This window comes from Macaca fascicularis, chromosome 18 (genome assembly GCF_037993035.2).
Source record: "Macaca fascicularis isolate 582-1 chromosome 18, T2T-MFA8v1.1".
Taxonomy (NCBI): Eukaryota; Metazoa; Chordata; class Mammalia; order Primates; family Cercopithecidae; genus Macaca; species Macaca fascicularis.
Window position 1 is genome coordinate 78,840,994 of NC_088392.1, and position 136,843 is coordinate 78,977,836.

Here is a 136,843-nt window from a genome sequence, read left to right on the forward strand (position 1 = left end):
TTTGTAGTAAGTTTTGAAATTGGGAAATGTGTGTCCTCCAACTTTGTTCTTAAATATTGTTTTGGCTATTTGGGGTCCCGTGCAATTGCTTATGAACTTTATGATTAGCTTTTCTGTTTCTACAACAACGGAAAAAGAAACTATTGGGATTTTTGAAGGGATTGTATTGAATCTGTAGATCAATTTGAGGAGTATTGTCATCTTAACAATATTAAGTCTTCCACTTTGTAAATGCAAGATACATTCCATTTATTTAGGTCTTCTTTAATTTCTTTCAATAATATTTTATAGTTTTCAGTATACAAATCTTGCACCTTCTTGGTTAAGTTTATTCCAAACTAGTTTATTCTTTTTAATGCTATTGTAAATGGAATTGTTTTCATAATGTCCTTTCAGGTTGTTCATTGCTAGTGTACACACATATAACAGACTTTTGTGTGTCTTCTATCCTGCAATTTGCTAAATTCATGAGCTCTAATAATTTTTATGAGGAGTCTTGAGTATTGTCTGAATATAAGATCATGTCATCTGTGAATAGTGATAGTTTTATTTCTTCCTTTACAATGTAGATGTGTTAGATTTCTTTTTCTTGCTTAATTGCTCTGAATAGAATATTCAGTAAAATGTTGAATATGTGTCAAAGTAGAAATTATTGTATTGTTCCTGATAATAGGGAGAAAGGCTTCAGTTTTTCAGTTGAATATGATGTTAGCTATGAGGCTTTTCATGAACGCCCTTCACCATCTTGAGGAAGTTTCCTTCTATTCCTGTTTTGCTGACTGCCTTCTTTCTTAAATCATGAAAGACCACTGAATTTTGTCTGATACATTTTCTGCATCAACTGAAATGACTATATGGGTTGTTTTCTTTTTCCTTTCTTCAGTTAACGTGGTGTGCTACATTGATTGACTTTGTTATGTTGAACTACCCTTGCATTTTTGGGATAAATCCCACTTAATCATTATGTGTAATCTGTTTAATATGCTTCTGGATTCAGCTTGATAGAGTTTTGTTGAGAATTGTTGCACTTGTATTTGTAAGGGATTTGTATGTAGTTTCCTTTTCTTGTAATATGTTCATCTGGCTTTGGTATTTGGGTGATGCAGAACTCATAAAATATTTAGAAGTGTTCCCTTCTCTTCTACCTTTTGAATAATTTGAGAAAGTTTAACTTTAACTCTTCAAATGTTTGGTAGAATTCACCAACGAAGTCATTTGGTACTGGGATTTTCTTGGCTGGTTTTTTTTTTTTTTTTTTTATTACTGATTCAATTTCTTTACTTACTTGTTTTAGATCTGGAGATATTGTCTGTGTCTCCTTGAGTCAGATTTCATTGTTTATTATTTTTAGAATTAATTCATTTTATCTAGATTATCTAATTCATTGGCCTATACTTTTTAATAGTATTGCCTTAAAATCTTGTTTGTTTCTTTAAGGTTATATTTTTAATTCTAATGTTAGTAATTTGAATCTACTCTATTTTTATTTTTCAGTTTGTTAATTGTGTTGATCTTTTCAAAGAACTAACCTTTGCTTTTGTTGATTCACTCTTCCTATTCTATCATTTTCTTTCTTTCCTTCTAATAGCTTTGGATTTAGTTTATTTTTCTAGTTCCTAAAAGTGTCCAGTTTATTGATTTGAGATTTGCCTTCTTTTTTCATGTAGCTATTAACATCTACAAATTTCTATATGAGCACTGATTTGCTGCCTTCTGTAAGTTTTGGTATGTTGTGTTTTTGCTGTCATTTGTCTCAAAGGATTTTCTTATTTTCTCTTGAAATTCTTTCTTTGATTCATTGGTTGTTCAAGTTTGTGTTTAATTTCCACATATATGTGAAATTTCCAGTTTTCCTTTGTTATTGATTTCTAGTTTCATTCCATTGTAGTCAGAGAATGTACTTTGTATGATTTAGGTCATTTAAAATTTACTGAGACTTGTTTGTGGCCTAATGTATTGTTATCTCAAAGAATGTTTCATTTGTACCTGAGAGTGTATATTTTGCTGTTGTTGGATGGAAAGTTCTATACATGTCTGTTAGATCTAGTTGGTTTATAGTGTTGTTGAAGTTGTGTATCTTTTTACTGATCTTCTGTCTAGTTGTTCTATCCATTATTGAAAGTGGGGTATTGAAATCTCCAACTATTATCCTAGAACTGTCCATTTCTCCCTTCCATTCTGTCAATGTTGGCATCAGATATTTAGAACCTCTGTTGTGTGCCTATACATTAATGATTATGACATCTTCTTTATGGATTGACCTTTTATCACTATATAATGTTCTTCATTGTCTCTTTTAACATCTTTTATTTAAAGTCTATTTTGTCTTATATTAGTATAGAATGGACACTGCAGCTCTCTTTTGGTTAGTATTTTCTTGGAATGTCTTTTTCTATCCTTTTACTTTAAACTTACTTGTCTTTATATCTAAAGTGAGTAGCTTATAGATAGCATACAGTTGGAGCATATTTCTTTATCCATTATGTGAATTTTGGACTATTAATTAGAAAGTGTGATTCATTTACTTTAAAAGTGATTACTAATAAGAAAGAAATTTCTTTTGCCATTTAAAAATTTGTTTTCTATATGTCTTTTTAAAGAATTCCTAAATTCTCCCATTACTGCCTTCTTTTGTGTTTAACTGATTTTTTATAGTGTACTATTTGGATTTCCTTCTCATTATTATTTCTGTATTTTTTTTCTTAGTGGTTATCCTGGGGTTTACAATTAACATTTTAAATTTGTAACAATCTAGTTTCAATTAATATTCAATTTAGCTTCAATAGTATACAAAAACTCTGAATCTATATTGCTCCATTTGCCCCCTCATGTTGTTATTGTCACAAATTACATCTTTATATATTGTGAGCCTATGCAAACAGATTTATAATTATTGTTTTATGCATTTGTTTTTAAAATCATATATGAAAAATGAGGCATTGCAAATTAAAATCATAATAATACTGGATTTAATATTTACCTAGGTAGTTAACTTTACTGGTGCTCTTTAGTTCTTCATGTTGTTTCCAGTTACTGTCTAGTGTTCTTTCATTTCAGCTTGAAGGCCTTGTGTTAGCATTTCTTGTAGGGCAGGTGGTCTACTAGTATTGAACTCTCTTAGCCTTGTTTACTGAGGGATGTCTTAATTTCTCCTTCGTTTTGCCAATTTATAATTTTTGATTGACAGTTTTTTTTTTCTTTCAGCACTTTAAAAATGCCATCCAACTGCCTTCTGGCCTTCATAGTATCTAATGAGGAATAAGTTGATAAACTAATTGATGATCCCTTGTTTGTGACTAGTCACTTTGATATTGCTACTTTAAAGATTTTCTCTTTGTCTCTGGCTTTCAACATGTAATAATGTCTCAGTGTGAATCTCTTCGAGTTTCTTTTACTCAGAGTTCAATGAGTTTGCTGGATATGTAGATTCATGTCTTTCATTATATTCGGGAAGTCTGGGGCCATTATTCAAATATTCTTTCTGCTCCCTTTCGTTATTCTCCCTTCAAATATTGTTTCTGACTTTACCTACTTCTTCTCCCCTTCTGGGACTTTTTTCTTTTTTCCTTTTTTTTTTTTTTTTGACAGAGTTTTGCTCTTGTCACCCAGGCTAGAGTGCAGTGGCATGATCTTGGCTCACTGCAACCTCCTTCTCCCGGGTTCAGGCAATTCTCCTGCCTCAGTCTTCCGAGTAGCTGGGATTACACCATGCCTGGCTAATTTTTGTACTTTTAGTAGAGATGAGGTTTCGCCATGTTGGCCAGGCTGGTCTCAAACTCCTGACCTCAGGTGATCTGCCCAACTTGGCCTCCCAAAGTGCTGGGATTACAGGCATGAGCCACTGTGCCTGGCCCTTCTGGGACTTTCATTATGTATACATTAGTATGTTGGTATGTGTCTCATGTCTCTTAGGTTCTCTTTATTTTTCTTCATTCTTTTTTCCTTCTGCTCCTCAGACTGGATAATTCTAACTGATAGATCTTCAAGAACACTGATTTTTTTTTCTCTTAATTTCTATGTTTATTCAAAAACAAAAACAAAAAAAAATTTAAAAGAACACTGATTTTATTCTGCCATTTCAAATATGCTGTTGAATGACCTAGGGAATTTTCTGTTTTACTTACTGTATTTTTCAGCTCCAGGATTGCTAATTCCACTTGATTTAATTTCTTATTTCTATCTCTTTATTGATAGTCTCTATTTGGTGAGATATTATTCTCCTCATTTCCTTTATGTCTTTGAGCATACTTAAGACAATTGATTCAAAGTCTTTGTCTAGCAAGTTCAATGTCTGGCTTTCCTTGGGGACAGTTTTCATTCATTTCCTTTTTTCTTGTGACTGGGCCCTATTTTCTTATTTCTTAGCATGCCTCATAATTTTTGTTGCAAATTAGGTATTTCAAATATTTATATATCAAATATTATGTCATAATTTGGAAATCAGATTTTTACCCCTGCCCAGGGTTTGTTGTTGCTGCGTCTTATGGATTGGAGTGGTTTGTTTAGTGACATTTTCCAAACTATTTTTGTAAAGACTGCATTCTTCATCGCACATGGTCATGAAGTGTCTGTTCTGTTAGCTTAGCTGTTAGCTACAGATTTCCCTAAGTGCCTAGAGGAAAAAAAAACCACCAACCCCCAACTTCAAACAAACAAACAAACAAACAAAAACTCGTGGGTTTTCAGATTGAATTCTATTGAGGGAACTCATTTCATGTTTAGACAGACTGCTTACAACTCTGCCTTAGCCCTCATTTCCTGCTTGCACAGAGCATAGAAGCAGCCAGAGATAAAAGCTTAGGGTCCTTTCTGGTCTTTTATGAACATAGTTCTGGTCCTGGGCATAAGTATAATCTTCTAGTTTCCTTGGTATGCATGAGAGCATTTCAAAGCCTTTGTTCCCTTGTGTATTTCTTTCCCCAACTCCTTCCTTCCCAGATTTTTTTGGCTTGCCTGCTGCCTGCCCTTTAGGGGCTGCTTCTAGTATATTTACCTTTAAATGCATTTGACAAACACTGCGTGGAAAGCCACTCAGCTCTGAGAAAACTCTATGGTGGGCAAAACAAAGTTTAGCTCCATGGACCAATCCTTCAGGGAGCCACCAGGCAGATCAACATCTACTTACACAGTTCTCCAAGAACAAATCCACACTGCTCTATCTAGTACCAGCAAGCTGCACCATGAACACAGGTCCTATATTTATGGCTGCTGCCATGCTCTGGAACAAAGAACCATGGACAGGTATGTTGAAATGCTACCACAATCTCTTCCCAAATTTCAGCAGTTTCTTCCTTATTTAATCATTCTCCTTATTGTTGTAAGTTTTTAAATTAAATTCCAGAGATATGAAAAAGATAATTGTAACAACTTTTGCTTGCATAATCATTGCTTTAGTGAAGGGAGTTAGTTTGGAGTTCCCAATTCTATTTTCAATCACATAATAATGTTTTAACCTAAACTTGTCTAGAATTGTTATTCCTGTTTTGTAATTAATAACACACATTTTGCTGATCCCAGAAAATATCTCTGATGCAAAATCTATCATGAGCTGAAAGCACAAGGCCTTGCTAAATGTTAAAACCAAAATTTTAAAATAATTTTTATAATGGGCACTGAAGTATGGCCTACTCCATATTTTTTAAAATCTTTGATTGCCTCAAAATAAAATCTTCGTATTTATTGACTCTGTTTTAAAAGCTCAAGCCTTTCTCTTTTCTAATACATTTTATAATTGGTTTCTTTAAAATAATACCATTTGCAAACACAAAGCTGCATACCAATACTGTTTCACTTTGTTCCATCTCTCAGAAAAGACTCCAGAACAACTTTCAGGAATGGGAACTTGGCTCTTTATAATTGGCAGGTTATTTTTGGCACATGTGGGGGATCTGTGACTTTACAACCTTGCCCCACGAACTCTGGATCTACAACCTTATCACCAGGCACTGTGGTATAATAAAAGCAACTCTCATGTAAAATTTTGCTGCACATACCAACATCTTAAACAAGTACAAAAATAGCTATTCCACTTATTCCTATAATGTCTATGAAGTCCCAGCATTGTTCTTCGTACAAATTACATGACCTAACTGCTTTTTTCCTGGGAGTCATGCAAAGACACAATGGAATGTGAAGGTGCTATGGCTTGGATGTTACCAAATCTAATGTGGGAACTGGATCCCCAGTGTTGGAGGTGGGGCCTAATAGGAGGTGTCTAGGCCATGGGGATGGATCGCTCACTCTATTAGTTCCCATGAGAGCTTGTTGTTAAAAAGAATCTGGCACCTCCCTCCTCTCTCTTTCTTCCTCTCTCACCATGTGATCTCTGCATATGCCAGCTCCCCTTCACATTCCACCATGACTGGAAGCAGCCTGAGGCCCTCACCAGATGCCCAATCTTCCAGCCAGCAGACTGATGAGCCAAATAAACCTTTTCTCTTTGTAAATTCCACAGTCTCAGGTATTGCTGTATAGCAAAACAGAACAGACTAAGATAGATGGCAGGTTAGCTAATCCTAGATGGTATGACTTAAGTCAATTATTCTAAATTCAAACACATATTTTGGTAGTTTTCCACTAATTTTTACATGGCCACCGTTAAGTAAATTGATCAACGAGGCTAAGCCCATCCACTATTTAAGAACTGCAAATATGTTGCAACAAACAGGACTTTTACACTCAAAGAAACCTTGGAAACAAATCTAGTTCTACTCCACACACAATGCTGTGATCCCCTCAGTGATGTAACTGATAGAGAATTTTCGGTGTCAGCTTGGACACTTCCAGAGACATTACTCAGATCTCCAAAGCTTTTCATTCCATTTTGGAAGACTTGTAATTTCTTTCCTGATAACACTTGGACACCACTGCTTTAAGTCACCGCTCCATTCTTTTTCCTTTGGTCAAGCTCCAGTTTGACAAATTAACATTTCTATGAAAATGCTGAATAAAAGAGATGTAGATGAATCAACGAAAATAATATTAGTACCACTACTTCCCCTATCCTGGACCAATTCTGGTGGAATAGATAAATTACAGTTTTTAAAATAAGATTTACATTCATTTCAGAATTGATGTCCTCAAAGATTTGGAAGCCAGAGTTATCTCTTTTATGTTACATGATGTAGAAATGCAAAGATTCAATAAGTCATTAATATAAGAACTTGCAAAGATTGAAAGCTTTTCAGAAATAAATAATTTATATTTACTTGTTGCATCTATCTGGAAGCTCTCCCAGTGCAATGTCAACTTTACCTCTGTCTTTGGCATCTAAGGCATGCATCATATGTAATTCACAAAATAGCAGATACCGTATGAAGATACTTGCTTAAATATTTTACCTTTGACAGATTCAGTGCTTATCAAAGCTCATAGAAGATACTTAATTGCAATGGAAGAACCAGATTAGTCTGCATGGCAAGACATCAGTGCATGTCAAGAGAGCCGTTGAAGCTAGGACTGCTGAGTTTTATTTCCACGAGAGACCAAGAAGCTTTGAGAGTTGGACATTTCTTCAGGGAAAGATAAAGTGGGGAACATCACTTTGGTCTGATAGCAAGTGGTTGTATTTAGAGCAGAGAAGTGGGCTGTCAACTTATATTTTGATTATCTCAGTGCTTTACTGTTTGTGCTTTTGAATGGTTGATTTATATTCTTGACTTTGATCTTATTGCATTCGTTTATATTGTATGGTTAAATTGTTTGAGTTCTTTAATTTGCAATCATCATTTCTTTATTTACTTATTTATATCCCACTTTATTCCAAAAATGATTCAAGGCAGCTTACGGAAATACCTACCATTCAAGAAGACCAAATAAAATATAAAAATAGCTGAGTGCATCTGGACAACCAGAATGTAGGGCTATGAAAACAAGAACAATCCAGATGTGGCCTTGGAATACTTAGGATATGCTGTCAGAGCTTAAACCCTAGCTGTAGGTGAGCCATATTTAATGTCAGCCTTTCTAGATGCTAAAGTGGTAATGTGGCTTAAAATTTCATATGACTTGAACAAGTTAATTGCTTACGAAAAAGCACAGTTGTTTCTGACAGCAGGGAGAGATTTCTCATTTGTGGGAAATTTATTAAACACAGAGGAATTCACTTGTTTATTGCTCAGCATGGTACACTCATTCCAGTTAGGAATACAGACGCTGGTGGATCTTTTAGAACATGGATTAAGGATACCAATGCTACATACCCTAGGTCTGCCCCACATTCCATCCAAGCATGGACTTTTTCAGTTAAATTTACAACCCTGGGTCCATCTGAAATTAGTCTTCACTGCTCCAAGGATCTTTAGAAAACATAATTATCTTATTTGTGTGTACCTTTGATGTATGTGGCTTTTACGTTTGAATCACTGCATTAAACACAGTGGTCTTCCTTACCAGGAATTTGTGTAGCAAGATTTTACTTTCATCCTTCAGTTAAACCTAATTAAGAAAATTAACTGAAGGAACTTCCCATAAAAATGAGATGTTATTATGTGCTAATGAAAGGCAGATTGATGAAGCAAGTCTCCTAGTTACGCAAGTCATAAACTCAAGGTCTCATTCCCATCAAAGAGGCTTAACTGTCTGTTCCCAGAGCTTTCACGTAATTAAGGTATGCTCTTATTAGGTGTCAATAAATGCCCAGAGGGTACAGTCTGCACGTGGAGTATGTGCTGCTGAATATTTGATGTGATGGTTTTTGTTAAAACTATCCAAGTTTAAAACTCTCAATTGCTCTCCTTCTTCACAGCAATACCACTTATTGCATAACCTCCATGTGGAAGGGTCCTTGCCTTACAAAATGTGTGCAAGGATGTTCTTGGATAGACTTTTGTTGGGGGAGGGGTGGCCATGACCATCTTCAACCTTAGAGGGTCTCCACGTGCCCAGCCTCATAGGTCTCTCTCTCCTCTGAAGTTAATCATGGCTGTGTCTCTCACCTTCATGACAGCTCTCTCACACAATGGCTGGGAGTGAGGAGTCACTTTTTCCAGGGTCCCTCCTGCCCGGCCAGTCTACTCCTGACAAATGACAGCAGACCTCAATGGCAAGGCTTCGCCCGGAGTCCAGAGGATCTCAGCATCGGAAGCGCACAGCTAAGAATTCTTATTTCCCTCAGTCACAGATCTCCTTGTGCTGCCCGGGAAGGGATGGCCTTCCAGATGCGAGCCTACAGATGCTGCCCTCTCTCCTGAGTTCTCCCTGTTCCCTTCTTCCTATCCTCTGGCAGAGGGATTTCTTAAAGTCCTCAATCCAAGGCAGCTTCTTCTCTGGGAAATAATTTCCTGCTCTTCCTAAGATGGGTGTGTGTGTATGTGTGTGTGAGAATCTGTGTCTGTATTCGTGTGTGAGTGTCTGTGTGTCTCTATGTATGTGTGAGTATATGTGTGCCTGTGTGATGTGTGTGTCTGTGTGGTATATATGAGTGTCTCTGTGTGTGTCCCCATGGGACTCCGTGTGTGTGTGTGTGTGTGTATGTGTGTGTGGTGTGTGTCTCTCTGTGTGTGGTGTGTGTCTCTCTGTGTGTGGTGTGTGGGGGTGGGGTGGGTATGCCCTCTGGGTCTTCTTTGCCCTACACACTAGCATCCGGGGTTCACGGGGGCTTTTTCCTTGCTCACCACCAACGGAGACGTGCAGCCCCATGAATGGATGGGAGGAGCGTCCTCCACTGCTCCTCAGCACCCTGACAGCCTGGCTAAGGCTGATTTCCTTACTGGAGGCAATCAAGCCACAGCCAGATGAGCACTGCTTCTTTCTTTTCTTTTATAATAAGTGTCATTTTAAGAGGCATTTGACCCTTCCCTGGAATTGCTTACAATGCAAGAGTCAACCCTAAATCTTCATTTTTAAAAATCCGAACCTCCAAATGCGAAAAATACCAGAGTTAATTGAATATATCTTTCCTCCCAAATCTCATATCATCGGTCTTCAGCCTGTTCCCCCCAGTCTTCAGGCTCGGGATGCACCCTGTAACATGTCAAGGAAGCATCACTTATTCAGCTGATGGATACTACAGTGAGTGCCACGTTTGCAGAAAGTGCTGTGCTAGTTGCTCTTAGATTGGCATCCACACCCTCACACCTTAACTGCAAGCGGTGCTCTCGGGCACCAGGGTCCCAGGCTCTTGGAAGCTCATTCTCCACTGATGAGTCTTTCCTCAGATTGTCATCCTTGGCCATGTGCCGTGGCTCACACCTGTCATCCCAGCACATTGGGAAGCTGAGGCGGGAGGATTGCTAGAGCCCAGGCGTTTGAGGCCAGCTTTGACAACATAATGAGACCCCGACTCTACCTAAAAAATTAAAACTTAGCCAGGCATGGTGGCACACTCTTGTTGTCCCAGCTACTCAAGAGGCTGAGGTGGGAGGATCACTTGAGCCCAGGAGGTTGAAGGTGCAGTGAGCTATGATTATGCTACTGCACTCCAGCCTGAATGACAGAGCAAAACTCTGTCTCAAACCAAAAGAAAAGAAAAAAGGAAGGAAGGAAGGATGGAAGGAAGGAAGGAAGGAAGGAAGGAAGGAAGGAAGGAAGGAAGGAAGGAAGGAAGGAAGGAAGGAAGGAAGGAAGGAAGGAAGGGAGGGAGGGAGGGAGGGAGGGAGGGAGGGAGGGAGGGAGGGAGGGAAAGGAAGGAAGGAAGGAAGGGAAGGAGGGAGGGAGGGAGGGAGGAGAAATAGAGAGAGAGAAGGAAGGAAGGAAGGAAAGAAAGAAAAAAAGAAAGAAAGAAAGAAAGAGAGAGAGAGAGAGAGAGAGAAAGAAAGAAAGAAAGAAAGAAAGAAAGAAAGAAAGAAAGAAAGAAAGAAAAAAAAACAAAGAGAGAAAAAGACTATTACCCCCAGTTTTCCCTGAGCTGTTGGGATGCTGCTCATGTCTAGCCCTCCCTAATGCACCCCACACCTCACCCCTTGGAGCAGCGAGGTTTAGTCTCCTTGGCAACACTTTCCATATTTGTAATTTCTAAAATTGTGATTTACTATCTGTCTCTTTTGCTGTGAAAGTGAGCTCCTCAAGGGAAGGGACTGTTTCCGACTTGTCCTTGCTGGTGCCCTTGGCAGATCTCAGTGCCTTGCACATGGAACACTTTTGGCAAAACATGTTCTGATGAGCAAGCAAACACTGCGTGTGCCATCTGGGTCCCCTACCAGCCTTACAGCCTTGCCTGATGAAAAAAACTGCTCTACACAGAATTCAAAGTTTTGGAATATTACAAAATGTGAACAGAGAGTAAACAGATTTCATCATAGCTCTGGGAGTAAAATGAGCATAACTTCAGCTTCAAAAACTCTTGTGAATCACCTAAACATATTCTGTATAAAACACAGAAACTTTTGTTCTAATATAAATGTTACACTAATTCCACATGTAAAACTACCGTCAGGAGCAAAGTTCATTGTGAATGATATTCTGTGCAGAAACAGTCCAATGCTTACCTAAGAATCAGAAAGAGAAGGCTTTACTCAGGATGCAGGAAAAAAAGAATCTTTCTGGGAAAATTACACACAGATAGTCCCAGCAACAAGTGGGAAGGTTTATATTTTTCCTGTTCAATGTCTGAACAGTAAGGCAGTCCATGCTCTTGCTACTGTGAGAATCAAAAGACAGACAGAGGCCGGGCGCGGTGGCTCAAGCCTGTAATCCCAGCACTTTGGGAGGCCGAGACGGGCGGATCACGAGGTCAGGAGATCGAGACCATCCTGGCTGACACAGTGAAACCCTGTCTCTACTAAAAAATACAAAAAAACTAGCCGGGCGAGGTGGCGGGCGCCTGTAGTCCCAGCTACTCGGGAGGCTGAGGCAGGAGAATGGCGTGAACCCGGGAGGCGGAGCTTGCAGTGAGCCAAGATCACGCCACTGCACTCCAGCCTGGGTGGCAGAGCGAGACTCTGTCTCAAAAAAAAAAAAAAAGACAGACAGACCCCCCCCCGCCCACCACCAACTCCTGGAACCTCAGTTAGGCTGGCCAGGGCCTCAAACTGGTCTCTGGGAGCTGAACTTGGCCCACCTGATAGGGAAGCCAGCCCAAGGTGTGGGGTGGAGGAGCACGTTCACGGTAACACCTTCCCACACAACCCAAGAGTCTTGAAACATGGATAAAGGACAGGTTAAGGTTGCTAAGTTCTGCTGTTTTCATGAATTCATATAAACGAGATGTAAAAAATTATAATTCAGTAAGAGCATTGATTTGGAAGCCTGTTTGAATATCAAAGACATATGTTGTAGTCTAAACTGGAAGTCATCTGCTGGTCAATGCTTATCTAAATTACCGGTTCCATCTTGGATTTAAAGATCAACACCATAAAATTGAAGTTCTACAGTGGTAAAGGCCACAGCTCAAAGAATGACTGAAACAGAATCTTGGGGATGGCTTGGAGACAGACGTGTTCAGGCGCATTGCTGTTTTGTCCTCAGCCTGCACCATGAGAGAAGGACCTTTCTCTCTTCATCTGTAGGATCAGCACTGAAGCTCAGGAACAGAGGAAAGTAAAGCAAGTCATTGTTAAGGTAGAAACTCTTCCTGGAATTATCTGCAAATGCTACATCCTCGTCATGGTCCCATGTGTCTGTGTGGCTACTCGTGTGGCTTTTACATAACTCACAGGATGGAAGTTTTCAACTCGCTTGTGGTTCTGTTCTGAGAACGATATGGGATGGGGGGCAGAATGTCAGCCCAGGGCAACAAGAAGCCATGCAGAGAATGCCCTTCCAAAGGCAACAAGGCCGGAGTGGGGGCAGCAGCGAGCTGGGGTCTGCACTTCAGATCAGCAACAGAAACCTGTCCGGGAAGGTTCCCATGGGGATGCTGGAGATGAGGATGGAAAGGAGAAGCTGAAAATCTGAACTTCAGGAGTGAGACAGGAGAAACTGGCCACAGGAAAACAACATGGGCACAGCAGGAAAGTGGGCACTTGGCTTCTAAATGGAACTCGAGCAGGTTCTGACGGCTCCTAAGCTGCTCTCCTTAGGGGACAGAGATAGCTGAAAGCATCAGCAAAGAGCTGAGCACCTGGTCCCAGCGTGGCTGAGGAACACATGAGTCTTGACTGGAAGCCTCTTCCCTCCCTCGTTTTGCTTTGTGACTTTTTGCTTTCAGTTACATCTCTTTTTTTAACCCAAACAGTTCCAAAGAACTGATGGGAAAAAGCACCTCATTCCAAGTTATTTGTCCTGGTTCTGGTACCTCGGACTGATCCTAGGAGTCCCGGTTTAGATCCAGAGGCTGACTGTAAGAAACAGAAAAAATCCTTAAGCAGAAGGTCCTCCCCTCCCCTCCAAGCTGGCCTTGGCTGCTTCCATCGGCTGTGGGCCATGTCATCCTGGCTTTTGTCCCTCACTCCTCCCAAAGAGTTAACCCCTGAGCCATCAGTCAGAGAAGTGAGGGGCGGCACACACAGGGGTTGGGAACCTAGGCTTCTCGAATTGGTATATTTTTCTCCCATTAGTCAAGAAGGACTAAAACAAAGAGGTGCGTGACTGCACTGTGACACTGGTGCTTTAAGAAGACTGTGCTGCAGAGGAGAGGATGCACTGAATAGAATGTTGGGGGCACAATGACTAATCAGTAAGAGCAGGTTGTCCAGCAGGCCGGGCAAGAGAAGGTGTTGATGGCAGCCAGGATGGGGAGCAGTGGACCTGAGCAGGAGAGGTTAAGGAATCTCGGGATTCTGAATCCTTCAAGTTCACTCCATTGAAAGTACTTTACTTCCTAACATTACCAATGTTTCAGTGGTCCCAAGATGTCTACAGTCATCATTAGAAGTGTCTTCTAAATACCTGTGCCCCAGAGAGAAGGTCACTTGGGAGTAGGGGGACAATAAGTGCTTGAAAGGCCCTCAACCTGGCTGGCGAGCTCTCCGTGCAGTCTGGACATCAACAGCTACATTCAAAGCCCTCTTAGGTCACCTTGCCTTCTGTAAACCCAATTGTGCTTAGTTGCCTACTGAGTTTAGGTAATCAGGGAGATTTACAGGAGAGGAAAATATACAAGAACAATGTGGGGCTGCGATGTTTCTGGAATGCAGGGAAGGCACGTCTCGTTTGCTGAGAGGACACATGTTTAATGGCAATGCCGGCAGTAGCAGGCTTTTAGTGGCTCTCCTGCACCTGACTGGCTTGGGCTGGGAAGGATTTGCCATCCCAAAGCCCGTGTACTCCCATGCAAGTCAGCTGTGAGGGATTTCAATGCCTTCCGTGAGCTCAGAAAGGATTCTCTGATCACATTTCTAATAAACACTCTCGTGGGAAGATGATGAGAACAACGGTACGAATGATGGCTCCTATTTACTGACTGTTCCCTCTGTGTCCATTCTGTGTAGGCACTTTGGAGGTATTATTTGTAAAACTGACAGTAACTCCACAGCATAAGTATTTAGTGTGTTTATCTATTGCTGCTTAACAAGCCATCTCAAAGCTCAGTGGGTTAAAACAGTATTATCGTATCTCCTGATGGTGTGGATGGAAAATTTGGACAGGGCACAGTCAGAGAAGCTGTACTCGGCTTCATGGTTGGACGGCTAGGACGGCTCTCATGGCTGCAGCTAGGACAGGAGGGGCAGCTGGCCACTGCCTTTCTCCACTCATAGACCTCTACCGGTGTGGCTTGAGCTTCCTCACATCATGGCAGCCTCAAGGGAGTTGCACTGTTCAGGGTTTCAAAAGCCAGTTCATGTCATGGGAGATGGGAAGTGGGAGCTGCCTGTGCCTTGAAGATTGGGCCCTGAGAGTGGCACAGCATCACATCCTTGTTCTTTCAGTCCAAGCAGTCAGAAAACCCACCTGCATTCAAGAGGAGAGGACAGAGTCCCCCTCTCAATGGGAGGATTTGGCTGCCATTTTTAATCCACCACATTATTATTCTTCCTATTTTATAGGAGAAGAAACTGAAGCTCAAAGAAGCCAGAAAATATATGTCTTTAAGTAACATAAGAAATACTGCCGAGGTTTGAAAGTATGACTGACTCTCATCCGTTTTTCTTTCTAGTATACAGCCCCGCTCTCTTAAAATGCGGACACTTGATCTTCTAAGATAAGACTTTTTGAGCCACAAGCTACTCTTCCGATTGGATGTGGAACAAAACTTAGCAAGTCATTGTCCACGTTCTTTTTAAACTTTGCATCACTGAATGAAGAGGCCCCATCTAATAAGCTGTAGAATTGAACACTTCTCTTCAATTTCAGAGGCTGTTCAAGGTAAAGGAAGAGGAAAAAATGGAAGTGAATAAAATCACAAATTTAAATGAGAAATACCTGGCTCAGGAAAGGTTTCTTTCCCCCAGAGGATAGATATATATTTACATTATGAAATAAGCTGGAATCCAATGGAAACCCCTTGTTATTATTAGATTTCCTCTTGAGAAGGATTTACAAATGAAAACACAACTTGCTATTTTAGTATTTTGTTTTTCAGGGAAGAAAAACCCTTTGCAAAAACAAATTTAAAAGAAAAAACTTATCCATTTCAAGAGCTTGTTTATTTTCTTATTTACCAGGCTAAAACTGTCTTCTTTCATCTCTGATTACATTGGGGGTTGGAGAAAAGAGGGTTTTTATTTTGTTTTGTGTGCTTTTTTCCTTTTCTCTAAATCTGGAAGGTCGCTTTTCATTTGTGGGCAGTGCCAAACCTTTCCTTATCCACAACTGCGTTTCTGAATCCACAGCCTCCTCCGGCCGTAACTGTGGCCCAAGAGCGCCACGCAGTGGGGGACAGGAAATGAAGGGTGAGGGCAGTCACATGTGAGATGGCTGCAGTGTTCATCTGTTATCTGGTGGCCCCACTGAACAACCGTGGCCATGACCCCGCTGTGCACCTGCTAGCACACAGCTCCATGTTCCTTTGCCATGTGTCCTGCTATTGTGCTGTGATTCCCCCTCCTCAGCTCCACAGGAATCTGGAAAATCAGAGTCCTGTGGCTGCTTTTGCAATCCTAGTACACTTTGAGAACTTCATGTTCCAGTAAGCTTTATATAATGTCCTAGACCATTAGAGCCTTTTCAACTTCCTTATTAACATTTATTCATTTCTAATTACACAAGTAGAGGGAAGCTGCAAGAGACGTGTCCCTGAAGATCTGCAAACTTAACGCAACCATTGCATAACTTTAATCCAGTCTTCACAAAGGGAGTCATGTGCTACTTTTCTAGCCAAGTCACCCTGGGCTCCTGCAACCTCGTCACCTCCCCACTCTTCCCCGGAATGTGGGGTCAGGCACCCGCACACTCTGCAGCACAAATTTGCTATTCCTTCTCTATCAGTAACCATCTTTGTCCAGATATCCCAGGTCTCAGGCCACCACTCCTTCAGAACTTCACTTCATTGTCACCTACCCGGTGAGGAAACCTACCCCACAATCACAGGTGCCCTGTCCCATTCCTACATCCTGCTTTGTTTTCCTGAGTGTTGATCCCCTCTAGCACTGTGTCTACACCGCCTTAGCCAGTTTCCTACTGGACTCCACAACCCCACCCATATGCCCCCTGCTAGAATGTCACCTCTGTGAATCCCTGCTGCTTTCAGGCTGTCTCCCAGAGCCTAGAACAGTGCCTGCATGGAGAAGTCATTCCACACATACTTGTTGAAAGAATGCCTAAAGAATGAATAGCATAAATCCAGTCCACAGCTCTTTATTCCTGGCAGCTTCAACATGTGCACTTCTTGAGGAATTTCTAATTTGGAAGATATGTTATTTTTAAACATTCATTAATGAAGTTTGTGAATGAGCTATTTTAGTATTTTGTTTTTCAGGGAAGAAAAACCCTTTGCAAAAACAAATTTAAAAGAAAAAACTTATCCATTTCAAGCGCTTGTTCATTTTCTTATTTACCAAGCTAAAACTGTCTTCTTTCATCTCTGATTACGTTGGGGGCTGGAGAAAAGAGGGTTTTTTTACTCATTCAAAAAGAGGGAATTACTCATTCACAAACTTCATTAATGAGTCATGCTTTATGTTGTGTTCTCTCAATTTTGCCTACTTTATATTTGTACAAAATGTAACTGTGTGAACATATCCTCCTTTAAAGAAAATGATTGCTGTATATCCATGAGGTGTGGTTTCCAAGAGAGAATATTTACAGGTTGGCACTGGGCTATCTGCAAGTGGTCTAATGAAACACATGATGGGTTTCCACTAAGCCAATTCAGTACATTGGTTTTATCTTTTATTCAAAGATAGCTTGCAAAGGAAGGTCTGTATTTTTCTCTCTCTTTAAAAATAGTATTCATCAAAACGGTTGTGTTCGTTAGAGTGGATTTAACAGAGATCTGTTGTTAAACATTTACAATGCTTCATCTCTTTCCAACATTACTGTACTCAGACAACGCTGCCTCACTTTGTGTACAAAACAGTGAGAGAGATTGCTTTTATGTGGAAAGTTCAGTTATGAATGCGAAATGCTGCCAGAATCTGACTGTAATCCCAAGAGGCAGAAACTAACCACTTTTGTTTGGACGGCTTGCAGCTTGCAAAGGCACGTGCAGGTAGCGCCCCCGTGTGTTCACTGAAGGGACCCATAAGGTTATGCGGGAGAGCGAATGAACGCCAGGACTCTCCCCAGCCAATGCGTGCCTAAGGGGGATTTCTCAGTATAATATACTTGGCGCTTCTGTTAGGGGTGGCCCTTCCTGAGCCATTTGACAACTTACTTCAGTCGAACCTAATAAACTTCCAACTCTCATTTTCCAATTATTATTAAAATTTCGAAGCAGGTGTGTGTAAAGTACCAGGTACTAGTAAACTGACTTTCCCCCATAAAAACATTTGAAAATCAATAATTGGTCCATACAACTAGGCAACGTGTTGCGTGAGTGGTTATTAAACTATTACAAAATAAGGACCATTTTCTGGTCCATTATAGTGGGCCAAGTATAGATTTGGAGTCACATGGGTCTGGGTTCAAGTCCCCATCTTCCCATTTACTGGCTGTGTGACCTTAGGAAAGCTACTTAGCTTCTCTGAGCTTCAGTCCTTATATGTGAGATGGGTTAACAACAGTGTTTCTAAAGCACTTTGTAGAGTTTCTGGCAAATGGTTACCAGGGGCCCTAGGGTTCAGTGGAGGTTTTAGGTGCCAGCCTCCATCAGGTGCCTGGGAGCTCAGGCAAGCTCCAGGCTGCCAATCCTACTCCCACTCCAGGCACCTTTGGCACCCATCTCCCCTTCGCCTCCCAGAAACTGGCCCTGCTGCACTGGAAGCTATGCTATGGTTAGGGGATACCAGTCTGCCTGGTCTTCAAGGGCTGGCACCTTTGGGTGTTGCCCCGTTCTCTTTCTCCTTTTCAAACATTCGCTCTCTTGCTTTGATTTTGAAATTCAATTGAAAATAAAACAAATTAATAATGATGGTTTTGTGAAAGGTTAGAGCAGGAGAGGTTGAGAGAAATATGGAGAAAGTCCAGCAAATAGAAGCAAATAACAAGTCAAAGAAAACACTAGAAAAGGCTGGCTGGGTACAGGGGGGTGCACTGGTGATCCTAGCACTTTGGGAGGCTGAGACAAGAGGGTTGCTTGAGCCCAGAAGTTTGAGATCAGCCTGGGCAACACAGTGAGGCCTTGTCTCTACTAAAAATAATAATAATAAATAGCCAGGTGTGGTGGCACATACCTACGGTCCCAGCGACTTGGGAGGTTGAGGCAGGAGAATTGCTTGAGGCTAGGAGTTTGAGGCTGCAGTAAGCCATGATTATGCCACTGCACTCCAGCCTGGGTGACAGAGTAAAACCCTGTCTCTAAAAAAAGAAAGAAAGAAGAAAGGAAGGAAGGAAGGAAGGAAGGAAGGAAGGAAGGAAGGAAGGAAGGAAGGAAGGAAGGAGGGAGGGAGGGAGGGAGGGAGGGAGGGAGGGAGGGAGGGAGGGAAGGAAGGAAGGAAGGAAGGGAAGGAAGGAAGGAAGGAGAAAAGAAAAGAAATTACCTTGAAGAAGGGCCACAGCCAGACTTGAGAGAAAATACTTTCTGAGTGTCCAAATGCTTCTTCCTCTTCTTCCATCATGACACAGGACTTTCCACTGAAATTGACTGGGTTCTACTCTGGAAGTGACACTGTGCCAGGTTCTGAACACAGACAGCGAGTGCAGTCACAGACAATGGCGACTCACAGACCACGCAGTGGCTGTGGACAGGGAGACGAGGAGATGCGGTTGCCTCTGGGCACTTTTTGGAGGCAAAGTCTACAGAATTTCCTAGAGATTGCATGTGGTGTGGAGAGAAAGAGCAGAGGAGCATGACTCCAAGTGTTTGGCCAAGGAGAGGGTGAAGCTGCCATGAACCCACGTGGCTGAGCCTGAAGGGAGAGCAGGTGTGGGAGCATCAGGAGCTCAGATTTGAACGGTTACGTGTGACATTTTAGATGTCTATGTGGAGCTGCTAAGCAGGCACTGGACACAGGAATCTGGAGAATGAATTCTCCATATTAATCTCATAAAGATTCAGTGGTGATTTTTAAAAGTCAGTGCATTCATTAATACTTAACCGGAAAAAAAAATACAGATCATAATGGCTTCTATTAGTTTTATCGGAACAAAAGCCAAGCACAATCTTCTAAAATCCTATTCTGATGAAAGGAACTGTCAAACGATAGCAGACTTTTTTCCAAAGGGTTTTTGTAAATTTGTTATTTATAACTCAGAAGATATTTTCCCAGAGAAATAATTTCATGATTCATGGCTAACCTCTTGGGCTAGGTCTCAGAAGTGTATCTCTTGTATAACATAACAGCATATTTGTGGGGAGGAAAGAGTAAAATAACACTGTCAAGGTACTAGCAATTAAACAAACAAACAAAACTTAGTGATATAGGAGCTCTTATGCTTCCTTATTTATGATTCCTGATTTGAAATAGAGCTCATTTGACCAATCAAACCCTCTCTCCAAGAAATGACAAAGACCTTTTATTTGACTGGAACATTCAGCTGTGGGAGGCAGGTCCAAGAATTTTGTTTCCTGGCAGCAGACTAGGCTAGGGGAAGGAAGCAGGTTTGTGTAGACAAGGAACCTGGGACGGCAGGCTCAAAGAACTCTCAGAGGCTTAAGCCCACCATGAGAGAAGAAATGGGGTTTGCAAGCTCTATTTGAAGCCTCATTCACACTTTGATGTGATTCATTTTAGTCACATCCAAAACAAGTAGATCACTCGGGAATGCACATTTTTATTGAGGCGGAATAAAGAAAAAAGGGTTTCTAGAACTAGAGGAGGGGATTGGCTCAGATGGAGTCACTTGGGCCCGCAGCCAGCTAGTCTGTATGTTGATGGTGTGGGTGAGGGAAGACATTAAGTGCCTAAAGAGGCTTAGGAGAAGAAGCAAGAGGTAAGTTGAAGTCACAAAGACAACTTTTGCTGAGGTTCTGGTGGTAGCTGCTGTGATAACAAGAATTACATTTATGGGTCACCAAGGCTTGAGTTACACTATCGAATCTAGCTTGGAAAACTACATGTCTTAGTCTATCATCATTTGGTCCATGCTTTGCATTCTCAGCTCTTCTAAGCGGGCTTCTCAGTTTAAATTCCCCTTGCCTGCTGTGATAACAAGAATTACGTTTATGGGTCACCAAGGCTTGAGTTACACTATCGAATCTAGCTTGGAAAACTACATGTCTTAGTCTATCATCATTTGGTCCATGCTTTGCATTCTCAGCTCTTCTAAGCGGGCTTCTCAGTTTAAATTCCCCTTGCTCAACTCCCACTTCAATTTTATCGTAGGAAGAGAAGGGGGGGGAAGAAAATGGGGACATTTGTATCACACCTTTACTGTGCCCATTCTCCCTCTTCTTCTCCCCTTTACTGTGAATGCAGGTTAGCACACACTTATCACGGCTTCCTTGGTCAAGGGTTCTTTGAAACATAGAACCCTTGAACACCATTGGCTATTGATATAGCTCCAGTGACTGGAGGAACACCAGGGTTCTTGGTCTCATGCTGATAGGATTAACAACATGGACAGGTGGAGTAGTTTTAAGGAGCAAAAAGTTTAACAGGCAAGAAAGAAGGAAGGAAGAAGAAAACAGTTCCTCCATATAGAGACAGAGATAGGGAGGATTCAAACAAAGAGAAAACTCAGTGTGCAGTGGAAAAGTGGTTGCTTATATTGGGATCCTGGAGGAGGCGGTGTCTGGTTTGCGTAGGGTGCAGGCGATTGGTTTGACCAGGTGTGCCATTTACACAGCTCTCGAAAAACCTGGCCCTCCCACCTTAGCCCTTTAATATGCAAATGTGGGTCACCGTTATGTTTTGAACACATGGTGTTATCTGGAGGTGGCCACGAGACACTTGCTACACCTGATGACAAGGAAGAGATGACGGGAATTGCCATGTTGAATGAACCCAGTTTCTAATGGCTTACATTTGCATATCAAAGCTTGTGGGACTGGCCCTTCAAGCTGCCTTTTCTGTTAGAACAGAAATGGTTCAGGGGTTATTTCTTATAACAGGAAAATTTCCACTGAGAACTTTTACCCTTACCACGTGCCTAAAAAGTATTTCTTAATAACTGCTATGTCACTATCATGGGTTTTTTTTCCCCCATTCTTTCTTTGTTGATGCCAAAATAAAATTAAGTTAAATATTGTATCCTCTCATAGATCACGAATGCAATGAGGGCAGGCATTGTCTCTTGCTCGACAATTGGGTCCTAGGTGTGTAGGCTTAATGTCTTGTGCAGAGTGGGCATTCAGTAAATAATAATTCAATAATGAATGAATAAATAAGGGAGAATGTGGACGAGGCTATAGGCTTTTGGTGTAGATCCTTTAGAAAACTTTCTGGGCACTTTCAATGGTTTTAGAGGGTGATGGCATTGGGTGGTTAATAAATCTAAATTCACTTGAAAACATGCTTTCCACTGGTAACAGTCCTTTTACATTTAATCAGTCATCCCAAAGTTGTGGCGAATTGGAAGTCATGGCCACAGTATTTTACACTCCTCTATTTTCCTACCTCTTGAATCTGAACTTGCCTTATGACTTGTTTTCATCAATCAATTGTGGCAGAAGTAATGTGCAGTGGGCATCCAGGCCTTACGAAACCTGAAGCTTCCACGTTCACTCTCTTGAAATTCTGATGCCTTCCTATAAGGAAGCTCAGGCTAGACAACCAAATGAAGAGGGGACTTGTGTGTGGGTACTAAATTAGAAAGCGAGGATAGACAGAGAAAAAGCCCAAAGCCAGTTCCCCCGTTGTCACGAGAGAAAAGGCAAAATACTGATTGGCAATAGATTGTGTGGTGAGGCCAAAGGCAAGAGCTCTTCAAATTGTTATTTTCTATTCGACGAGAAGTGAGAGTTGGCAGGCAAGCAGAGATTGTGTAGGAGTTTTGAGAAGGAAGGTGTGAACAGCCCTCCAAAGAGTGGGTGAGTGATTTGACCACGGAAATGTGGGAGCGTTGCTCAGCAGCACCAAAGGTCGGCTTGATGTTTATGATCATTAAAATGAGTCATGTTAGCATGCTCGTTTGTTTTTTCCAGTCAAATTCACTTGCTCAAGAGGAGTTCCAGAGTAGGTTGAGAGTTGGGGTTTTTCCTGGCTGGGAGAAAGGAGGGAGAGGGAGCCAAGGCCGTTGAGAGTACATGCACTAAAATGATGGGACCTGAATTTATGCTGGGAAAAGAGGGAAGTGTAAGAGCAGAGGGATAGGGAAAGGTGAGGAATCTGATGCAGGTAAGTAATTACTGGCACTAAGAGATATGAGCTGGAATGGAAAGGGAATGTAAAGTGAGCTGCTTGAAACTGACACTACGGAGGGCACACAGTTATGAGTAAAGTCAATGGTGTGATACCAGGAATGTGTGGCTGCGCTGGTGTGGGAAAGATCACAGGAGGTTGGAAGCTGAGAGGCTGTATAGGCATTGCAGGAATCATCCATGTGGATATTGAAATCACCATGAATTATGAATGGAGCCAACTGTATTACTGGTTACTATTTTTACCAGACCACTGTACGCGACTTTAGATCCCTCAACTTCCCGTTTAGAGCACTTATCGCGGCTTGAAATATTAGAGCGATTATTTGCGCCGGGCACGGATTATTAGACAGTAATCAGGGCTTACAAGTCTGTTTCGTTTCTTGACTGACATACGATTAATACCCAAAAGGCAGGATGGATAGATAGATGAATACTATTCTATCTGTGATACAGAGAAACTTCAGATGTAATAAATTATAAGGCCAAATAACCCTACAAACAGGATCCACAGTTTCACATCAATGAAAAAGCAAGACTTCAAGAGGGCAGGAGATTTTGTCTGCCGATTTTCCCGCGTCTAGCACAGTGCCTGACACATATTAAGTGCTCTGCAAATACTGAATGAAAGAACACGCCCCATCAGTATCTCACCGCGCCTGCGCTAGATGCCCTGGGTGCGGCCAGCCTTGACGCGCTGCGCCTGCGCGATGTCTCTTTGCGGGGCGCCCCGGTCGGTTCCCAGCCCCGCTTCGCCGCAGAGGCTTGGGCCGTCCGGCCCTCCGTAGTCGCTCGACTGTCGCGCTGCACCAGCCTCCCCCTCCGCGTTCCCACGCCTATTTGGGCGGATTCTTGGCGCCCGAGGAAGAGGTAGGCGCACCGTGTCTCCACGTCAGAGACCGGACTGTGGAGATGGCGGCCCAGAAGATAAACGAGGGGCTGGAACACCTCGCCAAAGCAGAGAAATAGTGAGTGAGAACCTTCCATGGGCCTGCGTGTGGACGCCGGGTCCGTCTCTCACTGGCGCGGCCTTAGCACCCGGCGGGGCGGGAGGGAGGGGTCAGGGATAAGGGGACCCGGCGCGCTGGTACCTGCGGGGCTGCAGGGGCTCGGTGTCCCCTGGGTCGCACTCCCGGGGTCGAGCTCCCGGGATCGGGCTGGAGTCAGGTCCGCTGCGCCTCGGGCAGCGCCGTGGGTCCGCCCCGCCGGAAGTCCGCTCCCCGTGGCTGGTGTGGGCGGGGACCCGGCGCGGTGCTGCCGGGCTGGTAGGTAAAGGGGGGCTTCTCTACTTGGGCGCGGTGCTTCTGAAGACTCCTTGTGATCGGGGCTGTCCGGGCGTCGGAGGCTCGTTAGCAACATCCCTGGCCTCCACCTGCTGGGTGCCGGTCGCACCTCCTCCCCGTTTGTGGCAACCCAAAATGTCCTCTGGGGTACAACATCGCCCTGTCGAGAACCACTGCCCTTGAAAAGCTCCTTGTGTGGAGGGGACCATAGGTTTACCCCAAAAACTCCTCGGTGAACCTTTGTCATCTGGCAGTTTACTTTTCCTGTGGGCAGGGACTGTGCTGCTTTCGTCCTTCGATGTGTATGTCCTTCCACCTCTGGTACAGTACGTAGTAGGCACCCAGCAAATGTTTGTGGGACTGAACTGATTCTCCTTAATTTATCCTTTGGGCAGCCTCTTCCCCCCCGCCCCGTTTCATTACTCCAGCGCATTTTTATCTGTCAGTTACAGTTAATAGAAAGCCAGCATCGTGCTCTGTGGTGGGGGCTTCACATACATCATTTCATAAGCTGAGATCTTCACAATAACTTTCCAAATAGAGATAATAATTTTTCGTAGGAGGAAATGAGACTTGGGGAAGCCTCATAACGACTTATGCCAAACCGCACAGGTGAAAGATGGCAGAGCCAATTTTCAAACATTGGAAAAACTCAGGCTATCACATGACTTGAGGCAGTCAGTGTGTAAGGTACTGGGGCTCGGGTTCCCACAACAATCTGACTTTCTAGTGGGAGCAAACGCAAAATTTGTAGTAAGAGTAGTGTGTAGAATAGGGACCACAAAAAAAGCTGTATTAACTGTGCATAGGTAACGCAGAGGGAGAAGTTTATTCTTCATGAGAAAATTTGAGGAAGAGATGATTTGTGAGCAGGGCCTGAAAAATACAGAATGTTTTAGACAGAGGGGAAATCTTGTGAAAGAGATTCTGTGCGCAAACTGTAGTATGTATTATACACGGGCCTGAAAATGTGCTCTGGGAACAGTGAATGTAGTGTAGTCACAGTGCCAGAGGACGAGCTGGAGTGAAGAAGAGTTGGGGCCAGACTGTGAAGGGACGGCTTCTCAGATGGCTGTTGTAGGCATCTAACCAGAGAACCCGGTTAGATTTGCTTTTGGTGGAAGAAATGTGGCAGCAGGCTGGGCGCGGTGGCTCACGCCTGTAGTCCCAGCGCTTTGGGAGGCTGAGGTGGGCGGATCACTTGAGGTCAGGAGTTTAAGACCAGCCTGGCCAACATGGTGAAACCCTGTCTCTACTAAAAATACAAAAATTAGCCAGGTGTGGTGGCGCACACCTGTAATCCCAATTGCTCAGGAAGCTGAGGCAGGAGAATCGCTTGAGCCCCAGAGGCAGAGGTTGCTGTGAGCAGAGATGGTGCCACTGCACTCCAGCCTGGGAGACAGAACAAGACTCTGTCTCAAAAATAAAAAATAAAAAGGAAAAGAAAAACGTGGCAGCAGTGTGGAGAATGAACTTTGACATATTCAGTAAACAAACATTTACAAATTGTCTCTGTGTACTTGTGCCAGCCACTGAGGATACTGGAGTAACCAAAAGTGGCCCCTTCTTCAAGAGCTTAGAATTCACAGACGGGCAGACAAGTGAACAGAGGACTAAAAAGAAGATATTCAGTGCTAGAAGTATTCAGTGTAGTATGGTGGAGATATGAAGCAAGGAAAAGGTAATATGCTCCGGGTGTGGGGGATGGAAGAGGAGGAAAGGTGACTGTCCCATGAAGGTAGTGCCAGACATGTTAGTGGGTTGTTGACTTCAGGGGAGAGGTGGTGATGGCCTGGATTCAAGTACAATACAGGGGTGGGATTGGGTGACATTTGTCAATATGTAGTTGACATGCTTTAATGACCTGCCTACATATAGAGATGAGGGTTAACTCCTAGGTTTCTAACTTGGGAGTGGGAGAGGCCTTCAGCCAAGATAGGGGATAGGGGTTAATGGATGTGCTTGGTGAGTAGGTCTGGGGCAGGGAGGTGTGGGGGTTCAGGCTTGAAGTGTTAGTTTGAAATGCTGCTAGACAGTTACTCGGTTGGTGGTAGGAAAAATGGGCCAGGAGCTTAGGACATATTTGATTTTTCTCCATTTTCTAATAATGATATAGTTCAGTGTTGCTGAGTCATTTTGTAAATTGATCCCCCCCACCCCCACAGATGGTAATTTTGCTGTTTTCTTTTTTTCTGTGGAAATTGGTCAATTTCCTTATTGATTCTTTGGAGAAAAAGAGTCAAAAGGACTAACAGGTATAGCTGCTAAACCTAAATTAGCTATACATCTTTCTTCCTTATTAGTGGTATTCATGTGACTTGGGATGGTTTGCCCAGTTTCAAACTCTCTGGGTCTTTCCGTGTATAGCTCCTTCAGCGACTGAATGATTGTATCTTGGTTTTAGTGGGATTAAAAAAATTATGTTAATATACAGAATGTAATGTTTGTTTTGGGATAGAAACAGAGGGTTATCATTTTGCATATTGCATATTTCCTCAATTTTGTGGATTACAGTAGACACACCACAATTTAAGGATATTATTTTTCTGAGCAGTGAAATTCTTGGTAAGCTTGAAAAATTGCTTATGTTAATTTGAATTTTGTAACACTATATACACAAACAAGTTTTAGATGCTAAGTGTGTTAAATAAATTTAATTGGCAAAAAATGTTACTGTAGCTGGCTGGGCGCAGGGGCTCATGCCGGTAATTCTAGCTCTTTGGGAGGACGGGGTGGGCGGATCACTTGAGGCCAGGAGTTCAAGACCACCTGGCCAACATGGCGAAACCTCTTCTCTGCTAAAAATACAAAAATTAGCTGAGTGTGGTGGTGCAAGCCTGTAATCCCAGCTGCTCAGGAGGCTGAGGCATTAGAGTCACTTGAACCTGAGAGGCGGAAGTTGCAGTGAGCCGAGATACCACCACTGCACTCCAGCCTGGGCGACAGAGCGAGACCCTATCTCAAGAAAAAAAAAAAAAGCTACGACTTTTTGGTAGTTCACATGGCTGCCACACAATGAAGCCTGTACTTCTGAGGGCTCCTACAGATTCCCCATCTTCCTCTTAAGATACTGGCCTGATTCATTTGAAGCAAGCCGTGTTCTGTGCAAGCAGGCCTTCACTAATTGAATGAAATTTAGAATTTAAGATGGCTTGGGCAATTTTTATGCGCACCCAAATTTGACAGTTACTGAATTAGTTTAAGTCTGAAATTATTTTAAAATAAGAAAAAAATAAAATATTGAGGAAAAGGCAAGTAAGATAAGAATTCAAAATTGATGGTTCTTTGATTTGGCATCTGAGAAGCCAGTAGGGATCCTGGAAGGCAGTTTCTCTTGGCTTTTGTAATATCCTTCCCTTTCTGATTATCATTCTTGTTTATGGGTGGCGAGTTTTTGCTTTTTTAATTTTTTAATTTTTAATTTTTTGCCTACTTCCTCTGTTATTCCACTGAATGATTATATTCCTTAGTCTTTGTGTTCTCTCTCTGCAGTCTTGCTAGGAGATCTGGTCTCATCTATGCTCTTGACATGCTTATGATGCCTCCATTTATGTCTCTAGCCTCTCGTCTGTGCATCAGTTTCATGAGTCCCTCTGCTGTCAACACTGTGCTTCAGAGGTTCTGAAGCTTTAATGCACCTTTGGGTTCGTTAAACCTCAGAGGTGCTGTAGGCTTGGGATGGGGTCAACAATTTATGTTTTTAGTAAGTTCCCAGGCAGTGCTGATGGTGCTGGTCTGGGGACCATGAATTGAGAACCTGTAGGAGGAAACCACATACCTGTGACAGTGCGAGGGAAAGAGGTGAGGTCGTGTTTGTTAGGCATAAGTTTGGGTGGAGGCAGGTGACGCGGAAAGTTTATGCCTGGTGGCTCCTCCTTTATTTTCTTTTTTCTTTTTTTTTTTAAGACCTAGAAGGTCATTACAAGCAGAGATCTGACTTATAAATGTGGTTGGTAACTTCTGTTAACTGTGTCTTTCTTTCATTCTAGCCTGAAAACTGGTTTTTTAAAATGGAAGCCAGATTATGACAGTGCCGCTTCTGAATATGGAAAAGCAGGTATTTTTGACTGTAGTCCAGTTGCTCCAGCATGTAATCTTAAAATAGTCCGATAACTTCATTTCACCATAATATGTATATGCTTTCTACAAGGCTTTAATAGTTAAAAAACAAAAGGTTTTTTCCACTTGTTATTTTCAGATGTGTTGAGAGCTGAGTCAGAGTTCCCGGTACCTGCTGTCTATGACAGCAGCAATGGGGCGGGGTTGGTGATACACGGCAGTGGGTTTTTAGTGTTGCTTATGTATTCTTCAACTCCAGTTGTTTGAATACTGTATCCATGAGTTTTGCCGTATTTCTCTATACTTTCTATTGAATAAGGAGTTTGTTAAATTTTTTGTTAACTTAGCCTCATCTTAAGCAGATCTGCAAATCATATGTTTGCTTGGTCCTTATGTCTTTTATGAACGTCACATTGAATGTGTCTGTTGCGTGTTCGTGAAGTGTTAAGCTATATACATATTTTAATCAGTTTATATAAGATATGAACAATGTAAAATATGCAACAGATAAGGGAATTTACTAAAAATTTAGCATTCTGAATTATAGAGTGATAGCTTTCAGCATATCTGTGGTAATTTGGAGTATAAATAAAATATAACAAAATTTTGAGTACCTTGAACACGTTTTCAGTTGTATTTCAGCGATAGCCCTGATCACACGTGTTAGCCCAGCACAGAGAACATCTAGGGCAAGTGCTTTTGGTTAAACAGCAAATGCGTCTTCAGTGCTTTTATTTAAATCGGAGCAAGTTCTCTTTTTTGGCATCAGGCAATTGTTTCTCTCTCATACTTTAAAATTATGGAAAGTTCAAACTCCGTATGAGTTTTATGGACTCATGCAGTGGGGCTTCTGGAGCAGAAGGGAGCAACATTTTGCAAGTGTCCTCTGGGAGGGAAATTTAACACAGATTTGTTTTCTGTCCCTCTGAGATCATGAACTACATTCAAAAATCAATGTTTTAGGTGAGATTTTCCCACTGAAGCATCCTGTGTTCATTTTCTTTAAGGGCTTATGGAAAATCTATTTAATCAGAATAAATTTTTTAAAAAGCAACATACGGAAAAGCAGGGAAGGGAACAGTTTCAGTATTTATTTTTCACATTTTATTAAAGAGAATTGTAAGAGTGTTTTTAACAAATAACACTTTTCTTAAAGCATTATGCTTTTTGCTTCTTTATAAGCAACCCTTGATAAGTTTTCCAAAATGTATACGATCATATTTTATAAGCACTCCTGTTTTGCTTTGATGATTACACTTTTAAAACAGCTTGCAATATACTTTAGCTGTTTGAACAGTGAGATATCTTTTTCATAGACGGTAAACGGTATAAAAGGTTTAAAGAAAAAAATAAATGCATTGTTAGACATTTAAAGATTGTGCCAAAAAGAAGGTTTATTATTTTAAAAACTGTTTAATGTGTTTATTGGCCCTCGGTTTCTACGTAATTGAATGACCTATACCTAAAATACTGTTTTTATTATTAAAGGTACAACTGGTGAAGTAAGGTGCTGTCTTTTGTGACTAAAAAATCTGCCGGTCACTGAGGAGCATTAGGGAGTGTTGGTGTTAGAAAGATTTCTTGATTTTGAGTGGAAGTAACACTGATTTGTTGCCAGTAGTCGACAATTAAAAAAGAAAAACTTTTAAAAATACTCCTAAGTTACCGATAATTGGAAAAGTTGTAAGGAAATTGCTTTAGAAAAAAGTAGTATTTTATAGTTTAGGAAACTTCTTAAGTATTTGAAATAAGTATGTTTGTAATACTTCATATAAAATGCAGATTTCAGTGATGATTTGAGGTTTTTAATGATGGAAATGAGAGGGTTTTTTTTTCTATTTCAGCTGTTGCTTTTAAAAATGCCAAACAGTTTGAGCAAGCAAAAGACGCCTGCCTGAGGGAAGCTATTGCCCATGAAAATAATAGGGCGTATCTTTTTCAACTGTTAAAAAGAAGTTAAACAATTAGATGATTTTGGCAAACTGTTTTCTCTTGCTGTAAATTTGCTTTACTAACTGTGAAGTAAAATGTTTTTAAGTTAGAAAATTATTAGAAAAATTCTGTATTTTTAAACTCTGAAGGAGTGTTTATAGTGAAGTTTGATCATAAGGTCCACACTGGTTCGCAGAGCTACATTTGAGAACTTATTTTCTATTGTTTGTGGTTTTACTTGATGATGGTTTTACTTGGGATGAAGTAAGGGAAATCTATAGACATGTGCTGAAGAATGAAGAAGTAGCACAGGTATTGAAAACGCATGAACTACTGTATCAGTTTTTTTTTTTTTAAATACAGTTTTCCTTGGGTATTTGAAATAAAAATTATAAGTAGTTTAAAACAGTACATTTTCCTGAGGTATTTGAAAACTTACCGATAAAAAATGTTTCTCTTACTTGCAAATTGTAGTCATAATAACTTTGCACTTCAGTAAAATTTCAGATTATTGCATAATAGAAATAGTTTAAAACCTGTGCAGTGTTTTGGGGAATTACGTAGTTTTAAACGATATCGACAGGCATTGAATTATTTCTTTTTTACCTGTTTGTAGGATTTGTCTTTTGGAACCAACTGGGTCAGTGATTTAGTTAACCATCTTTAAATACTAGATCTGTAGAAAGTATTCGTTTTTTTTTTTCTTTTTTCCTTAACTTTGACTTCGTTGCTTCCATTCAGTCTTTTCCATGCTGCCAAGTAAGTATTCTTCATGTGTTCATGTAATTGCAAATTATGTTTTAAATGTGGCTGTTTTTCTGTAGGTTGGTAATTTTTTCCCAAATTATACATTTTGTATTGATTTAAATAATCATTTCTCTTTGTTTCAGTTTTTACCTCAACATTAAAAACTAAGTCACTCCTAACTCTAAGATATAAAGAGTTTAAATTAAATTTGCCATAATATATTATTAGGAGCATTTTGTTCAGTAGCCTATGGGAAAAAAAAATAAGTTAGAATCTCTGTTTTTCTCTGTTTGATAGTTAATAGTGCCTGTGGAAATGAGGCAGGAAGCTTTCTCCTGCCTTGTGGAGAGTAGTTATTTGTTGGCCAAGGCGGGCAGATCACTTGAGGTCAGGAGTTCAAGACCAGCCTGGCCAACTTGGTGAAACCTTGTCTCTACTAAAAATACAAAAAATTGGCTGGATATGGTGGCACGTGCCTGTAATCTCAGCTACTGGGGAGGCTGAGGCAGGAGACTTCCTTGAAACTGGGAGACGGAGGTTGCAGTGAGGTGGGATCGTGCCTCTGCATTCCAGCCTGGGAGATACAGCAAGACTCCATTCCCCCCCCGCCCAAAAAAAAAAACAAAAAAACTTAGATTTAGGTTTGTCAGATGGAAATTAATTTAACCTTACTGAGCCTTACTTAATTTTGCATCTGCAAAATAAAATCTCTTTAACTCAAACGTCTGATGTTCTAAGCCATTATTCCCCATGAAAAAAGAATAAAAAATTATATTGTGTGGTAATACAAACCTGAAGTGATATGTTGTGCATGAGCCCTTTTTAATTGAAGTCACTTTCCTTATCAGTAGTTCCTCACTAGAAAGTTTCTTATACCCCTCATTTCATTAAGATCTCATCAGAGAAATTATATTCTCTTTGCAGAGCTTATGAGCAAGCTGGAATGATGTTGAAGGTCAGTAATGTTATGTCACAGTTGTTTTGTAGGTAAAACGGATTAACTACAAAGTGTTAAACAAGAATTTATGTTGGAGTTGAAAAGCTTCCTTACCGTAAGGCAAGAGGTGCTAAGTGTAAGGTTTATGTCCATTGTAACATTAACTGGACCCATAGAATACATTCTGTACATCTTAAGGAGTGTTAAAAGTGAAATATAAGAGAGAATGTATCGTAGGGAACTGGGAACAGTAGCGTGTTAAGCTCTATAACCAGGATAGATGTGTATTGCTATAAAAAGAGCTTTATGGGAAGTTTCTCTACTTTTGAGAAGGACATCTGAATGTAGTAAAATTTTATAAATATTTAAAAAATTACCATACATGGATTATAGAAGACATTTTTACTTGTGTGAATAACAGTTGGCAGCAGAGACAACCACAGATTTAAGCTTTTGCTACTTTAATTCATTCTGCATGGAATATTCCGACCAATGTGCCTGTGCCGCTATTTGTACTTCTGCTCCTCAAAAGCAGGCTAGGAGTTAATGTCCTGCTGTGGTGAGACAGAACATACTACTTTATGATGCCGACTCTCAAAGTATGCCAGCTGGCAGTTGAAATAAAGTACTTTCTTTTTTTAAAATGTTTCATCTAAAATGGTGAAAGCTACTTTCAAGTATTTATTATAAAGCTTTGTTTTTAAGAATCTTTACCTTAGTAAAGCTTTTGTTTTTAATTTCTCTGACTTTTATAATGTGAACTTATTTTTTTCAGTGAACACATGCTCATTGTAGAACAACAAAAAATACCAAAAGGTTAAAGAATGTTAGTAATAGCTGTTAACATGCTTAATTTAAAAGATTTTATAGTCTTTGACCCAGGAATTTCAATTCTGTGAATCTGTCATTGAGAGAGAGATAGCAAAGATTTATGCATCAGGATGTTTTTTGAAGAAATGGCAATTATCTAAATTTTGAAAAATAGAAAAGTGAGGCTGGGTGTACTGGCTCATACCTGTAATCCCAGCACTTTGGGAGGCCAAGGCGGGCGGATTACCTGAGGTCAGGAGTTCGACACCAGCCTAGCCAACATGGTGAAACTCTGTCTCTTCTAAAAATACATAAATTAGCTGGGTGGTGGCAGGCGCCTGTAATCCCAGCTACTCAGGAGGCTGAGGCAGGAGAATTGCTTAAACTCCAGAGGCGGAGGTTGCAGTGAGCTGAGATCACGCCACTGCACTCCAGCCTGAGCCACAGAGCGAGACTCTGTCTCAAAACAAATAATAATAATAATAATAGAAGAATGTTTAAATTATGATGCTTCCTCATGATAAACTGTTATAAATCCATTGAAATAAAGCTTTTCTGGCCAAACATGCAACTGAATTGGTATTTGGTGATGCAAGTTAGGTTATTAACTGCAGTTCCTTTGCAACTAGAGTTTCTCTTACAGCCAAAGAAGCTGGGGATCTGCTCTGGCCTTCTTCTGTCTCATTTTCCACTGAGAACTAGGAAGCTCCGAGGTGGCTGTTACAGTCTCAGTGTACTTCGTGCATGTTATTAGGATATACTTAAGAAACGCTCAAACACTAATTCTCACAGCCTCAGTTTATATTGCAACAGCTGTACTAAGACTTGAATCTTCATCAGAATTTATTATTCAGGCATCATTTCCATTGCCCAAGTATCTATTTAATTTGAGGGTTGGAAAGGCACTACTTTGAATGAAAGAAATTTAACTTAGTGGACAGGGAAACAGATGAAGGAAAATGCTTTCTGGCATTGTTTTATATGTAAATTAAATGCCTTTGGACAGTCTTGGGAGCATGGGACCCCTGCGCTACATGGTCCGCAATTCTGTGGGCTAAAATTTCTACCAATTTGTCTTACAAACCTTCACATTTATTCACCAGCAAGGGTTGCAGAGTGCCATTTTGTAGACAGATGTGCAGGGAAGCCACAGAAACTTGTTGGATCACCCTTTGGTTCTGTCACTTGATGACTGCTGTGATTTCATATCCTGTTTGCTCCACGGGCACACAACCATTGAAAATAGGCATATTTATGGTGGAGGGTATAACTTTCAAGTAGGCAGCTCATCATTTTTTATGGAGAAGTGTCAATATTGTGGTTGGACCTCTTATTCACAGCCTCACTCGATTTTATGCAAAAGCAGGAAGATGTAGTTGCTAATTTTTAAACAACAAATAGCACTTGGATGCTATTTATACTGCTTTCTAACGTATTTTTTGCTCTACCTACTGGGTAAAACTCATGACGAATAGCTCCTGTGTGTTTTTTTGTTTTGTTTTGTTTTGTTTTTTTAATCCTCCCAAATGCTTTTATGTTGTAGATTCACAGTATATATGTAATTAGTGGATAGGTAAATTTGGGGAGGAAATACAGTTGACCCTTGAGCCACCCAAGGGCTGGGATGCCAACCCCTTGTGCAGCTGAAAATCTCCATACAACTTTTTACTCCCCAAAAACTTTACTGATAGCCTGTTTTTGTCTTTTGAGACAGGGTCTTGGTCTGTCGCCCAGGCTGGTGTGCAGTGGCACAATCGTGGCTCACTGCAGCCTCAACCTCCTGGACTCAAGCGATCCTCCCACCTCAGCCTCCTGAGTAGCTGGGACTATAGGTGCATGCCACCATGCCCTGCTAATTTTTTAATCTTTTTGATAGAGACTGGTTCTCGCTGTGTTGCCCAGGCTGGGCTCAAACTTCTGGGCTCAAGTGATACTTCTGCCTCAGCCTCCCAAAGTGCTGGGATTATAGGCATGAGCCACTACTGCTATTGACTGGAAGTCTTATCAATAATATAAATAGTACATATATTGTGTGTTGTATGGAATATGTTTTAAACTATTCTTACAATAAGCTAGAGAAAATATTAAGAAAATCATAAGGAAGAGAAAATATATTTCATGTTCTTTAAGTGGAAGTAGAGTACCATAGGGCTCTTCATCCTCATCATTCTCTTCACGTTTGAGTGGGCTGAGGAGGAGGAAGAGGAGGGGTTGGTTTTGCTGTCTCAGGGGGCAGAGGAGCAAGACAGTCTGCATATAATTGGACCAGCACAGTTTAAATCTCTGCTGTCCAAGGTTCAGTTGTATTCTTTAAAAGCAGAAATGACCCTCAGGACTAACGTGCCTGAGAGAGATTTTGTTAGGTTTCCCTCCCCTGTTCATTCAGATATTTTTCAGCAGATATTATAGACTCAGATTCTTTCATTGACTTTTGGTTTTATAACAAAAAACCCAAAAGGTTTGGTATATTTTTCACTGAGGTTTGGAGATGTATTCGCATTTCATTCTGCTAGAGTGAGTGATAGCAGTCCTTGTTTCATACAGTATCTTTCAGTCTGTTTTATTGTTAGTTTCCATAGCTAAGTAATAAAGTTATGTTTTGGGGTTGGCGAAAATGAGACCAGTTTTGTTAGGGGTATCCTAATGAATTTGTCAACTTAGCAAGGGACTGAATAGGCAGATTTGTAAACTACCCATGAGATGTCAGTGTGGAGCCTACCTTAAGATACAGCAAGTCAACACCAAAGTTGCTTATATAAACTTTATAACTAGCTTTTAAATGGTGTTTTTTAAGTTTATTTTTAAAGTGTTTGATTTGGAGATATTACAGTAGGACTGCATGATCCTGAGATGTATAGATTAACAGTAAGATATAGAATTTATCAGTCATGGAAGAGGGTTGCAAACTCAGATGAACTCAGGGTATAGAGGAATAAGTGAAATGAGTGAGCAGCCAGGACGCGGAGGCATTTGGAAGTGAAGAGCGGGGAGAAGTGCCGGGAGGTGCGTGCTCCTCTGGCGGGACGGTGCTGCCCAGCCCCAGCTTGTTGCCATACAGGGATGCAAGCCTGCCAATGCCGTAGCTTTTGATATTTTTTTGAAGAAAGCCATAAAACAGAATTTTCATGAAAGATCTAATTTAAAAATACCGCATGGATCAAGCAAAACACACTTGGAAGTGAGATAGAGTCGTTGGGCTGCCAGTCTGTGATCTTTGGCAGAGGTCTTGTACGTCGTAGGGACTTGGTAAATAGTTAAAGATAAAGAAATGCTTAGAAAACAGTGAAGAGCAAGGTTTTTGGTTTTTTTCTGTTTTCATAGATTTCCCAAAGGTCTGTGAAGTGGTGATGAACTCTGTGTAGAAATTACCTGGTACCTTTTTGGTTGGGTTTAATGAGGCTTGATTGGGAGAGTAATCATGTGAAGCATTTCATTTTAAATATATTTATTGCTATACAATGTTTTTGAGTCATTTACTTTCAGGAATTAGGGATAAAATAATTGCATTTCATATCCTTTGCCCACTCTTTGATGGGGTTGTTTTTTTCTTGTAAATTTAAGTTCCTTATAGAAAAAGAAGACATGTGGCCAACAAACATGAAAAACAGCTCATCATCACTGATCATTAGAGAATCGCAAATCAAAACCACAATGAGATCTCAACGCCAGTCAGAATGGCAGTGATTAAGAAGTCAGGAAACAATAGATGCTGGCCAGGCTGTGGAGAAATAGGAAAGTTTTTATACTCTTGGTGGGAGTAGAAATTAGTTAAACCATTGTGGAAGACAGTGTGGCGATTCCTTAAGGATCTAGAACCAGAAATACCATTTGACCCAGCAATCCCATTACTGGGCATATACCCAAAGGAACATAAATCATTCTATAAAGACACATGCACACGTATGTTTATTGTAGCACTATTCACAATAGCAAAGACATGGAACCAACCCAAATGCCCATCAGTGATAGACTGGATAAAGAAAATGTGGTACATATGCACTATGGAATACTATGCAGCTGTAAAAAAGAATGAGCTCATGCTCTTTGCAGGGACATGGATGAAGCTAGAAGCCATCATTCTCAGCAAACTAACACAGGAACAGAAAATCAAACCCCGCATGTTCTCGCTTATAAGTGGGAATTGAACCACAAGAACACGTGGACACAGGGAGGGGAGTATTACACTCCGGGGCCTGTCGGGGGGTGGGGATTAAGGGGAGGGAGAGCATCGGGACAAATACCTAATGCATGTGGGGCTTAAATCCTAGCTGATGGGTTGATAGGTACAGCAAACCACCATGGCACATGTATACCTGTGTAACAAACCTGCACGTTCTGCACGTGTGTCCCAGAACTTAAAATTTTAAAAATTGCATTTCAGATTGTTAACTCTGTTTTTCTTTAACGGATGCATTTTCCGACCTGTGCGTATCCTTTGCCCAAAGGAGATGCAGAAACTACCAGAGGCTGTTCAGCTAATTGAGAAAGCCAGCATGATGTATCTAGAAAACGGCACCCCAGACACTGCAGCCATGGCTTTGGAGCGAGCTGGAAAGTGAGTGTGAGATGGACGGGGCTCTGCATAGAAGTCTTGTCTTTATTTTAAAGAAGTCCTTGAAAAATAAGCTTTCCATTTCTCATGTGAGGCACATTTTCTTGTGTAATTCAGGCTTATAGAAAATGTTGATCCAGAGAAGGCTGTACAGTTATATCAACAGACAGCTAATGTGTTTGAAGTAAGTTTGAATCTCATTTTTTTCTTTAATTACTTAGAATGTTCAGATTAATAATATGTAGGAAAATAGAGAAATGCAGTGGCTACTTTTAAAACTTTTCCGTGCTCACAGTTGCGCGCTCTTTCTTTTCTGTTAGAGAGTAGTGAAATGGACTAGCAGCTTTCGTGTTCCCCCCTTGATCCAGTGCCGTTACTTCTTTACAAAATAAATATTGTGGGATAAAAACATTTCAGCATTAAAGCAGCCAATACTTGTTTGTCTTTGATTCCTTCAGAATGAAGAACGCTTACGGCAGGCAGTTGAATTACTAGGAAAAGCCTCCAGACTACTAGTACGAGGACGTAGGTATGTCTTTAAAAACTATTGCTGTGTGTTTATACTTTGAATCCACATTTGGAACTGGAAAGTCATTTGGGGGATAGCTTGTTAATTTTTTGGTATAAGCTGTAGACACACCAGGCCACACAAGAGAACATTAACATTTACTAGACAGTAGGCACACTGAATTAGATATTAAAAGATCTGCTGTTTTTTGAAAGTGTAATGCCCAAATTTATCATGCACTGTGCTTTTTTTGGTTGAACCCTGGCTCAGCAACCTGAGAGGGAACAGTTTTCTTCATGTTATTTGGTTGGGTTATGATACCTCTCTCAAGGAAAAATAAGAATATTAGGATAAATGACAAAGATGCATAAACAGCCATGAAAATTGACAGGTTCTTGACAAATAGTGTCATTAATACAATATTTACAATATTTACCTTGCAACATGTGACCTGAAGCACAAATAGTTGAACCTCAGAAAGCTAAAAACCTCTTGGGATTTCCTTTTGTTTTTTTACTTTATCTCAGTTTACTTTTAGTAAACAGTTTCTTTCATTAATAAAATTCTATCTCAATAATATTTAAGATAAACATCTTTAGGAGGTTGTAGGTCTGCAGATATCTTAATTGAAATTTGCCCAAAGCTTCCCAGTGACAGAAAAGACGCAAGATCCATTTCATGTGTCAAGGAATCAAAATAGAAATGACTGATGAATCTATCCTTTCTGAGACTGAATTAAATTTTTTCTTCATGAAGACTGCAGATGCTGAAATATAATTTAAATCAGTCTAGAGTAACATGAGAATAAATTAATCTAGAATTAACTGTTAATCTCATTTAGATAGACTACTTTGTTTATAGGACCTTCCTTCACTGAGTAGGTTTTTTTGTTTTTTTTGTTTGTTTGTTTGTTTGTTTTTTGTCTAAATGGAATAGAAATTTCATTTTGTTTTTAAATTAGGACTTTAATCATGAAGCAAAGTTTAATTTACATGTCAATCCGGGGTCATTACCTTTATTCATCTTATTACTTGTTGCTTCCCAGAAATCAGTGACTGAAATGCTAACTCTGACAGTTCCCAAGTTAAAAATGATTCAGTTTAGTTTCTGAAGATGTTTGTTACAGCAGCAGAGCTGTTCTTGGTGATAGCGCGATGACTGTGGCAGAATAGCTGAACTGTGAGGTGATACCGAGGTTCTGACTTGTGAGCAGGGGCCTGTCTTAGAAACAGTGTCCTTCATTCTTTCAGGGCAGCCAGGAGGCAAGTTTTAGCGTAGTTTACCTCCTTTCTCATCTGTTCTCACCTCCTAATGCTCCCCAACAAGGCTCCCAGTGCCTTTCTAGAGCGCTAAGCCCCTTACTATGAGACCCCATGGAAGGTGGAGGAAGTGAAGTTGCAGGAAGGGGCAGAAGTTGAGGACAGCCCTGTGTGAGAGTCCACACTGCCTCAGCTCCCCTGAAGTATTTCTGCTTTCCGTATCTTTGCTTTTGTTTCTCAAGGTATAGATTATCTAAAGCTGTGTGGTAGAGGGAGTAGCACAGGCAAGGGGAGAGGCCAGGATCTTTTGGGGGAGGTCAGGTGAGGAAGGTTTTCCAGCTGCCTGTGCATATTCCTTTAGAAAGCTCCGCTAGGGATGGGGGCCACCACCATCCTCAAAACATTACCAATGTTGCCAGTCGGTTTAGACACATCTAAAGAAAGCTATTGTTCTAAAGCAAGTACTGAGTTAGATTCTTCGAAGCCTCAGCAGAGGGGAGAATGCTAGTTGAATGAGCAGCAGAAGTGAGAATGCTGCGTAGATGTGCTCAAAGGGCACATTTATAAATGTAGGGCTTTTATTCATGACTTTGCTTTATTGGGTTTTTTTTTCTTTTTACATTAACATGAGTCCGTAAGATGTCCTAATTTAATACTTTTTATGTTAGTGTAGCAAAGTTAATCTATTTAACATATTAATTTCTTGCTTCTCCTTCAGTTCTGGAGAGTCATAGTTCAGAAGTGATTCAGAGTTTCATTTAGATTACATCTGGGATGGTCTTAAAGGCAGTCCAAGGCCAGTGCCCTTGTTCCTTTTTAGAAAAGGCCTTTCCAGGCTGGGTGCCATGGCTCATGCCTGTAATCACAACGCTTTGGGAGGCCGAGGCAGATGAATCACCTGAGGTCAGAAGTTCAAGAATAGCCTGGCCAACATGGTGAGATTCCTCCTCTACTAAAAAATACAGAAATTGGCTGGGCGTGATGGCACACACCTATAATCCCAGCTACTCAGGAGGCTGGAGAATCGCTTGAACCCAGGAGGCACAGGTTGCAGTGAGACTCCATCTCAAAAAAATATATATATATATAGAAAAGGCCTTTGCAGCAAGTTGATCATGACCTTGTGCCTCTGAGAGAAGGTCTGTACCTTTGAGACAAGGTGTGTGGTCTCAGTGAACCCAAATCCCTCCCAGAAGATTCAGTTAGCAAAGAAAAGAGCTGCTTCTCACCAGTTGTCTGAGACAGTCACTAGATCCTAAACACAGGGAGGGCTGGGTGTGTATATGTTCAGGGGTGGGGTGTGTGCTATTAAGGAGAATCCCTGGGTTTCTGTCTTACGTAACTGTTCTGCCCATGGTGCCATTAATAACAGATAATTAATATAGACACAAACTTCTCGGTGATGATCATAAACTTCGTTGGGAATATGACACATAAACTCAACATTTCTGTAGGTAGGTAGAAATAGGTTTTGGAGTTCAGGGAATAGTTGGGGCCAGAGGAAGAGTCTGAGTTGTGGTGACGAAGGTGTCTGTTGAAAGCTTGGGGGTGAATGAGGTTCTGTGACAGTTTTCTGCCATTTGCACATAACTTCTGTCTGGTTTCAGTTTTGTTTCATTTGGGGAAGATAAAAACAATTTATTCTTTTTTCAGCAAAACCAGATTCTTGTCATTGTGTTAGGAATATTGAGTATTACCTGAGGGGAAAGTTGAAATCATCTGTGTTTCATTATAATAAGTAACTAATACTTTTCAGGATACATTTAAAAATAGATGGCTTTATATGCTAATTTCATGGCCTTTTAGCAAAGTTGATCAACTTTTTCAACTACAAACTCATGTAAGTGCTTGGCTTTTTTGTTAGGTAAGTATATATTAGCACATAGAAATGCTATTATTATGTTAAGGAAATAAACAGTTTATGTATAAAGAATGCACCCTTTATAGTTAAATGTATGAAAAGTTTAAAATACTGAGGTTGCTAATAGAATGATATAATCTGGACACTGTGGGCACAGAATATTCTGATGTAATTTATTTTATAAAACAGGATGTTATAAGCTCAGGGTCACAATTATAAATAATATAGATACATGTAGCTGTAGTCCGCCTTGCATTAATTTTTTATTTCTGCATAGCAAATTGCTACAAACTTAGCAACTTAAAACAATACTCACTAATTAGCTCACAGTTTCACAAGGCCAGAAGTCTGGATACGATGTAGCTCGATCCTAGTGTAGCTAGATCCTGGTGTAGCTCGATCCTAGTGTAGCTAGGTAGCAGAGCTAGGGTCTCACCAGGCTGAAATCAAGGTGTCAGAGCGGGCTGTGATCTCACCGGAGGCTTGGGTCCTTTTCCAAGCTCATTGATTGTTGGCAGAATTGATTTCCTTGCAGCTGTGTGAAAGAGATTCCTGTTTTCCTGTTGCCTATTGGCCAGGAACTGTTCTCAGCTTTGAGTTCGCCTTCAGTTCCTGGCCATGTGCCCCCCTTGGTGGTTCACAGCATGGCAGTTTGCTGCTGATTGGAGGCATCAGGAGCGCGTCACTCTGGTTTCTGGCCTCTAACTTAAGGAAGGGCCCTTTGTGTCCTAATCACAGGATAGCCCATCGTATTCCGAGGGTCACACCTACACTTAAAGGGGGATTATGCAGGAAATGTTTACAAGGGGCAAGAATTGGGAGCACTCTTAGAATTCTGCTGCCAAACCCAGTTTATAAATTGACTTTGTTCCAAAACTTTATCAAGTTGACCTGTGGAAATTCAGAACGCATTTCTTCTCTGAGTGTTATTTTATAAGGCACTAAGTTACCAGGGTGCGTCCCATAAAGATTCAGTTTAACTCATGATGTAAGTAGCCATAATAGCATAAGCCAAGCCACTGTGTGTGTGGTGTGTGTGTCTGTATACACGCAACTATTTTTAAAAAGATAACACATAAGCTGGGTGCAGTGGCTCACACCTGTAATCCCAGCACTTTGGGAGGCCAAGGCGGGTGGATCACCTGAAGTCAGGAGTTCGAGACCAGCCTGGCCAACATGGCAAAACCCCATCTCTATTAAAACTACAAAAATTAGCTGGGCGTGGTGGCAGGCGCCAGTAATCCGAGCTACTTGGGAGGCTAAGGCAGGCGAATCGCTTGAACCCAGGAGGCAGAGGTTGCGGGGAGTCAAGATCACGCCACTGCACTCCAGCCTGGGCAACAGAGTGAGACTCTGTCTCAAAAAAAAAAAAAAAAAAAAATCATATAGCATAACATTTTTGTATTTTTATTTTGGGTTATAATACCACTTACCTCCCTTTGAATCCCGACAGTACAGACTCTTGCCCCTTTTGGCTGTTGGTTGTGTATATTCCCAATGCCCAGACCCCTGGTAGTTGCTGCCATAACCTTGAACTCATATTGGGATGACAGCAATGGCTACAGACCGTGCATTTCACTCAGTCTCAAGTGGTACTACTCGGGGAGTCCTGGCATTTGGAGTATACTACAGCTTTGCAGGGAGGGGAGGATTCAATTAGGGTTTGATGGGATTAGGGCTGGGGGAGTGAAAAAGGGGTAAGGGCCTGGAGGGTTTGGGGAAAAAGTTTTGGTGACCCCTTTCCTTGCTTTCATCTTCATTCTGCCATTAGGCAAAATGGAAGAAAAGGAGAATGTATGAGGGTCAGTGGAAAAGATGAATGTTGAAGATTGAAGATGCAGGAAGGCTTTTGTTTAGGTCTCTGACTTGCCACCCCTCAGTGCTGCCCTTTTAGGCACTTCAGAGCTTGCTAGGGCCACTGGGGCAGCAGCGAGAATGTGATGGAGGGACACAGTTGGGGGAAGGTACTGAGTGCCTTGGGTGTCAGGATGTTCTTTCAGTCGGGCGGAAAGAAATCTTGGGTGATTTAATCGAAGATCGTCTCAAATACGTATCACAAAGAAGTTGTGATACTCATTATTGGACAGTCCTTACCAAGCTTCAAACTCCCCATTTGACCTAACCCATCCTTGAGTTCTTTGCTTTTTCTGTCACCGTGCAGCCTGAAAGTGGGCGGTCAGACATTTGAAAGGCAAGCCAAATGAGCAGAGCGTGTGGAAACCTGGGTCCTGGGGCAGCTGCTAACACTGCCTGTCCTCCGGGTGTCTCTGCAGTCTATGATGTCAAGCACATTTCTCAGGGCACCTCTGCTATCGATCATTTAGACCTGCTTGTTTCACATTTCTGTGTTTCGTTTTAGGTTTGATGAGGCGGCACTCTCTATTCAGAAAGAAAAAAATATTTATAAGGAAATTGAGAATTATCCAACTTGTTATAAGGTATTCTTTGAAAGTGTTTGTTTTTGGTGTTACATTAGATGGTTTTTTATACTGGTATGAATAAGTACCTAAGAAAGGATTCTATGGCTGTTTCTATGTTTTTGTAAAATAATACTTCCTGGGCCTCTATTTTTGACCAAGATAGAGTAAGCCCACTGCAGCTTGTCTCTCTGCTGATTACAACTAAACTACTGGATAAAATACAAAAGCAACCACCCTTGAACTCTGAAAAGTAAATAAAAACAGACTAATGAGAGGAGCAAACACTTGGAGAAACAACTACCATGGGAGTGAGTTTCTCGGGGGTTTTTTCCATTGCGTCTTGCAGCATTGCCCTGCCATGAGAGAAGCCCGCAGTTGTGGAGCTGGGCAGCAAAGGCTGCAACAGTGAAAACTCCAAAAGGAACCCCGCCTCTCTAACCAGCACTGGGAGAAGAGGTCCCATTGTTTTCCTCTCCTTTTTCTTTGCTCCAAGCTTGTGCCCAGGCATGGAGCTGCACTGTGATGATGGCTCAGGTTGATAAAACGCCACAAGGACCCCAGTCTCTTTTGCCAGAGGAACTAGGAAAATGAGCTAGAGAGAAAGGAGAAAATTCCAGAAAGGAGAGAACTGGAAACGGAGTCCCCAGAGTGTGGATGTGGCCCACACAGGTCTTGGGCTTACTCTTCAGCTGTGCTGAGACAGGCACCAGAGCAGCAGTGCAGCGCAGAGGTTGGAGAGCTAAGATCTCCTCACCGTCGAAGTGTCGCACTGCCCTCTGCAGGGCTTATGCATGGAACAGGCCCAAAGCCACATAGCAAAGGATTTGAACTGAGTGTAGAACTTCCATCCACCAAAAACAAGGCACCACATGTAGTCTGAACCTAACTGGGGTGACTGCCTGCTGAAAACATCCGTACTCTCCTGAAAATTAAACAGAGGCCGCGCAGCATCACATTCACAGTACAGTCCGGAATTAACATGCAAGAACCTGGAAATACGACCAGTTTTCAGGAGAAAAGACAACTGATGGCAACCCGGCAGTGACCAGGGTTTTTGGCATTATCACATAAAGACTTACAGTTGCTTCATGAGGTAAAGATAAAGACAATTGAAATGAATAGAAAAGAGGACCTGTTGTTTTTTATAGGAAAAATTGTTTTTATAGAAACTATAAAAATGAACTAAATGGGAATTTTAGGACTGGAAAATACATGATTGAAATAAAATACTGGATAAGCTTAATCTCAGAGATGACAGAAGGAAGACTTTGTGAATTTGAAGATAAATCAGTAAAAGTTACCTAAACAATACAGATCAAAAAGATGGAAAAATACTTCATAAAGACCTATTTTGCCAATAATTTGTCAGTCATATCCTTGATCTTATTACTGCTTTTATCGTTGACTTATCAATACTATCATTGTTTCTGTTATCTGAAGTTTTCACTCATACATCTTTTTCCTAGTTTCTTTTTAAAGATTCTAAGTATCATTGTGGAATTATGGTCGCCCCCCTCTTCTTTTTTATTCACTTTTCAAGCTTGAATCTGTGTAGATATTTGGAAGAGATTCTCTTTAAAACGTGGTTGTGATCTAAGGCTTGCGTCAAAGTGTGGTCCCCAGACCAGTAGTAAGAGTGCCCCCTGGAACTTGTTAGAAATGGGTGAATCCCAGACTTGCCCCAAGCAGCCAAATCCCAGGACATGAGAGTTGGGAACGTACTGTTCTCGGATATTTCCCCTCAGGTGTCCCGTAGAAGTTACTATAGCATTTATAAATCTCTGTTTATACAAAGACTCTGAAAGTTAAACTCCAGGTGTTTTTAATACTGCCAGGATACTGACTTTATTAAACAGACATAAATTTGACCATGATCCTCTCTTTTGTTTTAGAAAACAATTGCTCAAGTCTTAGTTCATCTCCACAGAAATGACTATGTAGCTGCAGAGAGATGTGTCCGGGAGAGCTACAGGTAAGACGCTGTCTGGGCCCTCTTGACTGGCAGTGTTAGCGCTTCTGTTTCTACAACTAAGATTGCTGCTAGGACAAATGTTCCTGGCCATGAGACGGTTATTTCTAAATCTTAGGAGTGCTCGTCTACCATTTCATCTTTTACAGTGGGCATTTTACACGTTTTGTTGTTTGTTTGTTTGTTTGTTTCCTTTCCTGTATTTTTCTCTTGGGGACCTCCATGGAAGTGAATGACTTTAGTCATTGTAGTCATTTTGTTTTATTTGCCTTCTAAGAAAAAAAGAATAAGAAAAAGGAGAAAAAAATTCTCCGATTGTATGTTACAGAAATCAAAATGAGGGATTTTCTTAGTGTTTAACATGAGCAGTCTTAATCTCAACACTGTTAACATTTGGGCTGGATGATTCTTTGTGGTTGGGCCTGTCCAGTGCACTGCAGGCTGGTTAGTGGGATCCCCGGTCTCTGCCCTCTAGATGCCACTAGCATTCCCACACTTTTAAGTACCAGAATGTCTCCGGCATTGTCACATGCCAGGGGCAGAGTCATCCCTGCCTGGGTTGTGTTCCTTTAAGGAGAAGGTAAAGCCGTGTGATTTGTGCTCACTGCAGCATCCCCGGGTTCAACGGCAGCGAAGACTGTGCTGCGCTAGAGCAGCTTCTTGAAGGTTATGACCAGCAGGACCAAGACCAAGTGTCAGATGTCTGCAGCTCGCCGCTGTTCAAGTACATGGACAATGACGTAAGCGGACCTGTTTGCGTGGCTTTCATCTTTTCTCTTGAAAGAAAGCTTTCTAGTGAGATTTTTACCCGTGTACTTAAGGGATTTTTTCCTACCTCTTTTTTTCTTCTCAAACTACTACTCATAAGGAAACTGACCACTTGCATTGAATTTCACCATAGATTTAGATGAAATAGATGGTAGTTGTGTGGTTTATAGCCATTTACTCACCCGTCTAACTGTTGACCATATACATATTTTAAAATTCAAGCTTATTTCTCAACTTTTCCTCTATCTGTTGTCCTGCATAGGTTGCTTTTACTCGTTTCTTTTAGACGGACCGTCTGAAAGAGACCCATTCTGTAGTGGCCTTTGTAATTCAGTAGACTTGCGGGGATCCGTGATGACTAGCTACGTGTTGCCGGTCACTAATTCTCTCTAAACCTCAGTTAATTCATTTGTAAAATGAAGCCCCTAGTACCTGTCTTGCTGGACTGTTGTGAGGAATACATTAGTCAGTGTGTGAGAAACATCCTCACGTGATGCCTTGCACGTAATGTGAACCAGGACTATAAGTTTCTATTTGTTCTATTTTTTCAGTGGATTTGTAAGTACCTGTTTTAATTAAGAAATTATAATTGATACTTTTACTAGTTGTGTACCTGCCCCACCGTGGCCATGAGGCATAGAACAGCGTTACTGGGTTTTGTTTTCCATCTGAATGGCAGAATTGGTGGTCATGAGGGCGGAGAGCCAGGCTGTCTTTTTAGAGCTGAGTAAAACGTGTCGGGATTCTAGTTATCCAGCTTTTAAGAACATGCTCTGTTGTTGACAGTATGCTAAGCTGGGCCTGAGTTTGGTGGTTCCAGGAGGGGGAATCAAGAAGAAATCACCCGCAACACCACAGGCCAAGCCTGATGGTGTCACTGCCACAGCTGCTGATGAAGAGGAAGACGAATACTCAGGAGGACTATGCTAGTATTTTGCTTGCTGAAAAGAAAAGGGAAACAAAGGTAAAAATCCTGACATGCCATTTCAAGGACTTGGGAATAGATTAGGGATATACGTACTTCATTACAGTCATGTTGGATCCTAATAAAGACTTAGGATCTTTAGTTACCATCTCCCCAAATCACTCATTGTATCCATTACCTGTGAAGCATATCTTTTTCTTTCCATAAGAGCTTTTCTAAGACACCAGCAGGAATTTACAGAAAATGGACTGTCTATGTTTTAATATAGCTGATGAAAAACTTTGCAAGCCAAATTATACATAAATTATGTTCTAAACAAAAGGGGTAATAAGCATAGGTATTCTTCTCTCTTGGACGCTTGTAAGTTACTGTTAGTGAATTGTTTTTTACATTTAATAATTGCTGCTAAAAGTAATGTTTACTGATAAAAAATTATTTTAAAATTTGTTTTGGAAAGGAAATTTACCCCCATGATGTTAGATACATTTAAATTATCAAGTCTTTTCAGAGATGAGATGGAGACAGGAAGTTATTTTGAGCCTTACAATATTATTTAGCCCAATAAAAGATGGATTGAAGCTCTTATTATGAGTTTGAAAAATTTTGAAGGTAGCGTATTAAAGTGATTCTATAAATATCTTCAGTCCTCTCTGAAGTGTGGGTATTTCTTCTATCTAAAAAGTACATACAGTGACTGTCTTCAAATCTACTTGGTTCTTGACCAAATAGGAGCTCATGGGTAATGAATACCTTCGGGGGTTTTGTTGTTTTTTTAAGGGTCTCACTCTGTTGCCCAGGCGGGAGTGCAGTGGTGCGATCACAGCTCCCTGCAGCCTCTCCTGGACTCAGGTGATTCTGCCACCTCAGTCCCGAGTAGCTGGAACTACAGGCATGCACCACCATGCCAGGCGAATTTTTTTATTTTTTTATTTTTTTTTTTTTTGCTATTTTTTGTAGAGATGGGGTTGCTCCATGTTGCACAGGCTGTTCTCAAACTCCTAAGCTCAAGCCATCTGCCTGTCTTGGCCTCCCAAAGTGCTGGGATTGTAGACATAAGCCCCCTCACCCAGCCTACGAATATCTTTCTAACATTGTAAGAATGAGGTAATGTTTCCATCAATCTAATACAGATATATTTCTTCCCTCCAAAATAATTTGGTTTGTTTTATTGTAACTCCGTCTTAAGTTGACATGGAAAATGCTATATAGGCCAGACGCGGTGGCTGCTGCCTGTAATCTCAGCACTTTGGGAGGCCGAGGCTGGCAGATCACGAGGTCAGGAGATCGAGACCATCCTGGCTAACATGGTGAAACCCCTAGTCTCTACTAAAAATACAAAAAAAATTAGCCGGGCATGGTGGCGGGTGCCTGTAGTCCCAGCTACTTGGGAGGCTGAGGCAGGAGAATGGCGTAAACCCGGGAGGCAGAGCTTGCAGTGAGCCGAGATCATGCCACTCGCTGCACTGCAGGCTGGGCGACAGAGTGAGACTCTGTCTCAAAAAAAAAAAAAAAAAAAAAAGAAAAAGAAAATGCTATGTACTATGAAAACTTAGCTGAAAGGGAAGAATCATTTTAGAAAGACATATTTAAAACACCGCACTGCTAATATATTGATCCTTTGTAGTTATTTCCTAAAATGCTGTTTTCGAAACATTCCTTTATCACCCTGTGTGGCTTAGACCTATCTCATAATCTGTTAATTGGAAAGAGGCTGCAAACACCAGTAGTGTGCATTCTGCAGGTACACGCTGCCGAAGAAATTTCCTGCTTATTCATGCCCCGTCTCTGTCTCTTTTAGAGTCATAACTTATTTAAGTATAGGATACTTGATTTTGCTAGACTTTCTGAAAACACCAAGGTGGAGTATCAGAAGTGATTTTAGTCACAATTAGTTCTGTGGGAGAGCTTAGACAGAATAACATCCTCCTTTGGGAGGTGGTCTTGGGTGCGTGAATGTTGGTATACGGTCTTTATTTTAGGTCTGATACAAAACGCTAATAAATTTAATGTTTTTCTTCCTTAATTTATTGGCATAGTTCTTCAGGTAGCAGCTCATTTTTATTAATGATATTGGGATTAACTATGAACAAGCTATGTGTAGACATTTGCATTTAAGGACATTGCGGTGTTTCAAAGATCCCATCATTGCAGCTTGTATCCTTTAGATCCAATCAGAAACTTCTGGTGTCTTACATTAATGCTCATTTGAGCTAATCAGTAATCTGTTTAAACAGATTTGGCAATACTTTAAAGGTATTGTAGACTATTTATTTATAGATCATATTACCCTTAAAGTCTTAGGGGAAAAAAGTTGTCTCATGTACTGAAAACTTTTTTTTAAAAAGGTGATGATGAAGTGCATTCTGTAGCAGCAGCGCAGCTGGGCTTTAAACCACACAGAAGGCTGTGTCCAAGGGCAGCCTCCTTCACCCTTCCTGCCCCCAGTGAGGACTGGATAACTAGGACTTGGGGATATTCTTTGTTGTCAGGGTTATTCTATATAGTAAAGAATATTTGGTTCACATTTATACATTTTCTTTTTCCACTCACATAAGTTTCTATCTTGAGGGCATAGTCCAAAGTGTAAAACTTGGTGTTTACGAGAATTGTCTTCCAGAACTCCACTGTCATCGCTTTCACCAAAGTGGAAGTCTGCATGAATATGCTCAGAATCTACTATTCAACATTCTGTTACGTTGTAAGTGAAGTCCACCTACAAAATAGATTTAATATATTGAATTTATTTGTACATATGCAGAGTATGGTATTCGTGTATGGAATCTGCTTTATTCCTATTTTTTCCAACTCTGATGAGTAGAATATTAAATGTGTTGTTATGGAAATGCAGAGTATTGCTTCTATAGGAAGATAATTATGAAAATAAAACCTGAAACTATGTAAATATGATTATTCTTTGTATTATTTATTTTGTTTAGCTTGTTAATTTTCTTTTTTCCAGGGACACATTCTCTTAATTATATGACTTCAGCATTATTTTACAAGGACAGTATTTTGTTATCTGCAGTTGTCTTTTCTGCTCTTTGGGAGTAAGTTACCTTTGGGAAGGTAAAATACCAGTCATTCAGTTATTGTAATACTTTAATATACTGCTGTTTGGTGAGATGGAAGACTAATACATCTTCCAAGATTTGATTGGGTTAAGTGAGATAAAACCATATATGATTAGGAGGCTAAGAGAACTGATGTGAAATTGTTTACATAATTAGCACCTTAATTACTGGCAGATTTACTTACAATCAGACATTTATTGGATGCTAGCTATGTAATATTATCCCTGTCTTTCGTGGAATAGAAATTAATAATATAATTTGATACCTGGATTCAGGAGAAGTTGGAGTAAGAAAGAATGCAGAAGGAGTGGCTGTCAGACATCGTGTGATTTTGTATTTCTTCCAGGACACCTTGGAGTGTCTTGAATGTGGTTTGTGATCACTATCGTGTTTGTAGCAGCAAGAGGAGATAGCCAGGAAGGATAACCAAAGTCCACCTTTCGCTGTCACCCCCCGCATTGCTTTCATTCGACTCATCAAGAAAGGGTCAATAATGACTTTAATGTGATGAGTTAAATTTAAGGACATTAAAAACATCTTGTAAGTAAAAAGGACTGGGGCAAACACCAGTTTTGAAAAAGGAAAACAAACTTTCCACTCGATTGTTTTTATTCTAACGAGGTTTTGTGCACAGAAACAACTTACATGGCTTTTAATTAATACTCAAGGACCCTGAATAAAATGCCGTCAGATAATTACCTCCACTTCACAAACTTGGCTTATTAGCTCCCATAGAGTTACATTACCTTTACAGGCTTTTTTAATATCTGACTCTCTTAAATTTTTCAAGGGGCCTAATTTAAACAGCCTTAAAACTTTAAAAAATTTTTCTAAGTACTGAAGTAATCCTTATAAAGCTAGTAAATCCAACATTACACATATGGTAATTTGAGCTTTCAGATTTTCAAATACTGTTTGTGAAAAATTCTCAATCACAATTAAACATTGAAAATCAAAAGGGGAATATGTAAGATTTTGTTAAATGTTTTAAGAACCTTAAATGTAAACCTGCACAGATTATCATAACGATCATAAAATTTATTCCTAAACATAACTAGAAAGTATTATCACTAAAGTTGACTTTATCAATATGAAATACTTATTTCTCTACTTAACCCAGGGTAAATCATTTAATTTAGCCAAATAAGAAGAACAAATTTACCTTCTTGGGAGGGCCAAAATGCTGTTGGGACCACAGCACAGTTGGAGTGCAAAGACTGAGATGTGTGCTGTGAGTGCTAAGTTCTTGCAGGAGATTCTGTGCATACGCAGGTGAGCATGGTCGGCCTTCTTTTTCACTTTAGTTTTTGTACCATGTCAGTGGGGCACACCAGGACTGTGCCTTTCAGCTTAGAGTTCAGTTCACAAAGCAGTGGACCATGGCATTTTAAAGTCTTCATCCTTGGGTTTATTATTATGGTTTTTTGTAACCTTACTTTAACATTTTGTAGTGAGATTTGGATAGAAAGAATTCTGCACCTACAATCAGGTTGAAGGCACTATCTTCCCCTACTTGATTTGGATTGAAGTATCTTTATTACTGTTCAGTTGGTTCCCATGTCTTTTCATATTTCATGGATTTTAGGCCACAATTTAGTAGTCATACTGATAAATTCATAATTCAGTAGGCTTTATATTGATAAACTTAATGGAACAATCACCACTATAGATACGATGGCCTCATTACAGGGAAGGTATGACTTCATAAAAAGTTGATTGGTCAGGATGGGACTGTGTTATGCTGCAGTAATAAGCCTCAGATCTCTGGTTTAACATGACAAAGGCTCATTTCCATTCATGCCACGTGTCCACACAGGTCAGCTCTGCCCCATGTCTGCTGCTCTCAGGGCAAAACAAGGGACCACAGATCCCAGTGATAAGAGAAAGGAACTCAAGATGGTCTTGTACCATCAATGTGCTGCTCATCCCAGAAGTGAGACACCTGATCTATAGTCATTCACCACATCATAAAGGGGCCAGAGCCTTTGGGGGCCTGTGGACCAGGAGGGAGAGGAGAACCACCAGCTATGCTAGGGATTATACAATCTGCTTATATCCTAAAGCATTTGAGGTCAATCAGAAGTTATTTTGATTAACTTTTTCTAATTCTCATTATAGAATTTTAGTGGAAAACAATATAGTCAATCCTACAGCAGTCACTGTTACCCTGTCACACACATTCAGGTGGCTTCACCATATTATTACATGTAGCCCTGACAGTCATTCTCTTACCCTCGTTTTTCAGGTGAGTAAACAAACTCAGAGGAATTAATTTACTCTGAATGTTTTTGATGTTAATATTCCTAACAGGAGATACTGTTTAAACTGGCTTCTTGGTTTTCTGTCATTTATGTGAAATGAAAAACAACAGTAGGCCAACTTGGAGTTTGAGCTTTCAATTTGATGTTTAAATAGGAATGTGAGCAATTGGTTGTTAAAAATTAAGCAGCGTGGTTCGGACTGGCTGGTTTCCTAGCTCAGATGCTATGGCTTTCATCCTGGGTAATCTCAGGTCTCAGATTTTCCTGCACTAAGGAGTGGGAACATCCAGGAAGATTGAAATCGGGGTCTCTGTCACTGAGATTTCTTCCTCCCTTTGTTTTTTCGTGTCTCATACTTAAAATTTTTCTGTCAAATCTCAACATTTCTCTTAATCCTGATCCAAGTAGTAAACCGTATTGTGGGGAACATCAGGTGCAGTGCCTGGATGGCTGGGGAGCATCCTTCCAGAAGTGGCATCGTTAAGTGAAGGTTCAGGGCCTGAGCATGTAAAGAACAGCCCAGGATTTGGACATCACTTGACTCTTACTACACAATTTGTGGGGCTGAAACTGGGAAGTCCAGGGCAGAGAAAGAGGCAGGAAGCAGTTGGGGTGAGACGCCCTTGACTCTGGGTCCTCTGTCCTGGCTTCTGCAGTCTTTCTGCTCTTCTTGTCTGTCTCTCTGATGCGGTCACATGCATACGCTATTTCATTTCATCCACACCGTCCTGGCAGGAGTGCAGTTTATTTCATTTTACAGAGGGGCACAGAGAGTTTACCCCGCTGCTGAGTGGCCCCCTGTGCTGACGTGCATAGCCCCCGCACGTCCCACCATCTGATGGAGACACAAAGCGCTGGTTCAGATGGCCTGGTGCCTCCCCAGATCACTCAAGTTTTAGGCCACTGATTTGGGCCTCTGCTTACGTTTTCAAAAAGCTGCTGTATTTATACATTCCCTTCATGGAAAAAAGCAATGATGAATGTGGTTCCTACTAGGAAAGCTATGGGATGTATTTTTCTAGCCCTGAAGTCTTGGGTATGGATGATAGAACTGATTGTAAATGGCTTAATAAATCAGGCAAAGTCTGTCTAAGCTGGGGTGTAATCTAAATATTTCTAGTTTTCTTCAGTAACATTTGGTTATTGGAGACATCATTGTATTTTCATGCTTTAATAATATGTTTAACTGTAAAAAACAAAAACAACAAAAAACCAAGCCGGCTTTCCACGGTTGCTGTGTATGGAAAGGAAAATCTGGAGACCCGAGGACTCACTATGCCTAGGGGGAAAGGCAAGCTTGGAAGCTGAGTCACACAGAACACTGGCTTGCCTTTTGTTCCTCAACAGAACAGCTAGCGATAGAAAGCAGGGTCTCCCCAGGTGGCCTCTGTCACCCAGATACTGTAAATTAACAGCTCATCTTCCTGGTGAGGGATGAGAGGAGAGGAAAAATACCATCTCCCCCATGTAACCCACTGTTCCTCTTCCCCCTCCTCACGCTCAGTATGTGGATGAATGAGCTGTAATCAAGGATGTGACCATACCCTCTTCTGTTTTCTTTCCTCTTTAAATACTGAAGTGCCCAAAATCGTTTTTGGAAAAAAAGTGCAGACCACAGATCCTACCGTGGCTTGTGTTGTTCTCCCAGGAGCATCCTCAACCTTGGCAAAATAAATCTCCACGCCAACTGAGACTGCCTCCATCACTGGTTTCATGGTACTCTCCAGGCGTTGTCCTGGGACATCCTCCCAACCCTGTGAGGGAGGCAGCCAGGCCCCCAGTACAGACTTCACCCAACACCAACAGAGAGGTCACAGGGCCCTCTCAAGGCCACACAGCTGCCTGAACGTGAATCTGCGTCCTGACTCCTGGTTGGTCTGAGTGACGACAGTGATGCACTAGGACAAATGTGTGACTTTTTATCTGGGACTGGATCATAAAGGCACCAAAACATTTGATGACTCGTGTCCACAAGACACTCAGTGAAAACTGTTGAAATGAAGGGAAAAAAATGAGGGAAAGTATCCTGAGGCCTGTGAGGGGGATTCAGAATGAACGTCATCCCCAGCGATCGGTGAGCATCGTTTTGTAAGAGCTCCAAACGACATGGCGAGCCGTTGAGCCGACTCTGAGGGTCACAGAGGTGAGCAGCCCATCTTGTTTCTGGGAAGTTCGTCCAGGGATGAATGAGGCGAGCCCACAGGTCCCCACCTTGGGTGCCTCCCTGTTCTCCAAGGTTCACTCTGCTTCTCCTGAAGCCGCGGGGATGATGCTTGTGTGGAAAACTTGCTGCTAAAGGCAGCCTGAGACTCCGGACAGAGCAGAAGCAGAAGCAGGAGTCATCAGCTCAAGCTCCCCCAGGGCCTCCTGCTGTCCTGACACAAGGGCCAGGAGGGCCTTTCCGGCAGGGCAGTTCTCTCTTTCTGTTTTTTTCTTTGTTTGTTGAGACAGGGTCTTGCTCTGTCACCCAGGCTGGAGTGCAGTGGCACAATAATGGCTCACTGCAGCCTCAACCTCCTGGGTTCCAGCCATCCTCCTGCCTGAGCCTCCCAAGCAACTGCAACTACAGGCGCACACCACCACACTTGGCTAATTAAAAACTTTTATTGTAGAGACAGGGTCTCATTCTGTGGCTTAGGCTGGAAATGCAGGGGTGCAGTCATAGCTCACTGTAACCTCAAACTCCTGGGCTCAAAGGAGCCTCCCACTTCAACCTTCCTGGGCACCACACCCACCTAGTTTTGGGTTTTTTTATAGAGATGGGGTCTTGCTTGCTGCCCAGGCTGGTCTGGCCTCAATCCTGCCTCAGCCTCCCAAAGTGCTAGGAGAGTTATTTTGTTGAAGAAAACTTCCACAGAACACTTAAGAACTAAAAGACATTACATGACTAATAAGCACGACATCTCAAAATCCATGAGAATGTAAGAAATTTCTTCCACATCTTTATAGATACTGAGATCTGTTTTGAGTATATTCTGAGAAAATTAAGATGGGCTAATGAAGGCCTAAAGGAATAATCAGCAATTTAGAGACACATGAGCATATTTTAAACTCATTTAAAAATCCACACTATTCATTGAAAAGCCCTACTAAACAAAATTAGTTCAGACAAAGCAATAAGATGACAAATCAAGCTCTCTCCAGAGATGAAAGAAAAGCCAGTCTCAAAGATGACTATAACTAGCTCTGTTGCTGGAAAGACCAGGGCACCAGGCCAGCCCGGGGAGAGACTCCACCTCTTCAAAGACAGAACAGTTCCAAACATGGCAGGACACAGTGCTCACCCTACAGTGAACCTCTGGGAATGTGTTATTTTTTAAATTCAGTTAATTTTTTTTTTTTCAGTCTCTCCTGTCGCCCAGGCTGGAGTGCAGTGGCGCGATCTCAGCTCACGGCAACCTCCGCCTCCCAGGTTCAAATGATTCTCAGGCCTCAGCCTCCCAAGTAGCTGGAATTACAGGCGTGCACCACCACACCCAGCTAATTTTTGTATTTTTAGTAGAGATAGGGTTTCATTATGTTGTCCAGGCTGGTCTCAAACTCTTGGCCTCAAGTGATCCACCCACCTCAGCCCCCCAAAGTGCTGGAATTACGGATGTGAGCCACTGCACCTGGCCAAGACTTTCTCAATTCTTAAATCTCAGGAAAGATACCTGGCCAGCCAGTTAATAGCCTCATTAGAATTACTCTGACATACAATTCTGCCTCCTAAAGAGAAACAAGTAAGACCCTCTTTGATCACAGGTGGGCCAGGTGTGGTGATTCAATCCCAGCACTTTGGAAGGCTGAGGTGAGAGGATCACTTGAGCCCAGGAGCTTGAGACCAGCCTGGGCAACACAGTGAGACCCCATCTCTACTGAAAACTTTTTAAAACTTAGCCTGGCATGGTAGTGCATGCCTGTGGTCCCAACTCAGAAGGCTAAGGCAGGGGGATCGCTTGAGTCCTAAGGTCAAGACTACAGTGAGCTGTAATCACACCACTGCACTCCAGGCTGGGAGATAGAGCAAGACCCCGACTCAAACAAAAATAAAAAAAGCTGATCACAGAAACAGCAGCTTTCAGAGATTAGTTTCCTTCTGTCTGTCCCACGTCTTGGGTTCTGAACACTCACATGATATTACTGGGGTCACCTTCAGGGTGTTCATCAGAGGCAGCAGTCGGCACACACTGGACTTTGGGTTTCATTCGCAAAGCTTCCTGAGAGCACAGATCCACAGCAGTGGATGAGAGCCAGAGTTGTTTGGGAATCAGGCGACACGCTTATATAGGAAACAGATACACACAGCGCCATTATTTTGATTTATTGCATTCTGAAGTACCCTGGGGGGAGGGCCTGAGAACGATCCGCTTTATCAGCAGTTCTAAAGCCTTATTACCTGAGATTTATATTCTGGGGGGAAAAAAAATCAAGATTGGATTATCAATACGTATTTCACAGGAGATCTGGGTTTTGGCCCTGACAGAGGAACACGTACTAACCTGAAAAAGGCTACGTGAGATTAAAGAGAGAAACAGCTAAACACCAAATCCTGGTGAGAGAGACGTGGATTTAAAAGGCCAGCCACTCACTGTAGCGTGACAGCTCCCTCTAGGGTAGCCAGGAGCAGAGTGTGAGCCACTGGCATGGAGCGTGGGCCAGGAGGGCCACCTCCCCAGGAGCCCACAGCAGCACAGGGAGGCCTGGAGTGCAGCTTTGCCTCAGCCACGGTCACTTCTCATCATCCCGCCCATAGTTAATCGTCTGTAAGGCCTGAGCTATGAGCATCGCCATCTCCCGGGTGCTGGCAGCAACCACTCTGCAAGCCATGAGGTCGAGGGGTCCACCTGGGGACAGAGACAGAGCCAGGCATCCGGGTTACCAGAGAGGGTTGAACAACGTTGTATGATAACTTACCCCACATGCACACAGCACAGGAAATGGCACACGGAACCGTGCCCAAGCCCCAACACTCGTATTAAACAGGTGGTCTAGGAGTGAATCCAGCAAAGAACAGAGGGATGGAGCCCCTCCCGCCCCACCCCGGTGTGAATACAGTCCAGGACTACACAGAACAGAGGGCAGCTCAGAAGCTGCCACTGCCTTAGAGATGGAGACCATAAAAGTCCTAAGAAATGCAAGTGATGGGCTAGACCCGAACAGGGGAGCTGCCCTTCTCAAACTTGACTATGCACAGGGGTCAGCCAGGGGCTTGTGAAACCAAGGCTCTGCCTCAGCAGGTCTGGGTGGGGCTGAGGCTACCTGCCCACAAGCTCCTGGGGTTGCACCGCTGCTGTGGGACCCACACCCTAAGAAGCTGAGGTAAAGATAAAGCCCTGCATCTTCCTGAGGGACATGAAACAGGTCTGGCTGCATGGGCTGGAGATACATACAGTGTATCTCCAGCTTGCACATACATGAGCCTTCAGGTGCTCTAGTGGTAAAATCAGAGTGATGGGGGCTTTAAAATGTGGAATGGAGGCTGGGCATGGTGGTTCACACCTGTAATCCCAGGAGTTTGGGAGGCCAAGGCAGGTGGATCACTTGAGGTCAGGAGTTCGAGACCAGCCTGACCAACATGGCGAAACCCCATCTCTACTAAAAATACAAAATTAGCTGGGTGTGGTGGTGCACGCCTGTAGTCTCAGCTATTCAGGAGACTGAGGCAGGAGAATCACTTGAACCCGGAAGGCGGAGGTTGCAGTGAGCTGAGATTATACCATTGCACTCCAGCCTGGGCGACAAGAGTGAAACTCTGTGTCAAAAAAAAAAAAAAAAGGCCAGGCACGGTGGCTCACACCTGTAATCCCAGCACTTTGGGAGGCCAAGATGGGCAGATCACAAGGTCAGGAGATCGAGATCATCCTGGCTAACAAGGTGAAACCCCGTCTCTACTAAAAATACAAAAAAAATAGCCGGGTGTGGTGGCGGGTGCCCATAGTCCCAGCTACTCAGGAGGCTGAGGCAGGAGAATGGCATGAACCCAGGAGGCGGAGCTTGCAGTGAGCCGAGATTGTGCCACTGCACTCCAGCCTGGGTGACAGAGCGAGACTCCATCTCAAAAAAAAAAAATTGTGGAATGAGGCCGGGCACGGTGGCTCACACCTGTAATCCCAGCACTTTGGGAGACCGAGGCAGGCAGATCATGAGGTCAGGAGATAAAGAGCATCCTGGCTGACACTGAAACCCTGTCTCTAATAAAAATACAAAAAATTAGCTAGGTGTGGTGGCACACGCCTGTAGTTCCAGCTACCCGGGAGGCTGAGGCAGGAGAATCACTTGAACCTGGGAAGCGGAGGTTGCAGTGAGCCGAGACCGCGCCATTGCCCTGCAGCCTGGGCGACAGAGTAAGATTTGTCTTTAAAAAAAAAAAAAAAGTGGAACGGCCCTGCCTAGTCCTGCTGCCAATGGCTGAGACATTTTCATTTTTATATCTTGCTGATATGTTCGTCAAGCCTTTCCAAAGCAGAAATAGGAAACAAGTAGAATTCAAATTACAAAAGATCCACCATCCATGCCCAATAGATACAAGCGAGCTCCAGTGTTACTGCTAAAGCTCAGTGAGAATGGGATCTGTTGGATTCACCTGGCTTCTGATTGTTATTCCTGAATGAACATTAGATGCAAGGTCAGCCTGAAACTACGTGGATGTAGCAGGCAGCACAGAGTTAGGGGCTCACATATACCCCCAGGTGCTCAGTCACTGGGCCTCAAGTGACCGTGAAGCAGAAGGAACAGCCATCTTCCAGAATCATTCTCCAAAACCCAACCGGACGCTCATGCTCTGTGCTGGTGCTGACCCAACGCCAAGCTATGGGGCCTTGCAGAAGCAACTAACCTCAGAAATTCAGGGAGCACAACACCTGCTCTGGTCAGCTCATTGCATTCTTGTGGGAGCCCTTAGAAAACTGTCATTGGGCCGGGTGCGGTGGCTCAGGCCTGTAATCCCAGCACTTTGGGAGGCCAAGGTGGGTGGATCACTTGAGGTCAGGAGTTCGAGACCAGCCTGACCAACATGGTGAAACCCCACCTGTACTAAAACTACAAAAATTACCCGGGCCTGGTGGCGTGTGCCTGTGATCCCAGCTACTTGGGAGGCTGAGGCAGGCGAATCACTTGAACCCGGGAGGCAAAGGTTGCAGTGAGCCGAGATCGTGTCACTGCACTCAAGCCAGGGCAACAGAGCGAGACTCTGTCTCAAAAAAAAAAAGAAAACTGTCAGTGGCGTGTAAATGGGAAGTGGCAGTGCTGCTGCCATCTGGTGAAGAAATCCTGATCCTATGGTGGCAAGGGATGGCAGGAAGGAGGCCAAGCTGGTGCAGGCCACTGTCATCATGGCACCCTCACATGCTCTCAACAACAGAAACTGTGGCCGGGCATGGTGGCTCATGCCTGTAATCCCAGCACTTTGGGAGGTCAAGACCACAAAATCAGGAGTTTGAGACCAGCCTGGCCAACATGATGAAACCCTGCTGTACTAAAAATACAAAAATTAGCCAGGCAGGCCAGGCGCGGTGGCTCACGCCTGTAATCCTAGCACTTTGGGAGGCCAAGACGGGCGGATCACAAGGTCAGGAGATTGAGACCATCCTGGCTAACACAGTGAAACCCCGTCTCTACTAAAAATACAAAAAATTAGCCGGTCGTGGTAGCGGGCGCCTGTAATCCCAGCTACTCAGGAGGCTGAGGCAGGAGAATGGCGTGAACCCAGGAGGTGGGGCTTGCAGTGAGCCGAGATCGCGCCACTGCACTCCAGCCTGGGTGACAGAGCAAAGACTCCGTCTCAAAAAAAAAAAAAAAAAAAATTAGCCAGGCATGGTGGCACACACCTGTAATTGCAGCTACTCGGGAGGCTGAGGCAGGAGAATTGCTTGAACCCGTGAGGTGGATGGCTGCAGTGAGCTGAGATCGTACCACTGCACTCCATCCTGGGTGACAGCAAGACTCCGTCTCAAAAAAAACAGAAACTCTGGGGAAAGTGGGAAATTCAGTTGGTGGGGACCTCAGGAAGTACCCCACCCACAGTGTCTCTCAGTCGTTTCTGTCGCTGCATTTCAGGGACAGGAGAGCTCACCCGAAGTGTCTATCACGATGCCGCCTGCTTCCCTGATGATGACTGTGGCAGCCGCCAGGTCCCAGCAGTGCAGACCGAACTGGTAATAGGCATCCGCGGCTCCCGAGGCCAGGTGGCAGAGTGCCAGTGTGGAGCTTCCAATCACTCGGACCCTGGAGAGAGGGAGGGGAGGACAGTGCAGGCGGGAGTGGAGCCTTTTCTGTGGTATGCAAGCTGACTTCAGCCAGGTACCCTGGCTGGGCATGTTCCCCAGTGAAAAATGAAGCACAGCACTTCCGCCAAAGCTCTGGAGGCCGAATGTAGGGCCCGGAGCCACCGACCAACAGGCCTCTGCCAGACGCAAATGCTCTGTGCAGTGACAGCTCCCAGCTGACCGAGCTACTGAGCACCTGAGATGCAGCAACCAGGGAAGTGACTCCTCCTCTACTGAACGTGACATGAAGTGTCAGCGGCCTCACGTGGCTAGGGGTCACAGCACAGCCCTGCTGGGAAGGCAAGAGACAGAGGATTCCCTGGGCTTTGATAAACCTGTCTGACACCAGGCCCACTTGGGAAGGACTCTAAGTACTCGCACCATTCACTGGTTGAGCAGCATGAGGTCAGTTCCATGGATTCTGATCAGAAGGGACACAGGTGCCCAGCCATCTCCAGAGACCTGGCTATAGGAGCATCTACTGCAGGCGGGCCCCTCACAGGGCTTCCCTGAGTCTGGTGTTCATGTGCCCCTCCTACTCCTTCCACGCCAGGCTTCCTCCTCAAATCCCAGAGGAGTTTTAGCAAGCCCGTGTTCCGTTCTTCCTCCTCTGGCTGCAGGGTGTTCCCCGAGCTGAGCCTCCTACCCATGTGCCTTGGCGTGCAGCAGCCGCTCCATGTTACTCAGGAACAGTTTCAGGGTCGCAGGGTCACGCTTGGGGCCGATTTCGGTCAGAACCAAGGCCTTTGAGAGATCTGCAATAAAGAGAATTTCCTGTCACCAGAAAAAGCGAGTCTTGGTTCTAACTAAGGAGTGCAGACTTCCAATGTGAGCCTTTCTTTCTCAGAGTAGGGATCAGCTTTCGACTGGTTCATGCTGACTGCTTTTCTGATAGCTATGTTGAAAACTAAGGATGGGCCGGGCACATGGATCATGCCTGTAATGCTAGCACTCTGGGAGGCTAGGGAACAAGGATCACCTGAGGCCATGAGTTCCAGACCAGCCTGGGCAGATGGTGAGACTCCATCTCTACAAAAACAAATTAAAAGTAGCCAGGCATGATGGCACAGGCCTGTAGCTGCAGCTACTCAAGAGGCTGAGGTGGGAGGATTGGTTGAGCCCAGGGGTTCAAGGCTGCTGTGAGCCATGATTGTGCTACCCATTCCAGCCTGGGGGACAGAGCAAGGCCCCTGTTTCTTAAATTTTAAAAAAAAAAAAAAAAAATCACTATCATTCAATCAAAAAGAAAAACAAAATGACCCCAAACTGAGAACACTCCATGTTTGGAGGGAAACAATGCCTCAGTAATCGCTTAACTGCTCTGATCACAAATATGGAAATACCATTTTCTTGGAGAAAGCAACTTTTAAAGAATGCTGCTTTGGAAAGGGAAGCTGCAGGAGTGAGCCCTCTGGACGCAGCGGGGTGCTGATGCCTGGAATTCACGGCCTGCTGTTTATGTAACAGCAGGCGAGGCTGCCAGGGCCGGCAAGCCTGGCTCAGGGCAGGACGTGACCGGGATTCTGCTCCTGTCCCTGCCTCACTGCTGGGGATCAGAGCAGTTTGTCCTTGTGCCACACCCCCAAACACAGCCAAACTTCGGTCATGTCCTGTCAGGCCTCACTGCTTGAGTAGGACGTTGCCAAACCAGGTGTGCTCCATGACAAAACAAAGCCAGTCCCAAAGTCAGGGTGGGGGGAAACAGCTTCCATCACATTACTTCATTCAGTGGACCCAGTTCTGTGTCACCACTTTCAAACTCTCCGCTCACCCAGGAAATCTCTCAGCCAGGATCCAGGTCCAAGTGCCCCTTTTCTTCCATGGAAATTCCCATTTTACACCTTAAAGCACTTTCTGCAAAACACGTGGCTCCACACTAGAGCAGCCTGCCTGCCCTCAGGAGGCCCAGATCATTCACTGTCGGCCATGCCAAGCACTGAAGCTGAGCCATGAGGCACTCCTGGCCTGGGACTGGGCAGCAGGCCCTCCACAGATACCACCTGAGCCCTGCAGCTGCCACCCACCGCTGGGACAAAAGGCGGTTACTCCAGATGCTCCTAATCCACGCAGGATCTGCAGACAGGCTCCAGCAACCCTTCCATTCCTTACCCTCCAAACCTCACCCTCACCTGGCCACAAACAGATGGTATTTTTTCCGGGGGTGATGGGGGGCAAAGGCTTCTATTGAAGAAAAAGACATCAGCAGAGCCAGGCTGAGTGAGCACTCTATACAGTTACTGAATGAATGAGTGCTTTCCCGCAAACACCAGCACTCAAGAAGGTAGGATTAGAGTCTCAGTTTTGATTTGGTTCATTAAATTACTAGTATTTTAATTTATGGGAGAAATGTTTGAGGCAGAATTTTGTTGGCTAATCTAAGAATCTAAATACTATATACAATACTGATTTTGGGGGTAAACTAATTCTGAATTACAAATATTTTAGTTAGAAATGCTCTTTTGGCTGGGTGCGGTGGCTCACACCTGTAATCCTAGCATTTTGGGAGGCTAAGGTGGGCAGATCACCTGAGGCTGGGAGTTAAAGACCAGCCTGACCAACATGGAGAAATCCTGTCTCTACTAAAAATGCAAAATTAGCCAGGCGTGGTGGTGCATGCCTGTAATCCAAGCTACTCAGGAGGCTGAGGAAGGAGAATTGCTTAAACCCAGGAGGCAGAGCTTGCAGTGAGTGGAGATCGTGCCACTGCACTCCAGCCTGGGCGACAGTGCTAGACTCCGTCTCAAAAAAGACAAAAACAAAAACAAACAAACAAAAAAAAGCTCAGTGGTTGCCAGGGGCTCGGGGGAGGGAAGAATAGGCGGAGCATGGCGGGTTTTTTAGGGCAGTGAAACTATTCTATATGATCCTGTAATAGTGGATGCATTACAACACCAACAGTGAAGCCTAATGAAAACTATGAACTCTGGGTGTTAATAATGTGTCTCATTTTAACAAATGCACCATTCTGTAGGCGATGCTGATGGATGGGGAGGCTGAACGTGTGTGGGGATAGGAGGTGTATTGGAACTCCGTCTCTCTGCACCTTCTGCTCAATTTTGCTGTGAACCTAAAACCGTTACTCTAAAAAACAAAGTGAAAGAAAGAAAGAGGGAGGAAGGGCAGGGATGGAGGAGGGAAGGGAGGAAAAGGAAAGAAGGGAAGGAGAAAAGGAAAGAAAGGAAGGAGAAAAGGAAAGACGGGAAGGAGAAAAGAAAAAAATGGGATGGCTTGCATGTTACTTTGGCCAGGAAAATCAAGGAAGGATGAATTGTCCTAGAGGAGGCCGTAGGGGACAAGAAAGTGAAGTGGCAGTGACATCTTGTCTAATCCCACCCTATTTCTAATTTACTCATCTAACAACTTCAAGTCTTACACACGTGCATAGAGTGCTTTTTTTTTTTTTTTTTTTTTTGAGACGGAGTCTTGCTCTGTCACTCAGCCTGGAGTGCAAAGGCGCGATCTCGGCTCACTGCAACCTCTGCCTCCCGGGTTCAAGCAATTCTCTTGTCTCAGCCTCCCAAGTAGCTGGGATTACAGGTGCACACCACCACACCCAGCTAATTTTTGTATTTTTAGTAGACAGGGTTTCACTGTATTGGTCAGGCTGGTCTCAAACTCCTGATCTCAGGTGATCAACCTGTCTCGCACAGTACTTTTTAAAAATGGTTTTATAGCTTATTCTTTTGCTTGCTCTTTCAATATAAAAACGTCTCATATACATCTTTTGCCATCAGTACCTTACTCTTAACAGCTGCACTCTATTCCATCCAGTGCAACGACTGCAATTTATGTCACCATTCCCCTGAAGATGAACATTTTTCATTTTTTTAATAAACAATGCTTCATAAACATCTTTTCTGTGGAGGTTTATATAGTCATACTGATTTTTTTCAAGATAGATTAGCACAAGTGGGATTTCTGAATCAAAGGGTGTGCATATTTTAGGTTTTGATATTTTCCAAATTGCCCTCTGGGAAAGCTGAATCAATTGTACATACGCCCCCTCAACCCCACTGGGCTATGAGGAGTCCTGTACTATTTCCAAGTCCCTCACAGGCAGGCTCACCCTGGAGGTACACTCTAAGAGTGATTTTCTCGGAGCGGTAAAATCCAGACAGTGAAATCCTAACACACAGGGCACTTCCTGGCACCAGGGTTAATGACTCCGGGAAGAGATGAAGGAGGACAATGACGATTTCTCCCCAGGAACTAGGAAGCTGGGCAGTCCATTTCCCCTGGGAGAGAAGCACCCACTCGTAAACGCCTCACCCAGTCTCCCCACACCTGAGGGCAGAGATGAGCACAGGGCGGGTGGGTGGAGGAAAGTCCGCCGGTGCCAGCCTAGACAGGCAGGTACTCCCGATGCCAGGGCTGGTGTAGGAAGCGCAGGGATCTTCCAACCAAGTGCCCTGGGGCATTTCACAAAGGGAAGTTAATTTGTGTGCAGGAAACAGCAATTTTTCACTTGTTGACAGTGACTCAGTCTTCACTCTTCCCGACAGACCTTTGCGAGCACTTGCCAGCCTACGTGCCACTGTCCCTGTCCAACCAATGAGAAACCCAAGCAGGGAGAAGCGACATGAGCTGCTCAGGCCATGGAGCCGTTCCGTGGTGGGGCCCCGACTTGCACCCAAGCTTGTCTGGTGATTGAGTGAAGGCAGGGATTTCTTCCATAGTTCTCCAGTGAAAAGCTTGCTCTGAATCCAGCACCTTCCTCTTCTGGCCGCCCTGAATGAATTCCTTCTCATTCTTGCCAACATAGGTTTTCCCAAATGAAATCAAGAACAGAGTATAGGCTGGGTGCAGGGGCTCATGCCTGTAATCCCAGCACTTTAGGAGGCCAAAGTGGGTAGATCATTTGAGACCAGGAGTTCCGAGACCAGCCTGGCCAACATAGGGAAACCCCATCACTACTAAAAATACAAAAAAAAAAAAATTAGCCAGGCATGGTGGCACATGTTTGTAATCCCAGCTACTGGAAAGGCTAAAGCACAAGAATTGCTTGAACCTGGGAGGTGGAGGTTGCAGTGAGCCAAGATCATGCCACTGCACTCCAGCCTGGGCAACTGAGCCTGGCCGTCTCAAGAAACAAAAGAACAGAGTATATAACAGAGCATAAAGGGGTCTGAATGTTGCCACCTAAAGGCAAAATGCTTTCTACTGTTTTATTTTGCTCCAGATAAGGGGAAAAAAAGCTTAGGACAACCCCTACTTAATATTGTCTTATGATTATTTCTGACAAGTTATCCATAATTACTATGATTTCTGCATTTTATTGCCTTTTGTCCTATATTTACCGTATCTTAGGTTTTAAACACACACACACATATATGTTTTTTTAAGATGGAGCCTCGTTCTGTTGCCAGGCTGGAATGCAGTGGTGCAATCTCAGCTCACTGCAACCTCCACCTCCCAGGTTCAAGCAATTCTCCTGCCTCAGCCTCTGAAATAGCTGGGATGACAGGCATACAGCTAATTTATTTTTGTATTTTTAATAGAGATGGGGTTTCTCCATGTGGGTCAGGCTGGTCTCAAACTCCTGACCTCAAGTGATCCACCCACCTCAGCCTCCCAAAGTGCTGGGATTATAGGTGTGAGCCACCACACCTGGCCTAATATATATCTTTTTAATTTCAAATATTCTGTGATTTCATGGGAAGCAGGGAACAGGGAATTCTTAATAGGTAGAGCTCTTGTCTGTAGGAACAAACATTTTGGAGATACATAGTGCTGATGACTGTACAACATTGTGACTATAATTAATGTCATTGAATGGTATGCTAAAGAGTAATTAGAATGGAAAACCATATTTACATACATTTTACTACAATAAAAATATCTCAAAGATTTTGAAATAGGGCATCTCTGTATATTCTTTCAATAAACAGATTTTAGGATGAAAATGAGTATAGCCTGTGACTTCCAGCAGTTTGGAAACCCTTGCCCTGGCTGAGCAGTGCTAAGAGTATGCTGTCTTAGGAGAAACTTGACAACTCAAATGATGAGAGAAGTCATTTGTGTACACTGAAATACGTACTCATGAGCTGGGCATGGTGGCTCATGCCTGTAATCCCAGCACTTTGCAAGGCTGAGGTGTGCCGATCGCTTTGAGGTCAGGACTTCAAGACCAGCCTGGGCAACGTGGCGAAGCCCCATCTCTACCAAACATACAAAAGTTAGCCAGGCATGACTGTGTATGCCTGTACTTCCAGCTACTCGGGAGGTTGGGTTTGGAGAATCACTTGAGCCCAGGAAGCAGAGGGTGCAGTGAGCCGAGATCAGCCACTGCACTCCAGCCTGGGTGAGGGAGCGAAACCCTGTCTCAAAAAAAAAAAGAAAGAAATATGTACTCACGGAGTAAAAGGCAGCTGTGCTTTAAAGCCTATAAAACATGCCTGTGGGCACAAGCTGGTTTTGTTGGATATATAACTTCTGTGACTACACTTTCATCAGTGTGTTGTTTTGGAGGTTTTTTTGGAGACAGGGTCTTGCTCTGTTTCCCAGGCTAGAGTGCAGTGGCGCAATCATAGCCTCTGTTACCTTGAACTCCCACGTCAGCCCTCTGAGTAGCTGGAACTACAGGCATGCACCACCACAACCAGCTAATTTTTAAATTTTTTGTACAGATAGGGGTCTTGCTACGTGGCCCAGGCTGGTCTCAAACTTCTGGTCTCAAGTGAACCTCCTGCCTCAGCTTCCCAAAGTGCTGGGATTACAGGTGTAAGCCACCACGCCCGGCCTACCAGTGCATGTATCTATAGATACATCCTGATTCTTCCAGATGTACAGAACGTTAAGAGCTACTCCTATGAAAATAAAATTTAACTCCATTTAATTTAAAAATACATGTGCTAGACAGAACAATCCTGCCAGGGGCTCGGGAGAAGTGCTTGGAAGCAGCTGCTTCCTGCCTGCAGTGTTCACTGTGGATGAGGGAGACGTTCGGGAGCGCAGTGGACGGTGCTTGCGCAGCACTGTGAAGGCGCTGAATGCCACTGACTTGTTCGCCTTACAATGGCTAATTTGAGGTTGTTTTTGATCTCAATAAATTATTTTTTAACCAAGTAATTTTAATGGAAAATGTACTGTTTCAAATCCTGAAGATAGAATTGGAAGCCTATATAATGGGCCATGGTTTTTAAACCTCTCCAAATTCCCTCTGATACAAACAGAGCAACTCGGAGAATAAAAAACCCAACTACAGACGTTGTCTACCAAAAACAAACATACCCGTGAGGTCTGTCCACACTCCCAACACAAGCGGATGGGGCAACCCTGAAGCAGCTACAGGCACGCGGGGCACCGGAACCTGTGCGGGAAGAAGAGGGAAGCACCGGAGGACGGGAGGACCTCACAGGCCACCCCAGCAGCCCCTCACAGGATAACCACAAAGGAGGAAAAAAGAGCCAAAAATCTAAAGATGAGGCCAATTTTTTGTTTGTTTGTTTTAGACAGATACCGCTCTGTCACCAGGCTGGAGTACAGTGGTGCGATCTCGGCTCACTACAACCTCTGCCTCCAGGGTTCAAGAGCTCCTCCTGCCTCAGCCTCCCGAATACCTGGGACTTCAGGTGCACACCACCATACTCAGCTAATTTTCTGTATTTTTAGTAGAGACGGGGTTTCACCATGTTGGCCAGGATGGTTTCGATCTCTTGACCTTGTGATCCACCCACCTCAGCCTCCCAAAGTGCTGGGATTACAGGCATGATCCACCTTGCCTCACCTAACAAGGCCAATATTTTAATACCTCACAAAAACAATGAAGAGGGAGCTGTAGAACCATGAAACTACAAATGCTGTCTGGAGCCCCCAGCTCCACCCTCCAAGCCCGCAAAGCCCAGGAATCCAATGTCAAGTCACAGTAGGTAACTAAAAAGAAGTATGGTTGAATCCCACACACAATTATCCTAAGAAAAAAAGAGTGAGGAGCAGAGTAACATGTATAAGCCAATAAAATAATTTTGCCAAAAAAAATCTAACCACAAAATAGGAGTAATAAAGAATATCAGGAAAAAAGAGCATAATCCAAATCACAGGTCACAGAACTTAGGAAAAATTACATAAAGGAAATATTTCAGAAAAGAAGACAAACTAAAAGGAACACAATGAATAAACACAAGACATTATGCTTTGCAGGAAACAGGGTGAAAAAGAGGAAACTTTTTTAAATAAGATAATTGGTGGAAAAGATAAAAAGAATGCAAGAGGAAATGATAGTGAAGGCCTAACATACATTCAAGTCCCAGAGACAACAAAGCAACACAATTTGGATATTTCCAAATTAAATATTATTAAAATACTAAATATTAAATTAATATTAAAAATATTAAAAAATATATTAAAAACTGTAATTCAAGAAAACTCTTCTACTCTTCTAAAAAAAACTCTTCTAAAAAAAAAAAAAACAGGCGGCAGTATCAGGATCTGAAATCAGGTCTGCATGGTGCCAAGAGACCGTGCTGCTGAAACGCACGCACTCTCGTCTCCTGAAGTCCATCGACCCATAGGAAAGAAAACCACCATGGTAGAAAACACGTGGAACCGCCTGTCCTGAATGGGCCAGTTTAGGTTTTCACGGATGCTTTTTGGCCTTTCTCCCATATGGATGAATCTGGTGACATTTGACTGCATTGTGAGACAGGTACTGTAGGGAACAGAAGAGTGCCAGACAAATGAGCGAAGCCTCAGACCGGCAGCAGCTATCAGCTTTATCCATCAGAATTTTTCTAAAGTCCCAAATGAGCTTCAGCACTTCATGTTTCCTTCATTCTACGAAATTACCAGGCCCACTGGGGGTCACACAAAGGGGCCCCGGACAAATCCTTGCCCTAGTGGAGTTGGTGGTTGAGCTAGCGGCCTGCAGGCTGGGAGGACGCAGAGCTGCAGCCTGACTGAGCTACACGGGCGGGCAGCCAGGACGCCAAGAGCGTGTTAATAAGAGTTCGGTGTTATAATCCAGTGAAATATAGAGCAAAGTTCACCCGAGCATGCTTCATAGCATGCTTCCTCACCACCGGTTACACAATGAGGCTGGAGTGGGCACCTCCTGGCACACACAGCTGTAATTAAAGCTACTTTTTTCACTGCCAAACAAAACACTTCTGGAGAGGGAAGTTGAGGCGGAGCCAGAGGCCACTCCAAGACCTCTCTGGGATCAGAAGCTAAACTGCTGAGTCCAGCTGCTGTCTTCCCCTCAGAGGCCCCCATGACTTCTCCCTTCTCCTGCTCTGGGCTCTCCTGCAGCCGCCTCCTCTCCTTTGCGCAATCTTGCCCGTCCTGTCCCTCACGCAGTGGCAGGACCTCTTCTGATACTTTATCCCTCCTGGTCCCACCACGTTCCTGGCTGCACGGGCTCACAGCAGCAAAGATGGGCCGTGGCCATAGTTCCTCTCACTGCCTTGGAGGCCATCTGGGCACACAGGCACCAGCCAGAGAGGAAAGAAGTAGGAATAAATACAGACAATGAAGAAAGGCTGCCAGGAAAGGAATTTTTAAGAGAGGCTGGAAATGGGTCAAGAGGGGAGGCACAAGGAGGCTGATGGGAAAGCAGAAGAAAGAGTGTAACTGGCAGGGAAAGAGATGGGGCGCCCTGCATGATGTCCACGCCAGAAACATACAAGGCAGAAACAAGCAACAGTGCACTTCCGCCTTTTCAAACCCAAACATGCAGGTATTACGGAGCTTGTAAAATCTCCCGTGCAGCTGCTGCTAGTCTGAGGCTTCTCTCCATTTGTCTGGCACTCTTCTGTTCCCTGCAGTACCAGTCTCACAATGCAGTCAAATATCACCAGATTGGCCGGGCGCAGCGGCTCACACCTGTAATACCAGCACTTTGGGAGGCCAAGGCGGGCAGATCACGAGGTCAGGAGATCGAAACCATCCTGGCTAACACAGTGAAACTCCGTCTCTACTAAAAATACAAAAAACTAGCCGGGCGCGGTGGCGGCGCCTGTAGTCCCAGCTACTCGGGAGGCTGAGGCAGGAGGATGGCGTGAACTCAGGAGGCGGAGCTTGCGGTGAGCCGAGATGGCACCACTACACCCCAGCCTGGGCGACAGTGTGAGACTCCGTCTCAAAAACAAACAAAAAAAAAAGCCGGGCACGGTGGCTCAAGCCTGTAATCCCAGCACTTTGGGAGGCCGAGACGGGCGGATCACGAGGTCAGGAGATCGAGACCAGCCTGGCTAACACGGTGAAACCCCGTCTCTACTAAAAATACGAAAAACTAGCCGGGCGAGGTGGCGGGCGCCTGTAGTCCCAGCTATTTGGGAGGCTGAGGCAGGAGAATGGCGTAAACCTGGGAGGCAGAGCTTGTAGTGAGCTGAGATCCGGCCACTGCACTCCAGCCTGGGGGACAGAGCGAGACTCTGTCTCAAAAAAAAAAAAAAAATTCACCAGATTGATCCATGTGGGAGAAAGGCCAAAAAGAATCAGCGAAAACCTAAACTGGCCCATTCAGGACAGGCAGTATGCAGGGAATGGGAGACCCCCTGTCAGAGCCACTGGATGACCCTGAAATTCTGGGCTAAGGAAATCAGGGCAGGCCGTAACTGCAGAGTGGAGCTAAGGTGCCTCTTTACATGATTTATTCCTGAGGATGGTTCTTCTTGCAGAAGCTGAAGCCAGTTACTGTTGTGCACACTCAGGGGCCACCAACTGCACCTGGGCAGCAGGGCCTGGGCAAAATCGGGACCACCAAGGTATGCCAGGGCGCTCTGAGGGGAACAAGCGTGCTCTGACTGCACCTGGCCTAAGGCTGCTCACCCAATCCCACTACGACCAAATCTTGACTGCGACTGGAGTGCTTTTAGCCTGAAAGATGAGGGATGTGAGTGCAAAGCAGAATGAGGCTATTTAAAGCTCCGGCCACGTGAGCAAAAACACTAAGATACAGAACTGGCTCCATTTCCAGTTCATCAGGGACACGATGTCCCTAAACAGAGACGACACCATCATCAAGGGACCTCCACCCCCGTCCCACACCATGGTGGCTGTGGCATTCTCCTTTCACACCTCTCTTTCAGAAATAACCTGAGACAAGCCTTGTGAAGCCCACCTGTCTCCCCGGAGACCCGGAGCCGCTGGCCGTTGCAGAAGGCGCCCCGGCCCCGCCGGCCCGTGTACAGCCGCTCCTCCGTGCAGTGGTAAATCACTCCGAATTCCAGCTGTGGGCGGCAGAGGCAGGACAGAAAACAAAGACGGTTCACTCATTTGATGTGGAAGAAAAACATCGTCATTCAAAGATGAAGGCTGCCCTAGGTGTTAGGATAACACATGACACTGTGACAGAAATTACCTTTCCAAAAGCAACTGAGAAAAAGCAGTGCCTGCATTTAAAATGAGACCTGGACATAAAAGCAAGCTTGCTTTTGCTAAACAACTACATTTTAAAACATATTCGGACTAATAAAGCTTTAAAAACTAACATCGAAACGAGCATTAGTAACCAGAAGTTATTGAAAAAGCTTAATTTTTTAGAAAGGCCCCTTTTGTTGCTGGAAAAAAAGAAGGTTACTTGTGACTCTAACCAAACCCCATAAGAAGTCCTCAGAACTGCTGATGGGTGAGGAGAGAATGCATCTGTAAAGCCAGCAGGATCTCAGAAGCCCAAGGCCAGCCCCAGCGAGGAAGAGGTGGCGCTGCAGACTGGGGACTGATCCGTGAGCAGGCAGTGCACTGAACAGCGGCCCCATTGCCCCACATCGGAGGACAACGCGTCAGACCACAGCCTCCCAGGATGAAGCAGCAAAAGGAAGAGGTCAGCGTGGAAAAGGACGGGGGCCCACGACCGCATGCCTCTGTGACCTTTCCTCTTCCGACTTTTCACCACTCAGGGTGAACAAGGGCCAGTGTGCTTGTTTAGCAAGTTAGCCAAGTTTTCACCTCTCTGGAAAATTTTAAAAAACACCCCGGCCAAATGCCTTAGGAAAGCCTTGGCCAGCCCTGGGGTGAGCACAAGCACCCTGGAGTGGACACCCCAAGCTACAGAGAAAGGGTTTATTTCTGGGGGTTGGGGGTGTCATTCGGTCCACGCTACTCAGAGCCTGCAGCTGTCTGGCAGCATTTCGTCATCCTTCCCTGTCCAGTACCCTGGCTTTAAAGGAATCCTCACGACCAGGTCAGTCCTAGAATTCAGCTGGTTCCTGAGGCCTGTGAAGGGCTCCCAGACTGCAGAGGAATGTCCCAGCCCCAGCCCACCACCATAAGCCAGGAGCTCCCGTATTCAGTCTAGGAACATAGGACAGACCCTAGTCGACCCAGAGAAGGGCGGAGGACCTAGCCAGCTGTTCCAGCAGCCCCTTCGCACAGTCACAGAGCATCAATCAACCCCTGAAGTATTGCTCAGCCTCCCGCCCACGCTGGGCACCACAATACGATTTAACAGAGAGAAGTCAATCATCGCATCCTTAGACAAATTACAGTATTACAATTCTTATCTTCAGCTTAAGTACTTTGAGATACTTTAGTACTTAACTTTAAATACTTCAACTTAAGTACTTCTCTCAGCTCCCCTGCCAGGGAGTCTGCACTGAGACTAAGGTGAAGCTGCACAAATGCTGCTCTGAAGCAGGATGCTTTGGGAGACACAGAGCACTCAGTCCTATTTAAATAAAACTGTTTCAATTACTTAGAAATTAAGGCTCTTCTCAGTGCTGCTGCTTGAATTACTTAATAGGGTTAAAACCTCAGCCCCACGCCTTCCATGCAGGTCCCACAACACTGTGTAGTTCAGAAGGCCTATGGGAACCATGAGAGAGCCACGTTCTCATGCTAATAACCAGAGGAAGATAAGAAAGAATTATTAGAATATTGAGATTAGGATGCTTTCCAAAAATAAGTGCTCCTTTTAGTTTGTGAGATCACACGCTCTAGGGTCAGCTGGAGATGCACTTGGACCGCTCACTTAGGACTTCCGTTTCCACAGCAGTGTCACAAATAGACCCGGGTACCACGGGGCCAGCCCTCCACAGGGGACAAGGGCCAGCCACAGAGCCCCACCCTGCACACCCCAAAGCCAGTCTGGACTTGTTTATTTTTCTCGGATTTGAAACCCACAGGCTTGGATTTGCCAGTCATGATTAAGGCACAGGGCAAACAGCAAACCAGGCGCACAGAGGCTGAAGCCAGAAAGGAAGGATGGCCAGAGGGAGCCCAGGGAGAGGCCCTGGGGACCCAGGCCACACCCGCACCTCTTGTCGAACAGCAAATCCAATGCTAACCGCCACAGTCGGGAATCTGCAAAGGAAAACAGAAGGGTTTATTCTCTGGAACAAGAGCGCAGCTCTCGGGAACCTGCGTGCCGTGCCGTCCCCACAGGCTCTGAAGGACCTTCCTACGCTCTGGGGGGGTTGGTTGTTTAAAAACTACTTCCCACAGTTCCACTAACTGCTTCCAAGACAAACAGAATAAACTGACCATGTTGTAAGACAGTTAACCTTGAAAGCAAACAGCACTGTGAAAGTCACATAAGACTGACGTAACTCAACACCCTCTGATGCCCAACTAGAAAGGATCTCAATCCTCTGTTTTCTGGTTCTCCGGACCTAAAGGGACAGCAGAGCCCTCCCCAAAGGCCAGATCCGGTCCCAGGTGGGGTGCCAGGCAGGTGGTCCCGGAAGGCACCACAGCCTCCCCACGGGGGCCAGCTCTGAGCCACAGCCCACCGTGCGGCACTGCTAGCCTCCCTGTGCCTGCCTGAGTGCCCAGTAGCCAGCTGCAGGGACAGCCATGGCTGCAGACAGCTTTCATGATCAGTTTGCCTGCAGTTTGGTGATTCGGCTATTGCTGCTCAATATCTTCAAATAATCCTTCCTTTACAGGCAGACCATTGGAGCTTAAAAACAGGCAGGAAAGGCTGGGTACTGCAAACTGACAGGAAAAATGCAAAACCAACTGTACACAAACGCAACTCTGACTGCCGGGGTGTGCGGGACCCTGGGGTGAGCCGCTGGCTTCCAGGGCGGATGCACCATGTGCCAGGCCTCACCCTTGTTCCCGTGCCCAGGAGAGCTTTCTCCCACTGCTGTGGCCCAGCACTGGTGGGCACAGGGGTGAACAGGCGCCATCTGAGTGGCAGCTGCTGGTGGCTTTCGGATGTCTTCAGACCACAATGACCACCACGGCTGTAGCGTGGGGTTCAGGAACTGTCAGAATCAGCTCTGCAGTCTGTTCTGAAATTGCTACTCTTTTCCCAGTCACCTCCCCAGTCCCAGGATCCCTCCAGGGGCACAGACAGGAAAGCACTGGAAACTGTCTCTGGAGCCACTGAAGACCCTTGGATAACGTGTGGCCTTCACCATGTGACAGGGCTTCACCTGCCATGTCACCATTATGAGCACCCTGGAACCACAAGCAGGCAGAAGCAATGGGGCTCCACTCAGTGACGTACTCTGGGGAGGAGAGCCCGGGGAAGGATCCTGCTTTCATTGAAATGAGAGGAGAGACTGATGACACATTTGCTGGCACCAGATGGCACGACTCCACTGCCTCAAAAGGGTCACCTTGTGTAGGCACAACTGAATTTTTTTTTTTTTTTTTTGAGACGGAGTCTTGCTCTGTCACCCAGGCTGGAGTGCAGTGGCGCGATCTCAGCTCACTGCAAGCTCCGCCTCCCGGGTTTACACCATTCTCCTGCCTCAGCCTCCCGAGTAGCTGGGACTACAGGCGCCCGCCACCTCGCCCGGCTAGTTTTTTTGTATTTTTAGTAGAGACGGGGTTTCACCGTGTTAGCCAGGATGGTCTCGATCTCCTGACCTCGTGATCTGCCCGTCTCGGCCTCCCAAAGTGCTGGGATTACAGGCTTGAGCCACCGCGCCCGGCCACAACTGAATTCTCGAGGCAGCTCACCTAGAAAAAGGCCGTGCTGAGCATGGAGTAACTTCATTTTTACATATAAACGTGCCATCAGAGGCAGATCATAAAGGAGCCCACACCGGGCTCCGCTCACCCTTCCTGCTCAGCGCGTGCAGCCCAGTGTGCAGGCGTGCACTGTGAGCGCCGGAGCGCGAGCCACCCGCCCATGGAACGGGAATCTCTCCAGGGTTCTCCAGAGCCAGAGAACTACCCTCTGTGAAAGCCACATTGTGCTCTGTGCCCCAGGTCCCCAGCCACCTGTGCGTGTAGACAGGCAGTGCAGCACCATCACCCACCCCTGTTAGAGAACGCCTGTGGTCGTGTCCCTGTCACCTTCACATCGCTGTCACTACACCATCCCCGAAGCTCCATTCCCTTCACCTCCCCACACGGGCCCCCCTGACCTCCCCAAACCTCCTGCTTTTTGTAACCACGAGGTTTGCTGTCATACAGGAAGATAGCTCTCAAATCTCACCCGTCACAGGCCACTCTCTACACCTCGGGCTCCGGCCACTGTGGGGCAGCACAGGCTTTGTATCCCAACCTCACCTTTTTCTCCAGTGGGGGTGGGGTGTGAGGGGAGTCAGACTCCTCGAAGGGGTCCTTGTTAAATGCAACGCAACATTTTTAACGTAACAAACTGGTTTTTAAACAAGTGCAGATTTCCTTACATACTCCAAGAGCCTCTCACAAATGGAAAATCTTATTTTAAAAATATCAAGATCTGAACATCTTTCTAACGAGACTATGAGCCTACTATAGGTTTGTTTATATATTCCTGCCTTAAAAAAATGCTGCTTATGAAAAGACAAAATCTCATGGACGAGGACGTGTTAAGCCCTGCAACGGAGACGATCCCTGCCCAGCTCACCTGTGCACAAAATTGCAGGTACCGTCAATGGGGTCGATGATCCAGGTCGGGTTGGGGGTGAGCACACACTTGGCCCCAGAAGCCGCGGCCTCTTCGGCAATGAACCTGCAGTGGAGGAACCTAGCCTGAGAAAATGCACCAAGGACACAGAACAACGTGCCTCAAATTACTTCCAGTTCCGTTCAAGAAAAAGGTGGCACAGCAAACGGATGTCATTATGGTTTCTCTGGGTCAAACAGAGGAAGAGTCTTTAAACAACCATGTGCTTTTTGACCTGCCTGCCAGCCAACCTACTCAGCAGGGTTTAGAACACAGAGTGGCACCTCAGTGCCGGCGTTCGGAAAGAGCACCAGGGATTCCAGCAGGCCAGGCAGAGAAACGCCAGCGCGAAGAACACTGGAAAACAAATCTTCGGAAGCAAAACTAAACTCGGCTTTAACTTCAGTCTGGAGGGGAGGGGGCTGATGAGAGATGACCAAGCAAGGTGGCCCAGGACTCTGACTTTGATTCTCCCAGTCGGTGCTGATACCTGGGCACCGAGGGGTTAAATGTCACTTGCAGCTGAGACCTCCCACGTCTGCACCCAGCCTGGCTCACCTGAACTGCAGACACAGGTGACGAACAGAGCCCCCCACAGCTGGGTCATTTCCCAAAGGTGCCCTTCCTGCCCTGCTCTCTGACTTCTCTGGTTTTTTTGTTGTCTCTTAAGAGAGAGGGTCTTGATCTGTTGCCCAGGCTGGAGTGCAGTGGTATCATCATAGCTCGTGCAGCCTCCAACTCCTGGATTCAAGCAACCCTCCTGCTTTGTTCTCCCAAGCAGCTGGGACTACAGACGCATACCAACACAGTCAGCTAATATTTTTATTTTTGTAGAGATGGGGTCTTGCTATATTGGCCAGTCACAAATCCAGCTTCCCTCTGGGAGCAAGCAAGGGTGGGGATGCAGGAAGGAGAGAGGCTGGGACACTCCCTGCCCACCCCTGCCCCATGTGCCCTGTGCAGGCTCCACTCCTCCATGTGGCCTCCTTGACACACTCCTGCTACAGGGACATGGGCTGCCTGCTCCTGCACTCTGCAGCAGGCCCTGGGCTGGCCCCTCCTTCGTAATGAGTCCCTCTGCAAACAAGGCCGCCTACAATCCTCACTTGAGTGTACATCTGTCCTGCTAGGAACCTGACCGAGACAATGTCCTCTCAAGATTCACCTGCACAGAAGGGAACTCCTGGTTTTCTCTACTTGCCTCTACCTCCACAAATGGTACCTCCCAGCACCCCCTGCTCAGGCCAAAAACAAGGGAAGGCACTCTCGCCCCATGGACTGTCGCCCTTTCTCCTGCACCCCACCGACACGCAGGCCCACACACACAGGGAAGGTGCCTGCGGTCAGGTGTGCTCGCAGTCTACCTTCTGCAGGCTCGTCCCTGTGGAGCTGGCCACTGCTTACACCTTCCAAAGGCATTCTCAGGATCAAAGAAAAGACCAGACCTAAAGCATTCAGGGCAGTGCTCTGCACACGTTTGGACCGTCCCAAGTTCACTAAGGGTGGGGCCTTGGGCAGGCACTGAGCAAACATCTGTTCTGTGCATGATTATGTGGCCTTGCTGAGAGGTTTTCTATCCGATTCCTGTGCCGGGTTCACACGTGCACTAGAGAAAAAGGAGACCTGCAGAGAATAAGAAAAAAAAATGACTGAAAAGCAAGCCGGGCACGGTGGCTCCCGTCTGTAATCCCAGCACTGTGGGAGGCCAAGACGGGCAGATCACCTGAGGTCAGGAGTTGGGAGACCAGCCTGGCCAGCTTGGTGAAACCCCATCTCTACTAAAAACACAAAAATTAGCTGGGTGTGGTGGCGTGCACCTGTAATCCGAGCTACTTGAGACTGAGAGAGGAGAATTGCTTGAACCCGGGAGGCGGAGGTTGCAGTGAGCTGAGATCACACTACTGCAGTCCAGCCTGGGAGAGCGAGACTCCGTCTCACTGCAACCTCCGCCTCCTGGGTTCAAGCGATTCTCCTGCCTCAGCCTCACGAGTAGCTGGGATTACAGGCGTGCACCACACCTGACTAATTTTTTGTATCTTTAGTGGAGACAGGGCTTCACCATGTTGGCCAGGCTGGTCTTGAACTCCTGATCTCGTGATACGCCCACCTCAGCCTCCCAAAGTGCTGGGATTGCAGGTGTGAGCCACCGTGCCTAGCCCTATGTCACTTTTCTATGCATAGGAGCTGCCGTACACACTGTAACCTGGTCCCCATCCACTCTGGGACCATCCTTCCATTGCTCAGTTATGAAGTTCATGCATGGGATGCAGAGTCATCCAGCCCCTCCATTTTGCTGATAAATTATCTAGAAATACACCCCTGGGATATGACAAGTGCACATGCATCATCTCAGGCTGTGCCACCTCCTCCCTGGCCCCCTAGAGAAACCCACAAATGAGTAGGGGCTTCTGAGCCAGGAAGACCAGGTCAGGTCAAGCCAGGGGCACTGGGCAAGACACCCAAGCAATCCTCAGCTGTTCCTGGAGAGCCCGGCAGGCTCAGTCTGCCCCTGGAGCTCTCAGCCTGGCCAGGCAAGGCAGATGAGATGCGATGAACCCAGGCTTCTGGTTCTTCATCTACACTGCATGCCGCGCTCCTTTCAGGAACTGCCTCTCCACTATCAGTTGTCCACATGCTTCGGGGTCAGGTGATGCATGGGCCCACCAGCCAGAGCCCCTGCTCAGGAACTGGTGCTCCCCAAACAGGTCTAGGAGGAACAAATGGTGGGTAGAAGCCACAATGGCAGGTGGCGCAGAGGGTGGGGAGCCTGTCTCCTGACCACAGCAGCATGCAGGTGACGCACAGATGATGATTCCACTTAGGGCGTGACCCTGAGTGCTGTCAGCACTGCCAGTTTTCCTAGAAATTTCAGGCACTAAATCTGTTTTCCACGTCTTGTGTAGCTACGTGACTTTCCTCTTCTGCAATGACGTTTCTAAAGAAAACACTCCACACCCTGAAAACACACATACAAGGAGCAACTGCCAAAGCTTAAACTGGGCACAAGGTTGACAAAGCAGTGAACAGATATGACTCAGGTCCAAAGGGACTAGAAATGACTCAGGCACAAAGGTAAGTTTCTAAGAAACTGAGGAGGAATGTGCGATTCTTCTCCTTTTCAAACCTGACTTCAAGTAGGAAAGTGAAGCAGTGCAAAGAAAACCGCCAGTGAGCCCTGAAGGAGGAGGCAGTGTGGGTCTGCATGCACTGACACCCCACACCCACGACAGCTCAGGCTGCAGCACCCAGACCACCCACACAGCGTGCCCACGTGCCTCCCAGGATGTTCGGGAGCAGGAGCTGTGTCTGTTCATTTGCCAGACGTGTGGGACACCCTTTAGGGAAGTCACCAAGCAGCTTGTTTTCCCAGCAGCAACTATTAATATAAGTTAATCTGTTAACAAAGCTTCTGCTCTGTGTAACCTTCATTATTTATCTATTTGTTTTTAGGTTCATTTAGTGTAACCCAGCAAGTACTTACAGAAATCTTTTTTTTTTCTTGGAGACACGGTCTCACTCTGTCAGCCGGGCTGGATTGCAGTGGCACAATAATGGCTCACTGAAGCCACAAACCGCTGGGCTCAAGCAATCCTCCTGCCTCAGCCTCCTGAGTAGCTGGGACCACAGGCGTGCATCACCACACCTGACTAACTGCCTCACATTTTTTATGAGAATAACTCTAAGTACCCACAGTGAGCACTGGATGTTTTTCAGCAGCTGATCATTCATACTCTACAGCTGTCTTCCTCGTCACCCGCCTTGTGTACAACTCTACCCATGAGCCTGCCTGCCCGTCTGCAAGGTGGCACGCATCCCCCTTCCCACCTGCCTCCTGCTTGTGGGCAGCAGGGAGCAGGGCTTCCGTACTGGCTGGCTGCAGCGCTGTGAAGGCCACAGCAGAGGCGTGAACTGTGCTTGGTCTTTGCAGGCACCACAAATACTTCCCTGGTACACGGGAAGAGATGTACAATTTTTATTCACTTAAACCTGATTTTACTCATGTAGGAAGCAAATACCTGTGAAACAGAATATTCTACAGCTCTCTGCAGAGGGAGTGTGGAGAGTCTGCTCTGCAGACATGACTGTGGACAGATGTGTGAAATCATAAAAGACTTTCCTAAAAGCCACTGGAACATCTACATACAATCCACCACATAGGCTGGGCACGGTGGCTCGCACCTGTAATCCCAGCACTCTGGGAGGCCGAGGTGGGTGGATCACTTGAGGTCAGGAGTTCAAGACCAGCCTGGCCAACATGGTGGAACCCCGTCTCTACTAAAAATATGAAAATTACCCAGACATAGTGGTGCCTGCCTGTAATCCCAGATACTTGGGAGAGTGAGAAAAGAGAATCGCCTGAACCCGGGAGGCAGAGGTTGCAGTGAGCCGAGATTACACCACTGCACTCCAGCCTGGGCTACAGAGCGAGATTCCATCTCAAAAAAAAAAAACAAACCCACAATATAAATAGGAAAAAAAACAATGCACATGACTAAACTTAGGGAAAGAAAGAACATTCCATATCCCTATCCAATAGACAAGAGGAAAACAGCAACTGGGTTAAGGCTAAAAGTTTAGTAACAAGTTTATTATAGAATATTATATCCTACTGCATAACTGAACCACTTTTTAAAAAAAAATACTTTTAACAAACCCTCGTTATAATGTTGACAGCCAAGCGCCTTTAAGCCTCTTTTTTTGTTCTTTTTTTTTTTTTTCTGGCTACTTAGTCTGTTTAGCCTGTGACAAGAAAGCCAGGATCATCCCTGCAGTCCACAAAGGAGATGATTTATGACACTCTGTCCCCATCTTCACAAGCCACTGCCCAGTGGGAAAACCGCTGGATGTCAGTGTCCAGCTGGTGGTGGCTGGGAGCATGTTTTTCCCATGTCAAGGACTCCGTTTGATGTTTTGCTTGACTCACGCATTCAACAGACACCGCTCTGTGACGGGCACTGCAGGGCAGCAGGTTACATAGCGGCTCTGGAGCAGGGCTGGGAAGACAGCTGAAAACACTAGACCCCTGCACTGCCGGCCTCATCTCTGGGCCCAGGCCAACCCAGAGGAGCTCCAACAGGCTGCTCCGCAGAAGGAACAAGGACGGGGTTTCTATCACTATAGTTCAGGGATGCTATCTTTTCCAAGCAGCTACACTTGTATCTCACTCAAAACATCATCTGAAAACAGGTTCAGGCATCCCACAAAGCCAAGGCATGCCAGGAGACAGCTAACGTGGCCAAGGCCAACAGCAGGCTCCAAAGACCCAACCTATAAAAGCTCGGCCTTAGCGTGCTAGTTTGCTTATTTATTTTTATTTTTATTTTTATTTCTGAGATGGAGTCTCACTGAGATGCCCAAGCAGGAGTGCCATCTCGGCTCACTGCAACCTCCGCTTCCCAGGTTCAAGCGATTCTCCTGCCTAAGCCTCCCAAGTACCTGGGACTACAGGCGTGCGCCACCATGCCCAGCTAATTTGTTTTCATATTTTTAGTAGAGACAGGGTTTCACCATATTGGCCAAGCTGGTCTTGAACTCCTGATCTCAAGCTGTCCACCCACCTCGGCCTCCGAAAGTGCTGGGATTACAGGCATGAGTCTCTGCGCCCAGCCCTGATTTGCTTTTTGTCATGTTACAAGTTAAATGCTGGGACCTCAAGGATGACCACGGTCAGGGCCCTCATTCACAGGTGAGGAGTTTGAGGCCCTGAGTGGTAAGATTTGCCAAAGCTGCTAGGGCCAGTGACAGAAGCAAGTTTGTTTTTTTGTTTATTTATTTATTTATTTATTTATAGACAGAGTTTTGCTCTTGTTCCCCAGGCTGGAGCGAATGGTGGGATCTCAGTTCACTGCAACCTCTACCTCCCAGGTTCAAGTGATTCTCCTGCCTCAGCTTCCTGAGTAGCTGAGATTACAGGCACACACTACCACGCCCAGCTAATTTTTTGTATTTTTAGTAGAGATGGGGTTTCACCATGTTGGCCAGGCTGGTCTCAAACGCCTGACCTCAGGTGATCCACCTGCCTCGGCCTCCCAAAGTGTAGGGATTGCAGGTGTGAGCCACTGTGCCCAGACTATTTATTCTTTTGTTTTGAGACAGGGTCTCACTCTGTTGCCCAGGCTGCAGTGCAGTGGGGTTTTTCATAGTGGCTGCACCAATGTACATTCTCACCAACTGTCTGCAAGGGTTCATTTTAATCTACATGTATCTTTTAAGACAAGGTCTTGCTCTGTCACCCAGGCTAGACTGCAGTGGCAGCATCACAGCTCGACCTCCAGGACTCAAGCGAGCCTCCCACCTCAGCCTCCCAAGTAGCTGGGAACATAAGTGTGCACCAGCATGCCCAGCTAGTTATTTTTTTGTAGAGATGGAGATTCACCATTTTGCCCAGGCTGGTCTCAAACTCCTGGGCTCAAGCAATCCTCTGACCTTGGCCTCCCGAAGTGCTAGCATTACGGGCATGAGCCACTGCACCCCACCAGAAGCAAGTTTAAACCTTATCATTCTTTGATTCAGTCTACACCTGTCTTCCAGGTCAAGGACCAAACCTTTGGATTTCATGGATGAGTGATATAAAATAATAAAACTGGGGAGCCTGTATCAGGTTTTATTAAAAATGTCTATCTGGCCGGGCGCGGTGGCTCAAGCCTGTAATCCCAGCACTTTGGGAGGCCGAGACGGGCGGATCACGAGGTCAGGAGATCGAGACCATCCTGGCTAACACGGTGAAACCCCGTCTCTACTAAAAAATACAAAAAACTAGCTGGGTGAGGTGGCAGGCGCCTGTAGTCCCAGCTACTCGGGAGGCTGAGGCAGGAGAATGGCGTAAACCCGGGAGGCGGAGCTTGCAGTGAGCTGAGATCCGGCCACTGCACTCCAGCCTGGGCGGCAGAGTGAGACTCCATCTCAAAAAAAAAAATGTCTATCTTAAGTCTATCTTTAATATCATTTCATGAAAGCCTAAAATCAAGGAAAGAGAAAAGCTTAGAATAAAAGTCTTTCCTAAGGCAGGATGAGAAGCAACTTCATATTAAATATATTGTTTAAGGGATATATTTAAATACTTTGAAAGCAGAAAAAAAATCACAATGTCCTGTTTTATAATATGTATACAATTTTCTCTCATCATAAATTTATCAATTTTTCTATTATCTAAAATACAACAAAATCCCCAAGATTTACTTTCTTTTTAATCTTAGTCATTGGCAAAAAAACTCACTTCACATACGTATGCTGAAAAACAAGTTCATTTGATCTCAATTTTTGAGGCACACCGAGCAGAGAAGAAAACAGCCGCGTTCACCATGTCCGCACATTCGCCCTCAGAGCTGGGGGAGAGGGGGCGACACACAGACTGGGGCTGACCGTGGTGCGGCCAGAGTCCACTGGCTTGTGGGCTAGAGTCTGGGCCAGCTTTCAATCACTGATTCCTGGACAGGTGTGTGGGTCTGACCCTACCAGGGGGCCTTTTCAGAGATGGAGGCTGGTGTCCGCCCCGGGCACGCTCCCAGGTGAGACTGCCTCCCCTACCTGTAATCCCCTGCTCTGGGTCATGGTTTTCTAAAGGAGCTCTGGAGCCTGGCGGTCCCTGGCAACCCTAAGGCTGCAAGGGTGGAGGGAGGTACCTGTGCTCACCCCATAATACATTAACTGTTACCTTGTGTACACAACAGCGAGTATCTAAATTTACCTTTTACAAATGGAACCGACTGCACACATAAACACAACAGTGGATTGCGTGCAATCTCAGAGTGCGGTTTGTCCAAGTGACCTGACTGAAACACATCACAGCCCCAATAACTTCACTGTGCCTGGTCTTGCATCTCCTCCAAGCCTTTACCAGACCCCACACAGATGAGCCAGCCCTCCCCTGTCATGGCCACATGGATCATCACCACAGATACCTCCAGACCAATATGGTTAATAAAGGACCCGGAAACAGACGGCTCATCACTGCAGCATGTTTCCTCTCAAAGAATCCATATGATAAATTCTTTTGATATTGCCCTTTGATTAAAATTAGTTTATTTATTTTTCAAGACGGAGTCTTGTTCTGTCACACAGGCTGGAGTGCAGTGGTGTGATCTCGGCTCACTGCAACCTCCGCCTCCCAGGTTGAAGCAATTCTTCTGCCTCAGCCTCCCGAGTAGCTGGGACTACAGGCCCACGCCACCACAATGGGCTAATATTTGTATTCTTAGTAGGGACGTCGTTTCATCATGTTGTTCAGGCTGGTCTCGAACTCCTGACCACGTGATCTGCCTGCCTCAGCCTCCCAAAGTGCTGGGATTACAGGTGTGAGCCACCCTAAAATTAGGTTTTAAAAGGCTTTTTAAAAATCACAAACACTGGGGCCGGGCGCGGTGGCTCATGCCTGTAATCAGCACTTTGGGAGGCCGGGGCGGGCAGATCATGAGGTCAGGAAATCGAGACCATCCTGGTGAAGAAGGTGAAACCCCGTCTCTACTAAAAATACAAAAAATTAGCTGGGCGTGGTGGCAGGTGCCTGTAGTCCCAGATGCTCAGGAGGCTGAGGCAGGAGAATGGCTTGAACCCAGGAGGTGGAGGTTTCAGTGAGCCAAGATAGCGGCACTCCAGCCTGAACAACAGAGCGAGACTCCGTCTCCAAAAAAAAATCACAAACACTTTACATTCTATAACTATTGTATCCAATGCCAGGGATCCTGACCTCCAGCAGAGTAAAGAAATAGGAAGTAAGAGAAGCTTAAACTCAAAGGTTCTCAACAAAACAAACATGAGCCACTGGCAGACAGAAATTCAGAGGGAGAGCTGGTAACCTTGAGGTAACCTAACAAGTTAGAAAAAAACGACGGGAAAAAAGGAAGGTAGTGTTTTAACACTGGCTTGTTCTTTCATTTATATAATCATTCACAGAAAGAAAAAAAAAAAGAGCCAGGTGGAGTGGCTCCTGTAATCCCAGCTGCTCAGGAGGCTGAAGCAGGAGGATCACCTGAACCCAGGAGTTCAAGGCTGCAGTGAGCTATGATCACACCACTGCACTCCAACCCAGGCAACTGAGAAAGACTCTCTCTTAAAAAATATATAAAAATAAATGTAAAGAAAAGTATTTTAAGCCTACCATGTGCTGAATGGACACTGAGGGAGATTACCATCTATATTTCTGCCACCTAAGTCCATATAAACCTGGAACCTGACAGCTGTAATACCCTACAGCCAGAAATCCAATAACTGATATTCCAGTTTTTGGATGAAACATCTTTAAGAGATTCTACATAACGAAGAAAAAAGATCCCTTGCATCCAAGGTACTGGTCTTCAACATCTACACTGCAGAACTCCAGAGGTGAGGGGGGGCCTCAGAAACCCCCAGACTTAAGAAGATGTTTCAATCTGGGGTTCATGGCTCCCTTGAAACGCTATGCAAAATGCTGTGTAAATATTTTAATTTTTCTGAAGATTAATAGCTAGCATCAAATACTCAAAGGGTGACCCCAAAAAGGTTGAGAGGTGCTCATACAGGCCTCCTGTGGGGACAGCTCTGGGGCCCAGCTATGGCGGCCGCTCCCGCTGTGCCCTCTGGCCTGGGTGAGGGGCGTGCATCACTAAGCACTGGTGGTGGGCCGGGGACCCCACGCGGCTGCCAGCGCCACTCGGCATCCCATCCTCCTGGGAAAGTTGCCCGGGCAGCTGGGCAAGCACAGGCCACCAGGGGACATCACCGCTCCAGGCTTCTTAGGGCGGGTCGCACTTCTTTGGGTCCTTCCAGAAATCACAAAGGTTTGGTACAGGGGGTGCAAGGAGCTTTTCCTGAGCGTGTGTTGCAAAAAGAGCTGCTTCGATACTCATAAGAGGATGCATTGACACGATGGTTGTTAAGATGACAGTAAAAAGAATGAGAACAGGGCTGAGTTTGCTTACTAAGTAACTGACAAATTGCAGGTCAGGCTGCATGGCTTAGGGCTTCATGTCTGACCACATCAACACGTGGCAGAGCCCCCCACCCCGGCAGACCCTGCGTTCTCTAACACGTGGCAGAGCCCCCGACCCCGGCAGACCCTGCGTTCTCTAACACGTGGCAGAGCCCCCGACCCCGGCAGACCCTGCGTGACCCCGGCAGACCCTGCGTTCTCTAACACACGGCAGAGCCCCCCACCCCGGCGGACCCTGCGTTCTCTAACACACGGCAGAGCCCCCCACCCCGGCAGACCCTGCGTTCTCTAACACGTGGCAGAGCCCCCCACCCCGGCGGACCCTGCGTTCTCTAACACGTGGCAGAGCCCCCGACCCCGGCAGACCCTGCGTTCTCTAACACGTGGCAGAGCCCCCGACCCCGGCGGACCCTGCGTTCTCTAACACGTGGCAGAGCCCCCCACCCCGGCGGACCCTGCGTTCTCTAACACGTGGCAGAGCCCCCCACCCCGGCGGACCCTGCGTTCTCTGTGTGTGGCCAGGGCTACTGGGGGTGTTTCCCAGAGGAGTGCACCTACCTGTGTGAAGGAAACCTTTCTCGCAACTCAGAAATAATTAAATCTTCCACAAGGTGATCCGTTTCTGTCACAAGATCTGCGGCTGATGTTTTCGTTGAGACACGTTTTTCCTCAGTAAGGGCTTTTCTGATGATCTGAAATAAAAGTACAGGATTTGGGTTAAACATGCAAACATCCTCCTCCCAGGCAAAGGAATTCTCCACTCCTTTGAGTCCCCTCTGCATTCAGCCTGCCATGGGGAGGGGGCAGCGGGTGTGGCTCTGTGGGTCACTGACTTCTTGCATCATTGACCTCAGAGCTAATATCACAGCCCAGGCTCTCTGGTTTCCAGTGAGTCTTAATGACTCCAGCATTATTCGTTACAAGAATAATCATTTCTCCATTACTTGAAATTATTTGAAATTATTTTGTCCTACCTGTGAAACAATTTCTCTCTGAGTAAAAGAAAAACACAGGGGTTTTGAAAAGAGCATGAAACTTCCTCTGTAAGAACTGCCCAAAACAAGATCATGTTACACACCTGTGCCCCGTATAATCCCATGAATTCAAATTTAGGAGATTTCAGTGTAAAGTAAAAGCTTATTTTCCCTAATTCACTTTATCCCATGAGATGGGACATGCCCTGGAATCTGATTGTAAATGTTCCCACTGAGAGACCTGAAAGAGCTAAACTGTGTTTCAGGAACCATGGCCAGCTCTCACTGCCGCTCTCACAGCATCAGCTGTCTCAGAGTTCATGCAGGGATCCACAGGGCTGAGCTTCAGCACAGGCTCCACAGCTGTGCAAGCTGCCAGCACAACACACTGGTCTAAACCCATCACAGCTAAACACAGAAGCAAGGACTGGGATGGTCCCAAGAACCCCAGGAAAACCCACAGGAAGGGATAAAGAGTGGCTAATCAGTCCCTGGACAACTCCAGAGGGACGCGTTCTGGTCCAGTCCAGGCCTTTCTTCTCCTTTTTGTTTGTTTTGTTTTATTTTAGAGACCAGGTCTCTCTCTGTCACCCAGGCCGAACTATGGTGTCACAATCACAGCTCACAGCAACCTCAAACCCCAGGGCTCAAGTGATCCTCCCACCTCAGCCTCCCCAGTGGCTAGGACTACAGGCATGTGGTACTGCACCCAGCTAACTTTTTATTTTTTTAAGAGACAGGGTCTTGCTATGTTAGCCAGGCAGGTCTCAAACTCCTGGGCTCAAGAGATCCTCCCACCTCTGCCTCCAAACGTGCTGGGATGACAGGCATAAGCCACCGTGCCCAGCTCTTGCCCATTTCTGTCTGTCTTAACAACTTGGTGTCTCCATCATGATGACAAAGTCAGAGCACCTAAAAACGAACTCAGAGCCTTCTTCCAAAACCAGCTACATCCCAAAATCCTGTATTTCTCTGAAAAGGACCATCAATCGGCCAGGTACCCAGACGTGACATCCATCATGGCTTCTGATAAGCACACACCAAGGACCTGCTAATGCCAGGCCTTCTGCTGCCAGAAGCAGCACATGGGGAATTCTACAGAACAGGCAGGAGCCCCCGAAACTCAGCCTCCCACATGCTCCTCCCCACGGGGCCACAGGCGGCCGCCTGCTCTTCTCACTGCCTGCATCCCAGAGCTGGCCCATCCCGTACTGAGCCGAGGCAGTTTTTGTTTTAATCTTGGTTGCAAAAATAAGAGAGATAGAAAATTCAGAATGTGATAGGTCATACCAAAAAAAAAAGCATACAGCGTCCACACAGTCATGTCCACTGGGTAGCCTAATACTCCAGGACTTCATATTCCTATGACACCCTCCAGCTCGCACCACCCAGGCCCTGCCTCTGGCCAGGGTTCGCCATTTCCTGCCCACTGCCGCCAGGTCCGTTTTCTCAAATCACCAATGTGCACACAGCACTCTCAACCAATCAGGCTCCACAGGCCTTGTCTGTGAATCTCACACTCCTCACATGTGGCTCCCGTAGCACCTGCCCACGGTCCAGGACCCTCAACCCCGAGCTGGCCAGACAGGCCTTCGGCACAAAGTTTGTCTCATGTGTGGCCACGGTGATTCCAGGCATGTGTGTGTCTCTGTTGTGTACCTGTGTGTGTTCATGTGGTGTCAGGGTGTGTATGTCTCCGTGTGTATCTCTGGGTGTGTGTGTTGCTGTGGTGTGAGAGGATGCAGGGTGTGTCTCTGTATCTCTGGGTGTGTATGTATCAGCGTGGTGTGGGAAGATGCAGGGTGTGTGTGTCCCTGTGTGTTATCTCTGGGTGTGTATGGATTTCTGGGTGTGTGTGTGTGTTGGTGTGGTGTGGGGTTGTGGGGAGTGTGTACATAGAGCTGGGGTGAGAAAGGCGCCCTAACCAGGGGACACAGCCCCAGAGAAGCTATGGCAGCAGCGCCTCTGGGATCTCGAGGAAGGGCAGACGGTGCCGCACAGGTCTGACTGGGGTCTGAGAGCTGCTTTTCCGGCAAGCTCTGTGGTGACCCCGATGCAGGGGTGCTCACTTGAGTAGCATGGAGCTAGAGCAGGTTCTCAAACCCCCACATGAAGAGGGCCACTAGGAGACCAGAATGTTCCATCTCCGCAGGTGGGGAGGGCGGGGGGGGTGGGTTTTGAACCAGCACCCCCGGTGAGTCCAGGACCTCCCCACCCAGGACCACCACCTGAGAAGACAGTGGCTTTGCTTCACACTTGTGGCATCCCCACATGGGGAGCAGAACCAGCACCCCCGGTGAGTCCAGGACCTCCCCACCCAGGACCACCACCTGAGAAGACAGTGGCTTTACTTCACACTGTGGCATCCCCACATGGGGAGCAGCCGTAAAGCTACCTGCAAGGGTGGATGGTATTCCCGCCGTCCACCCTCGCGGCCTCTATGTAGCAGCTGGAAGGGGAATTTTCAGACACCAATTACATCACATCACTTTACTGCAGAAAGTGATCCAATGGCTTCCCGCTGCTCACAGAACACATCCCAAACCCCAGGGCCCTTGGGAAACTCCAGATCCCAGGGCCAGCCCTTCACAGCTCACCGCACAGGTCAGCCCCAAGTTGCTCCCCTGCTGCGCTCTGGGGTTTTCTCACAGATCCTAACCAAATCTGTTTCTGCCCCAGGGGCTTCCTGTTTTCTGATCCTGCTACAACTTATCGTGTCCCATCTGAAACCCCATCTGAAACCTCCTTCCTGTCAGTTTTGTTGTTGACCGTCTCTCCCAGGCAGGAGCGCGCCAGGGCAGAGCTCTTTCTGCTTCCCTTCTGTACCCCGAGCATCAGGAATGCTCCCTGGCATTCCACAGAGACACACACAGCAGGTACACAGAGTTCTCTGAAAGAATGAATGAAACACACATTGGGCTGCTTTAATAGACTGCAACGTTTTTCCAAACTGGAACACTAGTGTCTATGTGAGTGCTGACCGCCCAGGTCCTTCTGTCTGGCTGTTTTTCTAGTTGCCCTGTTGAGAAGATCCAACGCCTTCATCCACCAGTCCCACCTCCTGCGGCTAGACCAGATCTGCTTCCTGCTCTCAGACCCACTCTCCCGCACAGCCAGGCGCACTTCCTGAGACACTCACGGTGGCCATGCGTCTCCGCAGCAGGGCACTTGGTGGCGCCCTGTCACTATGCGGATAAAGTCAAAAGCCCTGAGGGGAGCTTACAGTAGCTTCCAGATTTGCCCTTGCAGCAGAGACCATCTGACCCCAAACGTCCAGTCTCCCCTTCTTCCTTTAGGAACAGAACCCCCAAGTTGGGGCAAGCACAGAGCCGCCTCGCAATCTGCATGCCATGCCTCCCATGCAGATATGTGCGGCCTCGGCACCACGTTCTGCCCCAGAGGATGGGACTGGAAGCAAGACCTGCAACTTCCGAGTCACATCCTCAAAGGACACTGCCTTGCACTTCCTCGTGTCCCATTCCCCCTGGCCACAGGCTACAAAGCAGTTGTGGTGCTGCCCATGCAGGAAGAGAACACCTCGGAGCAACAAGGGAGGACAAAGCTGGGTCCCTGGGTGACTTCGTGGAGCAGACCGCCCCACCCCCTACCTCTTACTAACTAGACTTCCTCTGCTCCTGTTACTGGCCTCTGTGAAGAAACCAAACTATCAGCCCAGCAGCTGCAGGCCTTTCCCGACTCCTTTCTCAGGTCCCCTCTCCTCCCCTCTGAGCTCTGAGAAGGCCGTGGCCCTGCCACATGGAATCATTAACCCTGGAGTCTCCTGATGGAACCGGCACTGCTGGCCTCAGCCAGCCCACTGTCCTCCTCCTTTATGACTCAGTTCAAACATCACCTTCCACATGAGGAGTCTCCAGCTTCTGCGGGCAGAGAGGGGCACTCACCCGACTGTGACTACAGCACTTACACAGGCCAACTGGCAGCCACAGCACTTATCACCCCATGTGTCTGCTCAACCAGCCTGGGTAAGGAACCCTGCCCCCTGTCTATGTCCACCTCCAACAGGCCATGGCGCACCCTGTATGGGGGCTGCCTCATGGGGGTCTCCAGGAACACCTGCTAAGTGAATGCATAGAGTCCTTGGCTGCTGCACACTGAGCTCACAGTTAACTAAATACTAGAGGACTTTTTAATATGTACTCTTGTGTCATCTTATCTAAGCTCACTGGTATTTATGCACTCAGTTTTCCACATTCAAAACATACACAGCTGTGTGTGTGGAGGAGGCGGGTGCTGAGGGCCCTCGGGGCAGCTTGGAGAACTCTGCTGCAATCTGGGTGTGTCGGCCAGGAAAACAGGGCCGAGTCATGGGTTACAGAGGGAAAGAGTGGATTCAGAGGCCGGGTGCTGTGTTGTGTTATGCTCTGTTGTTATTTTTCTCTTGAGACAGGGTCTCTCTGTTGCCCCAGCTGGAGTGCAGTAGCGCAATCTTGGCTCACTGTAGTCTTGAACTCCTGAACTCAAGCAATCCTCCCACCTCAGCCTCCCCAGTAGCTGCAACTACAAGCATGCGCCACCACGCCCGGATCATTTTTATTTTTATTTTGTAGAGGTGAGGTCTCACCATATTGCCAAGGCTGGTCTCAAACTCCTGGCCTCAAGTGATCCTCCCGCCTCGGCCTCCCAAAGTGCTGGGATTAAGACGTGAGCCACTACACCCAGCCTTCATAATCTTTTAAAATATTAACTGTTTTCTGTTTTTATTCATATTTATTATTGCAGTTTCTCTGATGACTTTCTTTGTGGGTGTGTTACAGGGAAGGCCATGGGGCTCGAACATGCCTGTGCCTCCTAGCAGCAGGGCAGGTGACCCTGTGGCCAGCCTCTCCCACTAGACCTGGCCTCACAATTGGGTGGCTGTCTTGCGTCAGGTGTGCAAGGCCCTTCACACCCAGCCAGGGCGGCACACCCCATGCCAGGCTCAAGCCCCCTCAGGTGTCCTCCCTCCTGCACCTCCATGTCTTTGGACACGATGTCCCTTGTGCCTGCGATGACATCCCTGGCCACCTCCTGCCTGTCTGTGCCCTCAGCCTCCATCTACTCCAGCACAGCTCCTCCAGGAGGCCGCCCGTCCACCCACTGCCCCGGCTGAGGCCCCTCTTCCTGGGTCAGCTACTGCACAGCCCACTGTACTTGGTCACTGCCCTGTCCCCTCCACTGGACCGTGCACTCCTCCAGGTTGGGAGCTCTGCATTTCATCCCAGTAGCTCTAGGAACTACCCTCACCCCTGGCAGGGGGCTGAAGCCAGCGACATGCACCCATATGCATCAGAAAGGGCTCTATCAGATGTACTCAAGGGCCTTGCATGCATGGGGGCTGCACGAAGTAGCTTCCTTCAGTCACCAACAGACAATGACACTAAGCTAACCTAAAAAAACTCAGAAGCCCTGTCCTGTAGCTCTTCATGAAGAAGACGTATAAGAAAAATTCCCTTCTAGGATGTAATTCTTGTTTTCAACAGTTTCATAACATCAGTGGGAGTACAGAGGGATAACGTACACTCTAGAATCAGCTCTGAATTCAAATTCTATATGGGTTCTCATGGCCTTCGTTTCCTCTTCTGTAATAACAGTCTATCTAACACATTGGGTTGTTTTAAGAATCACATGAGGGATTTTGTATGAAAAGGTCTTGGTACACAAACTGATTTGTTTACACACAGAAACTCACCAGTGTCAGTTGTGAGAACATGTATCTGAGAAAATCTAATGACTTTCTAAGCTAATTTTTGTATTTTTACAAAAAATAAGAACCTACCGTACATGCAATGTACAAGTTGCAAATGGGATGCTAAAATACTAGGTTAAGGCCTGGCGTGGTGGCTCAAGCCTGTAATCCCAGCACTTCGGGAGGCCGAGACGGGCGGATCACGAGGTCAGGAGATGGAGACCATCCTGGCTGACACGGTGAAACCCCGTCTCTACTTTAAAAAATACAAAAAACTAGCCGGGCGAGGTGGTGGGCGCCTGTAGTCCCAGCTACTCGGGAGGCTGAGGCAGGAGAATGGCGTAAACCCGGGAGGCGGAGCTTGCAGTGAGCTGAGATCCGGCCACTGCACTCCAGCCTGGGCGGCAGAGCGAGACTCCGTCTCAAAAAAAAAAAAAAAAAAAAAAAAACTAGGTTAAGAAAAGTTTAGGCCGGGCGCGGTGGCTCAAGCCTGTAATCCCAGCACTTTGGAAGGCCGAGACGGGCGGATCACGAGGTCAGGAGATCGAGACCATCCTGGCTAACACAATGAAACCCCGTCTCCACTAAAAATACAAAAAAATTAGCCGGGCGAGGTGGCGGCGCCTGTAGTCCCAGCTACTCGGGAGGCTGAGGCAGGAGAATGGCGGGAACCCGGGGGGCGGAGCTTGCAGTGAGCCGAGATCTGGCCACTGCACTCCAGCACGGGCGACAGAGCGAGACTCCGCCTCAAAAAAAAAAAAAAAAAAAAAAAAGTTTAATTCACAAATTGTCCTATGCTAAGAGAAAAGGTGATGAAAAGTGCTGTATTTCTAAATCAGTGAGACTCAAGCCGCCCTGCCCTTTGGCCAGGACCACATCCACAGGGCGGGGGAGAATGTGGGGTTGCCAGGTAAGTTCCTGCTGAACCCCTTTCCCACAGCTGTTTTCCCTCAGTCTTAGAAAGATTTTAAATACTCTCCACCAGCAATAAGTTAGGTATCCTGGTTTTTAATTAATGTTTTTCAGCTACTCGCTAACTAAGCATGCACTTCACAGACCCCTGTGGCTCGGGTCTCTCCTTCCAGTAGCCTTCTGTTAATGTGTAACATATACAATATGGGCCTGAAGTCACTGAAGCCTGAATTTCAAATCTAAAAGCAAAGGTCCCCATCAACTCCAGCTTCAGAGACATGCTAGACTCACATATTCATGGAGACATCCGAATATCTTTCCTGTCTCATCCCATCTCGGTCGTGTGCTCCTGTCCCCATCCGACCTTTATGCCTGTCACTGCGGGGCAGCTGGTATGTGCTCTGGAACCCAGGCTGTACGTCACCCACAGAGCAGCACGCTGGAGCCTTGCCAGAGTGCGGTTTCAATAGGCAACGTGTCTTTCTTTCCCTGTGTCAGGTCAGGAAGATGTGGCCACTGGAGGTGTGCGCCTGACAACACGCCCCATGGTTATGCTTCCAGATTGACTGCAACACCAGTGAATGTTTATGCTTCCAGATTGACTGCGACACCAGTGAATGTTTATGCTTCCAGATTGACTGCAACACCAGTGAATGTGCCGTGATGGTTCACTTTATGTGTCAACTTGACTGAGCTATGGGGAGCGCAGATATTTGGTCAAACACTGTTCTGAGCTGGGCGTGGTAGCTCATGCCTGTAATCCCAGCACTGGAAGGCTGAGGCGGGCAGATCATCTGAGGTCAGGAGTTCAAGACCAGCCTGGGCAACATGGGGAAACCCCGTCTCTACTAAAAATACAAACATTTTTAGCTGGGTGTGCTGGCGCATGCCTGTAATCCCAGCTACTCGGGAGGCTGAGGTAGGAGAATCGCTTGAGCCCAGGAAGTGGAGGTTGCAGTGAGCCAAGATTACACCACTGCACTCCATCCTGAGAGACAGAGCAAGACTCCATCTCAAAAAAAAAAAAAAAAAAGTTCTGGGTGTTTCTGCAAGGGCATCAGCATCTTAATCAGGAAAGTAGATCCCCCTCCTTCCTGTGCACAGGCCTTGTCCAATCAGCTGAGGCCCCAACAGAATGAAGCCCTGTGGCCTTCGAACTGGAACATCAGCTGTCTCCCTGGGTCTGCCAGCTGCCAGCCCTCCCTGCAGACTGGACCCACCCACCTCCTGCCAGTCCCGTTTCTCTGAAAAACCTGATACATGGGACAATCAATAAAACCTACCAGTTCATCAGGTACCCAGGTAATAACATGCCTATCACATGGTGTCATGTGGCACATGTGGTCAGCAGTTCAGCTGTTGATGCATCACAAATCTCTGCACAACCTCAACCCTGGGAGGAAGAGGAGGAGCTGGTCCAAGCAGACGTGGCTCCCAGGCCAGCCCACCTCAGGTTCTCGAATCCTCAATGCCTCCTTTAGTCTTGTGGCTATATTTCTCCTCACCTTGATATCTAGTCGCCCTCCGCCCTGACAAGGCACTGGCACCTTCCATACCAATGCCAGCAGCCACCGGCCACCCACATCCCAGCTGCATTCCCTGTGTTGGAGGCCCGTGGCCTGCGGCCCCTGCCTCCTCTAGTGGCTTTCCTCCTATCTCCCCACCATTCTGCGGCTCATCCCCCTCCCACCATTCCTTGAAAGCGGGTGTTTGCAAGCCCTCGGCCCTGCCTTCAGCAGCTGAGCTTCCTGGAGATGGGCTCCACCTCACGCCCTGCCCAACTCCATGGCCTGAGCTCACACGGACAGAGCGCTTCCTCCGCCCTGCGCTGTTCTGAGCACTTCACAAGTACATTGACTCCACGCCGTAACTCTGAGGGCAGCAAACATTACTCTCCTCATGTTAAAGATGAGGAAACAGAGGCACAAAGAAATGGAGAAAGTTGTCCAAGGCCGCGCAGCTGTAAGCTACAGGAAAGGGGATCCCAGCACCACAGTCCAAGTCCACCACCGCTAAACAGAGCCGATCCCACGCCTGTAGCCATCACGATTACTTCCTAATCCCTCTCCAGCTCACATTTCTCTCCAAAGCACTGACAGCCAGCCAGTTGCATGAGTCAGAAACCCAGAAGTCCTTTATTCCCACGTCTCCCTCAATGTACAACTCATCGTCAAGTCCACCCCGGCTCACAGACACCAAGTGCCACACCCCATCAGTTCAAGCAGGAGACCCACCTCCAACTCTGCCCTCCACACACGGCCCCCAAGTCCTGACCTCCTCTCTCCCACCTCAAACGTCAGCCAAGGTGCTTTGCTTGCAGGCCCTCAGGGCTGTGTTCTTTTGCCCCTTCTGCTTTTCATCTTCTCTACTGGCCCCGACCCCTCGTCTTCCCTCTCCCCTCCCCAAGTCCATCGCCTAACTTTCCTAGCTGACTCCTGCTTTTCTTTCTAAAGACACACTCAGCTGTGACTTCTTCCAGGAAGTTGTCCCCATCCCAGGCACTGGGATGGCCTCCCAGTCCCCCTGCATACTGCAGTGACCCGCGCCTGGCCAGGTCTGCACCTCTTCCATCTCTCACACGAGAGGTGAGCCCAGGGGCAGGGCGCCAGTCTGCAGAAGGCCTCCTGCAATGTTCATAGCAGGCTGGGGCAGCGCTGGGACAGCAGACACAGGATCCTGAGACTGGCTCAGCCTAGAGACCAGGGCCTTCCCTCACCTCCCACAGGAGAGAGAAGATGCAAACCAGGCTCCAGGCTCCAGTCTCCACTGGGCCCAGGAGGAGGCAGGGAGAGAGGGAGGGGCCTGGACTCCTGAACTCCCGAACTCCCCTCTCCTCCACGTCTCAACTCCCCATGCCTTTGAGCTCCTGCCTTCCTCCACCCCTAAAGCTCGGGGAGGGTGGGGCCTGTATCTCACTAGGAGCCTCTCCATCCTCTGGCTGAGTGATTTCACCCACCCTCCTGCCCCAAACTCCAAAGACAGTAATCTCCCAAGGGCAGTACTTCATTTGGGTGAGCAAGTGACTATCTCACGGCCACAGAGTCCAGGACTCACTCTCCCCGTGGAGATGAGCCCTCTATCAGCCTCTCCTTAAGGGGGCACAGGTGGGGCCTCCCTGGCACCGTGGAGTGCCAAGGGCTGGGATGAGGCTGCCCAGCGGCAGGGGCAATGCCTTCTGCCCTCCCCCTTCTTCTCAGATAGCTTTTGTTAGCAAAACGGGTAGGAAATGACAGGGACCTCTCAGACAGGGTCAGGAGCAGTGGGCCTCGGACCCTTGGAGACCATGTGCTGACCCACGCCCCACCAAAGGGGCAGCTGCCACTCTGTGCCTGCCAGCTGCTGTCACAGGAATTCTGTCTCGGCTGATGTTTGAAATGTTGGAGAGTTTTCGAATTTGTCACGTAGGCTGACCCCACCCTGCAGAGCTAAGCAAACACTGTAGGCGTGGACCAGGCGAGGCAGGGGCTGGAGGCCATCACCAGCGCCTCGTCTCCTCCTCCTGCCTCCCCTTCCTCCAGTGACGGGTGCGCTCAGCCCAGGCAGGAAGAGCAGGGAAGCCTTTTCTGGAGAAATGAACCACTTCAGAAATGACCTCCACAAACTGGCATTTGTGAGGCTCCCAAGGAGGAAAACGGGAGGCGGACCCGGGCTCATCCAAGGGCAAAGCCCATCAGTGGCCAAGCCTGTTCTCCTGCTGTCCGGGACATGGCCCTAAACACCATCTCCAGGAACGTGACTTCCGCACTGCATCTCTGCCATCAGCTCGGGTGCAAATCCAACATCTCCACTTAGTGAAACCCTGTCTCCACAAAAAATTTACAAATACGTATGATCCAGGCATGGGGATGCATTCCTGTAGTCCCAGCTACTCAAGAGGCTAAGGTGGGAGAATCACTTGAGCCCAGGAGGTGGAAGCTGTGATTGCACCACTGCACTCCAGCCAGGGAAACAAAGTGAGACTGTCTCAAAAAACTAAAATAAGAAATCTACTGGCAATTCGAGCTTAACCTACGCAGAAGAGAACACTCGACTCCCAGCTCCAAACCTGTTCCTCCTGCAGTTTTGCCATCTCGAGAAGTGGCAAATCCATTCAACCAGCTTTTCAGGCCTAAACCCTTGAAGTCATCCTTGGCTCCTCTCTTTCTCTCACACCCTACATCCAACCCAGAGGCAAATCCAGTCACCTAAGCCTTCAAAGCAAATCTTTTTCACCACCTTCTTCGCTGCACCCCAGTCAAATCCACACTCATTTCCCACGTGGCTTCCTATCAGACACCTGACTCTGGTCCCCCTAGTGTCCCACACTGACCACATGCAGCAGCCAGGGTGGTCCCCTATATACAGTCCTGTAAAGCCCCACGCAAGACTCTGCCCCAAACCTCCCCTCACACTCAAGAGTAAAAAGGCTAAAGTCCTTTCCTGAGTTGTTCAATGATTCTTTGGTGGATGAATAAGTTTATAATCAATGCTTTATTACCATTATTTAAAAGCATGATTTTAAATAATATCAAAGAAGCCAGTAAACGGCTGAGCACAGTGGCTCACCCCTATAATCCCAGCACTTTGGGAGGCCAAGGCAGGTGATCACCTGAGGTCAGGAGTTCGAGACCGGCCTGGCCAACATGGTGAAACCCCGTCTCGACTAAAAATACAAAAGTTAGCCAGGCATGGTGGCGCATGCCTGTAACCCCAGCTACTCGGGAGGCTGAGGCAGGAGAATTGCTCGAGCCTGGGAGGCAGAGGCTGCAGTGAGCTAACACCGTGCCACTGCACTACAGCCTGGGTGACACAGTGAGACTGTCTCAAAAAAAAAAAGCCAATAAACATGTGCATCTAAGTTCATTAATTATCTAAGAAATGCAAATTAAAATCACAATAAAATATCACCTCAAGCCCATCAGAATGGCTACAATATAAAAGACCATACCACATGTTATGGAAGACGTGGGGAAATGGGAACCCTCACACACTGCTGGATGGAGTGTAACTTGGTACATCCTCTTTAAAGAACTACTTGGCAGAATTTACATTCCCAATGACACAGCAATTCTACTCCTACTATTAATAAATCCCCAACAGAAATGCATACACACATCATCAAAAGACACGTGCAAGAAAGTTCACAGCAACATTATCCGTATTAACTCCAAACTGGACATTATCCAGTTTGCTCAAGAGTTGAATGAGGCCGGGCACAGTAGCTCGTGCCTGTAATCCCAGCACTTTAGGAGGCCAAGGCGGGTGGATCATTTGAGGTCAGGAGTTCTAGATCAGCCTGGCCAATATGGTGAAACTCTGTCTCTACCAAAAATACAAAAATTAGCCAGGTGTGGTGGCACATGCCTGTAGACCCAGCTATTCAGGAGGCTATGGCAGGAGAATCGGTTGAACCCGGGAGGCAGAGGTTTTTGGTGAGCCAAGATCATGCCACTGCACACCAGCCTGAGCAAGAGAGCTAGATGTCATCTCAAAAAATAAATAAACAAAACTAAATAACAAACGAATAAAACAGTTGAATGAATAGTGATGTACTCACATAATAAAATACCATGCAGCAGAAGTTCCCATAGTACCACTCCAGACTGGCAGCCTCAGTGTCAGTTGGAAATGTTAGAAATGCGCATTCTGGTGCCCACTCCAGACCTAGTGAATGAGAAACCCTGCGGTGGGACTCAATTTGCCTTAATGAGCCCTCTTGGGCTTCCAACACAGCCAAAGCTGGAGAAGCACTGCTCCACAGCTGTGACCCAAGGAGTGTGACCACATCAAGGAGATCGTAAGAAATTCTGCTGGGAAGATAGATGGCTCACAATAGGTACACAGAAAACTAGACAAATGCAAAGCAAAACAAAATTTTCTTTAAGGAAAATACAAGTTGCATTAGAAAGAAAGGAATACACTGCTGGGCTGAACCATGAGTTACATTTGCATGGCCATCCGAACATGGACACCTATGGAACCACACGGACAGGGCAGCTACACGGCGTCACACTGAATAATTCTATCAACAATGAACAACTCAAGAAAGCATGACAGAAGCATATTACTTAGAAATGGGTGTAACTTGGCCGGGCACGGTGGCTCAAGCCTATAATCCCAGCACTTTGGGAGGCCGAGACGGGCAGATCACGAGGTCAGGAGATCGAGACCATCCTGGCTAACACAGTGAAACCCCGTCTCTACTAAAAAATACAAAAACTAGCCAGGCGAGGTGACGGGCGCCTGTAGTCCCAGCTACTCGGGAGGCTGAGGCAGGAGAATGACGTAAACCCGGGAGGCGGAGCTTGCAGTGAGCTGAGATCCGGCCACTGCACTCCAGCCTAGGTGACAGAGCAAGACTCCGTCTCCAAAACAGAAAAAAAAAAAAAAAAAGAAATGGGTGTAACTCTCAGAAAATGGAAAACAGGGACTCTGGACACAGGACAAGGGGTGGGGAACACGGGCCGGGTGCTGCTGTTCTTCATCATGTGCTTTCCGTGTTACTTCACTCATGAAATTCCCAGTGTGAATAACCAGCAAAAAGGAAAATCACAATCAAAACAACACTGTGTTGGTAAAGCCAGATGGACAAGTGGGGACACGGGTCCAGGGCCCACCAATGTGCCTTCTGCCCTGAGAAGCCAGAGGTAGACAGAAGAATATTCACATTCCAAGGACCCACTGTGTGGAGGGTACACCACCGGGCAAGGATAAATAAAGTTGTGAGGACTGCCAGCTCAGCAGGACCAGGTGGGGCACAGGAAAGACAGGGAAGGCCACCTGAGAAGCGATCTGTGAAGGAAGGGGCTCAGGAGCCGGGCTCTGGAGACAGGCAATGGTTTCCATCCTCCACAGGCCAGAAGAAAGGCAAGAAAATGCAACGTGTGTTTTGCAAACACCAAGCAGAGCAACCAGATCTGGCCGGACATGGGGACAACAGGCCCACTTTGCAAGGTCAGGCCTCCGGAAGCACAACCTGCAAGGGTGTGCAAGGCCAACTAGAGAAGGGGGAAGTCTGCAGTCCTGAGGCGCAGTGCTGGGTTTTTCTTTTTCTGCTTTGTCCTGAGATTTTGTTACATGTAAACAGAGATGAATTTCCTGTGAAGCTAATGACCCTTAAGCGTCAAGGCCCCCACTTGCCTGCAAGGGACCCCAACAAAGTGTTCACAAAGCCGTATACAAACCCCTTTTCTAATGGGCAAAAGTCAGCTGTTTTGACTGTAGATCTAACTTTGTGCCTTTCCACTTGAACTGTCCCTCCATCAGACTTTGCATAGGTGGCACTGGCGTGGATACAGCCAGTGTGGGCTAAAGGTAAGCTGAGTAGATGCACTAACTTTGCTTCAATAGGGTTTGCAGTCAATTTCTCTGTAAGTTACTGAGAGCCATCCAGTATAGAAAGGACTTCCAGACATACTCCCCTGTCCATCACGCCAACCGACCTGGCATGGTGACAAAAACATACAGGACCAGAGGAGCATGTGAGGTGGACACAGGCACCGGCACTGGAAATGTGTGGATCACAGAAATAAACCAGATTTCAACTGCACAGAGGCAGAAGCGAGTCTGTGAAAAACAGACTCACTTACAACTAATGTATTAAAAAATTTATAGGTTTTCAATTTGATGGCATCCTAAAAATTTATATGGCCAATTGTTACCAGTAACAAGTTTGAAGCCTAAATTTTCTAAATTATCAGTAATAAATTTCAATCAGCCAAGCAACAGGAAACACTGAATTTATCTTTCTATTCTCCCCATATAAAATATTACAAAATCATTGCCATTCAAAAGATTAAAACAGGACGAAGCCAGAAAAAAGGCAAAAAGTATTACAGAAATATGAGAAGCGATGAAAGAATTGTTGTTTTTGTATATTTTGTGATATTTGCAGTATTTCTCAGCATCTTAAAAATTTATAGATGTGATGGTTCTTAAATAACTTTTATATCTAAGCTTGATTTTGTAATTTTGTACTTTTTTTTTTGAAACAGTTTCGCTCTTATCACCCAGGTTGGAGTGCAGTGGCACAATCTAGGCTCACTGCATCTTCCGCATCCCAGGTTCTAGGGATTCTCCTGCCTCAGCCTCCTTAGTAGCAGGGATTACAAGCGCGTACCACCACGCCTGACTGATTTTCGTAATTTTAGTAGAGACCGGGTTTCACCATGTTGGCCAGACTGGTCTCAAACTCCCGACCTCAGGTGATCCACACGCCTCGGCCTCCCAAAGTGCTGGGGTTACAGGCGTGAGCCACCACGCCTGGCAAATCTTGTATTTTCTTAAAGAAGGCCCCCTAAATTGTCTAAGTTTCTGGCCCAACAAAAGCTGGCTGAACCCCGCGGGGGGATTTGAAAGGCAGAGCTGTCTACAATACTTCTGTTCTCACATCACATAAAAGATGACAACCATCCACATCAGTGAATACTGTCATCTGCAGTTGGGGTGGGGCTGTGGACACTCCCCACCCAAAAGCCCAACAGCCAGGGAGGAGGCTCCCATCACAGTGTGGGCGGCTGGAACTAGGAGGGCAGGGATGATCCCCAGGGTCACTGAAGGAAGAGTGGCACAGAAGCATGGAGGGGCAGGTGAGGAAATCAGGAGCCTGGAACAGGGAAGCCTGCCAGGATTGGGGCAGAGGGGAAATGGAAGCAGCTTCTCCAGGGCCGCCTTGAGCGGAACCAGTGTCTAAGAGAGAAAGGACAGTGCACCTTTATCTCTTGGAAGGTCTCTCCCTCGGCTCCCTAACCTTTCAGCATCTAGAACCCAGACTCCATCTCAGGGGCAGCTGAGAGCAGCGAACAACAGAGCGGTAGAATGCTGGGTGCTGGTGAAGGGTGGGTATCTGGGGCCACTGAGACTTTACCAACATGCTCTTCGCTAAGGAGAACTCCAAAAGGATCACCACTCACGACCTTTTTACGCCCCGAACCAGGCCATCTGGCTAAAGGATATGTTTTCTCCAGTCAGCACCCGATTGCATTAGAAGACAATCTGTCCCTCTTTACACAGGTTCCGAAGACCTTGTGTGGCTTCTGTTTGTCCCAGGGGCAGACCTTCAGGCCATTCCCTCAGCACTGCCCTGCAGGCAGGAAGCATCAGCATAATGCCTGAGGGGGAGCCCCGGCGGCCCGGGTTTCCTGACCAGACTCCTAATGGCAGCATCTTTATTTCAACCCTCTCCCACGTTTAAAAAAGGCTTTTTTTTGTTGTTGGCAAGTTGCAAAGACATAAAATATCTCAAGTTAAAAGTCACAGGAGCCTTAGAACTGTTCCTGCTCTATTGCAAGCTCCTTACGCACATTTGTTAAATAATAACATAAAATTTTAACATCTTGTTTCTTCAAGGATCTAAATTTGAAAACCACAGAAACTCCTAACTTAGCTCGCCAGGGTTTACACAGCAATGTCTGAATCCTAAGCTGGCTTTTCACTGCCTCAAGGAAGAACTTTTAGGAACCTAAAAGTTCCTAAATATCTGGCTGATGCTTGCTCTGGAAGGAAAGCTGGAAGGAGGAGAACCCGTGTTCACGCACATAGAAGACCTACTTTCCAGGAAGAACGCGTGCACTGAAGCTACAAGCTTCATCTGCCTTGCAGGAAGGTTTAGGGTCCTCCTTACAGGAGGGAAAGGTCAAAGGATGGAGTTTCACAACACTCTTTTAAATTCATTCATTCTTTACAGTCTGAGGCTTGGGTCCTTAAAACCATAAAGGGAAGGAAGACCCTTCAACAAAAAATGTGTCTACTTAGTATTGCAGATTAATTTTTAAACAGGATTAGAGGATTTGCACCAAGGTAAAGCATTATCCACTTTATGACGACTCACTTCAAATTTAAGATTGGTAACAGTCCGATTTTACCATCTAGGGAAACTGGTAGAGCATTTTCGGACTGTCAGACCTCAAAAGAAAAAAAAATGCTGTTTGAATATAAAAGGCCAATCTGCCCACAGCACACCTCCTGTCTCTCAAATCTCCGAAAATAATCACTTTTTTTTTCTTTTTTTGAGACGGAGTTTCGCTATTGTTGCCCAGGCTGGTGTGCAATGGCGCGATCTCAGCTCACTGCAACCTCCACCTCCCAGGATCAAGTGATTCTCCTGCCTCAGCCTCCCAAATAGCTAGGACTAAGGAGCGCGCCACCATGCCCAGCTAATTTTGTATTTTCAGGAGAGACGGGGTTTCACCATGTTGGTCAGGCTGGTCTCAAACTCCTGACCTTAGGTGATCCACCCACCTGGGCCTCCCAAAGTGCTGGGATTACAGGCGTGAGCCACCGCGCCCGGCCCACAATCACCTCCTAAGAGGCAAACACGGAGTAAGCCATCTTACAGTCCTGGGAGAACCAACACTCGCTTGCCTACCAGAACTGACGGTGTGTCAGGCACTGCTGAAGGTACTGAGGAAAGTGGAAGGAACAATCACAAAAATCAAAAAGAGAGGAACTGCAACTCCATTTTAAACCCTGCTCGCTGGTTTTCGGTAGCTCTGCGGCTCGGTTTTCATCCTTCCGGGCACTGTAACAAGTTCCTCCTGAACTCTTGAGTCCGTGCCCGTCGTGGAGTGGAGCCACTTTCAAGGTGTGGGTCAGAGTAAGTTTGGGTTGAGGATGCTGCAGCCAGGACAATCAAACGGCAGCCCAGCCAGATCAGATCCCCACGCGGCTGGGGCTTACCCCGGGCTGCCTCCCGCGAGCTGAATCCATTCATAGGTCCTTAAAAATCAACAGCCCTGGACGCTAGCCCTGGAGAGATTTCTACATCCTGACCACTCACTCAAACGCAAAGGTCACGTTAGCGGCTCAACTCCAAAGCAGAGGGGCTCGCCGCCAGGGCTCCGGGGGCTGGAGAAGGGCGCGGGAGGTGTGTCCAGGACACCAGCACAAAGGCTCCTTTCACCGCGCCGCTCCCCGCGCCCTCGGGTGCGGACTCCGGGTGCCCGCCGGCTGCGCGCCGGGACCCCGCCACTCCAGGCGGCTCCCAAGGCCCACGCGCTTCTGCTCCGCCCGGAGTTCCGAGCCGAGCCGCGGCGCTCACCTGTCCCGCCCGCAGCGCCAGCTGCACAGCCGCCTGGAAGCACTCCTCCCAGGGGCCGGCCGCCGGCGCCGCCTGGTCCTCGCCGCTCGGCTTCATCGCGGCCTCGCCGGGCCCCTCCACCTCCAGCCCCCCTCGGCGGGACTCCGGCTCCCACCGGATCCCGCCGTCCCGCCGCCAGGCTCCAGACTCCCTCTGCCTGCTCCCGCAGCTCTGCGCCTAGTCCTCCGCCCGTCCCACACCTGCGCTGGCGGGAAGGGCAGCCAGCGGGCCGCGGGAGCCGCGCGTCCTGCTTTCCGCTCCCCGCCCTCCGCCCCGCCCCGCCCCGTGCCGAGCCAGGCCCAGCTCCCTGCCCCACTCCCCGCCCAGCTCCCCGCTCCCGCGCCCGGCCCCGCTCTGCACTGCCCGCCCCGCCCCCCGCAGAGCCCGGCCCCGCCCCTCTCTTCCCCGCCCCTTGGCGCTCCCGGCCCCGCCCCGCACCCGTTGCCGCTTCTGGCCTCGCCCCGCGCCGTGCCCCGCCCCGTCCTGCACCGCCCCTCCCGCTCCCCTCTGCGCCCCACACCTGGCCCCGCCCCTCGGGCTAGCCTTGAACACAAATCAGTGCCAAGCTCCGCCCCCCTGGTGCGGCCTCACCCTCCCTGCTCGGGGCGGACCCAACCCTGCTCCGCCGTGCCCCGCCCCGCTGCGCGCGGAGGGGGCTCCAAGTCCAACTTCTCTGAGCCTCGAGCCCCGCCTCCCTCAAGTTGAGCCCGGCCCGTGTCCAAGCCCCGCCCCGCCGCCGCGCGCTGAGACAGGCGCCACCTCCGGCTGCTGCTGAACTGTGTCCTGCCGCCGAGGGCGGCCTGGGCCACCGCGGAGCTGGGAGGGGGGGGCTAGGAGCCGCAGTATTGGGGGTCTGGGGCAGCTACTGTCTGGGTGGACCCGTGCGGTGCGGTACGGTCCCGGCCCAGGAGGTGCCGGGGGCGCGTCCAGCCCTTCGATCCCCGAGCACGTGGCGCCAGGCGTCCCCTCCTAGTGTGTGGCCGGCTTCGGGCTCGAGCGCCTGGGGCGGCCGGGCCAGCACCTTCCGACCGGTCGCTTTTTGTTCGCGGAAGCCGCTGGGCGCCAGGCGTCGTTCTAGGCCTCGCAGGAGCTCAGACCGCCCAGCGCACAAGGCCGCAGTGTTCCCGCAGGGGGCCGCCCCGCGCGGGAGGTTTGGATACAAACAAGCTCTCCCTCCGCTAACCCCAAACACTGCGAGGACAGCGGCTGGGCTTTATAAACTCTTTACACCCAAAACTCGAATTTGGAGACGGAACTGTGATTGCGATGAGCCTCTGTGGTGAGGAATGACCTTTCCAACCTTGGATTCTCTTGCTGGCCCATGTAAACATAAATAGGAGGCATTTCCCGAAAGAGTGGCCGCGTGGTTTCCAAGGTTAATTTCGTAAGCTGCTCTGCCTACCCCTTTTATAAAAGATGCTGACCCACGTAAAATTATTCTGGAGTGCCACTTCGGAGTCTGGGAGAACAATGGGAGTTTGTACAAGAACCTTGATGGGGCATTTTTTACACACTTATCCTAATAATGAAATTAAACGTTTTTAGTTTTTGAGTACTTTATGTCGAAACACCTTGTGGAGAAACTTTAAGCGTACCGTATAAGAGACAAAAAATACAAACGGGAGGAATTACAAACAGGAAATAGAAACACGCAGGTATGGGTACAACTTTAGGGACTCTGGACTCACCCAGTGCCCTAATCCTACGGCTCAGAAATCGAGACCAATTGCCCTGCCTCCCACCATGGCAGTTTGGGGCAGCTAAGGGCGCACTCCCCTCCATCTTTTTTGTGTTCTTATGCATTTATGATGTTTAAGACAGAGGCCGGGCGCGGTGGCTTACGCCTGTAATCCTAGCACTTTGGGAGACCGAGGCAGGCAGATCACGAGGTCAAGAGATCGAGACAAGTCTGACCAACAAGGTGAATCCCCGTCTTTACTAAAAATACAAAAATAGCTGGGTGAGGTGGCGCTCCTGTAATCCCAGCTACTCGGGAGGCTGAGGCAGGAGAAACGCTTGAACCTGGGAGGCGGAGGTTGCAGTGAGCCGAGATGGCGCCACTGCGCTCCAGCCTGGCGACAGAGAGAGACTCCGTCTCAAAAAAAAAAAAAGAGAGAGAGCAGGACTTTAGAACGCACTTAAGACTGTGCTGTGAATGCCTTACTTTAAAAGAAATGCATTCTCTTGTTGATTTTCACGACAGGTTTTCATTAGCGATCACTTCCAACATCAAGCAAACCAAGTTAAGAAGTGGTAAAATGGCTCTTCCGCCTCTTCCCAGTTCTCCTTTCTGAACACCTCTCCCTCTGCTCCTGGTACTGTCACCCCATCTGGAAGCTCAGTTATATCTTTAGATAAACTTTCATTATAGATCTCAGCTTATCTAAACATCTGGAAAAATAATTAACTTTCTTTCCGAAGTTGCTATCTTAAGGCAGCGTAGTGTGGTTTTTCACAGCATGAGGCTTGGAAGCAGCCAGGTTTTCCTATATTAAAATATTGGCTTCGGCCGGGCGCGGTGGCTCACGCCTAGAATCCCAGCACTTTGGGAGGCCGAGACGGGTGGATCACGAGGTCAGGAGATCGAGACCATCCTGGCTAACACGGTGAAACCCCGTCTCTACTAAGAAATACAAAAACTAGCCGGGCGAGGTGACGGGCGCCTGTAGTCCCAGCTACTCGGGAGGCTGAGGCCGGAGAATGGCATGAACCCGGGAGGCGGAGCTTGCAGTGAGCTGAGATCCGGCCACCGCACTCCAGCCTGGGCTACAAAGCGAGACTCTGTCTCAAAAAAAAAAAAAAAAAAAAAATTAGCCAGGTGTGGTGGCGGAAGCCTATAGTCCCAGATACTTGGAAGGCTAAGGCAGGCGAATGGTGTGAACCCAGGAGGCAGAGCTTGCAGTGAGCCCAGATAGCACCACTGCCCTCCAGCCTTGGCAATAGAGTGAGACTCGGTCTCAAAAAAAAAAAAAAAAAAAGAAGAAGAAGAAAATTTAGACTGGCCAACATGGTGAAACCCTGTTTCTGTTAAAATTAGCCAAGAGTGGTGGTGTGCGCCTGTGATTCCAGCTACTCTGGGAGGCTGAGGTGGGAGAATCGCTTGAACCTGGGGAGCAGAGCCTGCAGTGAACCGAGATCACGCCACTGCACTCCAGCTTGGGAGACAGAGCAAGACTCCATCTCAAAAAAAAAAAAAAGAAAAAAAAAATTTAGAGGAAAGAGGGCTCATACATTATTTTTGCAATTAAAAGTTGATTTCAAACATTAAGCAAAAATTATGATGATTTTACTGTAATGGGCCCAAATCCTGGTCAAATGTGATCAATATCACTTGCATCTCAGCAGAAATGCCCCCAGTCAAATGGCAAAGAGCATCAACCCTTTTCCCATTTTAAAATATTCCTTGAAGGGCCCTCAATCTATATCAATGACCACCCAGACTGTCTACTCAGAGACCCAAAATATTAGACAACTATTTGTACAATTCAATCCATATAAATAATTTTTTGTTACGTAGATAATGGAGAAGCTATTTTGGCTTGGATAATTTGATAATTATCCACAGCCGCCCATTTTCCTTTGTGCATATAAAAATCCAGATTTAGTTTATTAAGTTCTGTCTTATATTTATTATAAGCCGCCTTAGTATAATTTTTTTTTCTTCGTGTTTGATCTTCAGTAATGAGAGAACAGCTGGCCACCATCTGCTGCCTAAAAAAAAGACATATATTTATTATATCCTTAGGAAGACTCCTAAATGGCCGGGCGCGGTGGCTCAAGCCTGTAATCCCAGCACTTTGGGAGGCCGAGACGGGTGGATCACGAGGTCAGGAGATCGAGACCATCCTGGCTAACACGGTGAAACCCCGTCTCTACTAAAAAATACAAAAAACTAGCCGGGCGCGGTGGCGGACGCCTGTAGTCCCAGCTACTCGGGAGGCTGAGGCAGGAGAATGGCGTGAACCCGGGGGGCGGAGCTTGCAGTGAGCTGAGATCTGGCCACTGCACTCCAGCCTGGGCGACAGAGCGAGACTCCGTCTCAAAAAAAAAAAAAAAAAAAAAAAAAAAGGAAGACTCCTAAATTACCCAGCTAATTTTCTTTTTTTTTTTTTTGGAAGAGGTGGGGTTTCATCCTTGTTACCCAGGCTGGTCTCGAACTCCTGGGCTCAAAAGATCCCCACCTTGGCCTCCCAGAGTACAAGGATTACAGAAGTCAGCCACCACACCCAGCAGAAATCAGCTTTTTCTTTTTTTTTTTTTCTTTTTTTTTTTTTGAGGCGGAGTCTCGCTCTGTCGCCCAGGCTGGAGTGCAGTGGCGCGATCTCGGCTCACTGCAAGCTCCGCCTCCCGGGTTCCCGCCATTCTCCTGCCTCAGCCTCCCGAGTAGCTGGGACTACAGGCGCCGCCACCAAGCCCGGCTAATTTTTTTGTATTTTTAGTGGAGACGGGGTTTCACCGTGTTAGCCAGGATGGTCTCGATCTCCTGACCTCGTGATCCGCCCGTCTCGGCCTCCCAAAGTGCTGGGATTACAGGCTTGAGCCACCGCGCCCGGCCAGAAATCAGCTTTTTCTAATGAATAATGCATATCACTCATGTGTCGATGATGACTCTGCGGAGATGTAAAATACTCTTCCCCAGCTGGCCTCCAGGCCAGTCTGCACACTGTCTCCTTCAGAGTTCCTGGAAGCCACATGAACTTTCCTTAAGCCCCAAGAGCACTGGGCTCTGCTTTGAAAAACTATATCTTGGCCGGGCGCGGTGGCTCAAGCCTGTAATCCCAGCACTTTGGGAGGCCGAGACAGGCGGATCATGAGGTCAGGAGATCGAGACCATCCTGGCTAATACGGTGAAACCCCGTCTCTACTAAAAAATACAAAAAACTAGCCGGGCGAAGTGGCGGGTGCCTGTAGTCCCAGCTACTCGGGAGGCTGAGGCAGGAGAATGGCGTGAACCCGAGAGGAGGAGCTTGCAGTGAGCTGAGATCCGGCCACTGCACTCCAGCCTGGGTGACAGAGCGAGACTCCGTCTCAAAAAAAAAAAAAAAAAAAAAAAAACTATATCTTGGCCGGGCGCGGTGGCTCACGCCTGTAATCCCAGCACTTTGGGAGGCCGAGGCGGGCGGATCACGAGGTCAGGAGATCGAGACCACGGTGAAACCCCGTCTCTACTAAAAATACAAAAAATTAGCCGGGCACGGTTGTGGGCGCCTGTAGTCCCAGCTACTCGGGAGGCTGAGGCAGGAGAATGGCGTGAACCCGGGAGGCGGAGCTTGCAGTGAGCCGAGATCGCGCCACTGCACTCCAGCCTGGGCTGGGCGACTAAGCGAGACTCCGTCTCAAAAAAAAAAAAAAAAAAAAAACTATATCTTAACTACCCCTGCCCGCCACCCTAGGGCACAGCCTCGGTGAGTGCTGTGGTCACCGGAAGGCCACATGCACAGTGCCTGGGTCAGGGCCCAAGAAGCCAGGGCAGTGGCAGTGAGAAGGTGAAAGGGGACTCCGGACAGTCCGGACAGACTTTATGTCCTTATTAATCTGAGAGTTCCCTGCTTATGGAAGAAAGCAGAGTCTAAATAAACAAAATGTCAGGCTGTGTTCTTTTCTTCCATCCACTTCTCTTGCTTCCCCAGGTTACCTTGAAATCTGATCTCATCTCGGCCAGGTGCAGTGGCTCATGCCTGTAATCCCAGAACTTTGGGAGGCTGAGGTGTGCGGATCAGAAGGTCAGCAGTTCGAGACCAGCCTGGCCAACATGATGAAATCCCGTCTCTACTAAAAATACAAAAATTAGCCAGGCGTGGTGGCAGGCACCTGTAACCCCAGCTACTCCCGAGACTGAGTCAGGAGAATCGCTTGAACCTGGAAGGCAGAGGTTGCAGTGAGCCAAGACCGTGCCATTGTACTTCAGCCTGGGCAACAGAGTGAGACTCCGTCTCAAAACAAAAAAGTCTAATCTTATTCTCCAGAGCCAAGACATGCTGACTTGGACATTTGAGGAGCTTTTTTGTTTTAGCTCATCTAAGTCCCTAGAAGTTGGTCGAGAATAATGTCTGACCATCCTTAAACTGAAGTGTGGAAAATTCACATTAGAAGCTGAATTGTACCACCCCACCAAATTTATATACTGAAGTTTGAATCTCAGAATGTGCCTATATTTGTAGATAGAGCCTTTAAAGAGGTAGTTAAGTTAAATCGGGGTCGTCAGGGTTGGCCCTAATCTGACTGGTGTTCTTATGAAAAGAGGGAATTTGGACATAGGAAAACACACCAGCAGTGCATGCACACAGTGGGAAGGCCGCGTGAGGTCCAGTGAGAAGGTGGCCATTGCAGGCCAAGGAGAAAGGCCTCAGAAGACACCAACTCTACTGACAACTTTTTTTCTTTTTAATTGTAGATTCAAAGGGTATACGTGCAGGTTCGTTAAAAGGGTATACTGTGTGATGCTGATGTTTGGGCTTCTAATGCTCCTGTAGCGCAAGCAGCAAACATAGTACCTAATGGGTAATTTTTCAACACTTGACCCCCTCCCACTCTCCTTCCTTTTGGAATCCCCAGTGTCTGTTGTTCCTATATTTGTGTCCACGAGTACCCAATATTTAGCTCCCACTTACAAGTGAGAACATGCAGCATGTGTTTTTCTATTCCTGTGTTAATTTACTTAGGATAATCGCCTCCAGCTGCATCCATGTTGCTGCAAAGGACATGATTTCCCTCTTTTTATGGCTGTATAGTGTTCCATGGTATATATGTACCACATTTTATTTATTTATTTATTTATTTATTTATTTTGAGACAAGGTCTCCTGCGTTGCCCAAGCTAGAGTGCGACAGCAAGACGATGGCTCACTACAGCCTCGACCTCCCACCTACCAGATTCAAGTGGTCCTCCTGCCTCAGTTTCCCAAGTGGCTGAGACTACATGTCATCACACCTGGCTAATTTTTTCATTTTTTTCTAGAGACAGGGTCTTGCTATGTTGCCCAGGCTGGTTTTGAACTCCTGGGCTTAAGTAATCCACCTGCCTTGGCCTCCCAAAGTGCTGGGAGGAATGAGCTACCACGCCTGTGCACCACCCTGCCTGGCCTCCCATTATCTTTATCCAGCCTGCTGACACCTTGATGTTGAACTTTCAGCCTCCGGAATTGCAAGAAAGTGCATTTCTGTTTTTAAGCTGCTTAGTCTGTGGTGCTTTGTTACACAGCTGCAGCAAACTGACACAGCTGGACCCGGGGAGGTTTGTCGTGGTCATCAGCACGTTTGGGGTTATGACGCACTCTTCTCAGCCTAGAGGCCTTGAAGAAGGCAGCAAGGAGTGCAAAGCACTCTAGGAACAGAAAATCAGTGCCAACCCTCCTGCGCCCCAACCCAGCCAAACTGCTCAGGGTCACTTATGCAATAACTGGAGTCAGCTGGCCGGGCGCGGTGGCTCAAGCCTGTAATCCCAGCACTTTGGGAGGCCGAGGCGGGTGGATCACGAGGTCAGGAGATCGAGACTATCCTGGCTAACATGGTGAAACCCCGTCTCTACTAAAAATACAAAAAAAAAACTAGCTGGGCGTGGTGGCGGGCGCCTGTAGTCTCAGCTACTTGGGAGGCTGAGGTGGGAGAATGGCGTGAACCCGGGAGGCGGAGCTTGCAGTGAGCCGAGATCACGCCACTGCACTCCAGCCTGGGAGACACAGCGAGACTCCGTCTCAAAAAAAAAATAAAATAAAAAATAACTGGAGTCAGCCAGCACCACAACTTTTCACTCCACTAAGTCAGATAGATGATTACAAGAAATGCTCTGCATTTAACTATCACCCAACACTGTGTACAGCCCCCACAGCCATGAACAATTCTGGGAGTCTTTGCTAAGCGATAGATAGAAAAAAATAGATCTGCTGGGTTATTTCTACTTATTTATTTCCACTAATATAACTAGAGATGCCTTTTTTTCTACTCTGGAAAATCCTCCCAAGTCATTATTTCCCACTGAGGAAGGGCTTAATGTGCTGGTCATTCCTCTTCCTTCTGAGTATAACACAGTACCAGATACTCCCTGAGAATTCACATGGTATACTCCGGCTTTCAAAACTTTGCAAACTGGCCGGGCGCGGTGGCTCAAGCCTGTAATCCCAGCACTTTGGGAGGCTGAGGTGGGTGGATCACGAGGTCAGGAGATCGAGACCATCCTGGCTAACACGGTGAAACCCCGTCTCTACTAAAAAAATACAAAAATTAGCCGGGAGCGGTGGCGGGCGCCTGTAGTCCCAGCTACTCGGGAGGCTGAGGCAGGAGAATGGCATGAACCCGGGAGGTGGAGCTTGCAGTGAGCGGAGATCCAGCCACTGCACTCCAGCCTGGGGGACAGAGCGAGACTCCGTCTCAAAAAAAAAAAAAAACTTTGCAAACTGGCCAGGCGCGGTGACTCCACGCCTGTAATCCCAGCACTTTGGGAGGCCGAGGCTGGTGGATCACGAGGTCAGGAGATGGAGACCATCGTGGCGAACACGGTGAAAAAAAAAAAAAAAAAAAAAAAGCTTTGCAAAGTTTTTTTGGATTCGTATTTCTTCTTTGTTCTGCACTTCAGTCACTCCTTATGGGGATTCTATGCCTGTGGATCCCACATTCATAGATCCTAGAGACTATGAAATTGTACTTCAACAATTGGTGTTACCTTCCATCTGTTAAAAACCCTATCCTGCAAGGCCTTGGTCCTAAAAGAGAATTTCCAGTATTTCTTTTTTTTTTTTTTTTTGAGACGGAGTCTCACTCTATCACCCAGGCTAGAGTGCAGTGGCTTGATCTCAGCTCGCTGCAAGCTCCACCTTCCGGGTTCACGCCATTGTCCTGCCTCAGTCTCCTGAGTAGCTGGGACTACAGGCACCCGCCACCGTGCCCGGCTAATTTTTATTTTTTGTATTTTCAGTAGAGACGGGGTATCACCATGGTCTCGATCTCCTGACCTCGTGATCCACCCGCCTCGGCCTTCCAAAGTGGTGGGATTACAGGCGTGAACCACAACGCCCAGCCTTTTTTTTTTTTTTTTGAGACGGAGTCTCGCTCTGTCGCCCCGGCTGGAGTGCAGTGGCCGGATCTCAGCTCACTACAACCTCTACCTCCCAGGTTCAAGCCATTCTCCTGCCTCAGCCTCCCGAGTAGCTAGGACTACAGGTGTGCACCCAGCTAATTTTTGAATGTTTAGTAGAGATGGGGTTTCACCATGTTGGCCAGGATGGTCTCAATCTCTTGACCTCATGATTGGCCACCTCAGCCTCCCAAAGTGCTGGGATTACAGGTGTGAGCCACCAAGCCCAGCTGATTTTCCAGGATCTCTAATCCCATGCACCTGAAATTCTCCATGACCCTTGAATTGAAATTAACGATGCTAGCCTAGCAGATGGTTATTTTGTAATCCACACTCAGTTGTACAACCTGTAACTGTCTTCATTTACCCACAACCAAACTTCCTTTTCTCAGCTGCCTTCCTGCCTGATAGCAGAAAACTCCGCCTACTTACTTCCAGACAACTCAGATGTGTTAGTGATTTTTAGACATTTCACGTTTAAAATTCACTCAATTCGGGCCTGTGAGGTGGTTTATGCCTGTGATACTTTGGGAGGCCGAGGTGGGTGGATCACTTGAGACTAGGAGTTTGAGGCCAGTCTGGCAAACACAGTGAAACCTTATCTCTACTAAAAATACAAAAATTAGGTCAAGCGCAGTGGCTCAGGCCTGTAATCCCAGCACTTTGGAAGGCCGAGGTAGATGGATCACCTGAGGTCAAGAGTTCAAGACCAGCTTGACCAACATGGTGAAACCACATCTCTACCAAAAATACAAAATTAGACGGGCGTGGTGGCACATGCCTGTAATCCCAGCTACTTGGGTGGCTAAGGCAGGAGAATTGCTTGAACCCGGGAGGTGGAGGTGCAGTGAACTGAGATCACGCCATTGCACTCCAGCCTGGGCAACAAAAGGGAAACTCCGTCAACAACAACAACAAAAAGATTAGCCAGGCATGCCTGTAATCGCAGCTACTCCAGAGGCTGAGGCACGAGAACCACTTGAAACCGGGAGACGGAGGTTGCATGTGTAGAGATGGCGCCACTACACTCTGCACTCCAGCCTGGGCGACAGAGCAAGACTCCGTCTCAACAAATAAAATAAAATGCAGTCGGTTCCTCTTTCTCCTCGCAGGTCCCTGCACCTCAGCCCCTGCTGTGTCCTGCCCCTGCGGATGCTGAGACTGAACGTTCCTGTTTTGGCCCAGTTCTGCTGGCCTCTCCTGAGTGGCCTCTCATACCCTGGTCTCTTCTGTCCAGGAGGCCCCCTGGGCTTGCCACACTCCTTGGGGCGCCGCGGCCGTACGTCCGTGGAGACTGGGCCTGGACATTCTCTCAGGCTGCCGCGCCACTCCCCCATGCAGGTGTCCTGGGGAACGAAACCAGGAGCTTGCCTGTTTCCAAGACCCGCGGGAATGGGGCCCGGGCCCTAAACGTTTCCAGGAAAAGTCATCTTATGGCGCAACCCTCACCCCCACCTCTGCCTCTGCAGGAGGGGAGTGCGCGTGGGCCTGGAGGTTCACCCGGCCTGGGATCTAATTCTCCCGCCTGCTTTGCCGCGCTCTGGCCTCGCCCCTCCAGCCGCTCCGCGCTTCCGTCTAAGGGGCGGAAGACACACAGGCTCTGCTGCAGCGTCTCTATTTTTTTTTCTATAGTTTTAAGTTCGAGGCAAAATTAAGGGGAAAGTACATATACCCCTTGCCCTATCCGTATTATTTCTTTTTAAATTGCATTATTTCGTTTGTCAGCATTAACCCAAGGAGAAATGCTTTGTTCTCAGTTCTTAAGAAAAATGCCAACCCCACCCCCACTTTCAGGGTAATTTACGCCTCAAATCTCACTGCCTGCATGAGGAAGGTTCCTGGGATTGAATATAAATGGAGGTGGAAATATACTGACAAATTTTCCTGCCTGCCTGTTTTTTGTTTGTTTTGTTTTGGTTGATTTTTGGTTTTTGCAGACAGGGTCTCCATATATTTCCCAGGCTGGTCTCGAACTCCTAGGCTCAAATGATCCTCCTACCTCAGCCTCCACAGTATTTGGGATTACAGGAATGCACCACAGTCCCCGGCTCTGCCAGCTAGTATTTTAAAACTGGATTCTTTGTCCTGGCACGGTGGCTCATACCTGTAATCCCAGCACTTTGGGAGGCCGAGGCTGGCAGATCCCTTGAGGCCAGGAGTTTGAGACCAGCCTGGCCCACATGGTGAAACCCCGTCTCTATTAAAAATCAAAAAGTAGGCCGGGCACGGTGGGTCACACCTGTAATCCCAGTACTTTGGGAGGCCAAGGCGGGCGAATCACTTTAGATCAGGAGTTCGAGACTAGCCTGGCCAACATGGCAAAACCCTGTCTCTACTAAAAATACAAAAATTAGCCGGGGCATGGTGGCAGGCGCCTGTAGTCCAAGCTACTCTGGAGGCTGAGGCAGGAGAATCGCTTGAACCCAGGAGGCAAAGGCTACACTGAGCCAAGATTGCACCACTGCACCCCAGCCTGGGCGACAGAGCAAGACTCTGTATCAAAAAAAGAAAATATAGCCGGGCGCGGTGGCTCAAGCCTGTAATCCCAGCACTTTGGGAGGCCGAGACGGGCGGATCACGAGGTCAGGAGATCGAGACCATCCTGGCTAACACGGTGAAACCCCGTCTCTACTAAAAATACAAAAAACTAGCCGGGCATAGTGGCGGGCGCCTGTAGTCCCAGCTACTCAGAAGGCTGAGGCAGGAGAATGGCGTAAACCTGGAAGGCGGAGCTTGCAGTGAGCTGAGATCCGGCCACTGCACTCCACCCTGGGCGACAGAGCAAGACTCCGTCTCAAAAAAAAAAAAAGAAAGAAAGAAAAAAGAAAAAATAATAATAATAATACAAAAAGTAGCCAGACATGATGGTATGTGCCTGTAATCCCAGCTATTCAGGAGGCTGAGGCAGGAGAATCACTTGAACCCAGGAGACGGAAGTTGCTGTGAGCAGAGAGATTGCACCATTGCACGCCACCCTGGGTGGCTCTGTCTCAAAATAAAAAAATTTAAAAAAAAAAACACGACTGTTTTCAGGCAAATATTTACCTGCTTTTTTTTTTTAATCAAAAGCTTATGTTCCATTTGCAAAGGTTTCTTTTTGTTTTTTTTGTTTTTTGTTTTTTTTGTTGTTGTTGTTGTTTTCAAACCTGAAAAGGTTTGTTATGTTATTGCATCCAGTTTTGGTATGTTTTTCTACAGGTAAAAAAGGAGAAAATTGCCACTGGAACAAATGTGTATGACGATGCACACAAAAATGCTACAAAGTTACTAGATAACATTTGAGAGGAAAATACAGTGAGACTGCTGCATTTGATCCAATTATCAACACACTGGACATCACGAAGCGGATGGAACAAAGACCAACATGACTCAGGATTTATCTCAAAAGTTTGTGTCTTCATGACATAAACACCCTTTTTTGGACCTGTTAATGCCTGCACTTTCTTTTCCAGATCATTTTGGCAACTGCAGAAAGGGGGTAGTTAATGTGCTCAGCCCTCCCAGGCTTTCCTCACCATTTTTCATGTATCCTTCTTTGTTTAAAATACTTCTTGGCTGGGCATCGTGGCTCACGCCTGTAATCCCAGCACTTTGGGAGGCGGAGGCAGGAGCGTTGCTTGAACCCAGGAGTTTGAGAACAGCTAGGGCAACAAACTGAGACCCTGTCTCTACAAAAATTCAAAAATATTAGCCAGGCATGGTACACGCCTGTAGTCCCAGGTACACTGGAGGCTGAGGCAGGAGGGTTGCTTGAGCCCAGGAGGTTGAGGCTGCAGTGAGTCATGATCACACCACTGCACTCCAGCCTGGCCAACAGAGTGAGACCCTGTCTCAAAAAAATAAAAAATATAAATAAATAAATAAAATGGAATTCATGGCAGCTATCAAAAACACTCATATTTTAATCAAGGCAACATCACTTTTAAAAATCTGATCTGAACTTAAAAACAGAAAATGGTGTGTGTGTGTGTGTGTGTGTGTGTAGAGGACAGGAGAGAGACAGCAGAAATTTGCCATGTATCTGTCATAAATATATAGCTGATTGAAGAAAGCTACTGAATACAGAATCTCATTAAGAATTTCCGGCCGGGCGCGGTGGCTCAAGCCTGTAATCCCAGCACTTTGGGAGGCCGAGACGGGCGGATCACGAGGTCAGGAGATCGAGACCATCCTGGCTAACACGGTGAAACCCCGTCTCTACTTAAAAATACAAAAAACTAGCCGGGCGAGGTGGCGGGCGCCTGTAGTCCCAGCTACTCGGGAGGCTGAGGCAGGAGAATGGCGTGAACCCGGGAGGTGGAGCTTGCAGTGAGCTGAGATCCGGCCATTGCACTCCAGCCTGGGCGGCAGAGCGAGACTCCGTCTCAAAAAAAAAAAAAAAAAAAAAGAATTTCCATTTCTGGCCGGGCGCAGTGGCTCATGTCTGTAATCCCAGCACTTTGGGAGGCCATGGCAGAAGGATCACTTGAGCCCAGCAGTTCAAGACCAGCCTGAGCAATACAATGAGACCCTATCGCTACCAAATTTTTTTTTTTTTTGAGATGGAGTCTCGCTCTTGTTGCCCAGGCTGGAGTGCAGTGGCATGGTCTTGGCTCACTGCAACCTCTGCCTCCTGAGTTCAAGTGATTCTCCTGCCTCAGCCTCCTGAGTAGCTAGGATTACAGCCGCCTGCCACCACGCCTGGCTAATTTTTGTATTTTTTAGTAGAGGTGGGGTTTCACCATGTTGGCCAGGCTGGTCTCAAACTCCTGACCTCAGGTGATCCGCCCACCTCGGCCTCCTAAAGTGTTGGAATTACAGACGTGAGCCACTGAGCCTGGCCAATTTTTTTTTTTTTAATTAGCCTGGCGTTGTACTGTGTTTCTGTAATCTCAGCTACTAGGGAGGCTGAGGTGGGATGATCACTTGCGTCTGGGAGTTTGAGGCTGCAGTGAGCCAAGATCCCATCACTGGACTCCAGCCTGGGTGACAGAGGGAGAACTTGTCTAATTTTAAAAAAAGAAAAAAGAAAAAAAGAATTTCCATTTCTAAGGCAGCCACTACTATTTTTTTTTTTTTTTTTTTTTGCTGCTCCAGTCAACGAAAGGGACACTTTATTGAGGCTCCAGGGCCACGGGGCCTGGGCAGGAGGTTGCCCTTCAAGGAAAGAAGAGCCTTATTTGACCTTCTTCTTGGGGCGCAGGTTGTTGGTGTGGCCACGCTTCTTCTTGCGGCAGTTGACAGCACGAGGGTGAAGGCGAGCATAGCACTTGCGGCAGATCATCTTGTCGAAGTTGTATTTCTGGGCAAGCTGGCGGAGGGAAGGCTCAATAATGCCACCTCGCAGGCGCAACACCAGGTGCAGGGTGGACTCTTTCTGGATGTTGTAGTCTGAGAGAGTGCGGCCATCTTCCAGCTGTTTGCCGGCAAATATCAGACGCTGCTGGTCAGGTGGGATACCCTCCTTGTCTTGAATTTTGGCTTTGACATTCTCAGTGGTGTCACTGGGCTCGACCTCGAGGGTGATGGTTTTGCCCGTGAGGGTCTTCACAAAGATCTGCATGTTTGCGTCTGCCGCTCGACCGCCGCCACCAACCAGCTCAGCCGCCTCGCTGAAGAAAAAGAGCAGCCACTACTATTAAGCACATTTTTTTTTTTTACTTTGAAGATGAATATTAGACTTAAATGAGATAAGCACATCCTACTTGTCTGTGTCTCAAAAAGAAATATTACAGTCAGCACCAAAATTTGAGTCTTCTCTGCCAGGAGAGGGACCCAATTTAAGGGGGAAAATAAAACAAATATAAATTTCAGATTTCTGCATGGATACATCCTCATGTATATCATTTGTTGATGTATTCACTCATTCATGTACTAATTCAACTAATTCACTCATTCATGAACTAATTCAATCCAAAGTGCTGGGATTACAGGCATAAGCCACCACATCTGGTCCAGAAATGGAAATTCTTAATGAGATTCTGTGTTTACCAGCTTTCTTCTATCAGCTATATATTCATGAAAGATATATGGCAAATTTCCTCTCTCTCTCTGTCTCCTGTCCTCTACACACGCACACACACACACACATACACACACACACACACACAAAGAGTATTTTCTATTCTTCTACTTATTCATTGCACGTTGGTCTTTTGTGGTTAGGGAAACAAGAAGGGAAAGTGAGATGTAGGATTCTATATTATCATCACTCATTTCATTGTTAGCCCTGCACACTAAGGCAGGCACCATCCAGGGTCCCAAATTGAGTTAGAAGTGTGACTGGACAGAAAAAAATACTATGTAGAATACGAAAGATGACAAGGCTGCTAGGTGGGCCTAGCAACAGATTGTCATTAGAATGGACTTGGAAATTAGTTTGCAGCATCCGGGGAGAAAAGCAGATGAGAGATGCAGAATTTAATCGGGTAACATTGTCAGATCAGTCACTGTCATATCAGTGAGAGTAGGAAGAACATGAAAATAATGCCGAAGTCTATTAGGTTCAGAGGTCTTGGGCAGAAACCTCACCTTCTCTGAATTGAGATCCACTGTTCCCTGAAGGGATGAGCCTCTTATTCCTGGGAGGATGTAGAATGAAGCAAAGAAATACTAAAGAGACTGCAACTCACATGCTTACTATCTCCATGTTAAGGAACTATCTGTATACAGTTGGTAGGTTCTAAGGGGTTCTTACAGATAAGTTTTGTAATTCAAGTTAAAATATGTAATTGAATGTGTGGGGTTTGTTCCTTTTGTTGTTTTAGAGACAAGGTCTCATTCTGTCCCTAAGGCTGGAGTACAGAGGCTGCAGCTCACTGCAGCATCCCACTCCTTGACCCAAGCGATCCACCCGCTTCAGTCCTCCAAGTAGCTGGCACTACAGGTAGCTACCGCCACCTCCAATAATTTTTAAATTATTTGTAGAGACAGGGTCACCAACTGCTGGACTCAAGTGACCCTCCCACCTCACCTCCCAAAGTGCTGGGATTATAGGTCTGAGCCACCGCACCTGGCCAGATTTGTGATTTTAAGATGAAATTTTACTAAAACATTTAAATTAAATTAAATGTTAAAACATTTAAGTGAGGCCAAACGCAGTGGCTCATGTTTGTAATCCCAGCACTTTGGGAGCTCGAAGAGGGCAGATCACCTGAGGCCAGGAGTTCAAGATCAAACTGACCAACACGGCAAAACCTCGTCTCTACTAAAAATAAAATAAAATAAAATAAATAAATTAGCCAGGCATGGTGGTGCACGCCTGTAATCCCAGCTACTCGGGAGGCTGAGGCAGGAGAATCACTTGAGCCCTTGAAGTGGAGGTTGCAGTGAGCTGAGATTGCACCACTGCACTCCAGCCTGGGCAACAGGGTGAGACTCTGTCTCAAAAAAAGAAACTAGCTTTTAAATGACCTTAAGTTCACCATATTAATGCATTTAATTTGTAATTATAAATGTTATTGGCCGGGCGCGGTGGCTCACGCCTGTAATCCCAGCACTTTGGAAGGCCGAGGCGGGCGGATCACAAGGTCAGGAGATCGAGACCATGGTGAAACCCCGTCTCTACTAAAAATAGAAAAAAATTAGCCGGGCGCAGTGGCGGGCGCCTGTAGTCCCAGCTACTCGGGAGGCTGAGGCAGGAGAATGGCGTGAACCCGGGAGGCGGAGCTTGCAGTGAGCCGAGATTGTGCCACTGCACTCCTGGGCGACAGAGCGAGACTCCGTCTCAAAAAAAAAAAAAAAAAAAAAAAAAAAAAAGTTATTTAAAAATTTTTGGCCAGGTGCTCACACCTGTAATTAATCTCAGCACTTTGGGAGGCCAAGGCCAGAGAATCACTTGAGCTCAGGAGTTAGAAACCAGCGTGGGTGACATGTCTCTATTTATTAAAAAAAAAATTAATAATTTAAAACTTGGAAACGTTTTGTCTAAGTGAGATGATTGAAGTGCTTAAAAATTAATTATTAAATATATAAAAGCAATTTAATATGTTAAAGCACATGTAACAATATTTGCAAATAATCAAATTATAAAAATCCCTATTAAAAGTGATTGTTGGCTGGGCGTGGTGCCTCACGCCTGTAATCCCAGCACTTTGGGAGGCTGAGGCGGGTGGATCACCTGAGGTCAGGAGTTCTAGACCAGCCTGGCCAACATGGTGAAACCCCGTCTCCACTAAAAATACAAAAAATTAGCCGGGCACGGTGGTGGGCGCCTGCAGTCCCAGCTACTCAGGAGGCTGAGGCAGGAGAATGGCGTGAACCCGGGAGGCAAAGGCTACACTGAGCCAAGATCGCGCCACTGCACTGCAGCCTGGGAGACAGAGTGAGACTCCGTCTCAAAAAAAAAAAAAAAAAAATGTGATACAAGGTCTCACTCTGCCACACAGGCTGGAGGGCAGTGGGTTCACTACAGCCTTGACCTTCCTGGGCTGAGGTGATCCTTCCGCCCCAGCCTCCCAAGTAGCTGGGACTACAGGTGGACGCCACCACATCCAGCTAATTTTTGTATTTTTTTTTATAGGATCGGGGTTTCACTATGTTGCCCAGGCTGGTCTTGAACTCCTGGGCTCAAGCAAAACGCCCTCCTCGGCCTCCCAAAGTGCTGGGATTACAGGCTTGAGCCACCGCACCCGGCCGAAGTTGTTAACTTCTGAAGTCAATTCTACTTTTTCCATATTTGGAAAAAAAACCCTCTGTGTGTCCATGAGCATCACTCTCAAGTCATCTACATTCCGGAGCTGAATTCACCTTTTGTTTGGCTATTTGCAATGATTTCTAACATTTCTAACAAATGACATACATAAACCCTAAGATTGCTCACATTTTAGGCTTCTTATTTCACATGTGTGCAGCTTTATATTAACTTTGTGTTCCTATAAAAATGTTTTGCTTACAACAAGGGCCTGTTTCCTAGCATTCTGAATAGTTTTGTGATGAAGGGTGAAGACTTTTGGAAAAAGCACAAAAAGAGAAAGGGAGAACAGTCCCTGCATCTCAGGAGAATGAACAAGGAGATGCATTCTGAGGCAACAGTGTCAAGGTTAAGCCAGAGTATGAACACTGAGGGGTCAGCATCCTCCCAGAGGTGCATCACCAGAGCTAGCCAGGGGCCTCCTGTCGTGGCTACTGAAGAGTGTGAGGAGTGAGATCACCAACCCATGCTAATTCCACAGGCTGCCGACCTGAAGGGCCTCCCAAACCACTCTGGGGAAAGCTGTGAATGTGCTGCTGGGCTTCAGATGTAGGTCGGGCCAAAGAGAACACATTCCTTATTTTGCAAAGGCAAGCACATAGAAAGTAACCACCTAGGCCGGGCGCGGTGGCTCATGCCTGTAATCCCAGCGTTTTGGGAGGCCAAGGCGGGCGGATCCTGACGTCAGGAGATACACCATCCTGGTTAACACAGAACCCTGTCTCTACTAAAAATACAAAAAAAAAAAAAAGATAAAAAATTAGTCGGGCATGGTGGCACACGCCTGTAGTCCCAGCTACTCAGGAGGCTAAGGCAGGAGAATTGCTTGAACCCAGGAAGTGGAGGTTGCAGTGAGCAGAGATCTTGTTGCTGCACTCCAGCATGGGCAACAGAGCAAGACTTTGTCAAAAAAAAAAAAAAAAAAAAAGAAAGTAACCAAAGTAACCATCCACTCACTACGCATGGTGACTCACACCCAGCACTTTGGGAGGCCACGGTGGGAGGACCCCTTGAATCCAGGAGTTTGAAACCAGCCTGGTCAACATAGCGAGATCCATCTCTACAAAAAAAAAAAAAAAAAAGAGAGAGAGAGAAAGAAAGTAAGTAATCTGGAGGGATTCTGAAACTCCCCTAGCAGGAGAGTCAGAAAATTTAGGCATAAATCCCAGCTGGGTCAAGGAGTTTATATCTCTTTATGCTTCACTTTGCTGGAGTAGCAACTCAGTACCACTGGTATTTGTGCCACGATTACTTTAAAGGTATCTAAGATTAATATCCACCCCCCCATACACCATACATATAAATTATGCAAACATAAGTAGGTAATTGGAAACATTTATTTTTAGCCAATTTGCAAAATTAAAAGATCAAAGACATTGCCAAACTAGCAGAGTGAGCCTAATATGCCTTACATGAATAGAGGATTCACATGAGAAATACAAGAAAATACAAATAGTAGATGATGCATTTAGTTAGCAATGATTTGTTGTTTAAACAAAAAGATTGTTTTGGATCAACTTATTCTCAACCAAATTATTTTGGATCCAGTGATCTGACACACAAAATGCAAATGAGGAAGGCATGCAAGCCAATGATCCAGGATAGTATCAGATTTCCCAATGGCATAATGTAAAACTTGTCCAAAGGCTCATGGGACTTTCAGTGGGTGGATTTAATGTTGTGGCGGGGGCAGTGCAAGAGGAAGGATAAAGGGTCAGTGCTGCCAGGACTTGTCTAGTCCTTCCACACCCTCTAATCATGACCTGCAGGCTCTTTGCAGCCTGAAAGATCCTTTTTTTTTTTTTTTTTTTTTTTTTTTTGAGACGGGGTCTCGCTCTGTCACCCAGGCTGGAGTGCAGTGGCCAGATCTCAGCTCACTGCAAGCTCCGCCTCCCGGGTTCACGCCATTCTCCTGCCTCAGCCTCCCGAGTAGCTGGGACTACAGGCGCCCGCCACCTAGCCCGGCTAGTTTTTTGTATTTTTTAGTAGAGACGGGGTTTCACCGGGTTAGCCAGGATGGTCTCGATCTCCTGACCTTGTGATCCACCCGTCTCGGCCTCCCAAAGTGCTGGGATTACAGGCTTGAGCCACCGCTCCCGGCCCTGAAAGATCCTTTGACTGATAATATTGTGGCTCTGATAATCCTAAGACATTACTAACTCCTCATTGCTCCAGGAAACTCTCCTTCTGTATCAAATTCCAAGCTTCTCCATAGAGAAGGCTGTAGCAGGAACAGAAGGATGTACACAGGACTCAAACCAGCAGTGGCAGAAATGATTCAAAGCTTTCTTGCCTTCTAAGAACACCAAAAATTAAATTTATTTAAGAATAAATATCCTGGGACTGCCAGAAGGGAGAAAAGGGTCTAGAGATTCGTTTTAGAAATATGATTTCTCAGGCAAACTGCACACTGCACCCTCTAGTAATGGCTCAGGGTGTTGCAGAAGAATGGAACATTAGTATATTACGCTGAAATTTTGGTTGGGCGCAGTGGCTCAGGCCTGTAAACCTAGCACTTTGGGAGGCTGAGGCAGTCAGATCATCTGAGGTCAGGAGTTCGAGATCAGCCTGGCCAACATGGTGAAACCCCGTCTTTACTAAAAATACAAAAATTAGCTGGGCGTGGTGGTGCGTGTCTGTAATCCCAGCTACTCAGGAGGCTGACAGAGGAAAATCACTTAAACCTGGGAAGCGGAGGTTGCAGTGAGCCGAGATCATGCATTTGCACTCCAGCCTGGGCAACAGAGCGGGACTCAGTCTCAAAAAATCTATCTATATATATCTATATATTTGTATATATTATAATATATAGTATGTAAATATTTATATATTATATACATTATACACAATATAATACATATATACTACATATTTTTAAACATATACTTTTATATAATTTTATGTTACATATTATATTATATATAAATATGCTTTATATATTTTATAATTTTTAATATATAATATATAAATATACATAATGTATATATAATCCTAAATTTTTAATTTACTGAAATGTCTTTTTTTTTTTTTTTTGAGACAGAGACTTACTCTGTCGCCCAGGTTGGAGTTCAGTGGCACAGCCTTGGCTCACTGCAACCTCCACCTCCTGGGTTCAAGCAATTTTCCTGCCTCACCCTCCTGAGTAGCTGGGACTACAGGTGCCTGCCACCATGCCCGGCTAATTTTTGTATTTTTTTTTTTAATAGAGATGGGGTTTCAGCATGTTGGCCAGGCTGCTCTCGAACTTTTGACCTCAAGTTATCTGCCCACCTCAGCCTCCCCAAGTGCTGGGACTACAGGTGTGAGCCACTGTGCCCAGCTGATTTGTTGAAATGCTTTACTTCTTTTAGTACATTCTTCTTAGGTGGTGCAAAGAAGAATATAAATGAAATATAGATCCAGCTTAAATCAATTCGGAAAGCAAAAATGATAGAAGTCTCTTCTTTTTCCAGGCTCTGAGCCCCATCCCCAAATCTCATCCAGCGGCACCCCCATTGCTGAGAAGCTTCCCAGGCTCTGTCGCTGGGCCCTCTGTTAACAACCCCCTGGACACACACACTCACACACACACACACTCACACACTCATCCTCTTCATCAAAAGCTCTTTCTCTTCTGGCTCTGAATGAAACCTAGCTCTCTCCATAACAGTCTCTGGAAACTCTGAAGCATCCCCAGGGCCAGGGGTGCGTGAGGATGGAGCAGGGTGGCGAGCAGAGGGAAGTGATGGCTCTCCTCTCTCCGCCCTCACCCGGCTCCATCTTCATGCCAGAGCCCTAACTCAAGGCTCTTGCCATTCAGCAATTTCACTGCCTATGGTGTTAACGTCAAGGCCACCAGTCCTGTTTCTCAGCGAGATAGAATGGGAATGGGACGTGGCTTCTACTTCATGTGTTGTTTTGTTTTGTTTTGTTTTGTTTTGTTTTGTTTTGTTTTTGAGAGGGAATTTCACTCTTGGTGCCCAGGCTGGAGTACAATGGTGCAATCTCAGCTCACTGCAATCTTCGCCTCCCGGGTTCAAGCGATTCCCTTCCTCAGCCTCCCAAGTGGCATGCGCCACCACGTTTGGCTAATTTTGTGTTTTTAGTAGAGATGGGGTTTTACCATGTTGGTCAGGCTGATCTCGAATTCCTGACCTCAGGTGATCTACCCACCTCAGCCTCCCAAAGTGCTGGGATTACAGGTGTGAGCCACCGTGCCCAGCCCCTACTTCATGTTTAACATGTCTTTTACTTGAAAAATTCTAGGAACTTACCTTACGAAATCTAAATATCAAACCAGGGTGTCCAGTGCGCCACCTCAGGAAGGAATGCTGAACAATTGATGCTGCTGGCCAGGCCACAAGGGGACCCTTGACACAAAAGAACCATGGCAGCCAGATATGCTGACCTGCCTCCTCAGTGCTCCACCCTACTCCTGATATCAGTTCCCACACTTTGCCTAATAAAAAAACTTTATTTGGCTGGGATTACAGGTGTGAGCTACCACGCCCAACTCTTGCTGCATTTTCTTTTTTTTTTTTTTTTGAGACTGGGTCTAGCTCTGTTACCCAGCCTGGAGTGCAGTGTGGCAGGATCTCGGCTCACCACAACCTTCACCTCCCAGGTTCAAACCATTATTTTGCCTCAGCCTCCCAAGTAGTTGGGATTACAGGCACATGCCAGCACTACTGGCTAATTTTTGCATTTTTAGTACAGATGGGGTTTCACTGTGTTGGCCAGGCTGGTCTTGAACTCCAGACCTCATAATCTGCCCGCCTCGGCCTCCCAAAGTGCTGGGATTACAAACATGAGCCACTGCACCCGGCCCTTACTTGCATTTTCAACAGCACTTCACCTGGAGGATGATTTCTCCCTGAAATTCTCTTGTTTGTTTGGGGACATTAGTCTCTGCTGGTATTCTTTGCACTTCTCTGACTACTGCTTTTCCAGTTTTCTGAGAAGTGCTTGGTTCTTTGTCCCCGCCCCTTTTTGGTCCAGGCCCACTCTCTTTACCACGTGCTATGTACTGACCGAGTGCTGTGTGTTCACAGACGTGCCCTAGACAGAGTAAAGCACAGTCCCTGTCCTCAGGGAAATTTCAGGGAACTTGCAGTGTGGAGAGAAGTAGAATGTAAGGGAATCATTGAAATACAGTATGACATACAAAACAACAGAAGCCTTTGTTTAGTCCAGAAGTTGTGCAAAAGACAGGGTGGACTCTCCCTTGAGCAAGGTCTGGGAAGGCTTCAGGAGGGAAATGAGGGTAAGAGTGGCCTTCACAAATAGACAAGGATAGAAAAATTATTTCAGGCAGAGGAAACATTCCCAAGGCAATGCCAAAAAGGTAAGCAGAAGTAGATCCACACAAATAGAATTCTGAGCAATTTGCAAATAGCATATTCCTCTATTTCCATGATTTTCAACCAGGGCAATTTTGTCCTGCCCCAGCAATATTTGGCTATGTCTGGAGACATTTTTCATTGTCACAACTTGGGGAGAGTGAACACCTACTAGTTTAGTAGTTGGAGGCCAGGGAAGCATCTAAACACCCCACAATTCACAGGGCAGGCTCTCACACAAAGAATTATCTGACCTAAATGTTAATAATGCTGCCATTGAGAAGTCATGTTCTATTTTCACTCCAGTCTGAGGAGTCCAGCTCCAGGCTAAATTCTATGTGTGATTTTTCAGACCTGACCATAGGTGGTTATGTTAGAAACAACATGCTGTTCCTTGGTGCCACAAAGAAATAGCACTCAAACATACATTTAATTTTCTCAGCAAGGCAATTTTTACTCCTATAGAAGGCTGTGACTCGTGAATGGAGTAATGGCGAGGGCACACTTGGACAAGGGAGGGGAAGGGGTTCTTATTCCTGATGCAGGTGGGCCCCTACTGCTGTGTCATTACCCTATCGGCTAGGGTTGGACTGCACAGTTTAAGCTAATTCCAACTGGCGATTTTGAAGAGAGCAGGGGCACCAGCCACAGTGGCTGGGTGGGCAGTTTGGCAGGAAGGGCGGTTACTCCAGATGATTCAGGTCAGAGCAGGTGACTGGGGTGGCTCATGTCAAAGCAGGTGACCAGGGGAACAGATGTGAACCACTAACTAGAACCGGCGGGAAAGTTGTTTACTGATGCTACAGGCAAGGGGGCAAAGGGAACCAGGAAGTTAAACTTCAAAATGAAGAACCAAAGAGTAAGAGAGCTGAACATACTGACATACTGATTCTTTGAAGAGAGACTTGGAGTTCACTATATCTAACAGTACAAAAGTATTAACCTGGCAGGTCTCTGAGGGCTAGGGAGCTGCACTTCCCATCCTAGCCTTGCTGCATAGCTGGTGCATTGCACTTGTACGCGGGCATTGCAGTCAAAGACTCAGAAGTGACTCCCCCACCGCCACCCCCAAGCCAGGTTCTTAGACACGTCTGCAGCTTAGCCTAGGCACCTCCATTTTGAGGTGAGGGGAGGTGCCTCAGGTGAGACCACCTTTTTCCTTTTATAGATATATAAAGTATATTTTATATATATATATATATATATGTATTTTTTTTTTTTGAGACAAAGTCTCACTCTGTCACCCAGGTTGGAATGCAGTGGCACGATCTTGGCTCATCGCAACCTCTGCCTTCCAGGTTAAAGAGATTCTCCTGCCTCAGACTCCTGAGTAGCTGGAATTGCAGGTGCCCACCACCATGCCCAGCTAAGTTTTGTATCTTTAGTAGAGACAGGGTTTCACCATGTTGGCCAGGCTGGTCTTGAACTCCTGACCTCAGGCAATCCGCACCCCCCTCGGCCTCCCAAAGTGCTGGGATTACAGGCATAAGCCACTGCGCCCAGTCATTTATTTTATTTTTTAAAATAAAAAATAGAGACGGGGTTATATCATGTTAGACAGGCTGGTCTGGAACCCCTGACCTGATCCACCCGCCTCAGCCTCCCAAAGTGCTGGGATTCCAGGCGTCAGCCACGGCCCCCCTTCTCTGGGGCACTTAGAAGATGTTTTTCCCACTGGGACTCAGTGTTTGGTACTTTTCCGCTCCTAGCCCTTCCCTGCTCCCTCCCCAGGCCCCCAGGTCCTGGCAGCTCAACCGGCTCTGACTCAGCTCTAGACATAGTCACATTGCGCAATTATTTGGTTTTCTTTGTCTTTGAATCTAGCAGGCACTTAGTGATTTTAGAATTGAATGAATGAGAACATGTTTTCATTTTCCAGATGACAAACCTAAAAGAAGTCATTAACAGGACGACAGAATAAGGCTTTAAGAAATGTTGTGGACAGCTTGGCAAAGGAAAATGTAATTTGGGCAAACATAAAATCCTCCGTTTAGGCCTACTAAAACAGTAACCGAAGAAGTGTGGAATGCAGCCGTTCTAGGAATCAGCATATGGAAGTGCTAGGACTCCCTGATATTTAGGAGCATGTGTGAGGCAGGAAAACAGCGTCTGGAGGCAGGGAACATAAAGCAGGGAACACTTCAGCTATCACAGGAAATATCCCTCCACGGTAAATAATTTTACAACTTTACTTCACCTCTTCATTTACATAGGGCACACCCCTTCCCAAAAATTCTGTAATGGGTCCCTTGAGCCCCTTTGCCTGGGCCTGCTGCCACACTGTGGAGTATACTTTCATTTTCCTTTTTTGTTTTTTTTCTTTTTTGAGATGGAGCTTCGCTCTTGTTGCCCAGGCTGGAGTGCAATGGCAAGATCTCAGATCACCGCAACCCCCGCCTCCTGGGTTCAAGCAATTCTCATACCTCAGCCTCCCAAGTAGCTGGAATTACAGGTGTCAGCCACCACACCTGGCTCTATTCACCATTCTTTAGAAGGGCCACTGACCACAGGGAACGTCTGTCAGGAAACAAATGAGTTAATTAGGATGCTTTTCTTGGAGAAGGCAAGAACCAGCAGCAAAGAGCAAGATGATGTGAAGACTTCTCAGGAGGAAGGGCCTGAACAAAGCTGCATTTGCTACAACTCTCATGGAACAGAAGCTTCCAGGCCACACACTGACATGGGTCTCTTGTGAGCCTTCAGCCTAATTTTGTGTTCATAATTGTTATTCTTCTTCCTGAGAAAGGGCTTCCCAAATTGGAAAAGGTTAGCCCACTAACCAGTTCTGGGTCCACCCTAGAGCTAGAATGAGTCTGCATGACTCCTTAACTCCTTAGGACAAAACAAAGACTAACAATTGAAAATTACACTGGGGTGGCCGGGCGCGGTGGCTCACGCCTGTAATCCCAGCACTTCGGGAGGCTGAGGCAGGAGAATGGCGTGAACCTAGCAGGCAGAGCGTGCAGTGAGCCAAGGGAGTCACTGCACCAGCCCGGGTGACAGAGCGAGACTCCATCTAAAAAAAAAAAAATTACACTGAGGTAGAACATTGCTCAAGATCTGGAAATTCTGCCAGTCAGCTCTATTAAAAATTGGGATGGGCTGCAGAAAACCCGTGAGCATGTCACTGGAAGTCTTCAAGTAGGGGCAGAGTGATCGCCTGCATGATGTTGTAAGAGGAGCTGATGATCTCTTCCAACTCCAGGAATCTGAATCTCTAAAATAAGCTGTAGCGCATTTAGAAATCATTTTTTAGCTGTGCATTATAGCGGGCACTCCAAGTTCAGACATGTTGTTAGCGTTGTTTAAATTGCTGTAGTACTATAAAGTAATGCAAATACATATTCAAAAGTATTCAATATTTCAGAATGACCTTTTCTCAAACATTCACCATTAGGAAGTTACTGAATTTAATTGACAATAAACTCCTAATCTCCCACTTCTCTAGCCATGCTCTTGGATACTGGATTCCTTGCTCAAAAATAGCCTAGGCTGGGTGTGGCGACTCATCCCAGCACTTTGGGAAGCTAAGGCAGGTGTATTGCTTGTGCCCAGGAGTTCGAGATCAGCCTGGGGAACATGATGAAACCCCATCTCTACTAAAAATACCAAAAAAAAAAAAAAAAAAAAAAGCAGGACATGATGGCACGCACCTGTAGTTCCAGCTACTCAGGAGGCTGAGGTGGGAGGATCACCTGAGACCAGGAGGTGGAGGCTGCAGTGAGCTGTGATCATGCCACTGCACTCCAGCCTAGGTGACAAAGTGAGACCGAGACTCTGTCAAGAAAGAAAGAAAGAGTGAGAGAGAGAGAGAGAGGCAGGAAGGAACGGAGGGAGGGAGGGAGGGACGGAGGGAGGGAGGGAGAGAGAGAAAGAGAGAGAGAGAAAGAAAAGAAAGAGAGAGAGAAAGAAAGAAAGAAAGAAAGAAAAAGAAAGAAAGAAAGAAAGAAAGAAAGAAAGAAAGAAAGAAAGAAAGAAAGAAAGAAAGAAAGAAAGAAAGAAAAAGAAAGAAAGCAAGCCAGCCCAGAAGCCCCATTCCAACAGCTCTGTCATCATCATTGCTGCCATGACAGTCAAGAGCAGCAGCCAGGCCGGGCGCGGTGGCTCAAGCCTGTAATCCCAGCACTTTGGGAGGCCGAGGCGGGCGGATCACAAGGTCAGGAGATCGAGACCACAGTGAAACCCCGTCTCTACTAAAAATACAAAAAATTAGCCGGGCGTGGTGGCGGGCGCCTGTAGTCCCAGCTACTCAGGAGGCTGAGGCAGGAGAATGGCGGGAACCCGGGAGGCGGAGCTTGCAGTGAGCCGAGATCGCGCCACGGCACTCCAGCCTGGGCAACAGCGTGAAACTCCGTCTCAAAAAAAAAAAAAAAAAAAAAAAAAAGAGCAGCAGCCACTTGGTCTTTCAATGCACATCAGATGTATCATCACAGTGAACCGCTGGTGACAGTTTGACTAATAGTGATGACGCCATGTGCTGTAGATTACTAATACTCAGTTTCCTACTAGAAAGGAAGTCAGCACTGCGATCAAGGCCAAAGACACCTCCATACAAATCCCCTGATCAGTCTGTTTTCTTGGACCTCATATCCAGTATGACATCAGTCATGGTCCAGTCAAGAAAACAGAAACAATCTTAGCATTTCAACAGAGAAAATTTAATATAAGAAATTGAGGCCAGACGCAGTGGCTCACGCCTGTAATCCCAGCGCTTTGGGAGGCTGAGGCAGGCAGATCACCTGAGGTCAGGAGTTTGAGAGCAGCCTGACCAACATGAAGAAACCCCATCTCTACTAAAAATACAAAATTAGCCGGGTGTGGTGGTGCATGCCTGTAGTCCCAGCTACTCTGGAGGCTGATGCAGGAGAATCGCTTGAACACGGGAGGTGGAGGTTGTGGTGAGCCGAGATCATGCCACTGCACTCCAGCCTAGGCAACAAGAGTGAAACTCCGTCTAAAAAAAAAAGAAAAGAAAAGAAAAGAAATAAAGAAATTGGTGAAGCAGGCAGGGTGTGGTGGCTCATACCTGTAATCCCAGCACTTTGGGAAGCTGAGGCAGGTGGATCACCTGAGGTCAGGAGTTTGAGACCAGCCTGGCCAACATCACGAAACCCCGTCTCTACTAAAAATACAAAAATTAGCCAGGTGTGGCGGTGGATGCCTGTAATCCCAGCTACTCAGGAGGCTAAGGCAGGAGAATTGCTTGAACCTGGAAACAGAGGTTGCAGAGAGTCAAGATCGTGTCACTGCACTCCAGCCTGGGCGACAGAGTGAGACTCTGTCTCACAAAAAAGAAAAAAAAAATTGAGAAAGCAAGTAAAAGAGCAAAAACAGAAAACTGAGGCAGGAGGCAGTGTGGAGGCCAAAGCAGGCACCATAGACGCTGATCTACCACGTTGGCTTGTGATTGACTCCTGTTCCCAGAAGCCTCTAAGATTTCCAGTTTATGTGTTGTTCCTTGTGTAAGAGCAGGTACTTTACCACAAATCCTGCCCTTAGGTCAAACAGCCGTGATATTATCATATTTCAATTGTCCTACACGTCTCTTCTGAAGCAACTACACCCTTTCCCAATGGTGTGTAAACCCTGGGTCTGGGGATGATGGCGCAGGGTCTACCATCTCAAGTCGCAGTCACCGGAGACACAAACCTGGCTTCTGTTTGTAAGTCCCTATTAAATGTTTCTATCTGGGCCGGGCGCGGTGGCTCAAGCCTGTAATCCCAGCACTTTGGGAGGCCGAGACGGGCGGATCACGAGGTCAGGAGATCGAGACCATCCTGGCTAACATGGTGAAACCCCGTCTCTACTAAAAAATACAAAAAACTAGCCAGGCGAGGTGGTGGGCGCCTGTAGTCCCAGCTACTCGGGAGGCTGAGGCAGGAGAATGGCGGGAACCCGGGAGGCGGAGCTTGCAGTGAGCCGAGATCGCGCCACTGCACTCCAGCCTGGGTGACAGAGCCAGACTCCGTCTCAAAAAAAAAATAAAATAAAATAAAAAAATAAATGTTTCTATCTAAGAAACTGAATCTGTCAGCCTCCTTTTTGGGCCTCTCAGCTTCCTTCGATTTGGGGGGCAGGTTTGCATAGACCTGCCCACCACAAAACAGGCAGCTACCAACTTTAGGGTTGGGGAAACAGGAGCAGAGGTTGAGGTTGTCAGAACCTGGAAGCTGGGAGGAGGAGTGCCACCGAGCTGGAAGCTGGACCTCTGTGCAGGGCACTGCTGTGGCTGCCATGGTAGGCTCAGAGGGGGACCTTGGGTTCTTCCTGGCTGGTGCTGTGACCTCTGCAGGGCACAGGGAGTCTGGCTCAGAGTGTGGGGAGAGCTGGAGGGAGGCCGACAAGGACAGCAGGTGAGCTGGTCCCTTCTCTCTCTTCCAGCCCCTTCCCCCACCATCTCCTTCCCGCACTACTCCTGCTAGATTTTAGCAGGAGTCAGCTGCTGAAGGGAGAGAAACGCATCTGCAGAGACTTAGCCTCAGCATCAAATTGCAGAGCAGGGGTGGGTGGTTTTGAGCGGAGAGACAAACCAGCACACTTAATAACCAGCACACCAAGTCCCGGCGCGGTGGCTCCCGCCTGTAATCCCAGCACTCTGGGAGGCCGAGGCGGGCGGATCACGAGGTCAGGAGATCGAGATCATCCTGGCTAACACGGTGAAACCCCGTCTCTACTAAAAATATAAAAAAGTTAGCTGGGCATGGTGGCACACGTCTGTAATCCCAGCTACTCAGGAGGTGGAGGCAGGAGAATTGCTTAAACCCAGGAGGCAGAAGTTGTAGTGAGCCGAGATTGCGCCACTGCACTCCAGCCTGGGCAACAGAGTGAGACTGTGTCTCAAAAAATAAATAAATAAAATAACCAGCACACCACCCGTGCCCACACACACAGGACAATGTCTGGACTCCTTGGGGTGGCTGATGCAGCCCCCCCTGACCTGGCCTGCTCCCCAGCCCTCCTGCCTCCCTCTCTGAAGGAGGCCTCTTTCCTGTCTTCTAGATCTGGCAATATTCGCCTCCCTTAGGTTCTGCCGCACCTGCTTAGGGAACTATGAAAACACCGGAAATGCTTCTCATTTATTGACCAACACATCTTTTTCCCCTACTGAAATTCCCAAGCCCTGGCCAGGCGCCGTGGCTCATGCCTATAATCCCAGCGCTTTGGAAGGCCAAGACAAGAGAATCACTTGGGCCTAGGAGTTCAAGACCAGCCCTGGCAACATAGCAAGACCCTGTCTGTACACAAAATAAAAAAATAAAAAACTTAGCCGGGTGTGATACCACGCGCCTGTGGTCTCAGCGACTGGAGAGGTTGAGATGGAAGGATCGCTGGAGCCCAGCAATTTGAGGCTGCATGCCACTGCACTCCAGTCTGGGCCACAGATCAAGACCCTGTGTCTCAAAACAGAGAGTGTTCATTTAGCCCGAGGGAGAGATTCCACATCTCAGCACTTCTAGTCTGGGGTACCAGGCATAACACAGAGTCTGGGCCTAGGTCTTAGATCTTGTAATTGGAAGAGAAGTGACCTGCTTCTTTGCCTTAATTTTTTTTTTTTTTTTTTTTTTTTTTAAACAAGGTCTCACTCTGTTGTCCAGGCTGGAGCTGGAATTTGGTGGAATGACCTTGGCTCACTGCAGCCTCAACCTCCCCAGCTCAGACATCCTTCTAGGTCAGCCGTCTGAGTAGCTGGGACTACAGGTGCACACCACCACGCCCAGGTAATTATTTAATTTTTGTAGTGACGGGGGTCTAGCTATGTTGCCCAGGCTGGTCTCAAACTTCTGGGCTCAAGTGATCCTCCCACCTCAGCTTCCAAAGTGCTGGGATTACAAGCATGAGCCACCCTGCTGGTGGGGCCTTTTTTTCAGAATGATTATTTTCTATTGTTGACATGTAGCTGATGTGAGCTGGCTCCTTGGTAGTCTTGAAATAGCCTGTACTTTTGACTATAAGCAAGTTATGTCAGGCCAATTTTTATTCTTCCTCTCCCAAGAAACACAATCAGTGCATGAGTGAAAGCAGCCAAGGGGCTCTGAAGAGGTAATACAGATTGTAGACCACTTAAGTAAATACCATGAGTTTGTTTTCATGTATCTAATTTATCTCCATCTTTACCAAGTACTTTTTTGTTTAAAACACTCTTGCCCTGCACTAAGATTTTCAATATATTTCCCTCCCTTTTCTGAGCTATTAGCCTCTCTCTTCTCTGACATACCCCTATCTTCTTACCAATTTTTTTTTTTTTTTTTTTTTTTTTAGACGGAGTCTCGCTCTGTCACCCAGGCTGGAGTGCAGTGGCCGGATCTCGGCTCACTGCAACCTCTGCCTCCTGGGTTCAAGCTCTCCTGCCTCAGCCTCCTGAGTAGGTGGGATTACAGGCGTGCGCCACCAAGTCCAGCTAATCTTTGTATTTTTAGTATAGACAGGGTCTTACCATGTTGGTCAGGCTGGTCTCGAACTCCTGACCTTGTGATCCGCCCACCTCAGCGTCCCAAAGTGCTGGGATTACAGGCGTGAGCCACCTCCCCCAGCCCTATCTTCTTACCAATTTTAATGTGCTGTACTGTATGTGATTATCCCCAACCTTTTGTTTAACTCATATAGTCTAGCCTATTACGTGAATGGGCACCTACTTAAATCTTGAAACTCGGCCGGGCGCGGTGGCTCAAGCCTGTAATCCCAGCACTTTGGGAGGCCGAGACGGGCGGATCACGAGCTCAGGAGATCGAGACCATCCTGGCTGACACGGTGAAACCCCGTCTCTACTAAAAATGCAAAAAATTAGCCGGGCGAGGCGGCGGGCGCCTGTAGTCCCAGCTACTCAGGAGGCTGAGGCAGGAGAATGGCGTGAACCCGGGAGGCGGAGCTTGCAGTGAGCCGAGATCGCGCCATTGCACTGCAGCCTGGGCGACTAAGCGAGACTCTGTCTCAAAAAAAAAAAAAAAAAAATCCTTATATGTCTCATTGGTTGTTCTAGATTCATTTACCAACCACCACACTCTATTAGAAGACAGAGTCTATGGGGTTAGAGCTGTGTGGGGAAAAGAAAGATCAGACTGTTACTGTGTCTATATAGAAAGAAGTAGACATAAGAGACTCCATTTTGTTCTGTATTTGAGATGCTGTTAATCTGTGACCCTACCCCCAACCTTGTCCTTGCAAGAGACATGTGCTATGGTGACTCAAGGTTTAAACGATTTTGGGCTGTGCAGGGTGTGC

General features: G+C 46.3%; 3 protein-coding genes across 10 annotated transcripts; 1 reads left to right on the forward strand and 2 right to left on the reverse strand.

Annotated features, from left to right (window-relative positions):
- Nucleotides 1-23,503: 23,503 nt before the first annotated feature.
- On the forward strand, nucleotides 23,504-61,054 carry NAPG (NSF attachment protein gamma). Of its 4 annotated transcripts, none has more exons than XM_074022938.1 (13): nucleotides 23,504-23,625; nucleotides 27,930-27,997; nucleotides 29,844-29,928; nucleotides 30,673-30,690; nucleotides 31,603-31,633; nucleotides 36,871-36,980; nucleotides 37,095-37,161; nucleotides 37,436-37,506; nucleotides 42,965-43,043; nucleotides 44,918-44,997; nucleotides 45,605-45,734; nucleotides 46,549-46,726; nucleotides 60,057-61,054. In XM_074022938.1, the coding sequence occupies exons 1-12, from the start codon at nucleotides 23,570-23,572 to the stop codon at nucleotides 46,690-46,692; spliced, it is 939 nt and encodes a 312-aa protein (XP_073879039.1). In that variant the 5' UTR covers nucleotides 23,504-23,569; the 3' UTR covers nucleotides 46,693-46,726; nucleotides 60,057-61,054. The 4 variants fall into 4 exon arrangements, with proteins under 4 accessions (XP_073879039.1, XP_065390317.1, XP_005587247.2 ...); XM_065534245.1 differs by lacking the exon at nucleotides 60,057-61,054 and adding an exon at nucleotides 49,033-49,589; XM_005587190.4 differs by lacking the exon at nucleotides 60,057-61,054 and having other exon boundaries at nucleotides 46,549-49,589.
- On the reverse strand, nucleotides 56,308-104,785 carry IMPA2 (inositol monophosphatase 2). Of its 5 annotated transcripts, none has more exons than XM_005587192.4 (8): nucleotides 104,528-104,785; nucleotides 86,497-86,630; nucleotides 75,993-76,097; nucleotides 73,459-73,504; nucleotides 71,325-71,433; nucleotides 60,912-61,020; nucleotides 60,073-60,224; nucleotides 56,308-56,845 (listed from the first exon to the last, which is right to left on the reverse strand). In XM_005587192.4, the coding sequence occupies exons 1-8, from the start codon at nucleotides 104,621-104,623 to the stop codon at nucleotides 56,730-56,732; spliced, it is 867 nt and encodes a 288-aa protein (XP_005587249.3). In that variant the 5' UTR covers nucleotides 104,624-104,785; the 3' UTR covers nucleotides 56,308-56,729. The 5 variants fall into 5 exon arrangements, with proteins under 5 accessions (XP_005587249.3, XP_065390318.1, XP_073879041.1 ...); XM_065534246.2 differs by lacking the exon at nucleotides 104,528-104,785 and adding an exon at nucleotides 99,047-99,598; XM_074022940.1 differs by lacking the exons at nucleotides 56,308-56,845; nucleotides 60,073-60,224; nucleotides 60,912-61,020 and adding exons at nucleotides 64,119-65,178; nucleotides 67,496-67,574.
- A 13,994-nt stretch (nucleotides 104,786-118,779) lies between these two features.
- On the reverse strand, nucleotides 118,780-119,228 carry LOC102136294 (ubiquitin-ribosomal protein eL40 fusion protein-like). Its single transcript, XM_045377657.3, has one exon. It carries the CDS (start codon nucleotides 119,175-119,177, stop codon nucleotides 118,791-118,793), a length of 387 nt encoding a protein of 128 aa, XP_045233592.2. The 5' UTR covers nucleotides 119,178-119,228; the 3' UTR covers nucleotides 118,780-118,790.
- Nucleotides 119,229-136,843: the final 17,615 nt, after the last annotated feature.

Coding starts and splice junctions, on each gene's coding strand:
- NAPG (XM_074022938.1), top strand. CDS start 23,570: ATGGCGGCCCAGAAGATAAACGAGGGGCTGGAACACCTCGCCAAAGCA. Junction 36,981..37,094: donor GCTTTGGAGCGAGCTGGAAA/GTGAGTGTGAGA, acceptor TGTGTAATTCAG/GCTTATAGAAAATGTTGATC. Junction 45,735..46,548: donor TCAAGTACATGGACAATGAC/GTAAGCGGACCT, acceptor TGTTGTTGACAG/TATGCTAAGCTGGGCCTGAG.
- IMPA2 (XM_005587192.4), bottom strand. CDS start 104,623: ATGAAGCCGAGCGGCGAGGACCAGGCGGCGCCGGCGGCCGGCCCCTGG. Junction 73,505..75,992: donor ACCTGCAATTTTGTGCACAG/GTGAGCTGGGCA, acceptor TTTCCTTTGCAG/ATTCCCGACTGTGGCGGTTA. Junction 60,225..60,911: donor CTGCACGCCAAGGCACATGG/GTAGGAGGCTCA, acceptor CCCTCTCTCCAG/GGTCCGAGTGATTGGAAGCT.
- LOC102136294 (XM_045377657.3), bottom strand. CDS start 119,177: ATGCAGATCTTTGTGAAGACCCTCACGGGCAAAACCATCACCCTCGAG.